General features: G+C 36.6%; 1 protein-coding gene and 1 non-coding gene across 5 annotated transcripts; one reads left to right on the top strand and one right to left on the bottom strand.

The window, feature by feature from the left end:
- Positions 1 to 25841: 25841 nt before the first annotated feature.
- On the top strand, positions 25842 to 116896 carry TMEM161B (transmembrane protein 161B). 4 transcript variants are annotated; one of them, XM_066273768.1, is made up of 13 exons: positions 25846 to 25966; positions 60229 to 60332; positions 69425 to 69572; positions 75010 to 75093; positions 77608 to 77705; positions 81122 to 81278; positions 104520 to 104671; positions 105182 to 105242; positions 106151 to 106291; positions 108944 to 109057; positions 113673 to 113847; positions 115095 to 115191; positions 116354 to 116896. In XM_066273768.1, exons 2-13 carry the CDS (start codon positions 60326 to 60328, stop codon positions 116629 to 116631), a joined length of 1512 nt encoding a protein of 503 aa, XP_066129865.1. In that variant the 5' UTR covers positions 25846 to 25966; positions 60229 to 60325; the 3' UTR covers positions 116632 to 116896. The 4 variants fall into 4 exon arrangements, with proteins under 4 accessions (XP_066129867.1, XP_066129865.1, XP_066129868.1 ...); XM_066273770.1 differs by lacking the exon at positions 69425 to 69572 and having other exon boundaries at positions 25842 to 25966; XM_066273771.1 differs by lacking the exon at positions 115095 to 115191 and having other exon boundaries at positions 116354 to 116602.
- On the bottom strand, positions 67529 to 67633 carry LOC136336947 (U6 spliceosomal RNA). The gene has a single exon (XR_010731681.1). It is a non-coding gene; the product is annotated as a U6 spliceosomal RNA (small nuclear RNA).
- Positions 116897 to 144179: the final 27283 nt, after the last annotated feature.

The raw sequence follows: 144179 nt of genomic DNA, 5'->3' as shown, positions 1-144179 counted from the left end.
AATGAACTGTCTGAAAGAGAAATTAAGAAAACAATCCCCTTCACTATTGCAACAAAAAAATAAAGTACCTAGGATTATTTTTAACCAAGGAGATTAAAGACTTGTACTCAAAAAATTATAAAACATTGATAAAAGAAATCAAGGAAGATACAAACCAGTGGAAACATATAATATGTTCATGGATAAGAAGAATAAACATCCTTAAAATGTCTATATTACCCAAAGCAATTTATTTTTATTTTTATTTTTTTTTATTTTTTATTTTTTGCATTTTTCTGAAGCTGGAAACAGGGAGAGACAGTCAGACAGACTCCCGCATACGCCCGACCGGGATCCACCCGGCACGCCCACCATGGGGCGATGCTCTGCCCACCAGGGGACGATGCTCTGCCCATCCTGGGCGTCGCCATGTTGCGACCAGAGCCACTCTAGCGCCTGAGGCAGAGGCCACAGAGCCATCCCCAGCGCCCAGGCCATCTTTGCTCCAATGGAGCCTTGGCTGCGGGAGGGGAAGAGAGAGACAGAGAGGAAAGCGCGGCGGAGGGGTGGAGAAGCAAATGGGCGCTTCTCCTGTGTGCCCTGGCCGGGAATCGAACCCGGGTCCTCCGCACGCTAGGCCGACGCTCTACCGCTGAGCCAACCGGCCAGAGCCTACCCAAAGCAATTTATAAATTCAATGCAATTCTTATTACAATACCAATGGCAAACTTCAATGATATAGAACTAATATTCCAAAAATCTATATGGAGCCAAAAAAGAACACAAATAGCCTCAGCAATCTTAAAAAAGAAGAATAAAGTGGGTGGTATTACACTTCCTGAGATCAAGTTTTACTACAAGATCATTGTATTCAAAACAGCTTGATAGTGGCACAAGAACAGGCATACAGATCAATGGAACAGAACAGAAAGCACAGAAATAAATCCATACCTATATGGACAATTGATATTTGACAAAGGAGGTAAAAACATGCAATGGAATAAAGAAGTGTCTTTAATAAATGGTGTTGGGAAAATTGGACAGGTACTTGCAAAAAAATGAAACTAAACCACGAACTTACACCATACACAAAAATAAACTCAAAATTGATAAAAAGATTTCAATGTAAGTCATGAAACCATAATCATCTTGGAAGAAAACATAGGCAGTAAGCTCTCTGACATCTCTTGCAATATATTTGCTGATTTATGTCCACGAGCAAGTGAAATAAAGGACAGGATGAACAAATGGGACCATATCAAGCAAAAAGCTTTTACACAGCTAAAGATAGTATGAACAAAATAAAAAGACAAACCACACAATGGGAGAACATATTTGACAATAAGTCTGTTAAGGGTTTAAGAACCAAAAGTTATAAAGAACTTGTAAAACTCAACACCAGGAAAGTAAACAACTCAGTCAAAATAACTGAATAGACACTTCTGCAAAGAGGACAAAAAGATGGCCAATAGGCATATTCAACATCACTAATCATTAGAGAAATGCAAATTAAAACCACAGTGAGATACCACCTCACACCGGTCAGAATGGTGCTTGTCAACAAAACAACACAGAATAAGTGCTGGCGAGGATGTGGAGAAAAGGGAACCCTCCTGCACTGCTGATGGGAATGCAGACTGGTGCAGCCACTGTGGAAAACAGTATAGAAATTCCTCAAAAAATTAAAAATGAAAATGCCTTTTGACCCAGCAATCCCACTTTTAGGATTATATCCTAAGAATGCCAAATCACTGATTCAAAAGAAAAAATGCAGCCCCATGTTTATTGCAATGTTTTTTACAATAGCAAAGATCTGGGAACAGCCCAAGTTTTCTTCAGTGGATAAATGGATTAAAAAGCAGTGATACATATATACAATGGAATACTATGGGGCCATGAAAAAGATGAAATCTTACCTTTTTCGACAACATGGATGGGCCTGGAAACTATTAGGCTAAGTGAAATAAGCCAGGCAGAGAAAGAGAAATATAATTTGACCTCACTCATATGAGGAATTTAATGAACAATGTGAACTCAGGAACGGAATAGAGCTAGAGGTGGGATAAAGGGACCCGAGGGAAAGTGTTCAGAGGGAAAGGGGAGGAGAGGATGGGATCAGAGAAGGGAAAGAGATTAGTAAAATTATATATACATAACATAGTGTTAGAGAACAGGACAGCAAATCCTGAAGGGAGGGGGAGAAGGCGGTGGGAGGAGGAGTTAAAGAGGGTATCAAGGGGAACATGGGGGTGTGGGGGGGAGGGAGATATATTCAGAAGGACACTTGAATCTATGTAAGCACAGTAAAATCAATAAAAATTTTTAAAAAATCTTTACCAAATCTATAGTTATTGAAATAATGATTTTCAAGTTGATGTATTTGAGGGACAGCAAAATAAAAAGTCAATTGTGAGCATAAACGTCTGTCACTCTGGCTATAAGCTCTTTTTATGGAAGTGATAATATACAGTTCAAGTAAAAGAATAAAATCATATTTAATTTGTAAAAGCAAAAAAAGACTTGTATTTTCACTTTAAACACATTTTTGGTAAATCCATTCTATTCCCTTGTTTCAGGTGCTTTTTTGAGGGGTAGGTTTTCCCCCTTTCCTGGGCAAATGAATACTACATCAATGGTAGAAAATATCACTGAGTCAAAAAGCAAATTATTCCAGGTTTTAGATTTGCACAGTTTACCCTGAGGGCAGACATTTGCCTAAGTTTGGTTTTTAGCACCTATTCTATTTCCCATATTTCCTCAAAGATGGGATAATAGTTCTCAGGTTTCATTTGTACTCCCCACCTCCAACCCACAAAGCCTTCAATATAAGCTACTCATGTCAGATAATATCATCTAAATTGAAACTGTTACGTTTCCTAGAATTTCTTCTCCTATTTGGAAAAGTATTGCTTTTTTGTCAATATTTTTACTACTCTTTTGAGTAATATTAGTAAGGTGCAATTTATTGAGTCACTACTGTGAGCCTGGCTCAGTGTTTTGGATTGTTACTTCCTTTACTCAGAACAATCCTATTAGAAAGATACGGTTATTTCTATTTTACAGATGAGAAAAAGGAGACCCAGGGTAATATAATTATTAAATGTTGAAAAACAAAGTTAAACTCAGGTCTGCCTGGTCCCATGAATACACATAGTTCTTTCTACTATGTCAACCTGCTAAGTTTGTGGTAGAGAATGAAGCAAAATAATGTTTAGGGGCCCTGGCCGATTGGCTCAGCGGTAGGGCGTTGGCCTGGCACACAGGAGTCCTGGGTTTGATTCCCGGCCAGGGCACACAGGAGAAGCGCCCATCTGCTTCTTAACCCCTCCCCCTCTCTTTCCTCTCTGTCTCTCTCTTCCCCTCCCGCAGCCAAGGCTCCATTGGAGCAAACATTGCCTGGGCGCTGAGGATGGCTCTGTGTCCTCTGCCTCAGGTGCTAGAATGGCTCTGGATGCAACAGAGTGACGCCCCAGAGAAGCAGAGTATCGCCCCCGGGTGGGCATGCCGGGTGGATCCCGGTCAGGCACATGCGGGAGTCTGTCTGACTGCCTCCCATTCCCAGCTTCGGAAAAATGAAAAAAAAAAAAATGTTTAGGGAGTTGCTTTCTCTATCAGCTCTAACCTGACACTAGAAACTGCAAATGGGCTTTTCCCTTCCTTCATCATTTTATGGCTCTGATCAGAATTTTAAAACGCTTGTTCTTTGTCTTGTCTTAGAATTTTTTGCAAGTCTCCCCTCATTTGAGGGCTTCAGATTTCTTGACACTATTCTTTAGGGCCCATGTTACCTTCTTATAATTATCCTTGGTATGTGGTTGTTTTCTCCCAAGGTTTCTGTCAGTTCCAATTAGCTAAGCAATTCCTCCTTGTTGGTCAGAATTAGGTTCCCCAGTTGCTCTGCTGGGGCATCAAATCATGAGAAAGGCATCAAAAACTTGTCAGATGTTTTTCTTTTATTCCAATGAAACTTTTAAAAGGTGTCCAGCTATTTGAATTTTCTTTTTCAATTGTTGCATTGCTACAGGTGTTGACAAATAGTATATTGCAATTCACTGTGGTATCCATAATGAATTTTTTAATGAATAATTGCATGTGCAATGTACATGTTTGGAACCAAATAAAACACTCTAAAGCAGTTCCAAGCTTACCCTCATCTGAACACACACTTCATTATAATACACATTCCTTTTGTTAAAAATTTTATTTATTGATTTTAGAGAGGCAAGGACGGAGAGAAAAAGAATGAGATCATAGTTGCTTCACTTCAGTTGTTCACTGATTGCTTCTCATATGTGCCTTGACCGGGCAAGCCCAGTATTTCAAACTGGCGACCTTAGTGTTCCAGGTTGACACTCTATCCACTGCACTACCACAGGTCAGGCTAACACATTCTTGTTTTTCATCTGCCACTCAGTACACTGCATGGAGAAATATTTATTTCTAATAAACTTATTTGTGTATCTCATTTTGAGTGTAATTCCAAACCAGAAAGTGGAAAGGGGGATAGAAAATACCTCTCCGAAGTAAAATATTTGTAAAAAAGTCTATGAATTAAGGTCATAAAACAAAGGATTGTACATTTCAATGGGAAAAATATTACACTTTAATTTTTCTAACTTCAAAATGAAATTTAGCATTTCTTTCAATTGTGAACTCAGGTAATAGACCATACATAGTGTTATTAAAAGTACTGGTGACTTCACCAATAAAAATCACAGATATTGGAGATGACATCAGAGTAATGGCAGGGTAGGAAGCGATACCAATAAATCTCCCCCAAAACTCAACAAGATCTTCAACCAAAAACAGAAAAACCTATCCCTGGAGCCTCCAGATGTTTCGCAATACACCTGAAGGTATGGTCGAGAGAAAAATTGGCTAAATATATAACCAAACCCCGAAGGAAACAGGGAGTAAAAAATGCTCTGCCTTCCTCATTAATCTAAACAGGGCTGCTTTCACTGGGAACTGAAAATATAGAAACTGAGGCGGGCAAAGGGGGTGAATAGATCCAGACTGCGGCACAAAAAGTCGAACCAGGCTGTGGCACAGAGATCCAAGCCAAGGAAAAACTGTTCCTGTGGCAACCCGGGCAATACAAACTAACACTCATGCCAAACCCAGACAAAGAAAGACAAGTGGGGCAGCTATTTTCCCCGATCCTCTGGTCGGCGCGCGCAGATAGTGGGCAAGAGATTCCATCCAAAGCCCCAGGAGTGGGTGCCTGTGTTACCCCACAGAGAGGCAGAGTCAGAGGCCTTTGTGTGGGCTGAAAGCGGAACCTCCGGGCTGCCCCAGCGCCCTGGGAAAGCCGCACACGGGGAGGGAGCGAGAACTAATTCCAACGCTGGAACTTTTCCGTGCTAGTGGGGGTTTCACTCAGAGGGTTAGGCGGTCGGCCTAATATCCAGGTCTGCGCGCGCAGATAGTGAGCGAGAGATTCCTCTGAGTGCCTCGGCAGTGCATGCCCGTGTTATCCCACAAAGGGGAAGAGTCAGGAGCCTTTGTGTGGGCCAAAAGCAGAATCTTGGGCTGCCCCAGCGCGTTGAAAAAGCCGCGCATGGGGACAGAGCGAGAGCCAATTCCAACGCTGGAACTTTTCCATGTGGGTGGGGGTTTCACTCAGAGTGTGAGACTGCCGGCCTGATATCCTGGTCTGCGTGCACAGATAGTGAGCGAGAGTTTACTCCAAGCACCCTGGGAGTGGGCGCCCACCCGTGTTACCAGACAGAGTGGCAGAGCCAGAGGTCTTTGAGTGGGTGGAAGCCCTGCCTGATTATGCTAGCAGCTCTAACTGACTGAGCCTTACCCAGAGCCCTGTGCTGAGTGGAAATAGAGTGGGGAGTTGCCAGCTCTTTGAGCCTCTTACTATCCAGGCAGAGGTAGCAGCAACCCCATAGCTGGATTATCAGGCTACTAATTGAGGAAGGAAAGACTAGGAGAAACGCTCCAGGAACATGGACTCTCTCACTGGTGGAGCCTATAAATGCTAATGAGCCTCGACTGCCAATGAGACTAAAGCACAATACATGACATCGCCATAGAGACTTATCAACTGCAAACCTCTACCTGAGCGTGCCAAAGGGGCAGAACCCGGGTACAGAGTCATCGACCAGGAAGAGGGAGAGAAAAGAAAAAGCAAGAAGATAACCTCTCAAAATCAAGAATAATCCGCAGACTTTATAACCTATCCCATTTTATTATATTTGTTCGTTTGTTTCTATCTTCATTCTTGATATTGTTTTTTCCTCCTCCAATTTGGCCGATTAACTCTCTGCCGGTCTTACTCTCTCCTCTCCTTGAACTACACTACCCATAAGTGTTACATCTCCCATTATCTTTTCTTTCCTCTTCCTTTCTCTCTATGAGGGTTGCACTCCAAAACCCTTAACTCTCTCTCTCTCCTCTTTTTTCTTTTTTCATCTTTTAGTGGCTCTCTCTTGTTTTTTCTCTTTCTTTTCTCCCTCTATATTAGTTTCTTCCTTTCTCCTTTACATCTCCTCTCATTCAAACCTCAATAACAAACAAATTATCTTATCTGGGACTCAAACTTATCTTTGTGGCATTTTAGGTTTTTTTTACTTCACCTTTTTAACTAACTAGCAGTGCTCCCATCTCTGACTCTCCATTTTATCTAGTTCTTATTCCACTAAATACGATAGTAATTTTTAATTTGTCCCCCCATTTTCCTGTTTCCCTCTTATTCCTCTCATCATAACTGTTAGTCAACCAACACCTAAAAGCAAACCATTTTATTCTTGACACAAATTTTTTCCTTATTTGCTTTTTGTGGGTCCATACCCCCTTCTTTTTTCTTTCTTTCTTTTTTATTGTTTTTGCCCCTTTATTACTTTTCCCCAATTCAGGCCCTCCATTACAGGCATTGTTTGTTATAATTCACAGTTCACCACAAGATTTTCTTAAGAAAGAGGGAAGAGGAGAGGAGAGGAAAAAAGGAGGGGGGGAATAATTTCCTTTTTTTTAAATTTTATTTTATTTTTCTTTATTTCATTGTTATTTTTTTAAAAAAAACTCTTTTCAATTTTTTATTTTTTAACTTTTTATTCTTTATTAAATCTCATTAATACTATCAAAAAAACCACCCTCAGATGCCATTAAGAGAAAATTGAATATCATGAATACAAAAGAAAGAGAGGTAACACAGCTAGATGAGGAAAAATCTATGGAGAAAAAATTGAATATATTGGAAACCTTGGAGCTAAATGACAGAGAATTCAAGATAGAAATCCTAAAAATCCTCCGAGATATACAAGAAAACACAGAAAGGCAATTTAAGGAGCTCAGAAAACAACTCAATGAACACAAAGAATATATTTCCAAGAAAATTAAAACTATAAACACAAATCAAACAGAGATGAAAAACTCAATTCACGAGCTGAAAATCAAAGTAACAAGCTTAGCTAATAGAACAGGTCAGATAGAAGAGAGGATTAGTGAAATAGAAGACAAGCAACTTGAGGCACAACAGAGAGAAGAAGAAAGAGACTCAAAAATTAAAAAAAATGAGATAGCCCTACAAGAATTATCTGACTCCATCAAAAAGAATAACATAAGAATAATAGGTATATCAGAGGGAGAAGAGAGAGAAAATGGAATGGAGAACATACTCAAACAAATAATAGATGAGAACTTCCCAAGCCTGTGGAAAGAACTAAAGCCTCAAATTCAAGAAGCAAACAGAACTCCAAGTCTTTTTAACCCCAACAAACCTACTCCAAGGCACATCAAAATGAAATTGGCACAAACCAACGGCAAAGAAACAATTTCAAGGCAGCCAGGGAAAAGAAGAATACAACAAACATATAGAGGAAGGCCCATTAGATTATCATCAGATTTCTCAGCAGAAACTCTACAAGCTAGAAGAGAGTGGACCCCAATAATTAAAGTCCTGAAAGAGAGGAACTTTCAGCCACGAATACTATACCCATCAAAGCTATCCTTCAAATATGAAGGAGAAATAAAAACATTCACAGATACAGAAAAGATGAGGGAATTTATCATCAGAAAACCTCCACTCCAGGAATTACTAAAGGGGGTTCTCCAATCAGATACAAGAACAACAACAACAAAAAAAACAAAGCCACAAGTAAAAGCTCCAAGAAGAACACAGTAAAACCAAATTTAAACCGTGACAACAACAAAAAGAAAGGGGGGGGGTGAGAGGATGAAGATTAACAGTAGCAAAGGACGATGAATTGCAAAAGTACTCACAAAATAGTGCGCTACAATGAACAGGGTAGGAACCCTTTTCATTACTTCAAGGTAACCACCATTGAAAAAATCACCACAGAAGCACATGAGATAAAAAAGATAGCAACAGAGAAAAGACGTATGGAATACAACCAAATAAAAACAAAAGATAGAAAAACGAAAGAGAAGGATCAAACAAGACACAAAACTAACAGAAAGCAAGATATAAAATGGCAATAGGGAACTCACAAGTATCAATAATTACACTAAATGTAAATGAATTAAACTCGCCAATAAAAACGCACAGAGTAGCAGAATGGATTAAAAAAGATAATCCAACTGTATGCTGTCTACAGGAAACTCATCTAAGTAACAAGGATAAAAATAAATTCAAAGTGAAAGGCTGGAAAACAATACTCCAAGCAAATAACATCCAAAAAAAACAGGCGTAGCAATACTCATATCTGATAATGCTGACTACAAGAAAGCAAAAGTACTCAGAGACAAAAATGGCCATTTCATAATGACTAAGGGGACACTGAATCAAGAAGATATAACAATTCTTAATATATATTCACCAAACCAAGGAGCACCAAAATATATAAGACAGCTACTTATTGACCTTAAAACAAAAACTGACAAAAATACAATCATACTTGGAGACCTCAATACACCGCTGACAGCTCTAGATCAGTCATCCAAAGAGAGAATCAACAAAGATATAGTGGCCTTAAACAAAACACTACAGCACCTGGATATGATAGACATCTATAGGACGTTTCATCCCAAAGTGACTGAGTATACATTTTTCTCCAGTGTACATGGAACATTCTCAAGAATTGACCATATGTTGGGCCACAAAAAGAACATCAGCAAATTCAGAAAAATTGAAGTTGTGCCAAGCATATTTTCTGATCATAAAGCCTTGAAACTAGAATTCAACTGCAAAAAAGAGGAAAAAAATCCCACAAAAATGTGGAAACTAAACAACATACTTTTAAAAAATGAATGGGTCAAAGAAGAAATAAGTGCAGAGATCGAAAGATATATACAGACAAATGAAAATGACAATATGACATATCAGAATCTATGGGATGCAGCAAAAGCAGTGATAAGAGGGAAGTTCATATCACTTCAGGCATATATGAACAAACAAGAGAGAGCCCAAGTGAACCACTTAACTTCGCACCTTAAGGAACTAGAAAAAGAAGAACAAAGACAACCCAAAACCAGCCGAAGAAAGGAGATAATAAAAATCAGAGCACAAATAAATGCAATAGAGAACAGAAAAACTATAGAAAAAATTAATAGAACAAGGAGCTGGTTCTTTGAAAAGATCAACAAAATTGACAAACCCTTGGCAAGACTTACCAAGGAAAAAAGAGAAAGAACTCATATAAACAAAATCCAAAATGAAAGAGGAGAAATCACCACGGACACCGTAGATATACAAAGAATTATTGTAGAATACTATATATGAAAAACTTTATGCCACTAAATTCAACAACCTAGAAGAAATGGATAAATTTCTAGAACAATACAACCTTCCTAGACTGAGTCAAGAAGAAGCAGAAAGCCTAAACAGACCTATTAGTAGAGAAGAAATAGAAAACTATTAAAAACCTCCCCAAAAATAAAAGTCCAGGCCCTGACGGCTATACCAGCGAATTTTATCAAACATTCAAAGACGACTTGGTTCCTATTCTACTCAAAGTCTTCCAAAAAGTTGAAGAAGAAGCAATACTTCCGAACACATTTTATGAGGCCAACATAACCCTCATACCAAAACCAGGCAAGGATGGCACAAAAAAAGAAAACTACAGACCAATATCTCTAATGAATACAGATGCTAAAATACTAAACAAAATACTAGTAAATCGAGTGCAGCAACATATTAAAAAAATAATACATCATGATCAAGTGGGATTCATCCCAGAATCTCAAGGATGGTTCAACATATGTAAAACGGTTAACGTAATACACCATATCAACAAAACAAAGAACAAAAACTACATGATCTTATCAATAGTTCCAGAAAAGGCTTTCGATAAAATACAACACAATTTTATGTTTAAGACTCTCAATAAAATGGGTATAGAAGAAAAATATCTCAACATGATAAAGGCTATAAATGAGAAACCATCAGCTAACATTATATTAAACGGCACTAAACTGAAGGCTTTCCCCCTTAAATCAGGAACAAGACAGGGTTGTCCACTCTCTCCACTCTTATTTAATGTGGTACTAGAGGTTCTAGCCAAAGCAATCAGACAAGACAAAGAAATAAAAGGCATCCATATCGGAAAAGAAGAAGTAAAGGTATCACTTTTTGCAGATGATTTGATCCTATACATCGAAAACCCCAAAGAATCCACAAAAAGACTACTAGAAACAATAAGCCAATACAGTAAGGTCGCAGTATACAAAATTAACATACAGTAGTCCATAGCCTTTCTATATGCCAACAATGAAACAATTGAGAACGAACTCAAAAGAATAATCCCCTTCATGATTGCAACAAAAAAAATAAAATACTTAGGAATAAACATAACAAAGAACGTAAAGGACTTATATAATGAAAACTATAAACCATTGTTAAGGGAAATCGAAAAAGATATAATGAGATGGAAGAATATACCTTGCTCTTGGTTAGGAAGAATAAATATAATCAAGATGGCCATATTACCCAAAGCTATATACAAATTTAATGCAATTCCCATCAAACTTCCAATGACATTTTTTAAGGAAATAGAGCAAAAAATCATCAGATTTATATGGAACTATAAAAATCCCTGAATAGCCAAAGAAATCCTAAAGAAAAAGAATGAAGCTGGGGGCATTACAATACCTGACTTCAAACTATATTATAGGGCCACGACAATCAAAGCAGCATGGTATTGGCAGAAAAATAGACACTCACACCAATGGAACAGAATAGAAAGTCCAGAAATAAAACCACATATATATAGTCAAATAATTTTTGATAAAGGGGCCAACAACACACAATGGAGAAAAGAAAGCCTCTTCAATAAATGGTGCTGGGAAAACTGGAAAGCCACATGCAAAAGAATGAAACTGGACAACAGTCTCTCCCCCTGTACTAAAATTAACTCAAAATGGATCAAAGACCTAAACATATGACCTGAAACAATTAAGTACATAGACGAAGACATAGGTACTCAACTCATGGACCTGGGTTTTAAAGAGCATTTTATGAATTTGAATCCACAGGCAAGAGAAGTGAAGGCAAAAATTAATGAATGGGACTACATCAGACTAAGAAGTTTTTGCTCAGCAAGAGAAACTGATAACAAAATAAACAGAAAGCCAACTAAATGGGAAATGATATTTTCAAACAACAGCTCAGATAAGGGCCTAATATCCAAAATAACAAAGAACTCATAAAACTCAACAATAAACAAACAAACAATCCAATAAAAAAATGGGAAGAGGACATCAACAGACACTTCTCCCAGGAAGAAATACACATGGCCAACAGACATATGAAAAGATGTTCATCTTCTTTAGCTATTAGAGAAATGCAAATCAAAACTGCAATGAGATACCACCTCACACCTGTTAGATTAGCTATTATTAACAAGACAGGTAATAGCAAATGTTGGAGAGGCTGTGGAGAAAAAGGAACCCTCATACACTGTTGGTGGGAAAGTAAAGTAGTACAACCATGATGGAAGAAAGTATGGTGGTTCCTCAAAAAACTGTAAATAGAACTACCTTATGACCCAGCAATCCCTCTACTGGGTATATACCCCCAAAACTCAGAAACATTGATACGTGAAGACACATGTAGCCCCATGTTCATTGCAGCATTGTCCACAGTGGCCAGGACATGGAAACAACCAAAAAGCCCGTCAATAGATGACTGGATAAAGAAGATGTGGCACATATACACTATGGAATACTACTCAGCCATAATGATGACATCGGATCATTTACAGCAAAATGGTGGGATCTTGATAACATGATACGAAGTGAAATAAGTAAATCAGAAAAAAACAGGAACTGCATTATTCCATATGTAGGTGGGACATAAAGTGAAACTAAGAGACATTGATAAGAGTGTGGTGGTTAAGGGGGGAGGGGGAAAGGGAGAGGGAAAGGGGGAGGGGGAGGGGCACAAAGAAAACCAGATAGAAGGTGATAGAGGACAATCTGACTTTGGGTGATGGGTATGCAACATAATTGAATGACAAGATAACCTGGACTTTTTTCTTTGAATATATGTATCCTGATTTATTGATGTCGTCCCATTGAAAAAATAAAATTGAAAAAAAATCACAGATCTTTTCCCACCATATTATTACAAGTTACAGAAATTTCAAGATATAATTGATATTTACTACTTAAAAATGATAGGTATTATTAGCTTCTCTGCTAGATTTTATTTGATGCATAAAAAATAAAGAAGTATATGTATCACATAACTAAAAATAAACCTATGTTTAGCACATTTTTGTAAAAAGTTTGATTATTGTATTTTAGTATAATTGGTTTTATTTATAATCTTATGCATGTCTTATGTATTTAAAACATGATTCTAGCCTGACTTGTGGTGGCACAGTGGATAAAGTGTCGACCTGGAAATGCTGAGGTCGCCGGTTCGAAACCCTGGGCCTGCCTGGTCAAGGCACATATGGGAGTTGATGCTTCCAGCTCCTCCCTCCCTTCTCTCTTTCTCTCTCTTTCTTTCTCTCTCTCTCTCTCTCTCTGTGTGTCTCTACTTCTCCTCTCTAAAATGAATAAATAAAAAATTTAAAAAAAATTCTTAAAAAAACATGATTCTAAAAAAGGGATTATTTAGGCTCTATCAGACAGCCAAATGGACCCATGGCATACACACACAAAAAGATTAAGGATGTCTATTGTGAACTCTGGAATTATGGTGAAAAGCAGCTGCTCTGGTATCACATTGCTTGGATTCAAAGTTTCTCTGTCACAGTATAACTTTGGCTAAATTTGGGCCTCAGATTCTTCATGTGTAAAATGGAGATAATACCTCCCTAAAAATCTTGCTATGAAGATGAAGTAATATCTGTAAAGGGCTTAACATAATGCCAGACACATAGTATTTTATCTATCTCCACATTCACCCAGATGAGAATTTCATTCAAATCCTATTTACAGTTATCCTACATACTGATTTATTTTTTTTACCGTGTTGTCAGTGACTAAAATTTTAAATTAAATTATTATTGACCAGTTTCAAATGAATATTTGTAAAATACGTGATATAAGGAAGAATTGTACAATAAAGATCCATATGTCCTCTATCCAGATTCAAGGTGGAAAAGTTACTTTAAAAAGAATAAACATAATTTATTATCCAAACTAGGACACTTTTGAGACTGACAGAGTGCTATTACAATACCAGGAAAATAGACAAACCAAGATTGTTGCAGCTAAACTAGTCTGTATAATTATCCCACTTTCACATTACTTGTGTGCTCCGTCCTTATTCTATTCCCTTCTTTCTGCAGTTACATAAACGCACCATCATAATCTTGTCATTCTCATTCTTTTGCTTGAATTCATAGATTTACTTACATTTGCACCCTTAAACAAGGTATTTTTTACTTTTATTGGTTCTTTATAGAAATGGAATCCTACTGTAATATTCTTTTTTGAATTGCTTTGTTGCTTATCATTGTTAGATTCATTTATGTCCATGGATTTACAATTTACTTCTTTCCACTTTTGTATTTGTTATAAAGATATAGGAAACTAGTAAGTTTTTGGTACTTAAAAGTAGCAAAACTATGGCATGGTTTATTTTTTTGTGGCACGTTGACGTAACAAAACCTAAAATGTAAGAGTGCTTTTGGAAGTGGCAGAGGGCAGAAGATGGAAGGACTTGGAGTGTGGGAGGGGTGCTGAACAGCCTTAAATACACTGTTTGTAGATGCGTGATAACATTGAAGAGGCTGCAGATAAAGTCTTAACATATTGGAATGGTCTAACTGGAAATTGGAGGAAAGTGGCAAAAAAGTTTAGCAAATTTGTTACCTGTAGTTATGTGCAAAGTAGAAAATATGCCGAATGAACTGGGTGATCTAGCTAAGGAGATTGCAGCCAGAATGTTAAAGATGTCACCTGTTTCCATCTAGTTGCTTATAGTAAAACATCAGGAGAGAAATAAGTTCAAGGACTGTTCTAAAGGAGTCAGACCTTGTGAGATTTGAAGATTGCTAGACTCTCCAGGTGACAGATATAAAATTAAGAAATGGTTCAGAACAAAAAACAAATCCAGGCCACTAACAGGAAAATAAGAATTTGAGGATATAGCTGTCAAACCCTTTAAGACCTCAAAAATATCTAATGCGATAACTCAGTGTATTTTCATTTAGACATAAAGAGTATGCCTCACAACCTCTTAATCAAATACAGGACTTCTTAGAAGTTTAAGGTTGAAGTGCATGAAAAGCCTGAAGGAGAAAGGGTTTATAAGAAAGAGATTTTTAAGTGTTGCTTTGTTTAATGGTGTGAACTCAAATTTCACAGGAGATCCACCAAGTTTATAAGAGAATTATACTGGCAGAATATAATTTTTTAGATACTTTAAAAAAAAAAGAATTATATTAGCAGGCTGTTTTTCAGCCTGGACTAGGAGGGACAGAGAACCAAAGCAGAACAAACTTTGGACATCCAAGTTGCTACAGACAGAAAATCACACATCTGTAAACATGGAAAAGGAAGGATGATGCAGTCAATGGATCCAAGAGACTAGAAGGCAGAGCTAAAAGCCATGGAGAATTACTCGCAGGCTTTGAACTTTAATCAAGGAACTACCCATCAGGTTGCCCCGGTTAACTTTCAAGTTTCTGTAAATGTTGTGTTCCTCATCCCCGTTTTTCCATTATACACGGTTATCTTACCCATTTCACAATAGGTGTGGAAGCAAATGCTGCATGTCTTTAGTTAACATGTTCTCTTATTAAGCTCGATTTAAGGAGCTGTGTGCAAGGAAGTACAACTAAAAAGCCTCATCCTTACTTGGACTTGATTTAGATTTCTAGACTTTTTCAAATGCTATAATGGGGTGATTGTTTGGAGAATTTGAGAGAGGATTGAGTATATTTTGCATATGAGAAGAATGTGAATTTTTGAAGGCCAAATTGTGGTATTTATGTTTTTGTCTAGTTTCCTGTCACGCTGTATCAGGAATCATCTGTGGGACTAATAGAATACAGAAGTAATATCTTGATTTGAGAGATTTTGACTTCTCTTTCTCGGGTCATTTGCTCTGGGGAAAGCCAGGTGACAGGTTGTAAAGACACTCAGGAAGCCCTGTGAGTGAGCCATCCTGGAAATGCATTTTCTATCACCTGACTTCTATGTTCTTCAGAAGAATGCAATCCAGTCAATCACCTGACTGCGAACTCGTGAGACCCTGGACCAGAATACTTAACTAAGCCACTCCTGGATTTGTCTCTCAGAAACTATGGAATAAATATTTTTAGTGTTAAACTAATTTGTCATACAGTAATAGATAATATAAGCTCACACATTGATTCATATGTCTTTTAACTAACCCTCTTTTAATCTACAATTTTCTCTATCTTCTTTCTCCCTCTCCTTTAAGCTGTTGATTAAAATTAATTTGTCCTATGATTTTCCATAGATTTAATTTTACCAATTGAATAGCAACACTGATTAACATGTTTTCTATATATCCTAGTATCAGGTTCACTTTTTTAAAAATTGTATTTATTAATTGATTTTAGAGAGAGAGGAACACACACACACACACACACACACACACAAATATATTGTTGTTCCACTTAATTATGTACTCATTGGCTGATTCTTGTATGTGCCCTGATCTGGGATCAAACCTGCAACTTTGGTGTATCAGATTGACACTCTAACCAACTGACCTACTTGACCAGGGCCAGGTTCAATTTTTTTTGGCAAGATTTTTAAATAGGTGACGGTGTGTTTTTTCATTAAGAAGCATATAGTTTTCTTGTTTGTCATGTTAATGTAAAATGAATAAATCCATTTATTCATTAAGAATTTCAAAATGGAAATTTTCTTCATTTATTAAAATGTGTATATAAAAGAACATTCCTTCACTTACTATTTAGTTACCTTTGGTACAGTTCTGAAAGGAAAGGCAGGACAAATACTTATTTTTTTTAACTGTTTTTCAAAATAATGAATCAATTCCATAGCATCCTCCTTTATTGACTACTACACTGCTCACAAAATTCGGCGCTCAGGGCACATGCAGACACTCCAGTTTCCAGCCTTTTGTACAGTGCATTTTCACCAATGAAGTAAAAGTTGGTTTAGCATCTTATTTCCATAATCAAACTTCTTTTGATTTGTTGTTTGCTTTTCTGATGTTCTTATTTAATAAAAAAAAATGCGCCCTGGCCGGTTGGCTCAGTGGTAGAGCGTCGGCCTGGCGTGCAGAAGTCCCGGGTTCGATTCCCGACCAGGGCACACAGGAGAAGCGCCCATCTGCTTCTCCACCCCTCCCCCTCTCTTTCCTCTCTGTCTCTTCCCCTCCCGCAGCCGAGGCTCCATTGGAGCAAGGATGGCCCAGGCGCTGGGGATGGCTCTTTGGCCTCTGCCCCAGGCGCTGGAGTGGCTCTGGTCGCGGCAGAGCATCGCCCCCTGGTGGGCAGAGCATTGCCCCCTGGTGGGCATGCCAGGTGGATCCCGGTCGGGCGCATGCGGGAGTCTGTCTGTCTGTCCCCGTTTCCAGCTTCAGAAAAATACAAAAAAAAAATGCTTTCTTTTATCGCTTCATATTCATTTTAAAATATCCCCTAATTTTTGTGAACAATATAGATGCATTTTGTTAGCTTTATTATCATTATGAACTCATGGATTTAAAGATATTAAATTATTAAATTTGATATGTTCTAATCTATTGCATTTGACATGTTCCAACGTGCTCAGGTGAACTTCAGAATTTCAGTGAACCTGTGTGTCCTTACTGATACTAAAATCAACCCAACTTTGGCCAGCAGGATACTTTTCAGTAATCTCTGGGGTCCTGCAACCCCTGCACTTGGGGATAATGCTCCAACATACCAAGCTATCAGCCAGGGATACATTTAAATCTTAAATTCACCTGAAACTGACTTTTCTGTATGGTATTAAGGAGGTACAATTTCATTTTCTTCCATATGGATATCCAGAACCACTTATTGAATGTTCTTGCTTTTCCCCAATGGCCTACAATGCCATTTCTGTCTTAAATAAAAATCCCTGTAAGAGTACATCTATTTCACCTGACCAGGTGGTGGCTTAGTGCAGTGGTCCCCAACCCCCAGGCTGCAGACCGGTACCGGTCCGTGGCCCATTTGGCACCGGTCCACAGAGAAAGAATAAATAACTTACATTATTTCCGTTTTATTTATATGTAAGTCTGAACAATGTTTTATTTTTTTAAAAATGACCAGATTCCCTCTTACGTCCATCTAAGACTCACTCTTGATGCTTGTTTCAGTCACGTGATTTATTTATCCGTCCCACCCTAAAGGTCGGTCCATGAAAATATTTTCTGACATTAAACAGGTCCGTGGCCCAAAAAAGGTAGGAGACCACTGGCTTAGTGGACAGAGCATCAACCTGGGACACTGAGGACCCAGTTTCAAAACCATGAGGTTGCTGACTTGAGCACGGGGTGGTCAGCTTGAGCTTGGGGTCACCAGCTTGAGCATGGGATCATAGAAATGACTCCATGGTCACTGGCTTGAGCCAAAAGGTGCTTGCCTTTGGCAAGGGGTCCCTGGCTCTGCTGGAGCTCCCCCACCCAAGTCAAGGCACATATGAGAAACAATCAATGAACAACTAAATGTGACAAGACTATAATTTGATGCTTTTCATCTCTCTTCCTTCCTCAGTCTCGAGATAAAAAAATTAAAAACAAAGAGTATGTCTATTTCTAGGACTATATTCCACTATAGTTTTTAGTATATTCACTTATATCCACAATTTTGTAACATCTTAATCACCTCTAAAACCCTATATCCTTTACCTATCACTACTCTGTGCCCCTATTTTTGTAAACCTCAGTGTCTTTAAGCAACCACTAATCTACTATCTCTATAGATGTTCTTTTTGGGAATTTCACATAAATAGAATCATGTAATACATGTTTCTTTTTTGTGTGTGACTGGCTTCTTTCACTTAGCACATTTTCAAGATTCATCCCCGTCACACAAAGTAATCAGTACTTCATTCCCTTTTATAGCCAACTAACATACCACTATATGGATACACATTTTATTTATTCTTCGATTAGTTAATAAAAATTTGTGTTGTTTCCCTCTTTAGGCTATTATAAACACCCAATTGATACAATTAAAATAATTCTTGCTATCTGACAAGTCAATTCTCTATATCTTAAATCTTTTCCAGATGGAGTATCTTTAAATTCTTGACCCTTTGCTCTTTCATATAGACTGCAGAATCAGCTTGTCAAGTTTCTGAAAAAAATTCATCTGGACTTTTTAATTATATATAATTGCTTTCACTGTGTGGGGGAGAATTGCCATCTTAACTCTAGCATCTCTCGATAAAACTTGACCATGGCATATTTTTCTTTTTATTAGATATTCTTTAATGCCTTTCAATAATATTTTATTTTCCTCTTAAAGGTCTTCCATAATTTTAAATTTACTCATATGTAATTCATATTTTTAAAACAATTTGATAAACAGTATCGTTAAAAAATCATTTTCTGTCCTGGCCATTTGGCTCAGCAGTAGAGCGTCACCCCAGCATGTGGAAGTCCCAGGTTCAATTCCCGTCAGGGCACGCAGGAGAAGCGACCGACCATCTACTTCTCCATTCCTCTCCCTCCCCCTTTTCTCTCTCTCTTCTCCTCCCACAGCCATTGCTTGAATGGTTTGAGCAATTTGGCCCTGGGTGCTGAGGATGGCTCCATAGACTCGCCTCAGACACTCAACTAGCTCAGTTGCCAAGCAACAGAGCAGTGGCCCCAGATGGGCAAAGCATTGCCTGGTAAGGGGCTTACTGGTTAAATCCTGGTTGGGCATATGTGGGAGTCTGCCTGTCTGCCTCTCACGTAATTAAAAAAAATCATTTTTAACAGTTCCTTTTAGTAGACATATGTAGTTCTTCACTTTTTTATAATGATATATCCAGAATCCTTGCAAAGCTCTTATTTTAATCTCTAAATTGTGTTTTTTCACTTCCAATCTTTATATCCTTTATTTGTTTTTATAGCCTTTAATGCTGGCTGGTATCTTCATTGTGGTACTGGTTCTTAATTCTAAAATGTTATTTTTAAATGTTTATTATATGTTTTATGGACTTAAGGAAGTTATGCACAATGCTACTTTGGCAAAAGGTTTAATCCATGTCTATGTTTTTTTCTAAAGCTTATAGTTTTTCTCTTTTAACATACTAAAGTACCTTCCTGGGTTAAATTCAACTTGTTTTATTATCTCTTTTACACATTTTCTGGGTTCTGTTTGCTACTATGTTATTTTAGGCTTTTTGCCTCTATCTTCATGAATATGACTGGACTCTCTGTCTTTATTGTTTTGGTGTCAAGATTACTTTTCTTTTTTCTATAAACTGGAATGCTTGTGTAAGATTGATATTTGTTTTTTTTTATTTATTTTTCTTTGAGAGTGTGAGAGACAGGGAGAGGGTGAGAAGTATCAACTTATATTTGCTTTCAGTTTAGTTATACATTGAGCTTCTCCTACATGCCTTGACCAGGGCTTTGCCAGTGACCCCTTGCTCAAGCCAGCAACCTAGGGCTTTTCATGCCAGTGATCTTTGGGCTCAAGCTGGCAAGTTTTGGGATCATGTGAATGCTCCCTAACTCAAGCCAGTGACCTGCAGTGACAGCCTGTGCTCAGAGCCAGCGACTTCAGGCTGGCTACTTCAGTGTTCCAGGTCAATGCTTTATCCACTGTGCTATCACCAGTCAGGCAGAAATTTGTCCTTTAAATGTTTGGTAAACTCTTTGGGCAACATGTTTTCATTTGGGGAAAATTTCTACTGATTCAATCTCTTACATAGTAATTAGACCATTCATATATCCTATTTCTTCTTACATGACTTTTGAAAACTATCTCACTTTTACTTTTCTACTTATTGTAACAAAATTGTGAATGATATATCCTCAATCTTAACAGAATTTGTACTAATGTCTCATTTTCATTTCTAACATTCTTTGTCTCTGCTTTCTTTCTTGGGTAACCTTGTCAAGATTTGTTAGCTATTATTAAAAAATACATTTTTTTCAATTACAGTTGACATACACTAGTTTCAAGTGTACAACTTTATGATTAAACATTTATATAATGTACAAAGTGATCACCCTGATAAGTCTAGTACCCATTTGATACTATACATAGTTATTACAATATTATCGACTATACTTCTCTTAGCTGTACTTTACATCTCCTGTTTTTATATCTTGCAATTTGTACAAAAAGATACAAATTTTGACTTTGTTGTCTCTTTGTGTTAAGTATTTGCGTTCTGCTTCATTCATTTAATTTCCCTTATTCTTTTTCTAATCCCTTATGTTTAGGAGAGATTATCAGTTCTTTAATTTTCAGTCTTTCTTAATTTAAATGTTTAAAGTTTTCAATTTCCTTATAAGTACTGTTTTAGCTGCATTCTCTAGGTGTTGATATGTAGTATTTTTGTCATTGTTCAGTTTTAAATATGTATTTAAGGGGCAAAAATAGAAGACACTATTTCTCAAAAAACTTACGGAAGCCAGAAACAAGAGAATTCATCTTCAAGATGATCATATAAAACAGCTGCTTGCTCTGGCCGGTTGCCTCAGCGGTAGAGCATCGGCCCTGATCAGGGCACACAGAAGCACCCATCTGCTTCTCCACCCTTCCCCCTCTCCTTCCTCTCTATGTCTCTCTGCCACGCCCACAACCAAGGCTCCATTGGAGCGAAGTTGGCCTGAGTGCTGAGGATGGCTCCATGGCCTCCACCTCAGGCACTAGAATGGTTCTTGCAACCGAGCAACACCCCAGACAGGCAGAGAATCAGAGCATCGCCCCCTGTTGGGCATGCCGGGTAGATCCTGATGGGGCATATGCGGGAGTCTGACTGCCTCAGCTGCTTCTAACTTCAAAAAAATACAAAAAACAAAACAAAATAACAACAACAACGAAAGAACACCCCAAATAGGCAATTGCTAATTCAGTAAAAATGTTCTTTCAAATTAAAGGTGAAATAAATAGCTTCAGGATAGAAAAATTGAATTTGTTGCTAGCAGTTACAAAAAGGAAGCACTAAAATAAAGCATGTTCTTTAGAAAGAAATATCCCAAATGGAAGCTCAAATTGAAGGAGTCATGAAGCACAATGAAATAAATGTTTGAATAAATATAGAAACATATTAATACATATTAAATATACACAATATATAACATGTAGTGAGGTGGTAGATTAAGTTGATGTGTTCTCAGTTCCTTACATTGCCCAGAAAGAGATACAATACAAATTATTTTTACTTAGTCCATTTCTCCTTTTGAGTGTAGGAGAAATGAACTAATAAGAATCAATTTAAAAGAAGGCATAAAAGGAGAAAATCAACATAGAGATGAAACAAAGAGCAAATATTATAGTAGACTTAAATCCAAGTACATTTCCTCAGGTTAATATGCTTTTCCCATCACACAGAATAAAATCCAAACCCTTTCCTGGCTTTCAATGCCACAATAATTTAGCTCTTTCCTACCCCCAAATTTCTTTTTAGTCACTATGCTCCAAGCAGGCAGAATTTCTTTTGGTTCCTTAAATAATCAAGCTAGTTCATGCCTTAGGATTTTGTATTACTGTCCCCTCTTCAAGCAATGGTTTACCCAATCTTTGCAAAGCTGGATTCTGGAAAATAACAGCTTAAATGGCACTTTCTTAGAAGCTTTCTTTAGTCATTGAATCTAAAATAGTGATCTATATTAATTTCCTGCCTACTGCTATTACTATCTTGTATTTTTATTTAATTATTTATTTATTTATTTATTTATTTTTATTTTTCTGAAGCTGGAAACGGGGAGAGACAGACAGACTCCCGCATGCGCCTGACCGGGATCCACCCGGCACGCCCACCAGGGGCGACTCTCTCTGCCCACCAGGAGGCGATGCTCTGCCCCTCCGGGGCGTAGCTCTTTTGCGGGGCATCACTCTGCCATGACCAGAGCCACTCTAGCACCTGGGGCAGAGGCCAAGGAGCCATCCCCAGCGCCCGGGCCATCTTTGCTCCAATGGAGCCTTGGCTGCGGGAGGGGAAGAGAGAGACAGAGAGGAAGGAGAGGGGGGTGGAGAAGCAAATGGGCGCTTCTCCTATGTGCCCTGGCCGGGAATTGAACCCAGGTCCCCCGCACACCAGGCTGACACTCTACCGCTGAGCCAACCGGCCAGGGCTATCTTGTATTTTTATATGTAAACTCCCTTATAGTAAGGGCCATGTCTGTTCATTTACTACCATTTCCCCAAGAAAAAAGATAATATTTAGTGAATGAGTAAAGTTTGTTTACCTTTTAAACAGGTACTTTCTTATGATTTTGTATGTTTACTATCTTGCTGGTGGTTGTTTAAAGACTTCTCTGATATAAAATGGTACCAAATGATATCAAGTTCCCATTTATGGATGTCAGTGAACCATAAAAGTGTGCACTGTACAATCTGTATAAAAATTCTAGGAGTGATTCCATCAATTAATCAGGTATGTGGTATAGTCCTTGATATAACTATGGTAAGAGTAAAAAAGGAAAGGTTTGGAGGAAGACTACCTTACTAAATTATTAAAGAATTGCAATTTGCTTCTGAAGAACATGTTTGTCCCAAATTAGGAAGATGAGAATAATATCGGTATATGTTACAAAGCATATATAAATAAAAGCTCCTTTCATCTGTTCTTAAGTAAAAAATTAAATAAATTAAAAAAGATTATCCCACAGAAAGGTTGTTTTAGAGTGGTAATTCTAGGAGTGGTGATTTATATATTTTGGTTACTTCCTTTTTTACTCTTTGTTCCATGTTTAGAATTTTTTCCATACCAAAGCAATCATAGTGGTCAGTTTTGCATCTGATCTTTTAATTTAGAAAATAAACATTTTCCATTAGAGACTAGTCTAATGACTTTTTAAAAATAGCTATAGTATATTTCATTAATATACATAATGGAATTTGACCAATCTCTAATTATTAAAGATTGTTCCTAATTTTTTTACCTAATTATTGCTACAACTATCATTTTTGTTCATAATATTTATTTAAATGGTATTTCTTAAGGGAAGGGGGTAAATAATATAAAAAGTAAGTCCCAGCTTACCAGGTGTTTATGCCTAATTAGGAAAATATACATGGTGGTTTCACAAAGGCACTGCATAACAAAGCACATAACAATCATATTTGTTTGAAAAAGGAGTAGAAATTTCTTAGGAGAAGCTCATCAGAAAAACATTTTGCAAAGAATATGGAGTTGGACTTGGAAAAGCGATAGGTCTTACTGGTTGGACATGTTCCAGGTTGGTGTCCATGTTGAAGGAGGAGGTAACTTTTTGTTGGTGTTCTTCACTTGTACCTGAGAATAGTTCTCACTTGGGAAGTCCCGATTACAAAGCAGTAATATTAAGCAACTAGGACTTCCATCAAAGACTGGACTTCTAGTTCCCCTGACAAAAACTACCAAATTTTTTTTTAAACTCCACCATTCACATCTTTTTTCCCTTTTATAATTCTTCCCTTTGTTATTATATCTTTGTCAAGGACTCTCATCTATTTTAAGTAATGGAAATAAGCAAATCTTTCTCTCTTCAAGGCATGTAACCTATATAAAACATTACAATATTCTGTAGGGTATTAAAAAAGAACTGGGAAATGATGTCTCAAAACATGTATGCATTTTAATCTTTAAATAACAGAAATAAGAACATTAAAAAATATTAACCAAGTGTTATCAACTTGCCATACACCAAATAAGGATCATAAAACTCCTTGATCTACTAAAAATAATAAGCAAATAACAAATAATGGCTGTGATTTTCTTTCATGGTTGAACTCGGGCAGGAATGGATTCCACCCTGACAATAATTCCAGTCTTACTGTCACACAGTATATACTTTGTGAACCTCAGTGAGTTTGCCAGCTTTAGGACAGCTGTTAAGAACCAGTGTCCGAAATGAGAGTAAGACTTCACAAGATGTGTTGTCACTGAGACTGATAGCCATTCTCCTTCTTCACCTTTTTTCTTCCTCAAGGGTAGCAGCTGCTTCCCAGATATACCAGAAGACTCCAATCCCTCTCTACCATTTACCATGTACACATGCCCTGGGGGTTGTCTATTTACAAACTTGTCCGGCTACAGCAGAGGTGGAACTCTCAGGGAAGTTCTGGATTCATCCACAGGAGTATCTGTTTTCACAATTTCCCAGCCCCACCTCACCTCTGTTTTCAATGCTAGTACCTAGGATTCCTGTATTTTTATTGTTACAAAATTTATCCATCCACAAAACATAACCCCAACCCAACACATACACTCAATCTCTAGTCCCTTTTCTAGGATAATGTAACTTCCTTGTGCATGTTTCTTTTGGATGGCTCAGAACTCCAATTCTCAGGATCTTTCAAATATTTATTTATAGCTTGGATAACATGCTTTCTAGGTATCTGAAAAAGAAGGTGAAACATAACATAGCCACCTCTGCCTGACCAACCTTCTTAACGTCTAAAGCTTCCTAATTTCCCTCCTTAATTCTAGCTTTATGACAAAACTAGACTATGACAAAAAGAGATCCCATAGATGAAACTACAGATACAGTCTCCACTTAAGGAAGGATCCTGAAGTTGTAGCTTCATTTCTGAGATAAAGGTGCTCTGCATATCCATTTCAAGCCTGGCTCCAGTACTGTTTTATTAGAGCCAAATAAAAAGGCAGAGGAGTTGATGGGCACGGGTTGTGGGGGGAAAAACTCAAAATTAAGAGATATATGGGAGTTTCACTATCTTCGACCTGACGATATGTTTAAACTAAAAGGAAATCGTCCATATTGCGATGGATTAAATGGGCGGAATATCTCTTCCCAGTTTCTCTGCTGTTGGTCGATGTTCTGGCTTCAGCTGGTATACGTGAATAGTGAAGCAACTTCTCACAATCAAATTCCACTGTCTTGTCGAAGGGGAGAGCTGGAGCCCATTAAAGCAGGTAGCGAAGATGACACAGGTCTCTAAGATCTGTAACGTCTCCCAAAAGGGCCGGTAGAAAACCCCAGAAAATAGAGGGTGTGGCTGGGCTAAGGCGATTACTGTGCTGTCTCAGCCTGAGGTTTTATCCCTCACTACATCCTCTGGGTCTGGAGTCAGCTCCTACCCCATTCACCAACCTGCGCCTCCAACACCACCAAGAGTGAGGATGCGCTCCTGCCCAAACCACCCAACCTACCTCAGGATCTTCTCAGGCGCCACAATGGGGAGGCACCCGCCTACCTGTGCTGCGCCTGCGCCTCCCCCGCGCTCTCAAGGTCAGCACCGCCTCCCGCGACTAACCTAGCACCTACGGAAGAGGCAGTAGAGGACGTCTTGCGTAACCTCACCTCTGCGTGGCGTGGGGTCGCTGCCGTTCAGGAGAGGGGCGGAACTTCCTGTTTCGTACAGGCAGGACTTCCGGAAGAGCCGGAAAGCCCTTTCCCTCGCACTGTCCAGAGGTTCCCGGCTTCAGGTTAGAGACGGGCGGTCCGAGACGGTCGCGGTGCTCCAGGGCGGCTGGTTCAGTACCTGTGCTTGGCGCCATGGTGAGTTCTTCTGAGAGGGCTGGAGTAACAACAGTGGAGAGGAAAGTCTCGGAGGTCGGTCCTGTGAAGGGAGACGGCCGAGTGCCCAACTGAGGATGGGAGCGGGGGGGAGCAATGGAATGAGCCGAACCTCAGGACCCACCGCCTGCTTTAGAGCATCCGAGCGCCTGGTTCCCTGAGGAAGCAACACCTGTAACTGCCCAACTCTGAGTTCTAAGAGTTCGGAGTAGGTAGCCAAAATGTGCGTGGCCCATTCACAGTGTATGGCATGTGGTCCCAGAGTTGACCTTGCCTGTTGGTCGTCTCAGAGTTCCAGAATTGACCTTGCTTGGTTGGTCATCTCCTCCTCTCCCTTCTTAGCTACCGGGCTATAGCCAAAAACTTCAGATCTTAAAAACGCCTTTAGTCTTTCCAGGCGCACACAACGGATCCTCAAATTGTAGAGGACAAACATCTATCACTTAAAGAAACGACAAGGCCAGCTTATCTTTCAAAGTAAGCCCTTTTGGAGTTGGAAAGCATGTCAAATAAAAAATCCGAAATTAGTAAGGAGAGACTTGATTCTAAAGGAATATTGCAATGGCGTGGGGGAAGGGACTATTAGAGTAGGGAGAATGCCCTGACCATAACATCTGTTAAGAGTCTCAAAGATTAGGCAAAGGGGGTTTTTCTTTTATACCGGGGAGTAAACAAGGCTAGAAAGAACCGAGTGTGGGGAAGTGAGATGAAAGGGTATTATGGTCTGATAGATCAGAGATTATGTTTCCCTCAGATCAGCCTATTCTGTAAAGGAGCTGTTAAGGAGCCGTATGCTGTTTCAGACTAAGGGTAGGCCAGCGTTCAGGAACTTGGGGGAAGAGGATCTTAACCAGAATGTGGGTAACAAAATTTTATTTCAATTGATCTACAGGGACAGGCAGTTCAGCTAGTCATTTATAAAGCAAAGACTGTGAGTTTGCAGGTTTGTGTCTGGCCTTGTCATAGGTAAACGAGCTTTATTCCAAGTCCTAGGGGGACCAGTGGTTCTTTGCAGAAAGCCTTTTTCCAAAACAAAAGGGTGGGGTGAAGATGGGGGAATTTCTTAACTTTTGCTCTTTTCCAAGATCACAGGGGTCTAGTAAAATTCAACATTGTCAGTTACTTGACTTTATAAAAGATTTCAAATCCTTATTTGGAGGGGGTTCTTTCTTGGAATTTAGCCTCAGTTTGCCATGCTTTTTCAGGACCAATATTGACATTGTTCAGCTGTGTATGATGATTGACTTTTGAATGACTTGTAGAGATTTAACTGAATGTGAAACAAAAGAACTTTCAAATAATGTGGTTCTTAGTGCACTCTACTATGCTGTTACTAATAACCTCCGACTCTTTTGGGCACTGTGTGTGGGGTGTTTGTGTGTGTGTGTTAACCTCAGTGAATAATATGGTATTATTTTTTTCCTTTCGTGTCAATGAAATTGAACACAATTAGGGAACAGTAAAACAGGAAGGAACTAAAGATAGTAATTATTCTAACTGCCCAACCACCACCACCACCACCACCAGTATTACAGAAGGAAGAATCTGAGGTTTAGAAATAGGGAGTGATTTACCTAAAGTAACAGTAGTGAGCATAGTCTGGATTAAAACTCAGATCTCCATTTTTTAAATTTAAGTTGTTTTTGACTCTTTGGTCTTAAAAGTTTAAGGTAGAGTGTATTTAAAATCCTTGAATTTATTATTATCCCAGAGAGTTGGACATGAACATATTTCCAGTATTCTGCAATACTAGAGGTAGAAACCCTCTAAAAAACAAAAGTAGTTTTGTTCTAAGCTAAGGTGAACAAACTAATGCTGTTTCTCAAAATATCACTTAAGAGGATGTCACCTGGAGGATGTCACCAGGGTCCAGGTGGTTAACTTTCTCCATTCTGGTATTGCTTATATCTCTAAGTTAATTTACTTATTTCCCTTTTAGTTTTTACAGCTATGGAATTGATAAAGTCTGTCTGTTTAAGTGTGGTGAATGCTTGTAATCCTTTGAAAGAAAGGGTTGACTTTTTTCATTTTTCTGAAGCTGGAAACAGGGAGAGACAGTCAGACAGACTCCCGCATGCGCCCGACGGGGATCCACCCGGCACGCCCACCAGGGGCGATGCTCTGCCCACCAGGGGGCGATGCTCTGCCCATCCTGGGCGTCGCCATGTTGCGACCAGAGCCACTCTAGCGCCTGGGGCAGAGGCCACAGAGCCATCCCCAGCGCCCGGGCCATCTTTGCTCCAATGGAGCCTTGGCTGCGGGAGGGGAAGAGAGAGACAGAGAGGGAAAGCGCGGCGGAGGGGTGGAGAAGCAAATGGGCGCTTCTCCTGTGTGCCCTGGCCGGGAATCGAACCCAGGTCCTCCGCACGCTAGGCCGACGCTCTACCGCTGAGCCAACCGGCCAGGGCTGAAAGGGTTGACTTTAATAACCATGAAGTTAACAAGGATTGAATTTATTTAGGGTTCAGCTTAGTTGGATTGAAAACTTTTGCTCTGGTTGGCCTAATGATATAATGAAAACAATGTGGTACTTGAATTCAAAAGACCCAGATTCTGCCCATTTATTAGTTATATGAATTTGGCAAAATCATCCAACTTAAAATAGGAGTTATATTTTCCTCTTAGTTAAGAGAGGTGGGGATTGATAGGAATAAAGCACCTAATTCATATTTATGATTCTATGACTTCACTGTGGACTGTTTTCAGAATAGGTACATATTTTTGACAAATAAGATTTAGTCTGATTTCCACATTTTTCCCCGTGTTGATTTATCAAGTTTGATTTCTTTTATCATTCTTATTTTTGTTTTTTTATACATCATATATTTGGCCAAGTTTTTCACTGATGTCTTAAGTACTACTCCAAAATGGAAAACACATCCTTGGGATACCTTGATTTGATTTTTATTTTAATAAATATAAACTCACTCTGTTCTCTTATTCTCTGATACATTATGTAGACCAAAATGCAATAAATGCCTATCCATATAATAAGATACTCTTTGTGAGCAAATGACAACAGGCTTATGATCTAGACTAAAAATACTGTGTATTCACTCTTTATCTTGTTGCTTTAATGTTGAGAAAATGTATAGTCTGTAGACAGTTTTCTGAAAGAATAAAGCTATTGAAACTTAGAGACAAACTTTAATCATGTAGATCTTTTGATCATTAGCATCCTATGGTAATTTTTAGTATTGGGATTGAACTATATATAGCCTGTTGGGAAAAAGAGGTTGTAAAGTTTATGAGAAAGTTTTCCTTTTGGGAGGTTAGAAGGGGTGTTGGGAAGAGATTGGAGTGTTTTTTGTTGTTGTTGTTTTTGACAGAGACAGAAAGTCAGAGAGAGGGACAGCCAGGGACAGACAGACAGAGAGGGAGAAAGATGAGAAACATCAATTCTTTGTTGCAGCTCCTTAATTGTTCATTGATTGCTTTCTCATATGTGCCTTGACTGGAAGGCTTTAGCAGAGTTAGTGACCCCTTGCTCAAGCCAGCGACCTTGGGCTTCAAGCCAGTGACCTTTGGGTTTAAATCAGAGACCGTGGGGCGTGTCTGTGATCCCACGCTCAAGCTGGTGAGCCTATGCTCAAGCCAGATGAGCCTGAGCTCAAGCCAGTGACCTTGGGGTTTCGAACCTGTGTTCTCCACGTCCCAGTCCGACTCTCCACTGCACCAACACCTGGTCAGGCTGGAGTAAGCGTTATAGGGGAAATGCATGTAATATGCTCAAAGAGTACAGAGGAAAGAAATTAATTCTAACTGGAGAGTGAGACAAGGTAGTAGGTTCCTTAAGCTGAATTTTGAAAAGTGGGTTAGACACTAGTTCTCAAATTTGAGTTTCCTTAGGATTCACTTATGGTGTTTGATTAAAAATGCTTATCGAGGCTCCATTATTGGTGGGTGGAGTTTTAGAATCTTATTTTTAATGAGTTTTATAGTGAAGTCTGAAACTGGTGGCTCTTTTACCACACTTTGAGAGAACTGTAATTTAGACATTTTTTTGATGAAGATATTGGAGGTTTTGTGCTTACTGATAATCAGACATGATTATCAAACTGGTAATCAGTTTGTTGATATGGTGGGTTACTTTAATTGATTTTTGGATGTTGAACTAGCTTTGAATACCTGGAATAAATCTCAGTTAGGATGTATAATTGTTTATAAATGTTGTTTGATTTGATTTCCTAATATTTTGTTTAAGATTTTTTGCATTTTATATTCATGAGAGATGTTGGTTGGTTGTTTGTTTTTGGCGGGGGGTTATGTCTTTGCCTGGTTTTGGTATTAGGGTAATGCTGGACTCATAGAATTGGTTAGGAAGTTATTACTCTGCTTCTATCTCCTGAAAGAGACTAGAGTATAGAGAATTAGTATAATTTCTTCCTTAAATATTTAGTAGAATTCACCAGTGAACCCATTTGGACCTGGTGCATTCTGTTTGTAAGGTTATTAATTATTGATTCAATTTCTTTAATAGGTAAAGACCTATTCAGATTGTCTGTTTCTTGTGTCAGTATTGGCAAATTGTGTCTTCCAAGGAATTGGTCCATTTTACCTAGGTTATTAAAATTGTGAGCATAGAATTGTTCATAGTGTTCCTTTATGAGCCTTATGTCCACAGGATCTGTGATGTACCCTCTTTCATTTCTGATAGTAATAATTTGTGTCTTTCTGTTTTATCTTAGGTTTTCTGGCCAGAGGCTTATTGATTTTATTTGATCGTTTCAAAGAACGAGCTTTTGGTTTCCTTAATTTTTCTATATTGATTTCCTGTTTTCAATTTTATTGAATTTTTCTCTAATTCTTATTTCTTTTTCCTGCTACTTCTGATTTAATTTGCTCTTTTTCTAGTTCCCTAAGGTGGTACCTTAGGTGATTGATTGTAAATAGTTTTTAATATATGCATTCAATATTATAAATTTCCCTCGAAGCAACAACTTTTGCTGAATTGCATAAATTTTGATAAGTTGTGTTTTTTCTTTCACCTTTAATTTTTCTTGAGATTTCCTCTTTGAACCATGTGGTACTTAGAAAGGCTTAATCTCCACATAATTTGGGATTTTCCAGTTACCTTTCTGTTCTTGATTTATATTTTAGTTCTGTTGTATCTGAGAGCAGGCATTGTGTGATTTTTGTTCTTTGAAATTTGGTAAGGTGTTTTATGGCCCAGAATGTGCTCTGTTTTGGTGAATGGACATGTGGAACTTGAAGGATGGATTCTGGTCAGGCCTCATTAGTTCATCACATTGGGGCTGTTATTTGGGTTTCTTCTCAGATCTTTACTTCTCCTCTGACTTTGCTTATTTAATACTTCTTTCCAAAAGAGGCTTAGTCAAGTAAGAGTAGAGAATAATCTCTTGGTTAGTTTTTGGGTTGATTCAGGTTAAATCATAAGACCAGTTGATACTTTGGGTTTTGGTCCACTTTTTAAATAACTTGGTTCTTTTATTTGCTCTGGGATAAAAGCTTAAAAGCAAATTTAGTTGATTTTAGAAAAATCAGAAGATATTATAAAATGTTCATTTCTAAGGAAGAATTTATTGCCTGAATTGTGGTGGTGCAGTGGATAAAGTGTTTACCTGGAATGCTATGGTCACTGGTTTGAAACCTCGAGGGAGGTTGCTAGCTCTGAGTGTGGCTGGTCAGCATGAGGTTGCTAGCTTGAGCAGGGGAATCATCCACATCAGGGGTCCCCAAACTATGGCCCTTGGGCCGCATGCAGCCCCCTGAGGCCATTTATCCGGCCCACCGCACTTCTGGAAGGGGCACCTCTTTCATTGGTGGTCAGTGAGAGGAGCATAGTTTCCATTGAAATACTGGTCATTTTGTTGATTTAAATTTACTTATTCTTTATTTTAAATATTGTATTTGTTTTCGTTTTTTTTTTTACTTTAAAATAAGATATGTGCAGCATGCATAGGGATTTGTTCATAGTTTTTTTTATAGTCCGTCCCTCTAATGGTCTGAGGGACAGTAAACTGGCCCCCTGTGTAAAAAGTTTGGGGACCCCTGATCCACATGATCCCAAAGCTCACCAGCTTGAGCCCAGAGGTCGCTGGAATGAAAAGCCGAAGGTTGCTGCTTGCTTGAGGAAGAGAACAATGCCGCCGCCACCCCGCATACGAGAAGCTCAATGTACAACTACAGGTTGATGCTTTTCACTCTCTCCTCCTCCTTTCAGAAGCAGTCAGTTCACAACTAAAGTGGGAACAAGTTGATGCTTCTCACCCTCTCTCCCTTCTGTGTGTGTCTCTCTCTCACAATAAATAAAAGAGAGCGAGAGAGAGAATTTGTTATATTTTTACTGTTTTGCCCATGTTACAAAATCAAGAATGTACAACTTGCTCCAAAGGAACTTTGAAGAAATAAACTTGTCTGTAAGTTGTCAGTCCTATAATAAATATTGTGCTTGTGTTGATTTGGATTGAAATGATTCTTTTTTTTTTTTTTTTTTTGTATTTTTCTGAAGCTGGAAACGGGGAGAGACAGTCAGACAGACTCCTGCATGCGCCTGACTGGGATCCACCCGGCACGCCCACCAGGGGCGACCGCTCTGCCCACCAGGAGGCGATGCTCTTCCCCTCCGGGGGGTCGTTCTGCCGCGACCAGAGCCACTCTAGCACCTGGGGCAGAGGCCAAGGAGCCATCCCCAGCGCCCAGGCCATCTTTGCTCCAATGGAGCCTTGGCTGCGGGAGGGGAAGAGAGAGACAGAGAGGAAGGAGGGGGGGGGGTGGAGAAGCAAATGGGCGCTTCTCCTGTGTGCCCTGGCCGGGAATCGACCCAGGTCCCCCGCACGCCAGGCCGACGCTCTACTGCTGAGCCAACCGGCCAGGGCTGAAATGATTCTTTTTTAAGTGCAATCTATATGTCAGATATTGTTTTTGACAACAGGGTATAACTGTTTATAAAACAAAGGCAGTCCTTTTTATTGGGTTTATGTTTTATTGGGACAGTCTGATGATAATCACATGAGACATAATATGTGTTAGTCAAGGTAAATGAAACAAAGAGGTAAAGCACAGTAAGGGATAGAAAATTATTGAGATGGTTATTTAAATAAAACATTTGGAGAAAGCCTCAAGGAGGTGACATTGGAACATATATATGTGTTCTGTGTATATGCCTGTTACCTATGAGTACATATTTATGAACTGTACTCTAATAATTTATTGTAGTAAATCTTTTGCTAAAGTTATATATTATCATTTTTCTAAACAGTGAACAGGAAAAGAATAGAAATATGTTGTAAAAAAACCCTAAGATAGTAGGTGATATTATATTTTATTTCATAATTTGCATTTTTGTGCTACATATTTTTTTTAAATTATTACATTTCTTGAAAGACTATACCACTCAAAATACCCTGATGTTACAGTCATATAATTTTCTTACATAAAACACACTTGGTAATTCTATTGTTAAAATAGATTAAATATCTTCCTTATTTTGGACATAAACAAAAGATTTAGAAAAACCCCAAACAGTTTCAACTTTTGATACTTTGATATTGAGACTCAAGATCTTAATATCTGATTATAATGTTTTTTTATTATTTATATCTTTAGATGTGAAAACCAATGTGCTCATGCAGGCGTTTATTAAAAGTGACTTTGGGAAAAGTACAGTTAATATATGGCTTGAACTAGATAGTATAATGAATATGTAGCTTGAATAAACACTCTGCTTGAACTAGAAGTGGGTGACCTCTGTAGTTTGACTCAAGGTTCTGTAATTCTGAAAATGTACATTTGTGAATATAATTAATGTACATTTAGTTGCATGTACATTGAGGGGACAAAGGAGGGGCTATTCAATTTGTATTAAGTTCAGGAAGAGTTTCATAAAGAACTTTTTGGACTAGGCCTTTTAGTAAAAGTATGTCGGATGAATAAGAATTTGAATTTCACTTTTCCTTACTAACAACAGCTACATTAACATTTATGTTTACATCTATTCTACTTATATTACTTATTTAAATCTTTATGAAGTAGTTCAATATTGGGGATTTTAAAATCTTTTTTAAATTTTATTTTAATGTGTTTTTCTATTACAGTTGACATACGATATTAATTAGTTTCAGGTGTACAACATGGTGATTAATCATTTATATAACTCACGAAGTGATCACCCCAGTAAGTCTAGTGCCTATATGACACCATGCATAATTATTACAATATTATTAACTATATTTCCTAGGCTATATTTTATATCTCTGTAACTGTCAATTTGTACATCTTAATTCCTTCGCCTTTTTCATTCATTCATCTGAACCTCCTCTCGTCATCTGGCAATCAACAAAATGTGTCTGTGTATCTGTGAAGTTGTTTCTTTTGTTTGTTCATCTAGTTCCTTTTTTTAGGTTCTACATATAAGTGAAACTATATGGTATTTGTCTTTCTTTGCCTGACTTATTTCACTTAGCATAATACCGTAAGTCCATCCATGTTGTCACAAATGGCAATATTTCATTCTTTTTTATGGCTGAGTAATATTTCAGTGTGTGTGTGTGTGTGTGTGTGTGTACACACGGCATCTTCTTTGTCCAGTCATCCTTTAATGTACATTTAGGTTGATTCCAAATCTTGGCTATTGTAAATAATGCTTCAGTGAACATAGGGATATATATATCTTTTTAAATTAGTGTTTTAGAGTTCTTCAGATAAATAGCTACAGTTGGAATTTCTGGGTCATATTTTACAGATGTAGAAAAGGAGGCACAGCAAAATTAGAATAACCCATCCAAAGTCATATAGCTAGTGGAATTTGACTTTAACCTTGGCTGTTTGGACACTATACTGTTCGCCAGTCTTATTGTTTATCTTTGATAAGTTTCAACTTGCGAAAAGATTGAATTTAAAAAATATTTTCTTGTAGAAATAATATTATAGTTACTGATTATATTTCTAGACAATCCTTCCCAATCCAGTTAATTCCTAACATCTTGGATAGTGTTAGAGAAATTATCACTGTCATATATAGCACTATTTGTTGGCTTTTCTAATTCAGATGCCAGAAACTCTGCCACTGCTACTGCAAGTCACAATAAGAATTTCTTCAAATTCCTTTCACCTTATTTTATTTATTATGAAGCTCCTTTATAGAAAAAATAAATGCTGTAGATGATAATGATGGGTCTTTACAATAGGTTCTTGGAAGTGGAGAAATTTGGATTGTGAAGAAGAGATGAGATGGAAATACTAAGGGACATTGAAAAGAGAAAGGGAAGCTTTTCTCCACCAGTAGAAATGATTTAATGAAGAAAGAACCTTCAACAAACTGTTCTATTCCATTTTCTAAATATTTGATTTTATAGACTGCCATCAGTTAATGTCACAAAAGCTATGGCTGTTTTTCTTTTTTAAATAGTTTAATAACTTTATCTTTGTGATAAGTAGTATATACCTTTTGAAATGTTAATCTGAATTATTTTTTATATCATTATCTATGCCTGCCCTTTGCACAGTGTTTAGGTGATTTTTGTTATCTTTAACCTGTTGATGGTCATTGTTTGCTCGAATGCAATGACCCACATAGAAAAAGCAATGTCATACATAGTTTCCTGCTTTTGTTACCTGAAATAAATCATACTGGGGGGTTTTGCTACACCGAAACCTCATTTACTTCATTGAATGTTTTTTGAGTATTTTTATAATGTAAGAAGGCTTTGGCCATTTTTATGGTGAGTATAAATGATTGGTTAGAAAATGGTGGCCCTGGCTGGTGGCTCAGTGGATAGAATGTCAGCGTATGTTCTTCCTGGGTTCGATTCCTTCTCAGGGCACACAGGAGAAATGACCATCTCCTTCTCTTCCCTACTCTCTCCCCCTTTTCTCCCACTTCCCCTCCCACAGCTAGTGGCTTGATCAGTTTGAGCATTGGCCTGAGCACTAACGATAGCTTGCTTGGTCTGACCATGACAGCCACAGGCACTAAAAATAGCTCGGTACTTAAGCATCAGCCCTAGATAAGGTTGCTGGGTAGATCCTGGTTGGGGCACATGCGGGAGTCTGTCTCGCTGTCTCCCCTCCTCTCACCTTAAAAAACGAAAAAGAAAGAAAGAAAATGGTTTCATTTTTTTTATGGTTTATGAACATATGTATTTAAATATAAGTGTTTCATGATTAGAATTATTATTATTTTTAATACAGTGTTTCTCAAAAGAGAATCATGATGTTTTTTCCTCAGAAGTTTTGTTTTTATTACTGGTTAAATTTATTAGTAGAATCTAACTTATGTTTAAATTTGTGCTTACTACCTCCCTCTTCCTTTGCCCTGTGAGATTAATTAACCTTAAGCCAGTGAAGCCTCACTATATCATTTATCACTAGACAGCTTAGTTATTTCAGGAGATCAGATGTTTTATATTAAATGTATCACTCTTTTCCTAATCCAATCTGTAAAGCAAAGAAGAAAGTAGAAGAGAATCTGGGTAATTGGAGTTAGAATTAATTGTCAACAAAATAAGTTTTCTAATCAAGAGGGACAGATGAGAAATCTTTGGTAATGTTCATTGTAATATAAGTCATACTTTTTACCTGAGAACTCGATCTTTAAGACTAAAACTTCTAATTTGACTTCAGTTAACATTCTTATTCTTGATTTTTAATACAGAGCTTCTCAATCATTCATATCAGAAGTACTATTTATGGTCATTCATTATAATTCTTTTTCTTGATGGCTGCTAAAATTTTTTCAGATCAGAAAGAAAATGAACTATTTAATAAGAGAGAAATAGCTTAGTATCTGAAATAAATTAAAACAAAAAAACTATACAACTATTGCCACTCACTCACAAATCTCCTGAGGAAATTTCCACAAACTACTAATTGAGTTGAGAATACTGGGCAGTGGGCTAGGTGTACTTTACATTAACTTGGAGCTCTGATTTCCATTCAGGTCTCCTGTAATTGTTAGTTCATTTAACCCTTAAGGAAGGGATGATTATTCACCCCAATTAGCAATTAACTACCTATTACAGGATTTGATGGTGAGTTACAAATGGTAAACATGTGAAGGCAAACAATCTATTGTGTATTTGATTAAAATGCAATAATAAACAAGATTTTTTTAAGATTTGGCGATCATTTGCTGACTTGTCATTTTATAAAGAGTGAGGTCCAGAGAGTGCTTGTCTAATTACTGTATAGTGGCAGAAGCACTGTGACCGCAGTATGTTTAATTATTCAATATATTAAATAGTCATAATGAATGCAACTTTCTAATATACTGCTCACAAAAATTAGGGGATATTTCAAAACGAATAGAAGTGATAAAATAGCCCCTGATTTTTGTGAGCAGTAGTGGTTAACCTTAGGGGTGCGCATAAAATTTCTTGGCTTTTGGATAAGGTTTAAAGTTTATAGAGTTAAGCTAAATTTTTTATTTTAAACTTGTCTAATAAAGCTTTATTACCGAGTTTAACAAAGTTGTAAATTTTAGTTTGTTTAAAAGAAAGTATTTTAACACAAATACCAATTACTTTAGATTGAGAGGATTATCTTGTCAAAATAGACCTCTTTTTCTGAGATATGTAGAATGTATAATGTCTTTTCATCCTGAAGGGAATAATTTTCTTTTTCATGCTAAAGTTTATTGCTTGCCACACAGTATGAACTTGAATGTAGTGAACAGTGAGCATATTTATGCTTTATCCTTTAATTTCATCTAAAAGGTAAATATTCAACTTGTATTGAAAACCTACCATGCTAAGCACTTTCCTGGTAATGGGAATGGGGCTGGAGAAATTAGATGAATACAGTTTTAGTGGGATGAGACCCTTAAATTAGTGGTTACAGTGAATATGAGAAAGGCTATTTTGGAGTTATGAATACTTTTTTTAGCAAGGAAGGTTTTATAGAGGAAGTGAAGATTGAGGAATAGGATGGAATTGGTCTGAACAAGATGATTTGTAAATGTCAAGTATAGATTTCTTCATTTTGACTAATAGCTTCTTTGCATATAGATCTATCTGTAGGGAGATTTTCTATGTCCGAAAATACAATTAAGGAAGAATGGCAGAATGTAGGGATGCCTTCTTCCATTGTACCTTTTGTTTGTTACTATTAGTACTATAATGAAACATTTATTCATATCTTGGATAGGATGAAGTTGCTTGTTAAGATCTTTAAAATTTTTTTTTATTCATCAGCATTTTAGTAACTGCATGGTATAACTTAAAGTGAGATATTGCATAATTCATTCAACTGCTGTGCTGGAAAATTATTTTTTAAAATACACAACTAGTAGTTTTAACATTAATATGTTAAAGTGCTTTGTGATTTTATTTAATTAGAATGCCCTTTTTCTACTGAAAAAGTATTCTTGCCCTCTCTTTGTTGTGGTTCTTCCACTTTGTCTTATCAGTTTATATTGAGGGAGTTGTCTTAAGTTTATTCAAACTCTGAAAAAATGGCTTTCTAACATCATCTCCAGATAAAAGCCTAGCACTGCTGTTTTTGAATATAGTTATGTGAAATTCATGCATTCTACTATATTGTAGGTCTAATTATTTACCTTAAAGTACATTAAATTTCTTGTTCATAGTTTGGAAAGTAACAAAACATCTGCTTGGGTTTTTACTTGAAAGAAATTAAAAATATTTTTGTATTATGAAAAATTTATGAAACATTGATGCTGACAAACCAAACTAATTCTGTGATCAATTAAATTTGAAAACCTAAGTATTCAATACTTCAGTTCAAAACCATAGTTGTTGATGATTATGTTTTTATGTTTTCCTTTTGCTCATTTTACCTTATATATAATGCTATATATAGTATGGATGTGAACTGTATAAAATTGCCATTTTGTAGGTAAAACAGTAAATATCTGTGACTTCATATGATAAAACCAATGTCTATATAGGTGACCTTACACATATTCTTTAGCTGCTTTCCCATCAAAATCTTTTATTTAGCAAAGGCCTCCTTTTCTTGTTTTCAGGCCTGTTTACAGTGTTTATAAGAGTTGGAGTTATGTTATAAAACCAGATACAATCAACCATGGGATTCTAGAGGTGGTCTGTGGTCAGGAATTCCTTTGCTTTGTTCATGATTGCTTTATGCTCTTGAGACATTATATGTGAGAATTTCTCTCCTGGATTAAATGTAGACAGCCCTTGATCCTATTAAAGAACCCACTGGAAGTAGTCATTTTTAGAAACCCAGATTGGGTCTGTCAGTCATCCACATGTATAAGTTCATCAGATCTATCTTTTCAAACTTCTGGACCTCCCCTCAGTCACATTGCTGAGATCCTGACCTTGGTGTGGTTAATCTTGAAGATCTCTCAAATTTTGACTACTCAGTTTTAAAACATCAGTCATTTGTATGCCTATTTGTGTTTTAATTCAGTAGGTCAGGTTTTTGTTTGTTTGTTTGTTTTTTACAGAGAGAGAGTCAGAGAGAGGGATAGAGGGATAGATAGGGAGAAACAGGAACAGAGAAAGATGAGAAGCATCAATCATCAATTTTTCATTGTGACACCTTAGTTCAGTGTTTCCCAACCTTTTTTGTGCCATGCCCCACCTTAACCTTTCTAAAATTTTTATGTCTCCCCCCTATGTAACATACATAATTTTTAACATTAAAATTGATTTGTTTACTTAATAAACATAAATGATAGGTTCTAGGAAGAAACCACTATGAAATTGTTAACAAAACACAGTAAGTAAAATTTCAAAACATATAATGAAAAACAAATTTAAATTCCAAATAATTTTAATACAGATTTTTCTATATCAATTTATTATTTTAATTTAGTGTGATCCTTGCGCTTGATGCTTGCTGCACAGAGATTTTATATTAGGTTCCAATTTGGTTAGCTTTAGTCTCAAGTCTCCATGTTGTGTTATATCCAGCCGATTTCTTTTTTTACCAGTAAATCGTTTACAGCACTAAATCCACATTCAGCTAAAAATGAAGATGGAAACGGTAGCAATAGTTTTCTTGCACATTTGGTTGAATTTGGGTATTTGATTTCTGTTTCCTCACAAAGCCATGCCATCGCTCCTTTGATATTAAATAAAGCTTTAACTGACTCATCATTTTGCAATTCTGCGAGTTCTTCTTGATACTGCATATTTGATATATCAGACAAATCTACTAACATTGGGAAATCAATTTGTTTTAAATCAGAAAATTTTTCTTTTAAATCAGCCGATAGAATATTCAAATGATTGACAATAACAAGTAAAGCAGTATCAGTTACTTCACATTTTTGGAGCCAATGAAACTGTTTAAAGTTTTTGTTGTTAATATGTTTCTGACATAACTCAATATTGGTAATGAAACCAAATATCTTTGCTTTTGCATCGACAAGAGTTTTATTTGTTCCTTGAAATTGCTTATTTAATATATTTAGTTTTTCAAAGATATCGGCTAAATAACTCACAAATGCTTTACCATCTATTGTTAACAGATACTTCATTTCAGGTTTGTCGCTTAAAAAATCACTAAGAGTATCAAACAGTTCCATAAATCTTTTCAAACAGTTTCCTTTAGATAGCCATCTTACTTCAGTATGAAGTAAAAGTCTTTCACATGGTCTTCATTTTTTTCTTCACAAAATAGCTTGCTCACATTTGGCACTAGCTTTAATAGCATTAACACACTTTATTACTGTATGTAATACTTCATTCAGAACCGGCGAGATGTTTTTAGCTACCAAGTTTTCTCTATGAATAACACAATGCACAAGAATCATTTCTGGATTCGCATCTTTCATCAATTTTAAGCAGCCATTTTTCTTGCCCATCATATTGGGAGCACCATCTGCAGCACAAGATGTTATATTTTTCATTGGTATATCATTGACATCTAAGTAGTTTTTTAGCTTATTATATATATCTTTGGAGGTAGTGGTGCTTTCTAATCTTTTACAGAACAACATTTCTTCAGCAAAATGTCCTTTATCAATATATCTTAGGTAAGTTATCAATACTGCCTCACTGTCTCTCAAAATTGATTCATCCATTTGCAAGGAGAATTTTCTTGTTTTCATCTTTTCAATAAGTTGTTTTTCAATATCCTCACTCATTTAGTCTATTCTTCTGCTAACAGAATTGTTACTGAGTGGCATAGCTTTTACATCTTTGTCATCTTTTTCAAGAACCGTTTTAAGAAATTCTGATTTGACGGTTTTATTAAATTCTCTCCTATAATGTGATTTTCTCCAGTTTTAGCGATGAATAAAGAAATTTGATAACTAGCCTCAAGAACACGATTATTAGTTGAAGTATAAGCAGTAAATAGAGACTTTAATGTTCTTTTTTCAAAATTTTTCTTTAAAGTTTTAAAGTAACTCAAATCTGAATTAATATGAGCACTATGTTTCGCCTTCAAATGCGCTTCAAGACGACCTTGTTTCATTGATTCGTTGGTCAAGCATTGCTGGCATAAAAGACAAAAAGGAATCCACTCATCGTGAACAGCGGGTATGAACCCAAATTTTAAATATTCCTCCGAATATTGATGAGTTTTTTTCTTGCTTGCACCACTCATTTTACTATTGGCTATAAAAAAATAAGATCAATTAAAAACTAATATTAAAATATGTGTTAAAATATATTCAATGTGACATAGAGTAAACGTATACTAAAAATTCATGTTTATTTAAATGTATATAACACATTTACTACACTACCACTGCAAATCAAAAGGTATCTATATTTTTTCCACTTGACAAAATTTTCTGGAAAGTTATGCTTCTAAAATTAAAATTGTTGTGCATGCACTATTATAGCCCCAATAATATTTATAAAATATTATTGCTTTCTAGCCCCGATGCAAGAAGTACTTAATAAGGAGTTTAATATTGATAAAAATAAAATCAAATACTTACCAATTATATCTATACAATATATATGTATATTAAATCAATGAGCTTTTACAACAGTTTTGACTGACACTTATTTCAAATTAACACCAACTGAATGATGTGAAACACTACAGAAGTTGCGATGGGCCAATTAGGTGAGAATAACTGCGTTGTTTAGCGAGTTTTTAAAACATCCGGGGTTCCTTGCGGCAGACGGCACGCTCCGCGGTGAACCAGGACAAAGTTTACTTGACGACGCCAATCACCCAGTTGATATTTTGGTCTCGTCAAACAAAATTATACTTAATAATTATTTACCGCAATTATTTAAGAATTGCATTTTTTGTTAAATTTGGCACCGATATCTAGCATTGCATTTAAATGGCCCGGGGCGAAAGAGTTAAAGTCGTGTCGAGTCCATTTTCAAATTGCCCCCCTTAACTATCGAATTGCCCCCCTGTGGGGCGTGGGCCCCACGTTGGGAAACACCGCCTTAGTTGTTCATTGATTGCTTTCTCATATGTGCCTTGACCACGGGCCTTCAGCAGACTGGGTAACCCCTTGCTCGAGCCAGAAACCTTGGGTCCAAGCTGGTGAGCTTTGCTCAAACCAGATGATCCCACGTTCAAGCTGGCAACCTCGGGGTCTCGAACCTGGGTCCTCCGCATCCCAGTCCAACGCTCTATCCACTGTGCCACCGCCTGGACTGGCAGTATGACAGGGTTTTATAAAGTTTATTTTCAGCTTAAACTTTTGGTTTTATTTATTTTTGATTAAGTGCTTAAATTCCCACAGTTAACTGTTTTCTAGACTGTTCAGCACCTCTTTAATATTGGTTCCTTCCATTTGCCTTACACATGCATGTTTTCCCCCTTATAAAAAATAGTTTTTTTGTAGTAACCATCAGATTTTCTCCTTATTGCTTGGTTGCTCCGACAAATAATTATACCCATTATTTCTATCATATCTTCACATAATCACCTAAGTTTTATCTTTCTGTCTGAGACTTTCCTTGTGGAGATAATTACTAATCTCGTGTAATTCCTTATTTTCTCTCTAAAAAATCTTAATTCTTTTTACTTTTGTTTTTAAAGCTGGTTTAGTTCACGCTACATATTTTAGTTGATTTATAACTTAATTTTTTTATTTCAATTACTTTTATCCCTCTACTTAAGTTTTTAACCAGGGTGACTGGACTTATTAGAATTCTAAGTACCTGCAGAAAAGTCCATTGCATGGAATCCAACCAAAATAGCCATGTGGAACTGCTCATGGATTATGCCGTTTGCTCTCTTTGTATGTCTAAGTATTATATATGTCTAAACTTATTTTCCTTTTTTGTCTGACAGAGGGATACTTCTTTAACCTTGTAAGCTTAGTTCTGTTGTCATGTCTGTGAACCAGTCATTCCCAGCTCTCCCATGTAGATTTAATTACTCCCTTTCTTGGAGTGCTCCCGTAACAGTGGCACTGACCTCCACCATACTACTTAACACATGTTATTTGTAGGTGGCAGGGGCTGGGTAATACTTTAAGAGATGGAATGTTTGATAACATCAGAACGTGATAGAAGAAATGAGTTGTCCTCTCATCTTGAACTTAGATATGAATTGGTTCTCATGTGTAAGGTAGACATGTTGTAGCCATATCAGTGATAGTTATGTATCAAAAGATAGAATAATTTTTAGATAGGTTTATGTCCAAAGAAAGAGTGTATTAATTTGAAAGTAATTTTCTCAGTTGGAAATCTTAATAATGCAGTTTAGAGGAGTCCAAGATAGCAACAGAGTAGGCAGAAGTTCCAACTGCCACCTCCCAGGACCAAATTGGATTACACCTTAATTTAAGAACAATCATCTTGAAAAACCAACTTTGGACTAAAGGAAGAGGACACTATAACCAAGGATCACAGAAGAAGCCACACCCAGACTGGTAGTAAGGGCAGAGACGTGGAAAGGGCTGCTTGGCTCCCAGAAGTGAGCAGTGGCTGAGGGTCTGAAGGGACTCACTGTGGGAGGATTACCCTAAGAAGGATGGGTGCTCAGCTCCAGGTCTGAAGCCCCAGCCTAGAGCCCTATAGCCTAGATAGAAGATGCACCCATACAGCATTTGGCAGTGAAAAGAGCCAGGTTTCTGTCTGCAAGAAAGAGACTGAGCTTTCTGAGACTCAGGATACATCTTAAAGGACTCACATAGAAAATCTCGCTCACAGCCACTTACCTGGGGCTCCGGTGGAGGGAGAGCCGAGAGGACTGGAGTTGCATGAGGAAAGTGTAAAGTTGAAGGCTCAGGAAGAGGCACTGTGGGGGACGGCCACTGGAACCCCTGTGCCGAATCATTCTCCAATACTGTAGTCGCCATTTTTCATGGGCAGAACATCCCCTTTGTGCGGGATCAGCCTGGGGAAAAGCAACTGCTCTGCCTTCGGGAGTCTCTCCTACCCTAGTCATGGTGATGAGTCGTTCTGAGAGGCTAGAAAGCAGGGGGAGCATGAGTGGCTCAGTTTTCTTGTGTTGAGACCAGAGCGTTGCCCTACATGTTCCCAGCTCTAGGACTGGTGCTTCCATCTCACGGGGAGACTCATTTGAAACTGTCCGGAGGGCGGGCAAATGGACTGGATTCCTGTGGCCACACCCTACTGAGGTCAGTGAAAAAAGTCTGGACAGACTGACACCTGGGACCGAGGGGTGGAGGCCCACCCACCACCCTTCCTAATACCTGAATTGCCACAGGCTCCAGACTCTAGCAGAGGGTTATTTTCAATTGTCGAGCCCAACAAGCAGCCAGCAGACAGAGACTGCAGGAGATGGGACTCTGGGAAACTTGGCCTTTTAAGTGGACCGTCCCCCAAGCCCAGAGTGGATAAAAGCCAGCCAAGGAGTGCAGCTTGGTATTTCCATGTACACCTGGGCCCAGCAGAGGCAGCCACAACTCTGAATTGCTTGTAGCTCCAAGAAGGATGCAGAAGGCCATTCACAGGTAGTGTTTCCCACTGTTCCTTGCCGGGTTCCTTCCAGGAAGACCCAGGACTGACACATCCAGGAGCCAGCTGCAGAAAGCATTGGTTCAGGACCTAACAACCCTTGTGGGAGTGGTATCCTAAGGAAAGGCTCTTCACACCAGGCCCAGCTGAGGCAAGTTCCACTCTATGTGATCAGCACTGGCACAGTGGCTCGTGTGCATTGGGTAGGGTGGAGCTTTACAGTCAGCTAGCCTGGGAGCTAGATATTCTGTCCTGCAGGGCTAGATTCCACAGGGAGAAGGGAGAGAGGCTTGGAGCATGGACATTTACTGTGTGGGTCTCTGTGAATCTGTTCTTGGATCTGGTTGAGAATCTTAGCCACCTTTGGGGTGGTGGTCACAGTCAACCCCAGGAAAGGACTCTCTCAGTCTTGCTCCCTGAGACCAGGGTCTCACCAGCTGAAATAACTTATGTAGAGGGGACTGTCGGCCACACTCGGTCTGAACCTGCTGCTCACCTTGTTGGGGAGAAATAAAATTTGAGTATCCAGCAGTGGCTGAGGGATTAAGCTCTAAAACAGGGGCCACATTCCCCGTTGTAAGCTCCTGACCAAGAGACCCCTGATGTAGGGGGTCCCACTAATGTTGTATTCACAACCTCAGCTGCCCTAACCCACCAAGCATGCAACCAGTAGTGGGGTTGGTTGGGTGAAGCTAGTCTGGGCCCACACTACAGTCCTACTACTGAAGACTGTGGGAGGCCAGGCAGCAGCAAGAGAAGGAGGTACAGCTGAAAAGTGGAGACAAATCTTACAGAGCTTGGGGCTTTATGGAGCCACTGGCATCTCTAAGCAGAAGAAACCTGATCCTCATACACAGGGTGCCCCCTCTCACTGTACCCAGACACAGAAAATGCAGACACAAACAGTGAAAAGTGCAGCAGTTTCAAACTGGTAGCCCACAGTAGGTTACAAATAACAGCTGACACCAACCCAAGAAGATCTAGAACGGAAATAACTAGTAGTGGGTAGCTGACAGCACCAACCCTAGACTCAGCTACCTACTGAAGCAGCACGCCCAAAGATGGAGTGTAACAGGCATCAAACACTTTGGAGAATAAATACGCCCAACAAAACAGACATTCACAGTGTGTAATACACATGATCCAGGTTAATCCTTAGAGCCAGCCAACCTGTAGGTATAACCGTACCCACAAGAGGACCAACTGCATGTAATACATGCAACAAGAGGAAAAATAGTACCTTCAAGAAGCATTCCAGAACGAGGAAAAGAGGTGGCATGGATACCAGCACCACTGAGCCACCTTCCTCATAAAGACACCACAAAATTTTTCAGTTAGACAGCACTACCTAATGAACAAAATGAGAAGACAGAAATGCACCACAAATTAATCAACAAGACAGATTCCCAGAAAAAGAACTGAATGACATGAAAGTAACCAAACTGCCAGATGCAGAATTTAAAATAATGATTTTTAGGATGCTGAAGGATCTTAGAGCGACAATGGATGGTGTAATGAGCACCTAAATAAAGATATAGCAAGCATCAAAAAGGACATTGAAATAATGAGAAAGAACCAGTTAGAAATGACAAATACAATATCAGAAATGAAAACTACACTAGAAGGAATCAACAGCAGGCTGGATGAGGCAGAGGATTGAATCAGCAATTTAGAGGACAAGATAAATGAAAGCTGGAAACAGTAGCAAAAGGAAAAGAGGCTTAAAAAGACAGTGGAAAATCTAAGAGTTCTGTGATAACATGAAGAGAAACAACATCCTCATCATAGGGGTTCAGGAAGGAGAAGAAAATGAACAAGGGATAGAAAACATGTTTGAAGAAATCATAGCTGAAAACTTCCCTGAATTGATGAAGGAAAAAACTATACAATTCAAGAAGCACAGAGTCCTATTTAAGAGGACCCAAGGAGACCTACACTAAGACACATTATAATTAAAGTGTCAAAATTAAGAGACAAAGAATACTAAAAACTGCAAGAGAAAAGTAGTTAATTACCTACAGAAGAGCCCCCATAAGGATGACATCTGACTTCTCAACAGAAACATTGGAGGCCAGAAGGGAATCACAAGAAATACTCAAAAGTGATGCAGAACAAGAGCCTACAACCAAGACTTCTCTATCGAGCCAGGCTATAATTTAAAGTCGAAGGAGAAATAAGCATACCCAGACCAAAAAACAAAAAAGACAAAATAACAACTCAAAGAATTCATTTCAATTAAACCTGTACAGCAAGCAATATTATGGGGCCTGCTGTAAAAAGAGCATAGGGGAAAAAAAATCTAGAAAAAGAAGATCGTAGATATGAAGAATAAAATGGCAATAAATAAGAACATATCAGTAATCACCTTAAATGTAAATGTGTTAAATGCTCCAATTGAAAGACATAGGGTCATAGGTTAGCTGCATGGATAAGAACCCAGGACCCACACATATGCTGTCTACAAGAGACCCATCTTAAAATAAAAGATACAAATAGACTGAAAGTGAAGGGATGGAAAAAAGTATTTCATGCAAATGGAAATGAAAAAAAAGCTGGACTAGCAGTACTTATATCTGACAAAATATACTTTAAAACAAAGGCTATACGGCCCTGGCTGGTTGGCTCAGCGGTAGAGCGTCGGCCTGGCGTGCAGGGGACCCGGGTTCGATTCCCGGCCAGGGCACATAGGAGAAGTGCCCATTTGCTTCTCCACCCCTCCCTTCCTCTCTGTCTCTCTCTTCCCCTCCTGCAGCCGAGGTTCCATTGGAGCAAAGATGACCCGGGCGCTGGGGATGGCTCCTTGGCCTCTGCCCCAGGCACTAGAGTGGCTCTGGTTGCGGCAGAGCGACACCCCGGAGGGGCAGAGTATCGTCCCCTGGTGGGCAGAATGTCGCCCTGGTGGGCGTGCTGGGTGGATCCCGGTCAGGCGCATGCGGGAGTCTGACTGTCTCTCCCTGTTTCCAGCTTCAGAAAAATACAAAAAAAAACAAAACAAAAAAACAAAGGTTATGGTAATGAGTAAAGAAGGTTACTACATAATGATAAAGGGAGCTGTCCAACAGGAGAAAATAACCATTGTAAATATTTATGCACCTGATATAGGAGCCCCTAAATATATAAAGCAGATTTTGATGGCCATAAAGGGGGAGATCAACAGCAATACTGTAATAATAGGGGATTTCAATACCCCACTAACATCAATGGATATATCCTCCAGACAGAAAATGAACAAAGAAACAGCAGCCTTAAATGACCCAATAGATCAACTGGATTTAGTAGATAACTTCAGAACCTTTCACCCAAAAGCAGCAGAATACACATTCTTTTCAAGTGCTCATTGTACATTCTCTAGGATAGACCACATGTTAGAACACAAAACAAGTCTCAGTAAGTTTAAGAAGATTGAAATCATATCAAGCATCTTCTCTGATTACAATGGCATGAAACTAGAAATGAACTACAATAGAAAAACTGAAAAACATTCAAACACTTGGAGGCTAAATAGTATGTTATTAAATAACAGGTGGATTAACAATGAGGTCAAAGAAGAAATTAAAATTTTTTTGAAACAAATGAAAACGAACGTACAACAACTCAAAGTGTATGGAACACAGCAAAAGCAGTCCCGAGAGGGAAGTTTATAGCATTATGGGCATACCTTCAGTAGCAAGAAAAATCTCAAAAAAACTTAATCTGTCATCTAAAAGAACTAGAAACAGAACAACTAAATAAAGCCCAGAGGAAGTAGAAGGTAGGAAGTAATAAAGATCATAGTGGAAATAAATGATATAGATACTAAAAAACAATACAAAAGAGCAATGAAACTTAGAGCTGGTTCTTGGAAAAGGTAAACAAGATCGACAAACCTTTAACTAGACTCATAAGAAAAAAAACAGAGGACTCAAGTATATAAATTTAGAAGTGAAAAAGGAGAAGTAACAATTGACAATGCAGAAATACAAAGGATTGTAAGAAAATACAATGAAGATCTATATGCCAAAAAATTGGACAACATAGGTGAAATAGATAAATTTCTAGGAACATACAATCTTCTAAGACTCAATCTGGAAGAATCAGAAAAACTGAAGAGACCGATTACAACGAATGAAATTGAAACGGTTACCAAAAAACTCCCAACAAACAAAAGTCCTGGACTGGATGGGTTCACAGGCGAATTTTACCAAATATTCAAAGAAGAATTAACACCTATCCTTCTCAAGCTATTTCAGAAATTCAAGAGGAGGGAAGACTTCCAAGCTCCTTTTATGAGGCAAGCATGATTCTCATTCCAAAACCACTTAAAGACACTACAAAGAAAGAAAACTATAGACCAATATCCCTGATGAACATAGATGGCAAAATTTTTAACATAGTATTAGCCAACTGGATCCAGCAATACCTTAAAAAAGTCATACATCATGATCAAGTGGGATTTTTTCTGGGGATGCAAGGCTGGTACAATATTGGCAAATCAATCAATGTGATTCACCACATAATCAAAAGGAAGAATAAAAATCACATGATTATATCAATAGATTCCAAAAAAGCATTTGATAAAATCCAGCACCCATTTATGATCTAAACTCTCAGCAAAGTGGGAATACAGAGATCATACCTCAACATGATAAAGGCCATCTATTACACACCGACAGCCAACATCATACTCAATGGACAAAAATCAAAAGCAATCCCCTTGAGATCAGGAACAAGGCAGGGGTGCCCCCTTTCACCACTCTTACTCAACATAGTTCTAGAAGTCCTATCCACAGCAGTCTGACAAGCAGAAGAAATAAAAGGCATCTAAATTGGAAAAGAATACGAAAAACTATCACTGTTAGCTGATGACAGGATATTGTACATAGAAAACCCTAAAGTATAAGTCAAAAATCTACTACACCTGAAAAATGAATTCGGCAAGGTGGCAGGATATAAAATTAATATTCAGAAATTGGTGGCACTTTTATACACCAACAAAGTGTCTGAAAGAGAAATTAAGGAAACAATGCCCTTGACTACTGCAACAAAAAAAATTAAGTACCTAGGAATAAGTTTAACCAAGGAGATAAAAGGTTTGTACTTGGAAAAATTATAAGACATTGAAAAAAAGAAATCAAGGAAGATAGAAACAAATGGAAGCATATACCATATTCATGGATAGGAAGAATAAATATCATTAAAATGTCTATATTAACCAAAGCAATCTATAGGTTCAGTGTAATTCCTATTAAAATACCAATAGCATACTTCAAAGATATAAAACAAATATTCTAAAAGTTTATATGGAACCAAAAAAGAACATGAATAGCCTGAGCAATCTTGAAAATGAAGAATAAAGTGGGAAGTATCACACTTCCTGATGTCAAGTTATATTACCGGTCTGTAGTAAGCAAAACAGCTTTGTACTGGCATAAGAACATGCATACCAATCAATGGAACAGAAAAGAGAACCCAGAATTAAACCCACATTTTTATGGACAATTGATATTTGACTGAGGAGGTAAGAGCACACAGTGGAGTAAGACTGTCTCTTGAATAAATGGTGTTTGGGAAATTGGATATGTACATGCAAAAAATATATCTAGACCACCAATTTAACATCATTCACAAAAATAAACTCAAAATGGATAAAAGACTTAAATGTAAGTCACGAAACTATATACATTTTGGCAGAAAACATAGTAAGTTCTCTGATATCTCTCATAGCAGTAATTTTATCTTCACAGACATGTGAAATAAAGGACAAAATTAACAAATGGGACTATATCAAACTAAAAAGTTTTTGCACAGCAGAAGACACCATGATCAAAATGAAAAGACAACCCACACAATTGGAAAAATATTTGCCAATACATCTGAAAAGGAGTTAATAACTGAAATTTATAAAAAACTTCTAAAACTAAACACCAGGAAGGTAAAAATCTGATTAAAAATGGGCAAAAGAATTGAATAGACACTTCTCCAAGAGGACATACAAATGGCCACTAGACATATGAAAAAATGTTCAATGTCATTAATCATCAGGGAAATGCAAATTAAAACCACAATGAGATACCACTTCACACCTGTCAGAATGGTGATCATTTACAAAACAACACACAGTAAGTGCTGGCAAGGGTGTGGAGAAAAGGGAACCCTCCTGCACTGCTGGTGGGAATGCAGACTTGTGCAGCCACTGTGGAAAACAGTATGGGATTCCTCAAAAAATTAAAAATGGAACTGCCTCTTGACCCAGCTATCCCACTTTTAGGAATATATCCTAAGAATACCAAATCACTGATTCAAAAGGAGAAATGCACCCCTATGTTTATTGCAGCATTGTTTACAATAGCTAAGATCTGGAAGCAGCCCAAGTATCCGTCAGTGGACAAATGGAATAAAAAGCAGTGGTACCTATGCTCAATGTAATATTACAGGGCCTTGAAAAAGAACGAAATCTCACCTTTTGTGCGATGGCATGGATGGATAAGGAGATTATTACGGTAAGTGAGGTAAGCTAGGCAGAGAAAGACAAATATATTTCACTTACGTGGAATCTAACAAACAATGAACTGAGGAATGGAGTAGAGGCAGAGGCAGGGTCATGGGGAGCAGAGGGACAGCAGTCAGAGGGAAGGGAGATGAGGGGATGAGATCAGAGAAGGTGAAGGGATTAGTGAAATTATGTAATTATATATACATAACACATCGATACAGATAACAGGACAGTAAATCTGAAAAGGGAGGGGGGTATTGGGGGTCTACGGGGTGTGTGGTGAGGGAGATATATTGAGTGGGTCACTTGAATTCATGTTAACAAAATAAATTAAAATTAATGAAAAAAATTTTAAATGCATTTTAAATAGTAGGAAGTGTCCATATTTATTCAGAACTGTTTAGGGGTCAGAATATTTTACACTCTCCTTAGCATCAATTTTCAGCCAGTATGCCACCAGAATTTTTAGAACATGCAATTCCTAACTTTAGTCAAGGGCACTGACTTTTTTTCCCTTAGAATGGCAAGTAAAAAAATGTCAGCAGCCTACACAAGAGCCATGTGGTGTGAATGAATCAAACTGATACCTTAGTTTTGTTTTTGTTTTTTTGTCAGATCAGTAAAAGAATAGGTTTGTTTTTTTTGGTGTGCTGCAGAATTTTATTTATTAATTTACATGTACTGTGAAGTGAAAAAATGAAAATGCTTGAAAATTGCTGCTCTAGAGGGCTAGTTTGTATATTTCTAAAGTCTTTAGCACTGTCTGGATGAAATGCCTCTCTCTGCTGCCCATTGCTATATATTTCTACTCACCTGGCAGCCAGTTACTAATTTGACTTCCAGTGTATCATTAAGACAGTAATTGAAATGAACACACAGTGAATTTGAACATTGATTCACTTGGTAGTTTATGTTTATGGTAAATTAATAAAACTCTTACATGATTTTTGCTAGTATGTTCCATTTGACTGATTGTACCAGAGATGCATGTTTTTATGTGTTCTGAAAAGTTGAGGGCGTCACCAAGGTCCTGTTCTTGGGAGAACTGTCTGAGGCTTGCTGGTTCATTTCCCTGAGTTTCTTTCAGTCTACAACTGTTCTGTTAAATAGTTTCTAGGGCTCTATCAATAACCCAAACTAAAACGTCCTGAAATAAACTTTGAGGCACTCTTTCATTTTATTCTACAGTTATTTTCCTTCATATTCAGTCACACTCAGAGTTTGATTGTTGGTTCCTTCCTTCCTAGTTTCAACTGCTTCTCCCTTAGTCTTAGGTTTTCTCTTCAGGAGATCATTGTATTGCTCTGAGTTTTTGTATGTTACTTGCATTATTTTATCCTCTACCTCGACCTGTTTAGAAGTCTTCAAGGTGATCTTTATCAACATATCAGCTAAATGCATCCTCTTGGTTTTAAAAATTTACAATCTAAAATTCTGTTTTCTTATTTCTCGTAATTCTTTGCCATATGCTGAAATCTCCTTTGGTTGAGCCAGGCATTTTTGCTTCCCATGGTTACCGTATGTTCACATTTGTCATTTAGTTTGGAACTCCTTCCTTTTTCGTTACCAACTATGTGATTTCAGTTTTCACCTTACATCTCATCTACTCTACAAAACTTTCATATCTAAAAATTTGAATTTCTGTAACACTTTGTTCATATAAAATTGTGTTGCAATATTGTCTAAATATATATATTTGTTATCTAAGATTATCATATTCTCTTAAGACAGACTCTTTCATGGTAATGCCATTCATCTTTTCATTTTTCAGTAAATATAAAGTGCTTTGACTAGGTGCTTTGACCTATTCTAAATGTCTTTGTGCTAAGTATTTGGTGTACAATATAACTGAAACTCAAAAATTGTTTGCCAAGTTCCTGATAAGAGCAAGCAATTGAATGCATGTTAAGCAGACAACCTGTATTTGTTAATTAAATTTAGATTTGCTTTCATTATCTGTAGATATAAATAGTTTCTATAGTGACATAATTTGGATTTACAGTGATTTTTAATGTTGCTTGAGTGAGGCTTTAACTCATTTGTCACATAATATACAGCAATTTATAGCTCTTATACTAAAGTAAGAGAGGCTGCAACCCTTTCTGCAAAGTACCGTTCCTATCTTCAGTACAGGTCCTCCTCTGACACCTGGGCAATGCCTTAGTGCTGCTGGGCTAGTCCTCTTCTTTTCTTTACACAGTATCCAGAGAGAGAGATTTTTCTTGAATACTAATCTGGTCATACTACTTTTTGTGGGTTTCCTGTTGCCTTCAGGTTAAATTGAAAACTCATTAGTTTTGCCCTTCAGTATATGGTCCAAACCTACTACCATCCCATTTGAAGATGTTTACCAGGCTGAGTCCACTGGGTCTTGACTCATGCTTTACCTGCCAAAATGCCCTTTCACAGCATTTTACCCTTAATGATTTCTCCCTCTCCTTTTGCCTTGTTTTCATAGAATCCTCTGCCTATCCTCTCATCACTTTGTATTGTGATGGTCCATTTTGTCTCCTAGTGGAATGGTTGTTCATTGACGGTAGGGACTGCTGGTTCTTCCTCTTGTGTGCAAGTGGTCTAATGCTCAGCACATATAGTTTGTTGCTCAATAAATGTTCATTGAATGCACTAAATCAACTTAGTGGAAAAAGCATTAGGTTGGAAATTAAGGGGTCTGGGTTCTGGATAAGTCTTTAACTGGGTAGTTCTGTGATCTTGGTTGTTTGGATTCTGATTTCCTTATTTGTAAAATATTTAGAGATGGTTTGTTTAAATGCTTAAATTTGAATTCTATGTTTTATGTGACTCTAGGTTGAAGTAATAAAATTTAGACATTTAAATTATTTGAGAATCTCTAAGAATTCTGTCTCAATATGTCTGGCTATCACTAAAACATGTAAATAGTTTTAGGTCATTAGGTAATACCCTCTTTCCTTTCTCTCCCTTCTGATTTATTCAGGAGATAATATTGAACTGTTTGGGGTTATCTGAGTCTCAAATATATTTTCAAATATGCTTTCTAATGGTAAGCAGTGTATGCCTTGTTTCTGTTTGTCAGCAGGAGAGCTAGTTTAATGACACAAAGAAAAATGTCAAGTCCACTGAAAACACAACATTCCAAATTTGAATTTTAAAATTGCAATCATTTGTATTTTAAGTTTTGGGGATTTGGGTTTTAATATTGACCAGCAAGATAAAATATTGCTATTTTGCATATTTATTTCTTAGAGAATTATTTAATTTTGCTTGGTAATAATTTTTTTAACCTACCTAGAAATGATTACTGACGAAAATGGAAATGATCGTTCTTCTGGAGACTAAAGGCAAATACCTTTGCCTTCCTCTTCACAGCCTCAGGCTAATAGATGTGGGAAAGGTTGAAACCTGAATTCTCCCACCTTTTCCCCTCTTAGGTGCTGATGAGCAATTTCATAAATGATTTTCCTCAGTTCTAGTTATGAAGAGACTCAGGGTCTGGGGCCATTAATCCAAACTGATGATTTCTTTGCTCAAGATTTTTTTTTCTTTTTTTTCTTTTTTTTTAAGTGAGAGTAGGGGAGATACAGAGACAGACTCTTGCATGCACCCTGACTGGGATCCACCCAGCAACCCCTGTCTGGTGTCGATGTTCTGTCCATCTGGGGCTGATGCTCACAACTGAGAATTAACTTGACTGGCCTGGGCCGGTTGGCTCAGTAGTAGAGTAATGACCTACTGTGTGGAAGTCCTGGTTCAATTCCTGGTCAGGGCACACAGGAGAGCCAACCATCTGCTTCTCTCCTCCTCCCCCTTCTGTTTCTCTTTCTCTCTTCATTCCTGCAGCCATGGTTCAACTGATTCAAGCATGTCAGCCCCAAGGCGCTGATGATGGCTCCATGGAGACCCAGACCAGGAATTGAACCAGGACTTTTAAGGCTACTTAAGTCAATGATCCATATGGTTGTGTAGTTGAGAGTTCAGCCAGGACGGACTTCGTAGCGTCACTGCATTTCTGTCCAGTTGAGCATTTCTCTGTTGTGATATTTATCTTTATGGTTTAATTTACTAAGCATTCTCTTTTAATTTAAAGATATGAAAAATACTTAGGAAATTTGACTTTTAACTTAAACATTTCAAAATTCCACTTTTGTGTAAACTTAGATGTAGATGTTCAGTTGAGCAGTGAAGTCATCTTATTAGAATGGTTTGTTTTAAAATTAAAAATATTTGTGTTTCTTGGGTAATGAATTAAATACTTTATATTATACGTTAATCTCTCATACACACTGTAATTGTCAATTATATAATAATGTCTCAAAAGTTTATTTAAATTTAGTATTGTTTTAAGTTGATAATATATAAGATAAATAATTCTTTAAAATGATTTCCATTTTGAAAATATATTCCAAGAATTCTTTCCTAAATCTATATGAAAATGAATAACCTTGGTGAAATATTTTTACATAATTTAAACATTACTTCTCCAAAAGATTAAGAAGATTCCTGTATTGGGCTAAAAGTGACATATTTTCTTCTAGTAGCTCATATGTAGATAGTCTTCTATCAGAAAATACATTCTAGGGAAGCTTTATTGGCTTCTATTAGAAATTTAGGGAAAGACTTCTATTATATACATATTTAACATAGTACATGGATGAGGTTTTAAGAAAGTATTTCAACTTTATTTTAAAAAGTGGACGTGGCATAGTAAGGTAAAGGAGTTGAGTGAGGCAACACTTTTGCGCTGTTTTTTAGTCAGACATCAACTGCAATGCTGATAGTACGCTAGCTAGCTATCTTATGATATTTGCCTTTCTCAGTCTTGGTCTCTTTAGTTCTTTCTTTGCCTCCATATTTGATCAGTCTCTGAATTTTGCAACCATATATTTATAACTCTTCTGAGTATCAGAGATACCACTGTGAAGTCATATCATTTCTGGTCTAAATTATTGCATAAATATAGTTGATATTACTAATTCTAGTGAATCCAATTAGCTTATTTTTGTTTGTTTTCCTTCATATGGTTTACATGTTCAATAGTTGGTCTATCAGCAATATCTCATTATACTTAGTGATTTGGGGTTAGAGTGTGAGAGTTTGCAAGGGTGCCTCTCTTCCTCGGTACATCACGTTCTATTATGTCAATCTTCTAGATTAGTCTTTTGGAACTGCCATTTAATACTTGTCACATTTATTAGCTGTGACTAGGGTATGATTTTTGCTATTAAGGAATATACACATTATTACATTGTGAACTATATTGTACTAGATGACTTAAGTTTCTGTGATACTTTCACTTTTTTCAAGGCTAGATTGAGTTTCATTTTGTCTACACAACTTTCCCTCATTAGAAAATTTTCTTGTTCTTTTAAGTGTGTAATCTCAAATGAACCAACCTTCTGACATACTTGCTAATATATTTTTTTACCTTGTTCTGTCTGAAAGAGTGCTTTATAATGGCATTCACTCTATGGAGATTGTAGAACTTCTATCACAAACTACATAGAAGAACTTCAGTGGGGGAAAGATAGTCTAGTCAGTAAATGGTGTTGGGGAAAATTGAACAGAGATATATGCAAAAAAATGAAACTAGACTACCTTCTTACACCATACGTGAGAATAAACTCAAAATGGATTAAAGACTTAAATGCTAGATTTGAAACCATAAAAATTCTAGAAGAAAACATTGGCAGTAAAATCTCAGACATTTCTCATAGCAATACTTTTTTTCTGATATATCGCCTTAGGCAAGGGATACAAAAGAAAAAAACAATGGGACTACACCAAACTAAAAAGTTTTGCACAGCAAAATGAAACCATCAACAAAATGAAAAAACAACCCATTGTGGAGAACATTTGCCAGTGGCCAGTGATATACCTGATAGGGGGTTAGTGTCCAAAATTTATAAAGAACTTAACAAAACTCAATACCTAAAAAAACAATCCAATTAAAAATGGGCAAAGGACCTGCCTGAATAGACCCTTCTCCAAAGAGGACATACAAATGGCCATTAGACATATGAAAAGATGCTCAACATCTCCAGTCATCAGAGAAATGCAAATTAAAACCACAATGAGATATCACCTCACACCTGTCAGAATGGTTATCATCAATAAATCAACAAACAACAAGTGGTGTGGAGAAAAGGGAACCTTCATGTACTGTTGGTGGGAATGGAGGTTGGTGCAGCCACTGGAAAGCAGAATTGGGTTACTTCAACAAATTAAAAATGAAACTACTTCATGATCCAGCAATTCACTTCTGGAAATATATCCAAAGAAACCCGAAACACTAATTCAAAAGAATATATACACCACTATGTTCACTGCAGTATTTATTTACAACAGCCAAGATTTGAAAGCATACCAAGAGTTCATTAGTGAGTGGATAAGAAAGCTGTAATAAATTTACACAGTGGAATACTACTCAGTCATAAAAATAAAGGCACTCTTACCCTTTGCAACAGCTCAGATAGATATGAAGAGCATTATGCTAAGTGAGAAATAAGCCAGTCAGAAAAAGAAGTACCATATGACTTGACTCATATGTGGAATCTAATGAACAAAATAAATTAACAAAATAGAAACAGACTCATAGAGAATTGTCAAAGGGGCAGAATATTACCAGACTGGGGGAGAAAGGTGAAGGGATTAAGCAAAAAAAAAACAAAAAAACCTCGTAGAGCCCTGGCCAGTTGGCTCAGCGGTAGAGCGTGGACCCAGTGTGTGGAAGTCCCGGGTTTGATTCCAGGACAGGAGAAGCGCCCATCTTCTTCTCTACCCTTTGCCCTCTTCTTTCTCTCTATCTCCCGCCCCCCCCCCCCCCCCCAGCCAAGGCTCCATTGGCCTCAGCCTTAGGCGCTAGAATGGCTCCAGCCACTATGGAGCAACGTCCCAGGTGGGCAGAGCATCGTCCCCTGGTGGGCATGCTGGGTGGATCCCGGTCAGGCACATGTCGGAGTCAGTCTGACTGTATCCCCGCTTCTAACTTCGGAAAAATACAGCAAACAAATAAAAAAAAACAAAACCTCGTAGACACTGACAACAGCATGGTGATTACCAGAGGGGAAAAGGCACTGGAACAGGTACAGGAAGGTAGAGGGAGGGTAGATGCTGATGGAAGGAGACTTGACTTGGGGTGGCGAACACACCATACTATATACAGTTGATAAAGAATTGTATACCTGAAACCTATATAATTTTATTAACATCAACCCAATAAATTAATAAAAAATGAATAGCCCACTATACTATTTTTTTTAAAAAGTCATTTTCTCAGCTTATAAAAAAGTAACTTTGAGTGTTAGAAAATATAAAATAGGCCCTGGCCGGTTGGAACAACTCGTCGAAGAATTTGTTATAATCAATGAAATTTGATTTGTTCAATTTATCTTAGACATTTTTGAAGGACCTTTATTCTTAATATTAAAAACAAATGTTTTCTGTAATAATAGTGATATCTATGACAGTTAACAACAAATAGTACTAACTCATTACTTACTCTATACCAGGCACAATTCCTAACCACAGCTTGATTAGGTAGGTTGAATTATTAGCTTAATTTTCTAGAAGTGCAAATAGAGGTGCAAAATGATTAAATTACTCAAAACTAGGAGATGGCAGATTGTATCCCAGGTAGTTTGAGTTCATAATTCATGCTCTTAAATCAATATGCTACACTGCTTCTTTTTAAGCATTTTCTATATTTTATAAAAATATAATTTTGGTAAATTAGATTTGAGTTCCAAATGCAACCTTATTTTTGGATGTTAGAATGGAGACCCCACCAAAAGGAGTGTACAGAATTGGTCAACAAGGTGGGAATAAAGCAGTGGATGTGGTGGACATTGTGGGAAACCGCTGAGATTTCAGATAAAGAAATATAATTTGGCAAGATATAGTGATTTTGATGTTAGGTGTTTCAGTGGCTGAAAAGCAGAAGTCAGATGGAAGCTAGGGGGGAGTATGAGAAAGAAAAAGCAGTGAAAATAAGTCTTTTGAAAAGTGGCTGTGAATATGGAGAGGAGGCTATAGTAAGGGAAAATTATTGTTATTTTTTAGAACGATAAAAACTTAAGAGTTATTGCAGTGCTGATAGGAAGGATTTAAACAGAGAAGAGGTGAAAGAAGATACAGGAAGGAAGTTACTCAGTGGTTTATGATCCTGATAACCAGAGGATGGGCTCTCAAGCACAAGTGTAGGGATTTGCTTTGTGTAGAAATATTCTATTTCTAGAGGGTGTGGGAAAGACTAGTGTGGATACAAGTGCTTGTGAGCTTTGTGGCAAATGAGAGTTCACATTTGATGATGTGTATTTTCTTTGTGAAATAGATGTCCTCTACTGAGTGGAGAGTTAGAAGTTTGAGGTAGATTGGCTGTGTGAATAGAGGAAGTTTGAAGTTTTGTATCATAGACCTAAGGGGATTTTGGACATTGTTGAAGGCCTACTACCCACTGGAAGTTGGTGGTGATGACATGAATTAAATTTTCTTTTCTAGTGGCTTTCAGGGAAATTCTGCCATATCACACTTAATGTAATTAATACTCTAATCATTCACTACCACCCTAGAATTAAAAGAAAAAAATGCATAGTTTTTAAAGCTTGCCAAGCTAGTATTTTATGTGTGTGTTGAACAGAGTAGATTTGGAGAAAAAAAAAAACCACTAGTTTTTACTTCATTTTGATACCCGTACATAATTGAGAACATTTCTTGAGAATAAATTTTGACTGTGTATGCTAATTTATTTAACTTTTATCCACATAGATGTGACTCTTGGAGAATTTACAGAGGATTATACAATGAGATTGCATATTTTAAGTTTAAACATATGTGGTCTTGAATGCCTAAATTCCAAAATAATACATATTTTAATTGTAACTCCTCTTTTTTTAAGTATCATTTTCAAAATGTATAGAAAGTTTCTGGTGATGTACTCAAACCTAAATTCAGTTATTGTGTTATTGTTAAACTTGTTTTCTTTTTTTACACAGGGTGTAATAGGTATTCAGCTGGTCGTTACCATGGTGATGGCCAGTGTCATGCAGAAGATTATACCTCACTATTCTTTTGCTCGATGGCTTCTCTGTAATGGCAGGTAAGTCAAGTATATGCTGGTTGTCATTGGCACTTTCAAATCTCTAGTTTACCAAGCTGATTGACTTCTGAGGTAGTTAAAACATGACGAAGGAAAGTTATGAGAAAAATCTAACTTCCTTCTTTCTCTTGAGAGATTAATAGTTTATCTGATTAACAGAGAGATAATAAGGTCATGGTCAAGAGTTTAGAACCTACCTGCCCCCTTTTCTGTCCCCTTTGGTCTATGGTCACTGAAAATACTATATAACTTTTCTAGTTACCTTTTTAAAAAGTTGGTCAACAAAAGTATGAGACCAGAAATTGAAGTGCTTAAATATTTTCACAGTTATTTGAAGAAATGACTCACATGACTGTTATTAGTGACTCAGTTGAGAGTTGACTATGAGTTAGGGGTTCTTTTACTACAAAGAATTTAGAATTTACTTTGTAAGAATTTTTATTTTTTAGAGAGAAGGAGAGAGAGAGAGAGAAAGAGAGAGATGGGGGAGAAGCAGGAAGCATCAACTCATAGTAGAACTCATCAAATCAAAGTAAAGAAATTAAATGTAGGAGATACAGTGAGGCAAAAGCCGGACACCTGCACACAGAAATACATGCCAGAATCCGGTGTCATTATGAAAGCTAAGTCATAGATTTGGTACCATGACTATAGTTTTACTGTAGTTACTCATCTCCAATAAATAACTAAATTCTGTTATTGATTTGTATGTCTGTTTCAGGTTGTTTAGACCTTTTGAAGTTAGAAAACAATGGATAGTTCTTATTTTCCTAATAATTTCATGTACTGAATATTAATAATAAGCCTTTTAGTTCAGGACCATTCCATCCACAAAGCTTAAAATTTTCTTCATAGAATTTATTTTCTAGTTTTAATTATTTATATTCTTTCTCTGTGTGCTTATACTTTTTTCATATCAGTGTTTAAATATATACTGCTCACAAAAATTAGGGGATATTTCAAAATGAATATGAAACAATAAAAAAGGAAGTATTTGATTTGTTTTTTATTAAACAAGAACATCAGAAAAGCTCATGACAAGTCAAAGAAAGTGGTTTGATTATGCAAATGAGATACAAAACCAACTTTTATTTCATAGGTGAAAATACACTCTAGAAAAGGCTGAAAGTACTGGAGTGTCTGCACGTTCCCTGATCCCTTATTTTTGTGAGCAGTGTAAAAAAATACTATTCAGACTGCTTAAAAATTCTTTGAACACTGATATATGTGTGTGTAAAGTGTGAGAGAACAGTTATTTGAAATTGTTTATTTTCTTAGCAAAATAAAATATAGCTGAAGATTTAGTAAAGTTGAAAGCATCTACCAGCGCTATTTATAAGTGAAAAATCAATCATCTATAACTAGTATATAACTGTATAGAGTTATGGAGTGTGTAATCTTGTTTACTTATCTTGCTTAGCAAAAGCGTTTGCCATGGATCATGAAAGAGGAAACATCAGCTGAGCAAATTATTATTAATTCTGAATAAATGGATTCTGAATTACTAAAGTAGATAAAATACGTTAAGGTCATTTATTTTTTACTGAGATTGCACATTTCTAGACTCTGTGATAAGTCTTTAGTGAGACTTCTAGATCTCTTGGTTGTAAAGATCTTGGCAGCTTTGTGCAGTGACAATTTTGTAGCCAATGAAGTTTATCCAGAGTGTGATTATTGCTAATTTAAATAAAAATTATCTTGGCAGTCTTGTTTTATTTAACTCTATATAATCAATTTCCATGTTTTTATATAACTTAGTCTTATCATTTGTTTCTATAAAACATTCACAGGTAAAAACTGAAAGATTAAAAACCTTAGTCTCTTGCCTGACTAGGTAGTGGCACAGTGGATAGAGCATAGGACTGGGACGTGGAGGACCCAGGTTTGAAACCCCAAGGTCGCCAGCTTGAGCGTGCACTCATCTGGTTTGAGCAAGGCTTACCAGCTTGAACCCAAGGTCTCTGGCTTGAGCAAGGGGTTACACAGTCTGCTGTAGCCCTCCCAGTCAAGGCACATGAAAAAGCATTCAGTGAACAACTAAGGAGCTGCAACAAAGAATTGATGCTTCTCATCTCTCTTCCTTCCTGTCTGTCTGTCCCTGTCTGTTCCTCTCTCTGTCTCTATCTCTGTCACACAAAAAAGAAGAAAAAAAAGCCGTATTCTCTTTGTTAATATTCGATTGTCATTTTAAAATCTCACTTTTTGACAGTATATGTCAAATATGCATACTAATAATTTGAGAAGGAGCTCAACCTTTAAAAATAAACATGAAGTTGATTTTTTAAATATTCTTGATTTGCTTTTGTAAACAGGTTAAATTTAGTGTTAATGTTCTCTCGAATTTCAAATCATGTTCTAAGGATACTAATCAGAATTTTCCTAGTAATAGTTTCTCTTCTGCTATAGTTACATTTCCTCCCTGGTTTTTTTGTTTCGTTTTATTCTGTGTTTTTAATATTATCTGCCTTTTTTAAATGTTAATCCTTTATTTTTTAGGTCATAAATGAAATTGCTAAATGTTGTTTTCTAACTCTATTATAAGATAATTGATTTTATACTTTGGGGATAATTATTGTTTTACCAACCTTTTGTGATAGGATATGAAACTTAATATTGAGAAAATCTAAAATTACTTACAAATTGCTTAAGTAAACATTTATTGAGTAGAAATGACACTTTGCATTTTAAACCATATGATGCTGCTGAATTGAAGAAGGAAAGATCAGAGGGCAGTCTTTTGTCTATAAAATGCTTAAAGGAATTTAAGAGGAGAGGCTTATGAGGACTTTTTAAATTATTGCTAGTATTGGATGACTTGGGAGTGACTAGATTGAATAAAACTATTCAAGTGAATGGGTGTGTATTAGCCACATAGGTTAATCATGAGTATGACAGAAGAAACTTCTTTTCAGTTTTTGTATATATCATCTTATTTGTTTGTATTTTTCCGCAGCTAGAAACGGGGAGAGACAGTCAGACTCCCGCATGTGCCCAACCAGGATCCACCCGGCACGCCCACCAGGGGGCGATGCTCTGCCCCTCCAGGCGTCGCTCTGCTGCGACCAGAGCCACTCTAGCACCTGGAGCAGAGGCCAAGGAGCCATCCCCAGCACCCGGGCCATCTTTGCTCCAATGGAGCCTGGGCTGCGGGAGGGGAAGAGAGAGACAGAGAGGAAGGAGAGGGGGAGGGGTGGAGAAGCAGATGAGCGCTTCTTCTGTGTGCCCTGGCCGGAAATCCAACCTGGCACTTCTGCACGCCAGGCCGACACTCTACCACTGAGCCAACCGGCCAGGGCCTATATATCATCTTAATATTAATTCCAGTAGTATAAATACTGCTCACAAAAATTAGGGGATATTTCAAAATGAATATGAAGCGATAAAAAAAGAAGTGTTCGATATTTTTTTTATTAAACAAGAACATCAGAAAAGCAAACAACAAATCAAAGAAAGTTGTTTGATTATGCAAATGAGGTACAAAACCAGCTTTTATTTCAAAAGGCTGAAAGTACTAGAGTATCTACACGTTCCCTGATCCCCTAATGTTTGTGAGCAGTGTATCTTCAAATTGTAAATAAATATTCATATTTTTCTTTAATATTATGACTTCTCTTTTTTGTATCCTATACATTAAGTTTTGTTCATGTCTTACCTATCTCATTCTCTTTTGTAATGGAGAGTTTGAAGTGGCACCTGATCCATTTTATTTTTTGAACAGTTATTTTATTTTTTTATTTTTTTAAGACTTTATTCATTTTAGAGAGGAGAGAGGCACTCCCATATGTGCCTTGACCAGGCAAGCCCAGAGTTTCGAACTGGCGACCTAAGCGTTCCAGGTCGATGCTTTATCCACTGAGCCTCCACACATCAGACCACACCTGATTCTATAGTGTTGAGTAAGCCTGCCATTTTCCTGAAGAAGTAAATCCCTTAAAGGAATAAACACTTTTTGCTTGTAAATTAGCAGCCTGGTGATATTTATTTATTAAAATATATTATTTTAAACATTTGATTAGTTGATTGATTTTGTAGTGACAGGAAGGGGGAGAGGGAGAGAGAGACATCAATTTGTTGTTCTACTTATTTATGCTTTTATTGATTGATTCTTACATGTGCCCTGACCAAGAATTGAACCTGCAATCTTGATGTACTGGGATAAGGCTCTAACCAACTGGGCTACCCAGCCAGGGTAGACTGGTGATTTTTAATATGAAAACATTGACTAGCTTTTCTGGCTCTTTTTAAATAACATTTATATATTGCAATTACTGTTGTAGGTCTGTATTTTTTAAAAAACAAACGACTGCATAGTCTTTAGTCTGGTTTAATTCTTTTAACATTGCCTTTACAATGTTGTAAAACTCCATACTGATAAAATTTTTGTTTTCTTGTTTGGATGTGTGCACTCTGAGCTAGCTAAGAGAGGAGATGTATTTGGAGTATGTTATGTCCTCAGAAATATTAGGAATATTAGTATATGAATTCAGTAAAAGTTTCTTATTCAATTTCCTCAGACAGGAGTGAGGGTCAAATGAATCAGAAAGAGATTGGGCAGCTTTCCAGGTAGAGTCTTCACAAAATGATGGTTTAAGGATTCAGCTATCCTTCAGATGGTGACATAGGGATTGTAAACTTGTCTTGCGACGCCACTGCATGATGGTTTAAGGATTCAGCTATCCTTCAGATGGTGACATAGGGATTGTAAACTTGTCTTGTGACGCCACTGCATTCGAGTCCTCTCTTAGATGCTGTGCCAGTTGGCAAGTTAAGAGAGAGGGAGGGGGGCCTATGGATCTTTATGGAGATTCTAGGAACCAAGCTTAGAAATAGGTGTTATCATTTCTGCTCGTATTACATAGGCTAGGGCCCTGTGATTATTAGTTCAAGCCAACGTGCAAGGAAGGCTGGGAAATAGAGTTTTCATTTTACCTAAGAAGTAAAAGCAGGTTTAGAGAGTCTAGTCCTTCTCTGCTGAAGTGATATTCTCTCCATTTTTACAAATGAGAACATAGATTTTAACTTCAGTCACAATCACATACTGAAAAATGAAACACATCAGGCCTCTTACCCTAGAAAGTGTAGTATTTATTTGTTTTTGCCTGGTCATCGACTGGAGACCTTATCCTGGAAATGACATATGTACTTGAAAATCAAGTTTTGAATTTGGTAGAAGTCAACTTTTCTACAACCACTGTGATCTCTTGGCAGATTTCAGAGTAACTTATTTAAACTTGTCTTTTTTCGACCTGTTTTTCTAGCTGTTCTTAGCCTTTTAGAAGTTTATGATTTCTCTTTACTTACTGTATTTTTATGACTTCTCTATGGCTATATAGCCATCTTTAGTCCTAAATGAAATGAAATTAAATGGCACATCAGCACTGATTTTGATTACCAAAAGCATAAGTATGAAGTAGAATTTAAGAAATGTCATTTATTCAAATTATACTTCTCAGTCACCATTTGAGATTAAATTTATTCTACATTACTAAATTTTATATTTTGTATTACATTCTACCAGTTTTTTTAAGTAGGAAGTATTTGTCTTCTAGAAAACATTTTTTTCATGCATTTTAATATGACTATTAGATTTTGTTGAAGGGATTTTTACTTTAACAAGAACTTAAGCACTATATAGTAAGATCTCTTCTACCCATAATATGTGAGCATGAAAAAATCTCAGCCAAAGGGTCTTAGTGCTCTCAGAGTGCCCTATTTCCTCTCATCCCCAGAAAGAAAACTCCTGGGAAGTTGATGTGTCTGTACTTTAGTGTGAACTGCTTTTCCTACCTGAAAGAACACTTGTTTCAACACTTGCTCAGATTGCCTAAAGATGTTCTGTATCGTGTTCAGCATACCACTGATTTGTAGCCAAAGTATTCTACTTGTAATTAAAGTTCCTTTTTTGTTTTGAAGTTTGCTTGGCCCCTCTTTTCACGGAGAGGTAAGTGATAGGTTACATTCTTTGTACATTTGAATAGTGGGTTTTGCATGATAGTAGGGTTTGGCTTTTTCCCCTTAATAGCATCTTTGATAAATCTGCTCTCCATTTTCCTGATTGTTTAGCTCAAATGTTATGCACTTTTCTCTACCCCTTTTTGCCTTCCTAGGCTCTCACTTTTGTCCGATGGCTTTAGGCGACCCCTGTGTTTTGGTCGTTCGACCCTCCCCGGGTCAGGACCCACAGGTTGAGAACGGCTGTGTTATGCACTTTTCTCTACCCCTTTGCCTTCGTAGGCTCTCACTTTTGTCTGCTCCTTCCCTTCATATGTCCCTTATCAAAAATGTTAGTTGGATTTATTCTGAAATCTGTCTAATCCAGTATTGGTTAAAGAGGTTGTAACAGCACCTTCATATTCATATTCAATTGCTCTAAATTATTTGCTTCTCTTTTTGCATGTTGCCTGATTCACGAATCTGCAAGTTCCCTTTGGTGAAAGAAACCTACTATTCAAATGCACAGTAGGTGGGACTTATGACCTAAGGGAAAGGTTTAAACTTTAAGCTGCTACCTTTATGGAATGCCTGAGTCCCTGCTCTCCTTGCATTCGCTGTCTTAACTTCCAGTTCAAGAATGTCATGTTCTATTAAAATTTCCAGTTATTAACAGGAGACTATATATGTATAACAAACAATATTTTAGCTAGTTGTACTGAAAGTTTTTCTAAGTTTTAAGTGGTCTTTGTTTTCTCCCTAAGTTTTTTGTTTACTTATCCAAATTTAGAGATTTAGAATGAAGACTAAAGCCATCTTTAGTGATCTGTGTTGTTTACCCTGAAATAGATTTTTGTATGAATATTTACATATTAAAGCTTTTTGGCTTGCTCAAGTTATTTTATATTTATGTTTAGATTTCCATTTTAAATTTCAGAAATTTTTACTTCTGAAAAGTTTTTAAGTGGTTTTCTTTAAATGACATTATTGTTTAAAATTTTTAGAGTTTGGGTCAATATGTTCTGTTTTCTGATACATATGCTTTTCATTGCTGTTGAACTGTTTTAGTAAGGAAGGTTGTCATAAGGTTTATACAAAAAAACCATTGAAAAGTTACTTTAATAATTTTATGATGGATAATATTATCTGAGACATTGCTGACAACTTGAATGTAAGTAAAAAGAGCCACTGAATAACCAAGGTGATTGTCATAAAAAGCACACTTAGCTAAAATGCTAGAGGTTCAGTTTTCTAGTTAGATCCTATTAATAAAGGAATGCTTCACAAATTTGTGTGTCATCCTTGCGCAGGGGCCATGCTGAGTTTCTCTGTATCATTCCAATTTTAGTATATGTGCTGGTGAAGAGCACTTGTTATTTTTTTTTAAACATTTTTTTTATCACTAAAACAATACATATCTGATGTAGAATACAGGGTAAATTGATAACAAGGAAAATCACTATATAAAGTTTGTTATATTTCCTTGTAATCTTTTCTATTGATATTTTATCTTCATGGTTGTGATTATATTGTATGTGTAATTTTATACTATGTTTCTTTTGCTTAACATTAACAAAGCATTTCTCTCTAATTGTATTTTTGTAACCATTATTAACTGCTACATAGAAAAGTAGTAAACTTTTGTATCGGTCTTCTAAGTCTTTATTAGAAGGGATAATGCAGCAGTTACAAGCATCTTGCAAATCATTTTGCTGAAATACACATACTAACAAACAGGAAAGGAAAAGACTAAAAACTGAGCCCAGAACTTTATAGTATATATAGGAACCATATGGTATGGAATCAAACTGTGTATGAAGTACTGACTGTTGAAAAACATTATGTAGCTGTGGTTCTAGGTTTTCATTTGAATTAATGATCTAAGACCTTTGGTGGCCACTCCATAATCCCTGGCAGTCTTTGTAAGCTCCACTTCATAGACAGCTTTTCCAGCCCAAATCCTTTCTCCTGGAACATTGTCCTTGCCTGCCTCAGCGTCACTCTGAGCTCTTGAAACCAGAGCCAGTTATTCCTCTTCCTACCATCAAACACACAAAGCTAGATACACATGAAACCCTACTTTTTTCTTTTAATGTTAATATATTTTAATTTTTCCTGTGAAGGATGTGTCTTTCTGTCGGCGCAGTTCCTGTACTTGGCTTTGTACCTCATTCGTTCTAACCTCCATCCAAACTTTGCTTCTTTGGCCATTTCTCTCTTCTGTGTCAGTTGCTTCATTTCTTTTGGATTATTCCTGTTGGTATACACACTTAAAAAAAACTCCCATTTAAAGTAACAACAACAAATAAAGAAGAGCCACAACCCCTCCTCCTTTTCTTAAAAAAAAAAACAACCCTCTTATCTATTTCTTAGTTTTTGGCTTATTTCTTTGATTTCCTTTGTAGCCATATTTGCTCCATGCATTGTCTTCATAAACTCTTCCTTCTCACTTCCTTTTTAACGGTTTAGCCTTCTACCATGTTTTATTTTCTCCTTAGGTGATCTTATTAATTCCTGTGGATTTAAAAACCACAATTATGTAATGACAGCAAGTTATCTCTGAGTTGTATACTCTAGTACAGTGATTTTCAACCTTTTTTTTTTTCATGGCACAAACACACACTAATTACTAAGGTCAGTGCCCCTGACTAAATACAACCATTTTCATCTCATGGCACAAATAAATTAGTTACTAAAGAAGAAGAGGTCAGGGCCCCTTTTTCTTTAATAATTAGTTTATGAGTGCTTGAGAAACAAAGGTTGAAAATCACTGCTCTAATACACAGGTACCTCTTGATATTTTTACTTGGTGTCTCATAAGTACTTGAAAATTTAGCATGTTGAAATTCTTGATTTTTTCCTGTTCTACTCCATTTCAGAAAATGCACTGCCATCTTCCTTTGATTGTAAATGTAGACATCATCCCGCATCCTTACTTTTTTTCACTCCCTGCCTTTAGTCCATTGGCAAGGCCTATTGATTCGATATACCAAATCTCTCTGCTATTCTTGCCTCCTTCTAATTCACAGAGCCCCAAAAGGATCTTAAAATGTAAATCAAGTCTTTCTTCCTGCCTTAAGACCATTACTTTAGCATAAAATTTAACTGCATACTATGACCCAGAAGGTTGTGCATGATCTGTTCCCTTCTTATCTCTTCAGCCTCCCTTGTGTTTCTCCTTGCACATGGTGCTACCTCTTCATTGGCCTTTTGGTTACTGCTGTGTTGTTTCACGCCTTTGTGGTTTTGGATATGCTGTTCTCCACCTGGAATGCTCTTCCCTTCCATTCTTCTCATCCTTTCGCTTGGGTAAGTGTGATTTTAGAGAGGTTTTTCTAACCTAATGTAATGACTTAAGGCTTATGTAGCTCATTCACACCACTTGTTTGGTTCTTTTGCGTGGTATCCAATTTATGATTTTTGTTGTTCTTGTTAAGTTCTGCCCCTTCTGGAATATAAGCATCTGGAAAGCAGGGACTTAGGCCTTTTAGGCCTTATTGTGTGTGGTTATATCTCCATTGTCTAGCAGAGTACTTGACCACAGTGGGCTCTGTGATATCTAATGAATGGATTAATGAGTGAGCAACAGACTCAAAGTCGCCCTAAGAACACGTAGCATCCTTAAGTTCTAGCTTTGAACAATAACTGTTTATAATGAATATGACCTGAGTTGTCTAGTAAGAAGTATAATCCATTTTAGAAAATGGGTTCATACAATAAGTGGAAACAAGCTTGATTATAAAGAAAATGGGTCCTAGAAAATATAAGGGTCTTAAAATGTTTTATTATTATAGGACTCTAAATCTAACCTAAGTTTTCCTATGAAGAGTTTTTTTTATACTGATTATTGTTTCTCAAAGTGAAATAACTTATTTTAGTCTATAAAATGAGTTATTGCTTAAGTGTTTTCTAAGTATTATACACTTAATTCTCATCATTTGTGGATTTTGTTTTTGTAATTTGCCTACTTGTGAAAGTTTATTTTTAAAATGTATTCATTAAAGTACCACAAAATCTATAATTATGATAATTTTAAGTAGTTTATAGACATGCAGAGTAGGGGAAAATATGAATGGGCCTGTACCCATTTTCCCAGCAAGTGAAGCCTTAGTGTTTCACCTCTCATATTGTAAACAGGTGTCTTTTCGTGGTCTATTTAGTCCCACGTGTTTCACATTTTTGCTTTTTTTGCTGACTTCACCATTTAAAATGGCCCCAAGCTTAGTATTGAAATACCGTCTAGTATTCCTAAGCAAAAGAAAGCTATGATATGCCTTATGGAGAAAATTTGCTGTAAGTATTTATAGAACTCAGGAAAATGCAATACTTATGATTACAGTTATTAGATAAGCTCTGTTCCGGCATGAGTTACAGTGGTGTTGGCTATGGATATAATGTACATGAATCAACAATATATATTAAATAAGGTATCTATGTAAACAGAATCATGCACAAAACAAGATTACACATTGATTGATGAAAATATTATGACCAGGGGCTCTCAGGAACCTAACCCTGTATTTCCCTTAGGAGCAGTGGCTCAGTATTTGCTGAAACTACATAGAACATAACTACCACAAATAACGAGAATTGACTGTTAAAATTCTGGACTTCAGTAGAAATTTCAGGAAGTGCCTCCTCATTTAACACGTATAGTTTAGGGATTTTTGGTTAGGATATATATTTTATTTTAAAATCTCTAAACTGAGAGGAGAACTGAATTCATTTGATTTAATGAACCTTTTTAAGCACTTACTATCTTCCAATAACTACTAATTTGGAAATATATAAAAAATAATGTTTGTGTGTATATACACTAATATATATGTTTATATATATACATATATATGCATAAAAAACTCCAAGAATTTTCAAAATTCTCTAATTTTCACTTATTGATTTTTAGAAAGATAGGGGTGAGGGAAGAAAAACATTGATTTGTTGTTCCACTTATTGATGCATTAATTGATTGATTCTTGTATGTGCCCTAACCAGGGATTGAACCCACAACCTTGGTGTATCAGGATGATGTCCTCTAACTAACTGAGCTACTTGGCAAGGGCCAAGGAATTTTTCAACTAGTGGGATATTTCATTTTAACCCAACTGCTCTTGTTCCAACTGCAATTAAATTTTGATACTACCTGGAGTTAGCACAGACCCCATGGATTAAAGACAAAGTCCTCCCTAAGAATGCCCAGGCTTTAGATGCCAGATGCAGTTCTTGGTATGGACATTCTATTCGTACTTCTGTGAACCGGCTTGTTGGGCAAATAAGTTTGTAAAATGTGATTTTTATGTTTGCTCACTTTTATTGTTAAAAATAGCTGCTGCTCAGGTGAATGGCGCTGCCAGGTGAAACTGCTAATTACCTTCCTGCTTGGGAAGGGGCTTTGTTATGCTAATGTGTGCTGAGGGGTTGAGTTATGCTAATGTGTTCTGGAGGAGGGGTTTTCACGCCAAGAAAAGTTTGTGATTAAGAAGGAGAAAGGAGAGAAAGGAAGCCAAGATGGCAGTGTGCAGAAGGAGAAGCCAATTTGTGCAGAGAGGAGTAAGAAGCCACATTGGCAGATGGGGAGCTAGAGGTGACTTAGACTGCTGGGGGCCTTTGATTCTAGGAAAAACTGGAAAAGATTCTCCTGGTTGTGGAACTGGAGAATGTGTGAGTGGGTTTTGGTGTCCTGTGTGTGTTGACTCACCAGCCGGTTGCAAGGCTAGAATAAAGAAATGAGCCACCAGTTTTCGGCTCCGCAGTTTCTTTACTGTCTGCCTGAATTCAGTGGGAACCTGCACGTGTCTGGCAGCCACAATGGCTGCGACTACTGGCCATACACGGCTGCTGGCTACAGATTTGTGCATTTTTACAACTCCCTCAGATTCAGTAGTTTGCAAAATGACTAGAGCTTATTAAATTGTAACGATTACAATTTTTTTTATAAGATTGCACATGGGATGAAGTTTGAGGAGGAGCACAGAGTTTTCATGGTCTCCCTCTCTGAAGTGTGTCATGCTCCAGGCACTTCAGTGTGTTGATCCAACAGGAAGCTCCTCTGAGCTCAGGTGTCAGAGGAGGTTTTGTGGTGTTCCATTTCAGAGGTATGACTGGTCACATAGGTCCCATTGACCGCATGGTTGAACTTAATCTCTAGCTCCCTCTCCTTCACATGGTTGATATTTCTGGTGACCAGCCTCCAACCTGAAGCCACCTGCAGGCATACTATGAGTTCCCTCATTAACATAACAAAACCACCCCATATTACTCAGGAAATACCAGGGGCTTTTGAAGCTGTATGCCAAGAACTGGGAACAGTAACCAGGTAGATTCTATACAGTATCAGTAAAAGGTAAGTGCAGAGTTTGCCAGATAAGAGCATTTGTTTACAAGCAGAGAAGAGAATACATGCCAAAACACCAAGGAATGAAACAGTTTGTGAAATAAAATGTCATTTAGTCTAGATAGAATGTCATGTTCCAGAAGGAAATTGTTGATATGCGTCCAGTGACGTAGACAGTAATGAAATTGTGAAAGGCTGTGCAAACTGGGGGTCACAAACCCTATACACATTTGGGCCTTAAAATATATGTTCTAATTTTTTGGGTGTGTGTGTGTGTGTCAGAGGGGGGGAATGGACAGATAGGGACAGACAAGATGAGAGAGAGAAAAGAAGCATCATTTCTTTGTTGTGGCTCCTTAGTTCATTGATTGCTTTCTCCTGTGCCTTGACCGGGGGAGAGTGGGGACCTACAGCAGAGCGAGTTTCCCCCTTGCTCAAGCCAGTGACCTTGGGCTCAAGCCAGAAATCCTTTGGGCTCAAGTCAATGACCTTAGGGTCACGTCTATGATCCACACTCAAGCCAGCGACCCCACACTCAAACTGGTGAGCCCATGCTCAAGCATATGTTCTAATTTTAATGGAAAATTTCAAACATATACAAAGGGTAGACAGAATAGTTTAATGAATACCACAAGCTTCTATGTGTTCCTCACAATTAATAGCAGGTGGTCAGTTTGTTTCATCTATCTTCCCTTCATCTCTCCTTTCCTCCAACATATTATTTGTAGCAAATATTTTATATAGATATTTCAGTACATGTCTCAAAAATATATGAGGTTTTAAAAATTACTATTATCACATTACAGCAGAAAATTTCTTAACATCAAATATCCAGTTATTAACTCAGATTGTCAGTTTTGCAGTGTTTTTAAAAATAGCAGATCAGTTGCTAATATGTGTATATACATACATACTATATATATATATATATATATTTTTTTTTTTTTTTTTTTTTAAGTGAGGGCAAGTGAGCAGAGACAGACTCTTGCATGCTCCCTGAGCAAGATCCACCTGGCAAGCCCCTACCAGGCTATGCTCTACCCAGCTGTGTGGCTTCTCCGTTGCTAGGCAACAGAGCTATTTTAGTACCTGAGGCAGAGGCCATGGTGCGTTGGAGCCATCCTCTGTGCCCAGGGCCATCGAACCTTTGCTGGAACTATCGAACCATTCAAGCCATAGCTGCAGGAGGGGAAGAACAAGAGGGGGGGGGGGGGAGAGGTAGAGAAGCAGATGGTTGCCTCTCCTGTGTGCCCTGGCTGGGAATCGAACTCAGAACTTCCACACGTCGGTCCAATGCTCTATGGCTGAGGCAACCGGCCATGGCAATATTATATTTTTTATTGGCATATTTCACCTTAATCTAGGGTTTTATAATTGAAGAAGTGCAAAGTATAGCAATACCAGCTGTATGTTTTTTCTTTATGAGAACAGAAACTTGGTCAGAATCTTTCCCTAGCTGCCTTACTTCACTGCTTTACTCTGTGAGGAGTTACTAAAAATGTGTAAACAGGCATATATCTTAAGGTTTGCATTATAAAAAGATAATGGAAAGTGGGATCAGAATGTTCTTAGGAGAGAGTGTCCAGAGGGAAAGTAAGTAGACAGAGTTTTGCCATAGAGCTAGAGAGAAAGAGGCTGAACAGAACTCTGAACTGAGGTTCTTGCATGGGAGCAGGCAAGTTAGGATATTAAGAGTTGAGGATTAATGTTAACATGTGGCGAGGACACATTGAAGATAAAACCTGAATCTCAAATTTAGGTGACTAGCTGATAGGAAGTTTTGATGAGACAGGAAATTGAGACTGAACCCGAGAGCTTTGGAGGGAATAAATGATGTTTGGATGTTTTCACTGAGTGCTGTGGCCCTAACTGAAGAGGGTTACATATAGCTAAGAGTTGAGAGTGTTTTAAATATGATGATTTACACTAATAAAATTTGAAAGTTCTCCAACTAAATTAAAGGAAGTAAAGTAAAGTGAAGACTATTTGTAGTTTGGGGTGCATTCAAAGGACTTTTTTATGACACATAGAGGTTCATTTTGTGTAAATGAGGGGATGGGTGGAGAATTTTAATGTGCTGCTGCCAGCTTGCCTGAAGAGTTTACTCTGTTTACTTTTAACAGTAAGCCTGTCTCATCTTTATGTATACTAATACATTGTTAGTTGTAAGAAATACAACCACAAACAGTATTTCAGGATTTGGGATCTATCTAGTAAGTGCTTGTTGTTTGCTGGATTTGAATCGAAATAAATCATTTTAAGGCTTAAGCAGTAGTATCTGTTTCAGATTAGAATTTTTCACCTGATTGTTCCCAGCAGTGTTTACACAGATAAGAAAATAAATACTTGTAGAATAAATGAATATTCTGGTAATTTTAATTTCTTCATTTTAAAGGATTCCTCTTTTCTTAGTTTAAGGTGGTATCAACATCCTACAGAAGAAGAATTAAGAATTCTTGCAGGGAAGCAGCAAAAAGGAAAAAGCAAAAAAGATAGGTAAGTTACATTGTTGAGTTTGTAAAGTGTTAAATATTTGACACAATTTATGTTAAATACATTTTTGGACTTTAGTTAAGGAATGTTTACCAATTATACCATCAACAGTTGATAAATGGAGATCAAAACCCATGATCTAAAATAATTTTGGATCACCCTTTAAGAAAATCCCATGTGTAGTAATCTAATACATAAGCACAAAAGTGATTATTTTACTTAAGAATAGTCAACTGTAATTTTCTTCGTGTTTCAGTAATGAGAACAAATAGCCATCATATTAAATTCAGTGGGAGGGTTGATGGGGGAAGCCCATAGTCCATGTCATTTAAAAGTATCAGTTTGTTTGGATTCTTTTCTATTTTGCTATCACTCATTATGTTATTGGACAAATTCTTCTGATTTGACCTTTTTAAATAAAAGGCATGGACAATAATATATAAATTCTTAGGTCCCATTTAGCTGCTGTATATTATTTTGATATTTAAAGTTTATGAAGAAAACTTAACTGAACCTCACTGAGTGAATCACAGCAGCCTCATCTGTTAAATGGAAGAACCAAACTAATTTTGAAGGATCCTTCAGCTTTAACTTTTTCTCTCTATTTGAACTGAATTTTAAAGGAGACTGCTTGTTAATTAGCCTTTCTGAATGGGTCTTAGTTTTAAATTCCTCATTTGGGCAAGGGGAGGACTTCTTAGGACCTATAACTGTTATTCTAATATATTGTAAAATATCAGTGAGAACAAACTCACCAAATTTTTTTAAATTCTTTAAACAGTGATTATTTAGCATTAATTGAAAATTTGAAAATATTCTCTTTTCTGATTTCACTGCTATTCTCTTTTTCACTTATAATTACAAATAAACATTGAAGCTTATTGAAAGATTAAGTGTAAACCCTCCTCTGAATTTCAGTAGTTATGTTCTTTAATAAAATATTCCTGTTTAATATTAAAATTTCCAAAGCACTTTTAAATAGTTTAAATAAATCTATACTCCCTAATGATTAACTGTTATTTTCATTTATATTTTATTAATGAGTAAGTTGATCAGAAATGACTTGTTCACATAACTATTAAGAGTCAGGATTGTAATCTAGATTAGTTTTTAGACTAGTTTTTTTTAACTATTTCTTTGTAACTATTCTATCTCTGTATTTATAGCTACCATGTTTAACATTTGTGAAAATTTAGTTATATAATGTATTAATATTAACATTTAATTCTTATTTTATGTCTTATAGTTAGTAATTTTGTTATTCTTACAGTATTTTATTTGGTAAAAATGTTTAATAATTACAAAAAGATGCACTAAGTAACACAGTGTTGTTCCTAGTAGTTATAATTATTATTTGATTTTTTGACATGAATTTATATTTTTACTGAAGTTTTCCAAGTTTATAATTATTTGAGAATAAAAGTACCTGACAAGGTGGTGGTGCAGTGGATAGAGCATTGGCTGGGACGTTGAGGATGTTTTAGTGAATATGAAGCAATTTTAAAAAAGAAGCATTTGATATTTTTTAATTAAACAAGAACATCAGAAAAGCAAACACAAGTCAAAGAAAATTGTTTGATTATGCAAATGAGATGCAAAACCAACTTTTATTTCATTGGTGAAAATGTACTGTACAAAAAGGTGTAAGTACTGGGGTATCTGGACATTTTCTGATCTCCTAGTTTTTGTGAGCAGTGTATGTACATACATGTATAATTTCAAAGAGAAATTCAGGTTCAGTTAAGTCTTCATTTGCTTTTACTCTTGTCCCTAAAGAAAGAGATGTTAGACTGTCTTTAAATCTACAGAGGAGACAGTAGGAAAAATGGGGTAATATGCTAAGATACCAATTAAGATTTTTATTCCTGTAACTAATGTTTGTAACTCTTTCCTGGTAATCTCTGTATTGACGTAATAATTTACATCCATATTTTTGTCATCCCCCTTCTACAAACTACTTTTGTGTACCTTACCTTCTTTTTAAGGAAATATTAGAAATTCTGCTTTTTTCTCACTGTGAAATATAAAATTTCATTTGTAATTAGTTTTTTTCCTTTCTTTTGTGACAGAGACAGACAGATAGGGACAGACAGACAGGATAGGAGAGAGCTGAGAAGCTTCAATTCTTCACTGTGGCTCCTTAGTTGTTCATTGACTGCTTTCTTATATGTGCCTTGACGGGGGCTCCAGCAGAGTGTGTGACCCTTGCTCATCAAGCCAGTGACACTAGGCCCAAGCCAGGGACCTTGGGCTTCACGCCAGTGACCTTTGGGCTCAAGTCAGCGACCATGGGGTCATGTCTATGATCCCAAGCCAGGAACCCCGCGCTCAAGCTGGTTGAGACCGTGCTCAGGCCTGCCACTTTGGGGTTTCAAACCTGGATCCTCTGCGTCCCAGTCCGATGTTCTATCTACTGCACCACACCACCACCTAGTCAGGCTAAAATTAGTTTTATATAAGCACTCGGATAACAGTGTAGGTAACTTGTTTTTTGTGTTACTTGTCTGATTTTTATAGGAAATATAATGGTCACATTGAAAGTAAGCCACTAACCATTCCAAAGGACATTGACCTCCATCTAGAAACAAAGTCAATTACAGAAGTGGATACCTTAGGTATGGGAAATCTTGGTAAAGTGTTCTGAAACCTCAGTTTTATACTATGCTATTGAACTTTCATTTTATGTGTTGCAGCTGGACTTTTTTTTTTTTGTAATCATTAAGTTCATTATACAGAGAATATGAAATCTTTCTCAGAGCTTAGAAGCTCAAAAATGACTACATTTGAATTGAATTTCCCTTTTTTTAACTCATCTAACTTACAGTAAGCATTATATTTTGCATTTTTCAGCAGAGGCTGACTTATACAAGTTTGTTAGTTTCTGTCTATGCTGAGATCAGAGTCAATTTTCATTGTTTCAGATTCCAGACTTTTTGCCATCAGTCCCAGTCTGTTTCTATGGCTTGCAGAAATGAACTTGTATTGAATTCCCTGTATTTATAATAATTCAACTTTATGCTCATATTTAATAGAAGAAAAAGTGGTTTTAGAATAATAAACGATTAAGAAAAAGAAAATTTTACTTGTTCAAGTTTTACTTTTACCCATTGGGTATCTCTGATAAGTCATTCAGTATTTTGTATCCTGAATGTCAATGTTTATAATTGCATAATAACTATAATGATTTTAAATTTAAAATGAAATTATTTCAGTCCTAGATAAGAAAGTCATTTTATGTGATATTATTTAAAACACAGGTTTTCAAACCTGGCATTACCTCAGAATCACTTGAGCGGCTCTTTAAAAATAAAGAATCATCATACCTACTGTTGGAGATTCAGTAAATATAAAATGAGTTCTGGGAATTTGTAATTTTAAAACTGTTCCAAGTGTTTCTAATTTGGAGCAGCCTTCAGAACTAATGGTTTACATAAAATGTTCACAGATGTATAAATATAAGAATATATATACATATATTTCCCCTGATTTCTCGTACACTTTATTTTTACTTTTACTAATAACTAATGTTTATTGAAAGATTATCAGCTAATTGGTTTTCATAGCTTAAAATTCCATATTTATCAGTCGTTGTGCTTTGCTTGTATTAACTCATCCTCTAACTCATCCTCATAGTTCTATGAGGTATATAACTATTATCAAGCTTTCCGAAAAGAACTCATTAGATAGTTTAAATAACTCGTCCACGATTACACACCTAATGTGTTAGAGACATTCAGTGAGAACTAGGCTATTATGATCTTAAAAATTGAAATTAGGGTAATGTGACTTCAGTACACAGCTTAATCAATGTTTTGTTTCACTTGTACAATTTTGAGGAGCAAATGATACTAGTTTAACAACTGGCCACAGAATTTCAAGAGCATTTCAGTTGATCAGAGTTACAGGGAGATGTTCTATTTATTTTTATATTGACATTTATTTGCAAATGTCTGCTATGTATGTGGGTTTAGGTAAAAGTAGTTTTCTGCCTGAACATTAAGCACTCTGAGGAGCGTAATGGAAATTACTGGGCTTGATAAACTCTAGTTTTCTTTTGTTTCCAGTATTCTCTGAAAAAGGCAGGGCTATAATTATAATATATTATTGAATACAAAAAGAATATAATACTTGGATTAAATATATAACAAAGAATTTGTATAATTTTACTTTTGCTGAATATATATTATTGGTATCTGAATATTCTCTTAAAAAGTATATCTCAATTTGTATCAGCTATTAAATATAAGTTCCTCTTAAAGAACATAGGAACATTTGAATGTTGCTTGGCAGTTTGCTATTAATTTCCCTGTAGGTGACCTGCAAGAGTGTGGGCTGACAAGGAGAATTAGAACATTTACTTCAATTGTGGTTAATAAAAATCGAAAACCTTTAGATACACAGACACTTCTCTGTTTCATCCATTTCCCAAATTCCTTCCAGAAAGTTATTCAAAAGGTTTAACTGGATAATTTTAGAAGAGAAAGAGGGTAGGAATCTTGCAGCCATTTTAGGGCAAGCTTTTCATACTGATGTTCAGAAGCTGTACATCACAGAAAAAAAAGCTAAAGGAATTAAAATAACTTACTGCAAATAAAAAAATTTACTTAATTATAAAAGGATTTGGAATTTGTAAAATTCTGCAATTTTACAAATTGATGCAAAATTTGTAAGTTTGGTTAGTGCAGTTTTGATATTTTAAATAACTAACTTTGAGTAATATTTTTAAGATACTTTTTTAATAAAAATGTGATTTTAAAATAGCCTCAGTAATTACATTTTACAACTAAAATTTTTTCAAAGTAATGTGCCAATAAGAACATACAAATTAATGGTTATGTCTGTGTTTTCACATATTTTGGAGGCCTTCTACAAAATGATGTTGATTTTTTTGGACTACCCTTTGGCATAAGTTAACCAGAATATCTGAAATGAAAAGGGAGATGGAATCATATTTACATTCAGATTATGCCAATTTTAATGTAAACCCTTAAGAAGAGAATATTTTGTTGAAAGGATGTAGTTTTAAGGAAAAATCGACAGGAGTTTCATCAGTTTTTCTTGCAGGAGCAGATAATGTATTAAAAAGTAGATTTATTTAATTTATTATTTTAATCTGCAGTAACTGAAAATTACTAACCTTACTAACCCTCTATTAGTGCAGTTAATAACTGTGACATAAATGATACATTCTTGCCCTGGCTGGATAGCTTGGTTGGTTCGAGTGTCATCTTTATGCACAAAGATTGCTGGATTGACCCCTAGTCAGGGCACATACAGAAACAGGTCAATGTTTCTGGCTCTTTCTCTCCTTTCCTCTTTTTCTAAAATCAGTAAATAAATTTAAAAAAATACAGTTTATCATTCTTCACAAATGAATATAAGTAAAGCTGTAGTTGTCTACATTAGGTTGTATTTAAAGCAGTGATTTTCAACAAGTGCCACAAGAATTTTTAAAACATGTAATACCTGACTAGTCAGGGCACTGACCTATTTCCCCTTAGATTGTCAAATTAAAAAGTGACAAGAGCCAACACAATAGCTGTCTGGTGTGAATGAATCAAAATTATACCTATTTTTTTGTTAGGGAAAAAATATATTTTTTGGTGTGCCACAGAATTTTAGTAATTAAATTAGTTTATGTATGCTATGAGATTAAAAAAAGATTGAAAACCATTGTTCTAAAGTATAGCTCAGATTCTATAAAAATGTATTGAATTATATTTTCTCTAAAGAATAGGTAATAAGCTAAGATGATACCAACTCATTTTACAATCATATTTTTAACAATTTAAATAATTGTTGGTAATTATTTCAGGTTTTTTTTAATTTTTTAATTTATGTGGTATTGAAATTTAGTTTTGGATGCCAGTATTCTTGATATGTTTCCTGCATTTTTAGATTCTCATATTTGTAATTTTTGCTTTATAAATCATCAGATTAAGTCTAGCATGGTTATAGTTAATAATAGATAAACCCTTCTATGCTGTTTATGAAAGTTTAAGTCTTTTTTTTTTTACCCTTTATTTTTCAGCGTTACATTACTTTCCAGAATACCAGTGGCTGGTGGATTTCACAGTGGCTGCTACAGTTGTGTACCTAGTGACTGAAGTCTACTACAGTTTTATGAAGCCCACACAGGAAATGAATATCAGCTTAGTTTGGTGCCTGCTTGTTTTGTCTTTCGCAGTGTATCCTTCAAAACATCAGTATAATTTAAGAATTTCTTTTCCTTCTTCAGCTAACACCATCAGATCCCATCTCTGAGTTGAAAAAGGATTTTAGATCATTAGAGAATTTTTCTTTGTTGAAATCTTTTTTATTTAATTGAAAAATTTCAAAGTAGAGGTAAATAGTTTAAAAACTAAAATACAAGGAAAGTTGCCAGTTTTCTGCCTTTTCTTTCCTGAGTCTCCTGTTATATTACAGAGGAGCTACTTTTACCTCTTTTTATTTCTTCCATATGTTTAAATGTTATATATTAATGGCATTTCTTTAACTTTAGATATTATTGCACCTTTTGCCTTCTTTCTTTTTCTTCCATTTCAAGAAAGTAAAGAGACTTTTAAAATTAAATCAGTAGTTGGGTTTAGTTATACCTATAAAAATATTTATAGCTGAGCATTATAGTGTCTTATTACCTCTTTTGAACAATTTTTTACTCTTGTTTTGTAAAAGCTAAACTCTTCTACAGATTTCTAAACTTCAGTAGTTCTGATACATCATTTCTATTTTGTTTTCCAGTGGAAATATCCTCTTAGAGAGGATATTTAAATATTTAGAGCCCTCACTTCTCTAAACATCCTACATAGCTATTAATCCTAGAATTTTCTTCACTGTCTTTCTAAGAATTCCCTGTGCCTCTTTTTGGATCAAATTATCTCCTGTTTCTTGCTTTACTCTCCTGAATATTAATTTAACTTTTAAATAAGAATAGTTTGTCAGATTTATTTGGTCTTTGAAGTTCCATTCTTGTTCTTTAAGAATTCCAATTTGCGCCTGACCTGTGGTGGCGCAGTGGATAAAGTGTCAACCTGGAAATGCTGAGGTCGCCGGTTCGAAACCCTGGGCTTGCCTGGTCAAGGCACATATGGGAGTTGATGCTTCCTGCTCCTCCCCCCTTCTCTCTCTCTGTCTCTCTCTCTGTCTCTCTCCTTTCTAAAATGAATAAATAAAATTTTTTTAAAAAGATAAAAAAAAAAAAGAATTCCAATTTGCCAATCCGATATCTGATTTTTTTGTGTCCCATATTTTTCTTCTGTGAATTGTTACTATCTTTTTTTTTAGCCACTCACTGTGTTAAAATTTATTATAATGTTCCTGGTTGCGAATCTGTTTTCATTTGTTGTGCTAGGATTTCACCCAGTTTGGAAACTTGTGGTCTTAACTTCTAGACATTTTTCTGTAATTATTTGTGATTTTCTTTCCTCCATTTTTCTGTTCTTGCATTGCTTTTTTGTTCAGATACTGGATTTCCTAGACTGGTTCTCTAAGACTCTCATCTTTCATGTATATGTTTATACTTATATTTTTTAATTTTCTGGGAGGTTTTCTCAATCTTCCCAGTCCTTTAGTTGAGTATTTCATTTCTGCTATAATTTTTTATTTTTAAGAGCTAATTTTTCTGTTTCTTCTCCCACCTTTGTGTAATCCTACTTGTTTTATGATTATATTGTCTTGTGTCTATTTGAGACACTTTTAGATTATGTAATGGTTTTCTTTATGCCAAGTGTCTTTTTCCTCCAAGTTGTTTTTGTTTGGTTTGGTTGCTGTCTTTCATGTTAAAGACTTTTCTTAGAGAGAGCTGGTGATACTGGCCTGTTCATATTTGAGTGTAGGCACTAAGAGACTTTAAAGAAGCTCTGAGCAAGTGGTGAGGCAAGTGTTGAGGCAAGTGTTGAACCGTCTGGGGAGGCCTGAGATCCCATCTCACTCTCTCCAAAGCTGAATCTCCACACTGCTTTCCAGTGGAGAGAGTTTTAACTTTTATGTAAAGTAATTATTTTTAGTGGTGCTTTTTCTCCTAATATCACCGACAAGAGACAGATTCAGACTTTTGCCTCAATTTGACCAGTTTCTTATGCTTTCTGGCGGTTCTGCAGTAAAAGCAGATGATGTCCTGGCTTTCTGATTGAGCTTCCTCATTCTGTTTAGTCATTGACCACTTATCTGCCTGCCTTCCAGCCTCCACAGTTTTACTGCTTTTCATTTTCTGTCAGTTACTCTATTTATGTACTTAAAAAGAGAAGAAATGCTTTACTGTTGTTTAGGTGTGGATTGGAGAGAAGGGACAAAAGTAAGTAGATGTGCTCAATCTGCTAATTTTATCTGTAGGTTTATATTGTCTTTCGTAAAAATCTGTCTTTTTCAGAAACTCTAGTGAGGTATTTGATTTCTTTGAATGATTCTTTAATATCTTATTTCCTCTTTGCTATTTGCTTTATACTATATTCTTGACTTTTCTCTTAATTTTCTTTTAATCCTTCTATGGACATTTTTGTATCGACTTATTTTTCTACTTTTAAAACTTTTTTTTAATGTTCCATTTTCATAGCGTTCATGTGTCATAGACTTGTAATATCTTTTTATTTCTAAGGATATTAATATCTTTTAAATTTTAACTGGAACCTCGAATTGCTTATTTTGCATCCCCCTTGCCTCCTTTTTGCTTTAATCACATATTAAAGTTGTTCTCAAATGTCTCATGGTCTTTGAGTATCTGTTTATATTCAAAAGGGTAGTAGGAAATTTTGTGCAAGTGGCTGGAGCTTATTGGTTGGTGGGCCTTTTATAATGTATAGAGACCTGGCAGCGTTCTTGGAGGAACCTCTAAACATCAGTGTCTTCCGGTTGTTGAGCCTATCGTTTTCTCCAGAGGGGAACTGTTCATTTTCTTATCTGTGGTGTGTAAGTCTGACAGTCAGTGTTGTAGGAGCTGATTGGGGAAGGAGACTCAGAGACTCAGCAGCAGTCATCGATCAGGCAATAACTTAAATCGAGTCTGTGTATTACCGCTCCCCCTCCCACACACACACACCCTCTCGTTTTCAGCTCTTCATCATCACCTTCTTTTGTTAGGATTCCCAAGACCAGTATTCTCTGGTTTAACATTAATTCTTCTGGATTATGCCAGAGTTGGGGAAGGGCCATCATGTAAACTACATGACTAGGCAGGACAGAAGATCTGGGTAGTCTAATTATTACTCCATACGGACATTCAGCCAATTATTCCATTTTCATCCACTCTGCAAGCCCGCCTTCAGAGGTGCCTGCTGTCTCAAATTCCTGACTTCCAGGGTATAATACTAGTGAATTATCTTTTTACTGGGTTCCTCCTGTTGAAGACCCAGCACAGCAAAGAAAGCTGAAGCCTACATCAGTTATTGCTTGTCCATCCAAATGTTGAAATCTTTTTTCTATTGTCACTTTTTTCCTGTTCTTTGTTTCTGGGGACATTTACTTCTTATATGCTTTTTTCAGTCATATTTTGGGAGTAAGCAGTGTAAATGCATATCTTCTTTTATCTTTTATATTTAACCAGAGACTGCTAACCCAGTTTTAAAGCTGTAAGTAGATTTTATTTAAATCATATGATTTGACGTTCAGCATCACTGTTCTATTTCTCTGTTGACTCTTTTGGATTGGCTTAGGTATGATTGAGACAAAAAGAGTCAGAACAAAGCCTGAAGAGTAAGCATCTTCACAAAGTAAATTGTATTGGATAGAAATACTGATCATGTTTGTCAGTTAGGAAACATCCAGTGTGGTGCTAATTTCAAGAGCAAGTTAAATTCAAGTATTTAAAATACAATCTTTAATTCTATAGTATTAAATATGTGAAAATACTAGTAGGTCAGAATAAAGACCCATCTCTACACATCAAGTCATAAAACACACAAAATATTTTAACTTGATAATTAGCACTAGCTGACTATATATGTCCCATTTTTTTATACTTTGAATTCTCATGGTCTAAAATATTGTTTATTACAGAATATTCTCATTTCTGCTTCATTTTCTTCATGGTTTATAGCTCTACTAAAATGCTATTGATGATATTTACATAGAAATACATGTTCTTAATACTCAGTTTTATTTAATGTATACACAGCCCTTGGTACCTGCTTAAGAGAAATTAGAAAAATGTACTTAATAACTACTCTAATGATTGCTTATGAGAATAACTTTCATCTTTCATTTCACTCAGTAGTGCCTAATAATGTGAGAGCAGGGCCCACACAGTCTTCAGCACAAAACTGGCTCTGCTTGGCTTCAAGAAGTGTCCTTGTGGAGGGCTCCAGATAATAGCATTCCTGCGAGAATCTAGATGTGCCTACTTACTAGTTCAAAACATGCCTCCATTGATTACATAGGTCTAGACACACATATATCAGTTGATTCATAAATTCTCTGCAGTTTGTCCTTTGTTAAAGTGCTCCCTAAATTAAACACATATAACTTAAATAAATTATTTTCTTAAAAATGAGGAAGAAAATGTTTTATTTACATGGTTGTTTCCCCATCAGTTTTATTTGACATAATTATGTATAACAATTAGAATTTTTACAGAATTGAACTTCTAAAATCATGAGTTTTTTTTAATGTGTCACTAAAATCTTGAACTTCACAGAGTACCTTTTGTTGCCTGCCCTTTTTGCTTCAAGTGAGTTGTACATGGATCTCAACTATCAACCTTCTTCCAATCTTACTTCAAACTCAAGCTAATAGCTAATACTCTCCTACCCATTTGTTCTAACCTTCTAGTTCACCAAGTCTTCGTGTGTTCTGATTCCATTTATGCCCAGTTACATGGTGTGGGGAAGGTCAGGAGTAAGGCAAGCCTTACAGTGGGGGCGAAGCAGGTGTAACATGTCTTTTTTGTATGATGACCCATGAAGTCTTAGACACTGGAGACACTGATGTTATAATGTGAAGCTTTTTTTTTTTTTTTTTTTTTTTTTTTTTAATTTAGGAGTTAAGGAAAAGTAAAAAGGTGAAATTAGTTTTTGAAGAAAACATTTTGGTAGGTGTAAAACTTAAAAATTAAAATTCTCTACAGTCAACTTTTTAAAGATCCCTTATGAATAAGCTGTATCACAGAGTAATATTGTATGTTATGTAGATTTGAGTGAGAAGAAAGCTATTCTACAAAGTGATAAAGCTTCTCAATACTCCTATTTGGTTAAAGGACTGGATCATTAGTCACAGTTTCATAGTGCTTGTATTTTACAATGTATGTTTTAAGGTACAAAACCTTGTTATGTATGTTTTAAGGCAATGTATTAAATTTTTAATTTGCCTTGGTTTCCAGACATACAAATTTTATACAAAGCAAAAAATTGTGAATGATTTAAATTGAAGTAAAGTCTAAGGTTTTCTGTGTTAAATATTCAGTTCTATATGTAAATTAAAGATCTGTAATTTAAATGCTGTGGGAAAAAAACAACTACAGCAAACTTGTCACCTTTTCTAAATTTATCCTTAAAAGGTTCTAAATTACTGTATTCTTACTGTACAGAAATATTCTGCTTTAGATTAAGAAAAACAAAACACAGGAAACCCTGAAGTGAACTACATAAGATATCAAGTCTCCTAGTAAGAAACAGTCAAAGCTATTGAATCTGAGCCAAGGTACTTGTTCAGTCTTGAAAATTTGTACCTAGTATGTGATGTGAAAACTTTGCTTCTTTTATAAACTTCTGAAGATCTTCTGTGACATTAATGCTGCAAAATTAATTCACCGTTTAGAAATCTAGCAGTATGTAGGGAACTTACTTGGGAGATAGGATTATATTTCTGTTAATTTATAATTAAGTATGACTTTTTCTTTTAGTTCAAAGTGATCATTTTCCTTCTGAATCTGAAAATTTAAAAATAATTTCTGTCGTTTTGCTTTATTTCAATCCAGAAGATTAGATAATAGTTGTTTTTTTGTTTGTTTGTTTGCTTGCTTTTATTTTTAAATAAAGCATATGTATTATGCTTTCAGAAATCTTTGGCTGTTATTTCAGTCCGAAGTCTGGCTAGGTTGAGGCTGGCTGGCTATATGCTTCTTGTGGAAAGTAGTTTTACATATATGTATAGTGGTTTTTGGCTTATTGAGATAATTTTAGGTTCTGTTTCTTTTTTTTTTAACAATATATGAATTAAACCTTTATCTCAGAAAATATGAGAAAATTTTTGTTAAAAATTATCCAAGCCCTGGCCGGTTGGCTCAGCGGTAGAGCGTCGGCCTAGCGTGCGGAGGACCCGGGTTCGATTCCCGGCCAGGGCACACAGGAGAAGCGCCCATTTGCTTCTCCACCCCTCCGCCGAGCTTTCCTCTCTGTCTCTCGCTTCCCCTCCTGCAGCCAAGGCTCCATTGGAGCAAAGATGGCCCGGGCGCTGGGGATGGCTCTGTGGCCTCTGCCTCAGGCGCTAGAGTGGCTCTGGTCGCAACATGGCGACGCCCAGGATGGGCAGAGCATCGCCCCCTGGTGGGCAGAGCATCGCCCCTGGTGGGCGTGCCCGGTGGATCCCGGTCGGGCGCATGCGGGAGTCTGTCTGACTGTCTCTCCCTGTTTCCAGCTTCAGAAAAATGAAAAAAAAAAAAAATATCCAAGTTAGTTGTTTTGTTCTTTTTAACATTGGAAAACAGGATCAGATTGTTTTTAAAATGATTTTACCTGCTAGATCATAATGATTGATGTAATTATTGCTACTTTTCAATGTACGTACTATAGCAGATACTTGGTATAGTTTCTTTGTGGTGAGAATGCATGTTAGTATAATGTCATTTTGGTATTTTGGTTGCCTTTTCATATGGAAAAATAGATGTGGGATACCATTTTAACCATTTGAATAAGTTAAACAGGTTCTTTATTGTTAGTAGTAGCAGAAACGCATATAAGTTTTAACAGTGTAGAAAAACTTTCAGTTTACATGAATATCACTTAGATGAGTCAAAACGTGATCTGTTTTAATGACAATTTTGTGCAATTTTGAGAAACTTCTGAAAACCTCTGTGTTTATTCCTTAGGAGACTATAGATTTGTCTATTGGCAACAAAATATTTCTTAGAATATTGTTCTGTTTAACAATATTCTGATTGTTCTGTTTCTTTCTCAAAAAAGCATTGATAAAATATCTTGAATAATTTCAAAATATTGAGGTATAGAAGACAGTTTCTTATTACAAGAATTGGGTCTCTCAAGCAATGTAAATACTAAGTTAAAATATATTAGTGCTTTCATAAGTATTTTTTATTTTTTATTCTAGATTTGAGAGAAATTTGCCATTTTAGAACTAAAAATTAATCCTGTTGATGATTTGAGAGCTTTTATTTCCACCTCAAAGATAAATAATTTAAAGTACTTTTTAATGAATGACTGTCCATGATTTTTTTTTCTATTATAGTTTTTGTATTTGCATCTGTAATTTATGGCTAAATTCAAGTTGCAAAAATACATTGATATATTAGAACTTTAAAAATATTAGCCATGTAGAAGAAAAAATTAATTTTACCCCTAACATTCCATTTACTTTAAAGATTGAGATTTTGTAATATAAAGCAAAATAAGTTAGCACTTAAAGTAGGTGGTCCATTCAACTAGGACTGAAGAGTTAATAAGGGGGAAAATTATTAAAAAGAAAATGACTATTTGCATATGCAATTTTGAATATTTACTAGTATGTTCTTTAGGAATGATCTATGAAAATAATAATAGAAGGATAAAGGTGGGGGGAGAGTTTACTCATAGTGAAGGTGCTTACTTGTCCATTATTTCCACAAAGGCATAAATAAATTCCATAATTTTACTTAGTGTTTTTTTGTTATACATGTCTGTAAATATAGAAGCCTTAGTTTGGTATATTATCAAATGTTAACATTACCATGTTATATTTATGTATAAGAGGGAAAAGATCCTGTCTAATTTATTTGGAAATTGTGGACAAATTTTTAAGAAACACATTCAAAGGAAATAGCTGCCAGAGAAATTTTATTTAGAAGTCAATTCCTATAGTATTTCAGGTATAGTTTATTTTTCTATGTGAATAACTTATTACTGTTAGTAAGCATATTTATGATATTAGAACATAAAAGAATTTTGATTCTTTATTTCAAAACAATTTCTTGGCCCTGGCCGGTTGGCTCAGTGGTAGAGCGTCGGCCTGGTGTGCAGAAGTCCCGGGTTCGATTCCCGGCCAGGGCACACAGGAGCAGCGCTCATCTGCTTCTCCACCCCTCCCCCTCTCCTTCCTCTCTGTCTCTCTCTTCCCCTCATGCAGCCGAGGCTCCATTGGAGCAAAGATGGCCCAGGCGCTGGGGATGGCTCCTTGGCCTCTGCCCTAGGCGCTGGAGTGGCTCTGGTTGTGACAGAGCGACGCCCCCTGGTGGGTGTGCTGGGTGGATCCCGGTCGGGCGCATGCGGGAGTCTGTCTGACTGTCTCTCCCCGTTTCTAGCTTCAGAAAAAAAAAAAGAAAAGAAAAGAAAAACAAAACAAAACAATTTCTTATGTAGGTATTAGAGAAATTTAATAAATAGCTCAACAAGAAACTTTGTTACTATCTTAGCTAGTACAGGAAGTCTCTACAAGTGATTTCAAAATAAAGTTAACCATAGTTGTCAGTGAGTGACTCCAAATGGGATACCACAGTGTGGTTATTTCTCTTGTTTCTTAAAAAGGAAGCCGGATTAGCCCTGGCTGGATAGCTCAGTTGGTTAGAGCATTATCCTGAAGCACAGAGGTTGTTTGTTCAATCCTGGTCAGGGTACATGCAGGAACAGATGTTCCTGTTTCTCTCCTGTTCTTTCCCTTTCTCTCTTTAAAATCAATAAAAATAAACAAACATTTAAAAAAGAGTAAAAAAGGGAGCCAGATTATAATATGATATATCTAATGCTAATGAAAGTTATTTTGGCCCTGGCTAGTTGGCTCAGCGGTAGAGCAGCAGCCTGCATGTGAAAGTCCCAGGTTCGATTTCCCGTCAGGGCACACAGGAGAAGTGACCATCTTCTCCACTCCTCCTCCTCCTCTCTTTTTCTCTCTCTTTCTCTCTTTCTCTCTCTCTCCCCTCCTGCAGCCATAGCTCAAATTGTTTGAGCAAAGTTGCCCTGGCACTGAGAATGGCTCCATGGGCTCACCTCAGGCGCTGAAATGGCTTGGTTGCTTAGCAACATAGCTGCAGTCCCAGATGGGCAGAGCATCATCTCGGTATGGGGCTTGCTGGGTGGATCCCAGTCTGGGTGCAGTCAGTCTCTCTGCCTCCCTGTCTCTCACTTAATTTTTTAAAAAAGTCAATTTTTTTAGAAGTCCACCGCATGTACTACTATATATTTGGGCTTCAAATAGATGGAATAAAATACATGTTGCTCTAAAAGTTTGGTAGAGCAAGTAGTTGAGTTTTGAGTTGAAATGTGATGACAGTTCTGCAAAATAAAATCCCAAAGTAGACTTCAATTGGTTCAGTAAATCTTTAAGTTCTTGGCTAGGAATAATCTTTTAGGCCCTAGGGTTATTGCTGGAAAATACTCAGATTTTTTCCCTTCTGGTGGGAGAATATAACTCTTGGAAGAACTGCTTGTTTACTTCTCTATAAAATAGATTAAATACTTGTTCTATTCTGTTCTGGGCATATTATAGATCACGTCTTTGCAAGTGGAAAATTAAACTATTGAAATACTACATTTTTATGTTGGTAGTGTTTCACAAGCATAAAACACAGTTCTAGTAGGTGGTTAACATTGTCATTAACATTTCAATCTTTTAATTCTTAGGATGTGGAAATCTCAGTACATATGTTTGAAAAGATTAGTATGAGATACAGACGTACTTTATACTTAGTGAATTTGTACATACTTTAGGTTCTGTTAAACTCCAGGATATATTGTACTTTTATCCAGATTGTAGGGAACATTGTAAAGCAAAACTTTATTAAAATATAAGTTGAATTTTCTAAAATGGTATCTTTTATTAAATAATATGTATATATATATAGCTTATGTAGACAAAAGTACTGAAAGGGCTGTATTAAAATTTAAAAGTTTCCTTCTCTACCCCCTTGCTACTTCTGATCCTGTTTAGCTAGCTTTTAAAAATCTACGTTTTAGCCTGACCTGTCGTGGCACAGTGGATAAAGCATTAACTTGGAATACTGAGGTCACTGGTTCAAAGCCCTGGGCTTGCCTGACTAGGTGGTGGCGCAGTGGATAGAGTGTTGGACTGGGATGCAGAGGATCCAGGTTCGAGACCCCAAGGTTGCCAGTTTGAGCGCAGGCTCATCTGGTTTGAGCAAAGCTCACCAGCTTGGACCCAGGGTCACTGGCTTGAGCAAGGGGTTACTTGGTCTGCTGTAGCCCCACAGTCAAGGCACATATGAAAAAGCAATCAATGAACAACTAAGGTGTCACAACGAAAAACTAATGATTGATGCTTCTCATCTCTCTCCATTCCTGTCTGTCTGTCCCTATCTATCCCTCTCTCTATCTCTGTAAAAAAAGAAAAAAAAAAAATACAAGCAAGCCCTGGGCTTGCCTGGTCAAGGCACATATGGGAGTTGATGCTTCCTGCTCCTCCCCACCTTCTCTCTCGCTCCTCCCCACCTTCTCTCTCTTTCTCTCTCTCTCTCTCTCTCTCTCTCTCTCCCCCCCCTTCTCTAAAATGAATAAATAAAATCTTTTTAAAAATCTACATATTTTGAAATGTAATGTTTGTCTTGGCTGAGTATCTCAGTTGGTCAGAGTGTTGTCCTCGTATGCCAAGGTTGTGGGTTCGATCCCCTGTCAGGGTACATACAAGAATCAACCAATGAAAACATCAGGAAGTGAACAAGAAATCAGTATTTCTCTCTCTCTCTCTCTCTCCCCCATCTCTAAAATCAATAAAAAAATAAGTAAAATACAATACTTATACTACTAATTCATCAATTATGGTAGAGAGGAACACATCGATTTGTTGTTCACTTATTTATACATTCTTTGGTTGGTTCTAACCGAGGATCAGACTTGCCATCTTGGCGTATTGGGATGATGCTCTAGTTTACCCAACTGAGCTACCTGAACAGCACAGGATTTTTCTTTCTTAAACAGTGCCATCCTCTGTGCTTCTTTTCCTTTATGTTTTTAATGTAGTTACTTCACAATTTTTGCTAAAATCAGTATTCAGTAATCTATCCCTACATAAATATATATGTGAGCAGTATAAGGTATTATAGCTTCTTCTGCAATTTTTTCATTAATTAATGGTTTTTATAAATTTACTTATTTTTTTTCTGTTATTAATTCCACTAGCTTTTCAATAAATTTTTCCCAAAGTCACTTATAGCTTGGATTAGTTTTATTTTTTAATTTTTGTTGAGGTACTTTTCTTAGAGACCTCAGTTTCTCTGACTTTTATCTGGACTGGTTGCTCTTTGGACCTGCTCTACAACTGTCTTCCTGGGGCTGACTTTTGTTGTCAGTGTAGGACTTTCTTTCTTTTTCTCCCAAGTTCAGTCTCCAATATCCTTATCCAGGATTCAGTGTTTTTCTGTATCTTGGTTTGTTCAAATGTTTTGGAGCTTTCGGCCAAAGTGTGCAAGTAAGATAACTAACTAGTTTTAGACTTCACAGTTTTGAAAATGCCTAAATGCTCTACGTACTTTCATTTATTGCATCAGTAATTCTAAGTTGTCAATACTTTTCTTCATAATTTTGAAGATACTGCTCCAGTGTTTCTACCTCAAAAGTGTCTCTTAAAAAATACAGTGTCATAGCCTGACCTGTGGTGGCGCAGTGGGATAAAGCGTCGAACTGGACCACTGAGGTTGCTGGTTCGAAATCCTGGGCTTGGCTGGTCAAGGCTCATATGGGAGTTGACACTTCCTGCTCCTCCCCCTTCTTTCTCTCTCTCTCTCTCTCCCTCTCTCTCTCTCCTCTCTGAAAATTGAATACTTAAAAAAATAAATAAAACTGATTTTTTTTTTAATAAATTTTTATTAATGGTAATGGGATGAAATTAATAAATCAGGGTACATATATTCAAAGAAAACATGTCTAGGTTATTTTGTCATCAAATTATGTTGCAAACCCCTCGCCCAAAGTCAGATTGTCCTCCGCCACCCTCTATCTAGTTCTCTGTGCCCCTCCCCCTCCCCCTAACTCTCTCCCTCCCTCCCTCCCATGTCCTCCCTCCCCCCCCCCCACCCTTGGTAACCACCACACTCTTGTCCATGTCTCTTAGTCTCATTTTTATGTTCCACCAATGTATGGAATCATGTAGTTCTTGTTTTTTTCTGATTTACTTATTTCACTCCTTATAATGTTATCAAGATCCCACCATTTTGCTGTAAATGATCTGATGTCATCATTTCTTATGGCTGAGTAGTATTCCATAGTGTATATGTGCCACATCTTCTTTATCCAGTCTTCTATTGAAGGGCTTTTTGGTTGTTTCCATGTCTTGGCCACTGTGAACAGTGCTGCAATGAACATGGGGCTACATGTGTCTTCACGTATCAATGTTTCTGAGGTTTTGGGGTATATACCCAGTAGAGGGATTGCTGGGTCATAAGGTAGTTCTATTTGCAGTTTTTTGAGGAACCACCATACTTTCCTCCATAATGGTTGTACTACTTTACAGTCCCACCAACAGTGAATGAGGGTTCCTTTTTCTCCACAGCCTCTCCAACATTTGCTATTACCCGTCTTGTTGATAATAACTCATCTAACAGGAGTGAGGTGGTATCTCATTGTAGTTTTGATTTGCATTTCTCTAATAACTAATGAAGCTGAGCATCTTTTCATATATCTGTTGGCCATTTGTATCTCTTCCTGGGAGAAGTGTCTGTTCATGTCCTCTTCCCATTTTTTTATTGGATTGTTTTTTTGTTTGTTGTTGAGTTTTATGAGTTCTTTGTAAATTTTGGATATTAGGCCCTTATCTGAGCTGTCGTTTGAAAATATCAGTTCCCATATAGTTGGCTGTCTGTTTATTTTGATATCAGTTTCTCTTGCTGAGCAAAAACTTTTAATTCTGATGTAGTCCCATTCATTTATCTTTGCCTTCACTTCTCTTGCCATTGGAGTCAAGTTCATAAAATGTTCTTTAAAACCCAGGTCCATGATTTTAGTACCTATGTCTTCTTCTATGTACTTTATTGTTTCAGGTCTTATATTTAGGTCTTTGATCCATTTTGAATTAATTTTAGTACACGGGGACAGGCTGTAGTCGAGTTTCATTCTTTTGCATGTGGCTTTCCAGTTTTCCCAACACCATTTGTTGAAGAGGCTTTCTTTTCTCCATTGTGTGTTGTTGGCCCCTTTATCAAAGATTATTTGACCATATATATGTGGTTTTATTTCTGGGCTTTCTATTCTGTTCCATTGGTCTGAGTGTCTATTTTTTTGCCAATACCATGCTGTTTTGATTATCGTGGCCCTATAATATAGTTTAAAGTCAGGTATTGTAATGCCCCCAGCTTCATTCTTTTTCCTTAGGATTGTTTTGGCTATTCGGGGTTTTTTATAGTTCCATATAAATCTGATGATTTTTTGTTCCATTTCTTTAAAAAATGTCATAGGGATTTTGATGGGAATTGCATTAAATTTGTATATTGCTTTGGGTAATATGGCCATTTTGATTATATTTATTCTTCCTATCCAAGAACAAGGAATATTTTTCCATCTCATTGTATCTTTTTCGATTTCCCTTAACAATGCTTTGTAATTTTCATTATATAGGTCCTTTACGTTCTTTGTTATGTTTATTCCTAGGTATTTTATTTTTTTTTTGTTGCAATCGTGAAGGGGATTATTTTATTGAGTTCGTTTTCTAATATTTCATTGTTGGCATATAGAAAGGCTATGGACTTTTGTATGTTAATTTTGTATCCTGCGACCTTACTGTATTGGTTTATTGTTTCTAATAATCTTTTTGTGGAGTCCTTCGGGTTTTCGATGTATAGGATCATATCATCAGCAAAAAGTGATAGCTTTACTTCTTCTTTTCCGATATGAATGCCTTTTATTTCTTTGTCTTGTCTGATTGTTCTGGCCAGAACTTCTAGCACCACGTTGAATAAGAGTGGAGAGAGTGGACAACCCTGTCTTGTTCCTGATTTAAGGTAGAAAGTCCTCAGTTTTATGCCGTTTAATAGGATGTTGGCTGATGGTTTATCATATATGGCCTTTATCATGTTGAGATATTTTCCTTCTATACACATTTTGTTGAGAGTCTTAAACATAAAATTGTGTTGTATTTTATCAAAAGCCTTTTCTGCATCTATTGATAAGATCATGTGGTTTTTGTTCTTTGTTTTGTTGATATGGTGTATTACGTTAACCGTTTTGCGTATGTTGAACCATCCTTGAGATTCTGGGATGAATCCCACTTGATCATGATGTATTATTTTTTTAATATGTTGTTGTATTCGGTTTGCCAGTATTTTGTGTAGTATTTTAGCATCTGTATTCATTAGAGATATTGGTCTGTAGTTTTCTTTCTTTGTGCCATCCTTGCCAGGTTTTGGTATGAGGGTTATGTTGGCCTCATAAAATGTGTTTGGAAGTATTGCTTCTTCTTCAATTTTTTGGAAGACTTTGAGTAGAATAGGAACCAAGTCTTCTTTGAATGTTTGATAGAATTCACTAGTATAACCGTCTGGGCCTGGACTTTTATTTTTGGGGAGATTTTTAATAGTTTTTTCTATTTCCTCCCTGCTGATTGGTCTGTTTAGGCTTTCTGCTTCTTCATGACTCAGTCTAGGAAGGTTGTATTGTTCTAGGAATTTATCCATTTCTTCTAGATTGTTGTATTTGGTGGCATATAATTTTTCATAGTATTCTACAATAATTCTTTGTATTTCTATGATGTCTGTGGTGATCTCTCCTCTTTCATTTTGGATTTTATTTATTTGAGTCCTGTGTCTTTTTTCCTTGATGAGTCTTGCCAAGGGTTTGTCAATTTTGTTGATCTTTTCAAAGAACCAGCTCCTTGTTTTATTGATTTTTTCTATAGTTTTTCTGTTCTCTATTTCATTTATTTCTGCTCTGATTTTTATTATCTCCTTTCTTCGGCTGGTTTTGGGTTGTCTTTGTTCTTCTTTTTCTAGTTCCTTAAGGTGTGAAGTTAAGTGGTTTACTTCGGCTCTCTCTTGTTTGTTCATATAGGCCTGAAGTGATATGAACTTTCCTCTTATTACTGCTTTTGCTGCATCCCAGAGATTCTGATATGTCGTATTTTCATTTTCATTTGTCTGTATATATCTTTTGATCTCTGCACTTATTTCTTCTTTGACCCATTCATTTTTTAGAAGTATGTTGTTTAGTTTCCACATTTTTGTGGGTTTTTCCCCCTCTTTTTTGCAGTTGAATTCTAGTTTCAAGGCTTTATGATCAGAAAATATGCTTGGTACAATTTCAATTTTTCTAAATTTGCTGATATTGTCTTTGTGGCCCAACATATGGTCAATTCTTGAGAATGTTCCATGTACACTAGAGAAAAATGTATACTCTGTCGCTTTGGGATGAAGTGTCCTGTAGATGTCTATCATATCCAGGTGTTCTAGTATTTCGTTTAAGGCCACTATATCTTTATTGATTCTGTGTTTGGATGACCGATCTAGAGCCGTCAGCGGTGTATTGAGGTCTCCAAGTATGATTGTATTTTTGTTAGTTTTTGTTTTAAGGTCAATAAGTAGCTGTCTTATATATTTTGGTGCTCCTTGGTTTGGTGCATATATATTAAGGATTGTTATGTCTTCTTGATTCAACTTCCCCTTAATCATTATGAAATGACCATTTTTATCTCTGAGTACTTTTTCTGTCTTGTAGTCAGCATTATTAGATATGAGTATTGCTACGCCTGCTTTTTTTTGGGTGTTGTTTGCTTGGAGTATTGTTTTCCAGCCTTTCACTTTGAATTTGTTTTTATCCTTGTTGCTTAGATGTGTTTCTTGTAGGCAGCATATAATTGGATTTTCTTTTTTAATCCATTCTGCTACTCTGTGTCTTTTTATTGGTAAGTTTAATCCATTTACATTTAGTGTAATTATTGACACTTGTGGGTTCCCTACTGCCATTTTATAAATTGCTTTCTGTTAGTTTTGTATCTAGTTTGATTCTTCTCTTTTGTTTTTCTATCATTTGTTTTTGTTTGTTTGTGTTCATACTTCTTTCCTCTGTTGCCACCTTTTTTAAGTCAAGTGTTTTTGTGGTGGTTTTTTTAAGGGTGGTTACCATTAAGTAATGAAAAGGGTACCTACCATATTCATTGTAGTACCCTATCTTATAAGTATTTCTGCACTTCATCATCCTTTGCTACTGTTAATCTCTATCCTCTCCCCCCTTTTTTTCCTTTGTTGTCACAGTTTAAGTTTGGTTTTATTGTGTTCTTGGTGGAGCTGTTACTTGTGGTGTTGTTTTCTTTTGTTCTTTGAATCTGGTTGGAAAACCCCCCTTAGTATTTCCTGGAGTGGGGGCTTTCTGTTGATAAATTCTCTCATCTTTTCTGTATTTGTAAATGTTTTTATATCTCCTTCATACTTGAAGGATAGCTTTGATGGGTATAGTATTCGTGGCTGAAAGTTCCTCTCTTTCAGGGCTTTAAATATTGGGTTCCACTCTCTTCTAGCTTGTAGAGTTTCTGCTGAGAAATCTGATGATAATCTAATAGGCCTTCCTTTATATGTTGTACTCTTCTTTTCCCTGGCTGCCTTGAGAATTTTTTCTTTGTCATTGGTTTGTGTCATCTTTATTATGATGTGCCTTGGAGTGGGTTTGTTGGGGTTAAGAAAACTTGGTGTTCTGTTTGCTTCTTGAATTTGAGGCCTTAGTTCCTTCCACAGGCTTGGGAAGTTCTCGTCTATTATTTGAGTATATTCTCCATTCCATTTTCTTTCTCTTCTCCCTCTGATATACCTATTATTCTTATGTTATTCTTTCTGATGGAGTCAGACAATTCCTGTAGGGCTTTCTCATTTTTTATTATTTTTGAGTCTCTTTCTTCTTCTCTCTGTTGTGCCTCAAGTTGTTTGTCTTCTATTTCACTAATCCTATCTTCAATCTGGGCTGTTCTGTTAGCTAAGCTTGTTACCTCGTTTTTTAGCTCGTGAATTGAGTTTTTCATTTTTGTTTGATTTGTTTTTATAGTTTCAATTTCCTTGGTAATATATTCTTTGTGTTCATTGAGTTGTTTTCTGATCTCCCTATATTGCCTTTCTGTGTTTTCTTGTATATCTCTGAGTATTTTTAAGATTTCTATTTTAAATTCTCTGTCATTTAGCTCCAAGGCTTCCAATATGTTAAGTCTTTTCTCCATAGATTTTTCCACATCTATTTGTGTTACTTCTCTTTCTTTTGTATCCATAATATTCGATTTCCTCTTTCTTATCGGCATCTGAGGGTGGTCTTATTGATAGCACGCAGGCGCACTCCCTCGCAGCTTGAATGAGCGTCACTGCGGTAGCTTCCTCCACACCCTCGTCTCTCAGATTCAAGTGATAACAGTCCTTTTGCTTTCAGTTTGTGTGGAACTCCGGAATGCTCCAAGGATAAATTTTTCTGTTTCTAGTTGATAAATTTGTTGTGATTTAGGGGAGAGCTGTCGGACACGCTTCTCACGGTGCCATTTCCGTGACCAAAACTGATTTTAAAAAAATTTTTTTTAAAGAAAAAAAATACAATGTCATGATATTTAATCTTTTGCGTGTGACTTGTTTTGCACTGTTTTCCTTCTCAGGAAGTTTTTAACTATCTAGTTTCTCAAGATTCATGATTATGTACCTTGTTGGAATTTTTTTTTCATTCTTTGTGTTGGGCTTTTGGTAGGCTTTTTTAATTTGGAAACTTTGAGTTTGGAAATTGTTTCTTATCATGTCTGATAATTTCTTTCCTTCTGTAATCTCACCCACTCCACTTCTCTTACTCTTTCTTGATAGTCAGATAGTTTAACTCCCCGGACTGAGGTCCTCTCATTTTAATACCCTTTGTGCTTGATGGAACTTCTCCTCAAGTGTATATTTCAAATCTAGTTTAAAAATTTTTGCCTATTCTATTCTTAATTCTATTCTTAAAATAAATTTATCTTTAGTTAGTTATATGAAATATAGATGTACAGGGGGTCCTCAGGTTACGGCATAGTTCCATTCCTACAACAGTGGCATAACCTGAATTTTGGTGTAAGTCAAAACACACCCTAGCTTAAGTCACTTACCTATCTTAACTAACACAGTTGTAAAATCATTATCTAGAACATAAAAACTCAACTAAGCCACAGAAAAAGGAAAAGGACAAGAATACTGTACTGTAATAACAGAAAAAAATTACAAAAAAAGTATAAAAAAAAAAGCTTTATTCTTGTGGCTGGCTTGCACACTGGAAGGGGCATTGCAAGGTGGGAGAGAGTGACCTATTGGGAGGAGGAAGCTGGAGAGGCAGGAGAACCTGCAGAAGGTGCTGGGGATACTGGGTCAGGGGAATCAGGATTGTCTAAGGAACATGCAGGAGATGCTGGAGATGATTCTACCTGTACTACAGGTGTTTCATCACCCTTGGTAGTAAATCTCTTGGGTTCTTGGATTTCTGTCTCTTCCTATTCAATCAGCTGCTTCACCAGCTGAATGAGGTCCTCAGCAGATAACTCCTCTCCATTTGACGCCAGGAGCTCTGACATCTTCAGCCTCTACCTCCAAATTAAGCTGTTCACCCATGGCAACAGCCTCCTCTGTAACAGCCTCCTCCACTCCTCAAAGCCATGGAAGTCATACAGAAACTGGGGACACAGTTTTTTCCACACACCATTTAAGTTTGTTCGCCTCACTTCATTCCAGGCAAAAACAATGTTTTGTACAGCATTGTAAATGTTTTAAGACTTCTGAAAGTCTTTGAGTGTTAAGTTCTTGTCCTTTTCAATTGCATTAAGGGCCACAGAAAGTGTCCTCCAGAGGTAGCAGGCCTTGAAGAGGCAATGACACCTTGGTCCATGGGCTGTAAAAGGGCAGTGTATTAGGTGGAAGGTAAACCACCTTGACAATAGGGTTAAAATCATTCATGTGACCAGGGGTATTGTCCAGCACTAGCAGTACCTTAAAAGGTTGGCTCTTGCTAACAGTGCTGACACAAAATGGCTGGAAAACCACTACTCAAAAATCTGAAGTGTCACCCATGCCTTCTTGTTAGACCTCCAGACGACAGGCAGTGGACCCTTCCAAATGCCCTGTAGTACCCTTGGATTCTCTGGCTGGTACACCAACAGCAACTTGAGTTCGAAATCCCCTTCAGCATTCCCTCCGAGAAGCAAAGTCAACCTCTCCTTGCCACCATTATGGCCTGGTGCTGTCCTCTCCTTGGTGATGTAGGTCCTGTTAGGCATACGCTTCCGAAAAAGGCCTCTCGTCAACATTCCACATTTGTTCAGCACAGAAGCCCCCCTCTTTGATTAATTCAGCCAACCTATTAGGAAATTCGCTTGCTGCTTTCTCATCCCCACTAGCTTCACCCTGCACCTTAAGATTATGCAATCTGGCATGAGCTTTGAAACACATGAACCAACCCCTACTCACTACAAACTCTTCACTCTCTTCCCCTGTTCACTCTCTTCACCCTTTTAACTTTTTATTGCCTCAAACATCTTTTAGCCTTCTCCTGAATCAACATTAAACTAACATATGCCACTGATGCTGGTCTTCCAGCCAGAAAACTAGCAATCTTGTCATCTCAATCATTATGCCACTTTGCTGTTTACTAATTGCAGTTGATTTCATAGGGACTGATCCCTTTACATGCTCTAGGATATATATGGTCTTTATCCTTGATCATTGTGGCTACGGTAGAGCAGCTAAAGCCTAGCATGTGGCTGATTCTCCTTTTTCTGATCTCTTTAAAATATCTCATTTCACTTCCATCGTGATGGCTTTCCTCTTCAGAGCACTACCATCTGAAGACTCTGACTTTAGTTTAGGAGCCATGATAAGGGCCAAAAAGTTGCCAAACAAAACAACACAAACGGAACACTTGAACTTCTAACAGTCTAAAATGGTGTACTAGGGGACGCCAGCTTCCTCACTCATACGTCGCATTACAGCATATTTATTCTTCTACCACACACAACCAAACTAGTTCACCCACTTAGTCTGTAAGTACAATGCTAACAGCGTAAACTGAAACACGTCTCAATTTTTTTTTAAGTTTTTATGAGAGTGAGCGTTGTAAACTCGAAACATCATTATGTCAAGACTGTTGTAACCCAAGGACCTCCTGTATAACATATGTAGATAGCTTATGTATCAAAAGATGTGTGTGTCTATATATATGGGAGATAAATTCTGCTGTCTTTATCATCCTTCTTTTCTCGAAGTGACTTTCCCCCCTTGCCCTTTGTCTCGTCCTTTATGTAAGAGGCTAGGCTTTCGTACAGGGGTTGGTAAACTGGCTTGCTGCGAGCTGCATTGTGTTTTTGTACAGCTCTTGAGCTGAGAATGGTTTTTAAAATTTTTAAATGTTTAGAGAAATTAAAAAACAGAAGTATATGCCACAGAGCCTGTATATGGCCTGCAAAGCCTAAAATTTTTACTGTAGTAACAAAGTTTGGTTGTGGGTATCATCTTTGAGAAATTTCATTTTGGTCTTTTGATACCAGTTTTGTCTAAAGATGTTATTTTGCTTTTTAGTGTAAGTAAATGAGTTGGGAATTGTACATTTATAGATTCTGTTATCAATATTTAGTAAAAATGGAGCAGTGGTTTCTCAACCTGGGTTTTGGGCCCTCAGGCAAAGAGTGAGATTTAGGTTATATTTTGAAATGCTTGGAAATTAAATGATTTTTTTCTTTTTAGAAAAATAATTCTATAAATGACCCCCTTAGCCCATGAAAGTTTATTTGGTCTATAATGTAGCATACAAGATCATATTTTTTTCAAGGAAAAATGAATTATGAAAACAAACTTGAGAAAGTATTTATCTATCTTAGATCATGGTATCTGAAAAAGTAGAGATATTTGTGTGATAGGGAGCTTAATTAGAGTGGAATTAAACAAGGCGAGGAAATTGAAAGGCAGGTAAATGATGATACTCACTGAAAATTGAGGTGTTGGCCCTGGCCAGTTGGCTCAGTGGTAGAGCATCACCTGGTATGTGGATGTCCTGGGTTCAACTTCCCAATCAGGGCACACAGGAGAAGCAACTACCATCTGCTTCTCTACCCCTCCCCCTTCTCTCTTGCTCTCTCTTTCTCTTTCTCTATCATTCTCTTTCTCTCCTGCAGCTATGGCTCTTTTGGTTTGAGTAAGTTGGCCCTGGGTGCTGAGGATGGTTCCAGTAGCCTTCACTTTAAATGCTAAAAATAGCTCTGTTGCTGAGCAACACAGCTACAGCCCCAGATGGGCAGAGCATCACCCCATTGGGGTCATGCCAGGTGGATCCAGGTTGGGGCACATACGGGAGTCTGTCTCTCAGCCTCCCTTTCTCTCACTTAATTTAAAAAAAATCACGTACTTGACTAACAGAGGTTTGTGAAGATCTTATCACAGTCACACAAGGTTCTGAGGTCCTGGCTGCCCCAGGAATAGGTGGGTCAGGAAGAGCTATTCCTGTACTTTGAATTTTTGTTGTTGACATTTTAAAGGGGGAACTATCCATCCAAGTTTTAGTCTTTATAAAACCCAGAAAATCTTTTAAATGTATAACTATGAGTGGAAAATAATTTGTATTTCTATTACTAACGATAAAAGATCTTAGACAAAAATGTTTTCTATATTGTTTTCTACTTTGAGTATATTGTCCCAGCGAAACAGTTTTTTATATTGTTCTTCAAAAGGTCTATTTACCATTAAAGCATATAATTAGTACTCTTTAAGCTTACCTAAAACTACTGTGTAAAACATTATTTGTGTGGCAAAATTTATTCACCAATTGAATGACGGGCACTCTCCTTGGTGCTCTAACTACAGCAGTGAATAAGAGACAAGAATTCTTGATATAGTGGAGTTTACATTATAGTAGTGATTTATTTCTGTTTTTATGTTCCATTTGAAAGATGCCAAAAAGTCATCTACCTTTAAAACCTTCAAGTTGGCTAACTTAGGGTAGATGCTAGCTTGGAGTAGTTGGGATTCTAGATTTATATCCAGGATCCTACATAGTATCTAATAATGGAGAATGGGAATAACTATATTAGTGGTTTTTAAAATACAGCAACAAAGGACAGCTTCCTTTTAAAGAGTAAGGGTGAGCGTCCTTATTCTTGCCCAACCTTTCCTGAATAAGGATTCTTCTGATTATGAGAATATTTGAACTGTTTGCTTCTGTCGTGGAGCTCTATTTTAAAAGATTTCATGTGTGACTGCTAAATTACCATTATTACTTACATGCTGCATACAGTTTGGTAGAAGCTGTATAATAAGTTGTTAAGTGAACAGACTCTGGATGCAGACTGCCTAGATAAAAAAATCCCAACTGCCTCTAATCTAGCTGTGTGATTTTGGGCAAGTTACTTCACTTATCTGTTCCAGTTTTGGGGGTTTTTATCTGTAAAGTAGTGATAATAGCTAGCTAAAGTGAGGATGGAATGAATTAACTGGTAATGCCTCACTTAGCAAGTACTATGTGACAGTTGTTACTGTTTTCCGTGCTTGACTTATCATTTATGTAATAGATGCTCTTCTATATTTTTTTGCCAAGCACCTATTTTGTTTGTTGGGTTTATGCTTTCAAGGAGATTGATTTGGTATAATGGAAATCGGCAGTCTAGTTTGGATTGTCCTCTGATATAATCTTGATTTGACTAATTAGTGAGGGGGAATTCAGATAAAATCTATTTTTTTCATATAAAATGAAAATATTTTAATATTTTTAATAGGTCTGTTTTTGAGTACTCAACTGGAACTTGTTTTCTAGAATTTTCTTGTGTAATCAAACTGTGATATGTTGAACCTGATACTTAGTTTTGTACCACAGCTTATCAGTGGGCATTAGGAATTCTCAAATTTTGAGTTATTGAGTGACTTACAGCTGATTCCTGTGATTTGTGTTTCTGTGTTTAATTCTGAATATAAACTACTTAATAAACATGTCCAATAAAAGATAGTTCCATAATATAACCTCTATCTTGTCTTTTCATGTCACTGAGAACCTGTCATAAAATTATTATAATAACTTCCTAGTAAAATTTGAGTCAGAAAAAAACTAGAAATACATCTTTTTCTAATTACAACTTAATGTGTGTATATGCATTTTTCATTAGTTATGAACTTCACTTTGCTTTATATTTTTAAATACTATATCCTAGAGGACTATTCAGATTTTCATTATTTTTTTTATCTCTTTCTAGAGGGCACCTTGTATATAATAAGCATGTTGTCAAAAAAAAATCAAAATAAATATAGTCAAATTTTATTGGAATTCAAGTTCTGTAAAGATGGTTGTGTTTAACTCCCACAAAGTTATTTGTGGTTTTTTCCTGAACTTTTCCTTCTGCAGCAAAGTTCTATTTTCATTAACTACACACTATTTTAAAGTAAAAGATGGTGGTGAAAAATCAGTCTGTGTTACCTTTGGATTTTTTTTCTTCGTTAAAGCAATGGCAGTCTTGATTGTAACAGAAAACTATCTGGAATTTGGACTCGAAACAGGTAAAAAATTTTATACAACTTTAAAAATCAGTTTTATCTAGTGTTAATATTTTTACTTTAATATTTAAATATGTTTTACATCAGATAAGTTTTTTAAATTATGTTAGAGGTGCATATTCTGTAATGTCCTAAATAATTAACTTTATTATTCCAAAGTAAGATCTTCTATTAGTATTTTGTTACCTTTCACTAGAAATGCTACTCTTTCCCCATTTTTTCTTATAGTTAAATGAGTTTCTGTAATGCTAAAGTTTACTCATATCCATAAAGATGCAAATCTTAATGCAAATTTTATGCACACTTATGGAATATACAGATATCAAAGGGATGTTTCCAAAGACTGTTCCTGCTAATAACCAAATTTTATTGCATTAGGGCATACTAATTAGCACATGAAACAGCAAAACTAGTCACTTCAAAATCTAAAATGCTCTGTTTTCTAGCATTTTATTTCCAAAGAAATATACTGTATTTTACCCCACTGATAAAAGTAATTTTCTTTCCCTACAGGGTTTACAAATTTTTCAGACAGTGCGATGCAGTTTCTTGAAAAGCAAGGTTTAGAATCTCAGTAAGTTTTTTTTCAATCAAGCATTATTTAAATTTAAATCTTTTCATTTTTAGTAAAATAGACTTACTATAAGAGGTTCTTTGTTGTTGTTTTTGTTTTTTTGTTTTTGTTTTTTGTATTTTTCTGAAGTTGGAAACGGGGAGGCAGTCAGACTCCCGCATGCGCCCAACCCGGATCCACCCGGCATGTCCACCAGGGGGCGATGCTTTGCCCATCTGGGGCGTTGCTCTATTGCAACCAGGGCCATTCTAGCACCTGAGGCAGAGGCCATGGAGCCATCCTCAGCGCCCAGGCCAACTTTGCTCCATGGAGCCTTGGCTGTGGGAGGGGAAGAGAGAGACAGAGAGGAAGGAGAGGGGGAGGGGTGGAGAAGCAGATGAGTGCTTCTCCTGTGTGCCCTGGCTGGGAATCGAACCCGGGACTCCTGCACGCCAGGCTGACGCTCTGCCACTGAGCCAACCAGCCAGGGCCAGTTCTTTGTTTTTTAATCAATGAAAAGAGGTTTTTATTTTTAAGTAGGACCATCACTTTTAGAAATATTCTTATAATTATTACATTTGTATAAAATTACTATCTTACATAGAATTTTTTATTTTTTAATTGGACTTGATTTATTTCTTCAGTCACCAGAAATTAAACCAAGTTTATATCTGAGTCACATATCAAATTCTAAGTTGAATGTAGGTTGGATTGTTACAAATGTGGCTAAAGAGGTCCTGATTTAATTTTTATTTTGCTAAAATCTATTATAGATAATTGAATAACCACAGTCTTTTTTGTAGAAGTTTACTCTTTGTGCATTACTGTTGTTACTGTGGCTATTTAAATGGTTGATTACAGAAAATAAATATTCCTAGAAAATTAACTTTAAAAACTTAAAAGTTTTTAAAACAATTTTTATTTTTTAGGGGTCCTGTTTCAAAACTTACTTTCAAATTTTTCCTGGCTATTATCTGTTCACTCATTGGGGCTTTTTTGACATTTCCGGGATTACGGCTGGCTCAAATGCATCTGGATGCACTGAATTTGGCAACAGAAAAAATTACACAGTAAGCGGAAAATGTACATAAGCACATGCAGATAAATATATGTTTTTCATCTTAATGAAGGTATATTATTGTAATGAAATCATATTATATTGAAAATTAATGAATAACCATTTGATATTACATTACTTCCTCTTTCTACTATAAGCAAATTTTTTTTATTCATTTCTAGTTTTTAAGTCCTGGTTTAAAAAATTTAACATCAGTTGCTAAATTGTTTTACCTACTTAAAATGGAAATGTCATTATTTATGTTAATTCTTTTTAACTCAGGTCAATTTATGATACTGTAATCTCTAAAACTGAACCAAAGAATCTATGGAATATTTTATTTAAATTTTGTATAAATAATTTTATTTAAAATTTAATATTTTTTATTTAAAATTTTTAAAAAAGTTTTGAAAGTAAAATCTGCACACAAGTATTTGTACAACTTGTTAAAATGATGCATTGTTTTATTTTGGGATTGTTAGTACTGTATAGTGTCAAATATCATAGACTGCTTTTAACGATCAAATTCTATTTTAGTTCTCAAATGGAGAAATCATACTTGAAAATATAGATAAAATTCAAAGGCCATTTACTGTATTCTTTGTGGTTGTCGTCAATGGTTTTTTGTTGATGTCAACACCTTGCCAGAATGACAGGGTTATATTTCCAGGACATACCTACATCCAGATTCTTATCTCATTGTTTTTCTGCTTTGCAGGAGAAGCCCATGTTGATGTATGGTCCTTATATGTTTTCATAAGAATAGCCCTTATTGATATATGCATATATAGGCATTAAGTTCTGAGTGATAATTTTCTAACATTTCTGCCTTTAAAAACCCAAACATAATGATGCTGATTCTCTAGTCCTTTTACATTTATATTTCTCTTACCTATGTCATTTTTATTTACTTTTGAGAGACTCTGGTTTCCTCAACTCCATTTTTTGCAAAGTACCGTGTGTGTTTACTTATTCTCACTTCCCAGTCCACTCTCCTTCATTTCTCTTTTCCCTCCTCTTACTCAGCATGCTCTTGGCTACATCCTGCCTTTCTCCCACCATCAGTCTCTCTAATGGCTTATTTTAAAACAAAACCTGGCTCTCTCCCCTTCTCAACACTTACACTTCAGTCCACTAACCCCCGTCTTAATGATTTAGATAAGCTGACAGGGTGGGTGGATGGGAATTCTTCATTAGCTACTGAGACTGCTGTGGGCTGTTCCTGACTACTAGAGTGTTCCCTAGCAACACCGCATGTTAGTGCTGCTGCTTTCTTCCCCCATCCCAGTGGCTTACCCAGCCTGTGGGATGGACGAATCACTTTATAAAAGCATTTAAAACATTTCTTTCTGGTTTGGGGTCTGTGGAGGCACATTTTAGTCTCCTTTTCACTAAAGCATGGCTTCTCTTTAAGATTTTTTAACTTTGGTGATTCGGAGTTTTATTTTCATTTTATTGTAGCACCCGCTCTCCCGCATTGTGTTGTAGCACTCACCACATACAGGGGTGTGGGCAGTCTAGTTCTGTTGTAAGAGTAGCATGACTGGCCCAAAGAGCAGCATTGTCCTCACACCGGTGGCCACCTACTAGTACTTGTTTACATGCCAACGCTCAGAGCCAGAGTTCCACCTCTCCTTGTTAGGTGTTCATGGTTCCCAGCCCCAGCCCTGCTTCCACACATACATTACTGTCCTTTTCACTGCAGTGGTATATTCAAGAGTGTGTGTGTGTGTGTGTGTGTGTGTGTGTGTGTGTGTGTGTGTGTTTTTTTAAAATCCTCCAGTTTAACCTTCAGTCTGGTAAATAATGAAAGCAGTACATGGTAATTAAATAATCTGAAGGCTTTGTCTTTTTTCTAAAATAAGAAAAATCCCTACTAGTCATCTATCTCTGTAGGGAACAAACTTGAGACAGTAGGTGACAATGAAGTAATAACTCATACCTGAAACATTTTGCTGTATTGAAGTATATTTCCTTGTTAGGAGTGATGTAAATTATTTTAGTTAGTAAAGGATAGGAAAATTAACTTCATGTATGTTTATAATACTCCAAGAAGAAATAAAAATATGTGATTCATTTATGATTTTAACAATGTAATCAGAACAATATACATGATCATTACATATTGAAAGTTTCCTCAGTTATTGGTTGTTGCAATATGTTTCATCTGCCATGTGCCTTCTTGTATTATGGACATTGCTAATCACTATCTCTTACTTGGAAATAATGAGGCATTTTGTTTCAGCTACACTGAAAGTATCAGAAGATGACCACTGCATACTGAAAATTCTTTGAATTCATGACTATGTTGTCAGAGAATCATTTAAGTAACTGTATTAAATCAGGAAGGTAGGAGGGATTGTTAACACTAGAAGTGAACAGAATTAGATTTTAGTGCTAGTTCTGCCCCTTGTCAGTAATATTGCCATGAGTAAGTCATTCAACTTGCCTGGATCTAAATTTTCTTATCTGAAAAATTAAGACAATGAAGTAGTTTTGCAAGGGCTCAAATCAGTGATAAGTGATCATGATAAATATAAAATAATCTTAAGTACATAGAATATTGCAAATAAGTTTTGTCTTCATTTTGTAAGTCTTAATTTTCTGTAGTTTTTCGGAGTATTTTGTTTCTGGTTTTTTATATTTGTTTCTTACATCCTTTCAGAACATTACTTCATATCAACTTCTTGGCACCTTTGTTTATGGTTCTGCTCTGGGTAAAACCAATCACCAAAGACTACATTATGAACCCACCATTGGGGAAAGAAAGTGTCCCTTTGTAAGTATGGGTATTTTGGGGGCAAAATTTTTATTTTATTATACAATCAAAAATGCTATCTACTGTATTTAAGTTTTTAAGGAGAATATCAGGACACTTTTTAAAACAATAGAAATGCTAAAAGATGTGTTATTAAATTGAAGCTATAGGTTATCATTTAATCTCTTGTGATCTTTATTAATGAATATGAATGATTATTACCCTGCATTAACATTATTTTATATACAGGTAGGTTTTTCTCCTTTTCCACTTACTGTCCAGTTTTCTGACATTTTTCTATTGCCGTGTCATTGTTTCTGTTAAGATAACTTGTGCAATTCTTTTAAGTATAAGTTGAAATTCATATATGAAGCTTCCATTGTATTTGACATTTTCCATGTTTGCTTCACCTTTTTTTGTTTGTTTTGTTTTGGGGTTTTTTTATGTGGTTTTTCAAGTAAATTAAAGGCATAACATTTTTTCCTATGTGCTATATACACCTAAAAGTAAGGACATTTTTCTATATAACAATATTATCATCATACCTATCAAAATGTAAAATAATTAATTTTTTAACATTTTAACTACTATAAAGTCATTTCCATAGTTAGACAAATATATTTTAACAGAAGAAGATGGCAAGAAGACAGAGAAACAATTTATTAAAAGGCAGTAATAACTGTACTTGATATATTAACTCATTATGAGCCTTGCAAAATGATGTTAACAGTAATAGAAAGATTTATATAGAGTTGGTTTCAACCCCAGTTCTGATCTCCACTAAAACTGTCACTTGAGGGAGATTATTTAACTTCCCTGAGCCTCAATTTCCCCATCTGGAAAATGAAGATAATAGCATCTATCTCATAAAGTTATCATTGGAATTAAATGAAAGAACACATGTAATGCAGCCAGATGAATTAAGTGCTTAATAAATGTTCCTTTCGTTGTTTTGCTTCATCAAAAGTAAAATAGAAAAATTTGACTAGTCATTGACTCCACAGTATGTATTTTATCTATTTCTTTCACATCCTGGTACATATTTGTCTTGGAATTATATAATCTTTGATGACCATAACTTTTTTAAGAGTTAATTAATCTTATTAAGCTAGGGAAGTATCCACAGAAGTTACAATGTTTTTTTCTCCCCTGCAGAAGTAAGCCTCAGTGGTAATTTTTAACATAACAGATTCACTCAGTACTTAAAACTGACTCACTCTCTCTCTGGAGCGTGCTTGAGCCTTTCCAGTTTCCTTCCTTCTTCCCCCAGGCATGCCTCCTAAGCTCTAAAGGAGATGTGCCTCTGTAAATTACTCCCTGAGCGCTTTCAGTCCAGCTGGCTCACTTCTTCCATGGTTCACTTCTACCTCTGTATCTTTCTAAATAAACTTCGCTTGTATTTGGTGGAGGGGGTATATATCTTAAGAATCTAAGAATTCTTAGACAGAATCTCAGAGAAACTTCTAACTCATGTCATTTATGCTGAAAGCATTCCCGGTCTTTCTTTAAAATTTGGTCAAAGAAGTTTGATTTTAAATTTCTGTTACTATGTTCTCTGATTTTATATTAACTTAATTTAATTAGGAAATCAGGAAACTGGCGTTTTTGATGTATCCATCAAATATTAGTTATTATGTTAAGTATTGATACTTTTACATATTTTATCTCTTACTGTTACAATAATTTTGTTGTGATTGCTGTTCTCATCTCATTTTATAGATGAAGTAATAGACTTAGAAGTTAAATAATTTGGCTAAGGTTATTCAGTCAGTTTGGTGTATATAAAGCAGTTAGTGGTTATGCCAACATTCATGTGTCACTTTTAGCTTAACTAAACTTGGTGCAGGTTAGTAGCAAATACCATGCTTAAAAGAAATGGAGTTAGGCCCTGGCTGGTTGGCTCAGCAGTAGAGTGTCGGCCTGGCGTGTGGACATCCCGGGTTCGATTCTCAGTCAGGGCACCAAGAAGAAGCACCCATCTTCTTCTCCACCCTTCCCCCTCCCTTTTCTCTCTCTTTTTCTCTTCCCCTCCCACAGCCAAGGCTCCATTGGAGCAAAGTTGGCCCAAGCACTGAGGATGGCTCCATGGCCTCCACCTCAGGCACTAGAATGGCTCTGGTTGTAATGGAGCAACATCCCAGATGGGTAGAGCATCGCCCCCTAGTGAGCTTGCCAAGTGGATCATGGTCGGGTTGCGAGTCTCTCTGCCTCTGCTTTTCACATCAGAAAAAAAAAAAAAATGGAGATAAATAATTTTTTCTTGTATGTATATTAAATTATAGGAAAAATGTGTTATGCATGATGACCAAAGATCTTCTTCCTATAGCTTTTTTCCCTTTGCTCCACCCCATTTCTACCCATTTTTAAGTAATTCAAACAGAATTGCAGCTTTGTTTCTACTCCATCTTATTTTCTATTTGTCAGACTGTAATATCTCATTTAATGTTATGGTCTGACAAACAAAAATAAAAAAATTTTTAATTTTTGTTTAAAATTCAAAGTGGATGTGATGATAGATTGAGAAAGAATGGCTGCCTATCAATTGAAGAAAACATGACGAAGAAAGCAAGTGACAGGTATTTTATCTGTTATAGGGACTAAATTGTTATGGAAAGGTCTTTATTTGTAATCAGAAGCAAAAATGGTTATAATGCAGTTTCATCCCAGAAATGTATTTAAATTCACCCATGTTTTCTGATTTAACATAAAAAAATAAATAAAAATAAGATGCAGGCAAACAGTTTGTGTGTAGCTGTGACCTTGTGAGAAAACCAGGAGACTATATACAGTGAAATTTAGAATAACTGCAGGAATTTGGAGAAATGTCTTCTGCCTGTTATTTTCCTATATATTATATTTTATCCCATCTCTGGGTTGTTCCTGACCCCATTAGATCAACTTACCAGAGCTTTATGAAGTCAAATAATCTGAAGAAGGAGATACTACTTAATGACTGTTACCCTAAATACTGAACTCATAAACTGAGCAAATATTTTTTTGATTCACTGCTTTATTGTATGCCCTTCATTCCCATTATCTGTCCCCCTGAAAGTCTGTGCAGTAGCTGTCTTCAGGATGCTACAAGTCAAGCCTCCTTGTTGCAGAACTTCAAGGAGCAGAGTGCTGTCTGTTGGCCCCCTGGAAAGGTTCAAGGCTGTGAATGGGCTTGCATCTTGTGTTCTGTCAGTTTCAGATGACTGTCTTCTTATTCTCATTGTTCATAGTAATGGAAATTTGTAGATAAAATGTTATTCCTTTATTCTTCCTAATCTTTTCCACTGGGATTTTTATATCCAAGTGCACTTATGACCTTGTTAAGAGGAAACCAAAAGAGAGCATACATAATAATGCCTTTGTTCCATCCCCACTTATGATCTCCATTTCATCAATAGTTCAAACAAAACTGTACACTTACACATCTGTGCCTTTTCTGTTTCCTGTACTGTAACTTATTTCCCCAGGCATCTTCTCCCATATTGCAGTTTTGGTTCCTATTCTAGGTGTTTAAACTGGATGGAAGGGGTGGTATAGGAACTTGTTTAGGGGGAAAAGTTTTATAAGGTGCTTTGTTTAACAGTCATTTATTCTACCCCTATCATCATAACATTGGAGGGAGACTCTTGTACATTCCAGATTCTACCTTGAAGATCACTCCACACATTTCAACAGTCATGGATTAATGCCCAGTATGTCCTAGAGATTAGAATAGATGCCCAGTATGCTCTAGTCATTGCTTTGAGGTTATTTACAATGTGATCCTTTATCAAAGCAGAAATCATGGTCTTTTATAAATAGTAAACCCCAAAAGTCTATCAGAAATTACCCCTTCTTTTTAAAGTCTTTTAAGGAACCCTCACCAGTAGCCTAATTTCTTGAAAAAAATGTCCTAAGGGTTCATCTGAACTGGAGTTCTAACCTTAGCCTTGAGGAATTGCTTAGAAACTGAGCCAGCTTCAGCATATAGCTGGTAAAATGGCTTGTTGGAGAGGAATCTGAGGCATCTGATTGCTTCATAATGTATCAGAACCTTGATTTTTTTAGTGATTTCAAACACGAACTCAGCAGAGTGAAAGATCTTATTCAAATATATCAGAGGAAACTCAGCCAATACTACAGGGTGGGACAAAAGTAGGTTTACAGTTGTGCGTACATGAAACAATTTATTCTTATACCACTAATTACAGTACTGTGTCATTTCCATATGAATAACTGTAACCCTGCTTTTGCACCCCGTGCACAGTCGTGACTTGCTGGCTCCACAGGCAGTCAGTCTCCAGTGGTCTCCTTGCTCTCTCCTAGCGTCCAGGTTGAGAGGACCCAACTTCTCTTTTTATTTTACAGCCATTTTTTTCCCCGTGGAGGCGGGAAGATAGAGGAAAAGATGCCAACTTTGCTCTGCTTTTTTTTCTTCTAGATAGCTGTTAACTACTTTGCTTTTCATGATGCATTTGTTTATCTGGTCCTACTGTGAAAATCAAAGTATTACATAGGTTTGTCTATGGCAGAGTGGGGTACTTTTGCTATATAACTCCAGCTGTAGCTAAATATAGTTTATATGGTGAACATTAGCGCATATAACTGGCTTGCTAGCATAATATGATCTTTGAGAGGACTGTGTCAACTTTTTGATCTGTAGAATGACAGAAGCTACATTTGATACTCTTCGACTCTGGTTAATAATCCTGCTGTGTGCATTGCGGTTGGCCATGATGCGTAGTCACCTGCAAGCTTACTTAAACTTAGCCCAGAAATGTGTGGATCAGATGAAGAAAGAAGCAGGGCGCATAAGTATGGTTGAATTACAGAAAATGGTAAGTTTCATACTGTAGTTAAAATGAAAAATGGTAAATAATGTGTTGTAAGACAAAAAAGAATTTGGTTTTTCTTTAACAAGATTGTAATTTTATTTTCTATTTCTTATTGTAAGTAAATGGGATGATTTTATACAGACATCAAAGAGCCCTTGATCTGATTTTGGTGCTAAATGAAGAAAGAATCTTAGTTCTTCTTCCTGCCTTCAGTGCTTTAAGTCTCATAAAGTTGTGTGGTGTGAAGCTGTGGTATGCCTCCTGTTGCTAAAATGAAACCCCTGATTGATTTGAAAGACATTACAATACGTTGTCCAGCCCTTATGAATTAAAGAGTAGGAATTATTGATTTTAGTGACTACATTTATTCTATTTAATATTATTTTAAGAATTGAACATGAAAAATGAATATTTAACTTAATGGGGATTACAGAGAAGGAAAGTGCTAGGAATCCATACACCATTGTAGTGGACTGGACCTAGCCTGGCCATGTCTTTTATTTTTTTAATGTTTATTTTATTGATTTTAGAGGAAGCGAGAGAGAGAGAGAGAGAGAGAGAGAGGTGGGAACATCAAAATGTTACTGAGTGGGCCCTAACCCAGCAATCTCTGTGCTTTGGGACAATGCTCTAACCAACCAAGCTATCCAGCCAGGGCACCTGATCATGTCTTTATTTTTTATTTCATATTTTTTTAGAGATTTGGTATTAGGTCCCCTATTTTTTACTCTGATTTATAAATCAGGAGTGTTTATGAAGATTCAACTTTTTTTCTTTTTCCTCTTACATATTTTCATACTCTATAGTATGACCTCAGTTGAATATGTTCATATAGATGGGGAGTTAATACTTCTATTTATTCAGGGTTTATGCACTTATGTGACCCACCTGCTATTGTTAGTTGTTTTTTTTAGATGTCTGTCTTTATTTTATCATTTTGTTTTACACATATTTGGAATGTATGTGAATATATACCATTTGAATTTTAGTGGTTATTTTTCTAATATTTATCACAAGAGTTTTATAAAGGAAATTATTTAATATTTTCACATTTCAAAATACTTATATTTAAATTGAGCCTTTTTGAAGTCAGTTTAGGGGCATTTATAATTTACAAACTTACTATTTAATTTCTTTTCCATGAAAGGATTACTTAGTCTTAAACAGTTCAGTTTGACAATTATTTGAAAGTTTTTTTCATTCATAATATGTCAGCCATATTAGACACTTAAGAATGTTGTTGGTTGCAGGTGGCTCGAGTCTTTTATTACCTTTGTGTCATTGCGCTGCAGTATGTGGCACCTCTGGTCATGCTGCTCCACACAACTCTGCTTTTGAAAACACTAGGTAGGCATGCCCTGGCAACTGGGAGGCGTCGTTTTACCTTCTACCTGTAATTAATGCTTCTAGTACCAACAAAGAAATATTCTTAAAATTGTTTCTCTCTTTAAAAGTTTGAAGAGGAAACATGGGAAACTTAGCTTTAGAACTGGATTTCTCATTTTTATTATGAAAACTGAGGCCCATATGGTTTTATGTTATGCTTTACTTATAAAAACTGTTTACTAAAGGTTAATTCCCAAATTTACTGAATAACTTGAGTGAGCACTGCTGATCTTAGTTATTTTGTGTTATGAAAGGACTCTAAGGTTTTTTTAGTGCCTAACATTGAAATTATTACAAGATACTTGTAAACTTACATGAATTACAGAATCCTTTTGGTGAGTCTATTTTATAGATAACTTATGTTGAAACTTAGCTTATGTTCTGCATGGAAGAACAAAGTTCTATAAGTCTGTTTACTATGGTGCCCAGTACCTGTGCGGTGCTGTTCAAGAACATTATTACCCATTATTGTATCGACCATGTTCCTTGGTGCCAGTGTGAGGATGTAAGAAACTAAAGGAACTGAAAGTATTTGGGTGGCTTAGTAGATACCATAGAGCTGAGAGATGGAAGTGTCCTTTAGGAACCTATGGAACATGCCAGAATAGCTCAGTTGTAGAGGATGTGATTCAGATCGTATTCAGCATTAGAAAGTATATGATGAAAACATTTCTTGAAGCTATTAATATAGCCTCTCACATTGAAATCATAGATAATTTCTGAGAAATTTATTTTGATATTATAGAGGAAGAAAAGATTTCTAAGAAGTTATTAAGTCTGTCCCTCTCACTCCATAGAGATAGTTGATTCATGTATTATATAAAGGAAAAACTGCTTTTATTATTTTAGAAGATTTTAGAGCAATTATTAAAAGTAAATTAGACTTGTAGCTTTTATGTGTACTTTTACTGATGAGGGCAGATTATAATCTAGTCAAGTTAAATAAATTTTTTATTAGGTATGTCAAAAGATTATTTTTTACTGTATTTTTAACAAAATATTTTATTGTGTCACTAAAATTCTTGTTTTTAATTCCAAATGTAAGTTAAAGAATTTATTATTTTTAAGAAGACGCTTTGGACTCAGTTGCTCTTCAAGTTTTATTTGTGTCTTGAATTTCTAGGTAATCATTCCTGGGGTGTTTATCCAGAATCTCTCTCTGCCTTGCCAGTGGATAATAATGTACCCTCCAATTCGGTTTATTCGGAATTGCCATCTGCTGACGGGAAGATGAAGGTAACTGTTACACAAATCACAGTGGCACTGAGCAGCTTAAAGAACATTTTCACTCCCCTGCTTTTCCGAGGACTTCTGTCTTTTCTAACCTGGTGGATTGCTGCTTGCCTCTTTTCTACAAGCCTTTTTGGGCTTTTCTATCACCAGTATCTCACTGTGGCATGAATCTCAGTTAAGAAAAAAAGGATATCCAAGCCACACTTTGGATTCAAATGATTGTGCCCTTGAAGGACTGACAAAAAAATAAAATAATAAAATAAAACAGAAGAAAGCCAATACAAAGGAAAAAGGAAACATATCAGAATATCTTGCTTAAAATGCTTCCTCTGTATTCTCAGGGTGAATTAATGGTATACTATGTAAAATTACACAATAGATTGTTAACTGCTATACTGTGGCATTGGAAATTTTAACTCCTTGTATTAACTGATATGAGAGGGCTATCTACAAGGATAATACTTCTGATTACCTTGGTTTACAGAAACCTCTGAGACAGTCTTTGAAACTTTTCACATGACTTGTTATTGATTGATTGCTCTTAATGGCATTAAGGTACTGTTACTGTTCATGTGGCTGCCTATAGAACATTCTTCAAACTGAGCCATGTTTTAGAGGATGTAAAGGAGCTAAGATTGCTTCTGTTGGTAATAATATTAGTCACTCTTCAAACAACAGTAACAGAAAAATCCAACAGAAAGGAAGAAATTGCTGCTGTATATTACAGTAAAGAAAGCTGCATAGTAATTTTAAATTTAATGGAGATGTACATGCTTGATAGCTACAAGTACTGCTGCTTGAGAGTAGCAAGAGTATTGTTTTCAAATGTATTTTATCCAACTTGAGGTATCTTTTAAAAGGACTGGCTGTAATGAACATTTGCAATCTTGCTGTTAGGTTTGGGCATCCCATATTTTATTTTATGATCCTAAATGGTTCTGTATAATATTCTAAATATATTTATCAATTTTGACCAGACTTTAAAAATTTACTTTGTAATCCTACTGACTACCCTGTATGTATTATATATATATTATATATTAAATATATAATATATTGAGATTATAAAAGATGAAAATATTGGATCCTTATAATATTTTAAGTTGCTGAATGTATATTAAAACCTTATTGAATAAGATATATTTGTATCTAGAAATTTTCTTTCTTTTTGGAATGAGATTAAAATTCATTTTGAAAGTTGATTAGAGCAAGCAATTTATTTATTTTGTCTGTCTGAGGGTAGTTATATTTTATAAATATTTAGGAGATTTCTCCCAAATGAAAATTTCTTTTTCTGTCATTTTCAAAATCTTTCCCACTCTAAACAAGTCTAGAATTAAATCTGTGTTAAATGAGACTTCTTTTACATTTTTAGTGTCCAGAATTAGAAATGTTTAGAAATGTTAAATTTTTATTTTATAGTTTATAGATCAAAAAATGGGGTGATTTGATTGAAAATTTAAACAAAATGAAAATAATATATAATAATGTTATTTTTAATGCTTTTTATATTTAAAACCCAAAATGAAGTGTTATAGTTATAAAGGGAATGAATATGAGATAAATAGGTTTGTTTTTTTCTAACAAATAGTAGAATTTATAAATAAATATTCTTTCACATAATTGTCTTTAGGGGCTATATATTATGTTTCAGTTCTGTTGTTACTATTGAAAGCAATTTTGAAACTTCTTTTGGAATTTTTTTTTTTTTACAGAGACAGAGAGGGATAGTTAGGGACAGACAGACAGGAACAGAGAGAGATGAGAAGCATCAATCATTAGTTTTTTGCTGCGACATCTTAGTTGTCCATTGATTGCTTTCTCATATGTGCCTTGACCATGGGGCTACAGCAAACCGAGTAACCCCTTGCTCAAGCCAGCGACCTTGGGTCCAAGCTGGTGAGCTTTGCTCAAACCAGATGAGCCCGCGCTCAAGCTGGAGACCTCGGGGTCTCGAACCTGGGTCCTCCGCATCCCAGTTTGACGCTCTATCCACTGTGCCACTGTCTGGTCAGGCTGGAATAACTCTTAAAGTTTAGGGCAGTGACGTCATGGAAATGGTGCCGTGAGCAGCGCGTCCAACAGATCTCCCCAAAATCACAACAAATTTATCAACTAGAAACAGAAAAATTTATCCTCGGAGCATTCCGGAGTTCCACACAAACTGAAAGCGAAAGGACTGTTATCACTTGAATCTGAGAGACGAGGGCGTGGAGGAAGCTAACTACCACAGGGACGTTCATTCAAGCCGCGGAGGGAGTGCACCTGTGGTGAGTCAGCCCACACTCAGGGAGCGGCAGCCTAAGCGCTGCGAGCAGCCGCCGGCGCGCGCCTGGTGCCGCGGTCCAGTCGCAGAGCGAGCACCGCTAACGTTCCCAGCGGCCCGCGCACTGCGAGTGAGAGTCCCCAGACACCGGTGTCCGGGAGCACCCCATTCGCGCACGTGCCCTGGGCATCCCACGCGCCCAGAGCGCCCTACTGGCCTGCACACCCAGGGTGCCCCATTATCCTGCGCCCGGTGCGCCCCAGCAGCCAGCGGCGGGGTGAGCGGGAGAGGCGCCAGGGTGGTCTTTCCTACTTGGGAGATTCTCTCTGTGGGCGGGGCACCTCACCCAGCCATTCAAGCTAACAATCAAGCATTGGGGGAGGGGCGCGCAGACAGCCTGAAATACCTTCGGGAGCACAGCTGCGGACCCAATCACTGAAATTAGCTTAACCCATGAAATCTGCCCACCCACAGGGCTCTAATTGATAAGATCTCTCTCAGTTCAGCGATCCAAGACGAGGCGTGATATTTTTTAGTGCCTCTAGCTAAAGGGGCGGGGGCAACTTCTGATTGATAGAGCCTCCACATTCAGGGATAAACGCTAACAAGAGGGACTTGGCAGATAATAAGATCTATACTACACTAGTCGCAAGCAGAGACTAGTGCCTCTTCTTCCCAGCCAAAACAGGCTACAAAGTGTGGAAAGCCTGGGGTGAGTGGTCCAACTGAATGCTAGGCGCTGAACAGTCACCTTGACAACAATTGACTCCCACCCCCGCCTGATTACACTGGAGGCTCTGACTGCCAGAGCCTTTCCCAAAGCCTTGCGCTGAGTGGGGATAGAGTGGGGATTTCCTAGCTCTTTGAGCCTCTTACTCCCCAGGCAGAAGCAGTAGCAGCCTTATAGCTGGATCACCAGGCTGCTAATTCAGGAAGGGGAGACTAGGAGAGAAACTCCAGGAAAGCAAACTCTCTCATCGTTGGACCCTGCAAACGCCAACAAGCCTTGACTACCAGCAAGACTAAAGCCAATTATATGACATTGCCATAGAATCCCATCAACTGCAAATCCCTACCTAAGTGTGACACACGGGCAGAGCCTGGGGTACAGAGTCACCAACCAGGAAGAGGGAGAGAAAAGAAAAAGGAAGAAGTTAACCTCTCAAAATCAAGAAAAATCCACAGACTTTACAACTTGTTCCACTAATTTTTTTTTTGTTGTTGTTTGTTTCTTCTATCTTATTGCCTTTATTATTATTATTTCTATTTCCTCCACCTCGGTCCTTTTATTCTCTGCCCATCTTATGCTTCCCTTTTCTTGAAATACATTACCCATGAGTGTTACATTTTATTTCTTTTCTTCATCCTCACCCTCCTTTAAGGTTATACTCCAAAACACTTAACTCTCACTCTCTTCTCTTTTGTTTTTTTTTGTTTTGCTTTATTTTGTTTTTTTCTCTTCCTTTTTTTTTCTTCTTTTGTTTTTCTCTTTTTCTTATTTTTTCCTTTCTATTCCTTTTTTTCTTTTCTCGTTTTACTTTTCCTCCCATTTAATCCTCAATCATAAACAAATTATTTAATTTGGGACTCAAGGGTTTTTTTTGGTTTTATTTTTCTTTTTTGCTTTCGCTTTTGTTTTTGTTTTTTTGTTCGTTTATTTTTGTGGCATTTTGGGTACTTTTTACGTTGCTTTTTAACTCACGAGCATTCCTCCCAACCGAAGGTCTACATTGTATTTAGTGTTCGCTCCACTTAATACAACAGATTTTTACTTATTATTTTTATTTTTTTCTTCTTTATTCTTTTTTTTTTCTCCTTTTTTCTGGTTCCCTCTTATCCCTCTCATTATATCTCTTAGTCAACCATCACTTACAAGCAAATCATCTTATGCTTGTCTAAGATTTTCTTCCTTTTTTTTTTGCATTTAGTAGGTCCCTACTCCCTTTTTTTGCCCCTTAAACTCTTCAACCCAAATCAGGCCCTCCATTATAGGCAGTTTTTGTTCCATTTAGCATAATATAAGTCACAGGTCATCACGATATTTCCCTGAAGACGGGAGAGGAGGGAAAGAGAAGAAAGAAAAAACGGGGAAATAATAAATTATTACTGTGGTTTTTTTTGTGGGGTGTTTTACCTTTTTTTTTTTTTCTTTTTACTCTTTATTAATTCTAATTAGTGCTATCAATAAGACCACCCTCAGATGCCAATAAGAAAGAGGAAATCGAATATTATGGATACAAAAGAAAGAGAGGTAACACAAATAGATGTGGAAAAATCTATGGAGAAAAGACATAACATATTGGAAGCCTTGGAGCTAAATGACAGAGAATTTAAAATAGAAATCTTAAAAATACTCAGAGATATACAAGAAAACACAGAAAGGCAATTTAGGGAGATCAGAAAACAACTCAATGAACACAAAGAATATATTACCAAGGAAATTGAAACTATAAAAACAAATCAAACAAATGAAAAACTCAATTCACGAGCTAAAAAACGAGGTAACAAGCTTAGCTAACAGAACAGCCCAGATAGAAGATAGGATTAGTGAAATAGAAGACAAACAACTTGAGGCACAACAGAGAGAAGAAGAAAGAGACTCAAAAATAATAAAAAACGAGAAAGCCCTACAGGAATTGTCTGACTCCATCGGAAAGAATAACATAAGAATAATAGGTATATCAGAGGGAGAAGAGAAAGAAAATGGAATGGAGAATATACTCAAACAAATAATAGACGAGAACTTCCCAAGCCTGTGGAAAGAACTAAAGCCTCAAATTCAAGAAGCAAACAGAACACCGAGTTTTCTTAACCCCAACAAACCCACTCCAAGGCACATCATAATAAAGATGACACAAACCAATGACAAAGAAAAAATTCTCAAGGCAGCCAGGGAAAAGAAGAGTACAACATATAAAGGAAGGCCTATTAGATTATCATCAGATTTCTCAGCAGAAACTCTACAAGCTAGAAGAGAGTGGACCCCAATATTTAAAGCCCTGAAAGAGAGGAACTTTCAGCCACGAATACTATACGATGAAAGCTATCCTTCAAGTACGAAGGAGATATAAAAACATTCACAAATACAGAAAAGATGAGAGAATTTATCAGCAGAAAGTCCCCACTCCAGGAAATACTAAAGGGGGTTTTCCAACCAGATTCAAAGAACAAAAGAAAACAAAACCACTAGTAACAGCTCCACCAAGAACACAATAAAACCAAACTTAAACTGTGACAACAAAGGAAAAAAAAGGGCGGAGAGGATGGAGATTAACAGTAGCAAAGGACGATGAAGTGCAGAAATACTCATAAGATAGGGTACTACAATGAATATGGTAGGTACCCTTTTAATTACTTAATGGTAACCACCCTTGAAAAAACCACCACAAAAACACTTGACTTTAAAAAGGTAGCAACAGAGGAAAGAAGTATGGAACACAAACAAACAAAAACAAATGATAGAAAAACAAAAGAGAAGAATCAAACAAGATACAAAACTAACAGAAAGCAATTTACAAAATGGCAGTAGGGAACGCACAAGTGTCAATAATTACACTAAATGTAAATGGATTAAACTTACCAATAAAAAGACACAGAGTAGCAGAATGGATTAAAAAAGAAAATCCAACTATATGCTGCCTACAAGAAACACATCTAAGCAACAAGGATAAAAACAAATTCAAAGTGAAAGGCTGGAAAACAATACTCCAAGCAAACAACACCCAAAAAAAAGCAGTTGTAGCAATACTCATATCTAATAATGCTGACTACAAGACAGAAAAAGTACTCAGAGACAAAAATAGCCATTTCATAATGATTAAGGGGAAGTTGAATCAAGAAGACATAACAATCCTTAATATATATGCACCAAACCAAGGAGCACCAAAATATGTAAGACAGCTACTATTGACCTTAAAACAAAAACGAACAAAAATACAATCATACTTGGAGACCTCAATACACCGCTGACGGCTCTAGATCGGTCATCCAAACAGAGAATCAACAAAGACATAGTGGCCTTAAACGAAATACTAGAACATCTGGATATGATAGACATCTACAGGACACTTCATCCCAAAGCGACAGAGTATACATTTTTCTCTAGTGTACATGAAACATTCTCAAGAATTGACCATATGTTGGGCCACAAAGACAATATCAGCAAATTTAGAAAAATTGAAATTGTACCAAGCATATTTTCTGATCATAAAGCCTTGAAACTAGAATTCAACTGCAAAAAAGAGGGGGAAAACCCCACAAAAATGTGGAAACTAAACAACATACTTCTAAAAAATGAATCGGTCAAAGAAGAAATAAGCGCAGAGATCAAAAGATATATACAGACAAATGAAAATGAAAATACGACATATCAGAATCTCTGGGATGCAGCAAAAGAAGTGATAAGAGGAAAGTTCATATCACTTCAGGCCTATATGAACAAACAAGAGAGAGCCGAAGTAAACCACTTAACTTCACACCTTAAGGAACTAGAAAAAGAAGAACAAAGACAACCCAAAACCAGCCGAAGAAAGGAGATAATAAAAATCAGAGCAGAAATAAATGAAATAGAGAACAGAAAAAGTATAGAAAAAATCAATAAAACAAGGAACTGGTTCTTTGAAAAGATCAACAAAATTGACAAACCCTTGGTGAGACTCACCAAGGAAAAAAGGCACAGGACTCAAATAAATAAAATCCAAAATGAAAGAGGAGAGATCACCACAGACATCATAGATATACAAAGAATTATTGTAGAATACTATGAAAAATTATATGCCACCAAATACAACAATCTAGAAGAAATGGATAAATTCCTAGAACAAGACAACCTTCCTAGACTGAGTCATGAAGAAGCAGAAAGCCTAGCCCTGGCCGGTTGGCTCAGCGGTAGAGCGTCGGCCTAGCGTGCGGAGGACCCGGGTTCGATTCCCGGCCAGGGCACACAGGAGAAGCGCCCATTTGCTTCTCCACCCCTCCGCCGCGCTTTCCTCTCTATCTCTCTCTTCCCCTCCCGCAGCCAAGGCTCCATTGGAGCAAAGATGGCCCGGGCGCTGGGGATGGCTCTGTGGCCTCTGCCTCAGGCGCTAGAGTGGCTCTGGTCGCAATATGGCGACGCCCAGGATGGACAGAGCATCACCCCCTGGTGGGCAGAGCGTCGCCCCTGGTGGGCGTGCCGGGTGGATCCCGGTCGGGCGCATGCGGGAGTCTGTCTGACTGTCTCTCCCTGTTTCCAGCTTCAGAAAAATGGAAAAAAAAAAAAAAAAGCAGAAAGCCTAAAGAGACCAATCAGCAGGGAGGAAATAGAAAAAACTATTAAAAACCTCCCCAAAAATAAAAGTCCAGGCCCAGACGGTTATACTAGTGAATTCTATCAAACATTCAAAGAAGACTTGGTTCCTATTCTACTCAAAGTCTTCCAAAAAATTGAAGAAGAAGCAATACTTCCAAACACATTTTATGAGGCCAACATAACCCTCATACCAAAACCTGGCAAGGATGGCACAAAGAAAGAAAACTACAGACCAATATCTCTAATGAATACAGATGCTAAAATACTAAACAAAATACTGGCAAACCGAATACAACAACATATTAAAAAAATAATACATCATGATCAAGTGGGATTCATCCCAGAATCTCAAGGATGGTTCAACATACGTAAAACGGTTAATGTAATACACCATATCAACAAAACAAAAACCATATGATCTTATCAATAGACGCAGAAAAGGCTTTCGATAAAATACAACACAATTTTATGTTTAAGACTCTCAACAAAATGTGTATAGAAGGAAAATATCTCAACATGATAAAGGCCATATATGATAAACCATCAGCCAACATCATATTAAACGGCATAAAACTGAGGACTTTCTACCTTAAATCAGGAACAAGACAGGGTTGTCCACTCTCTCCACTCTTATTTAATGTGGTGCTAGAAGTTCTGACCAGAGCAATCAGACAAGACAAAGAAATAAAAGGCATCCATATCGGAAAAGAAGAAGTAAAGGTATCACTTTTTGCTGATGATATGATCCTATACATCGAAAACCCGAAGGACTCCACAAAAAGATTACTAGAAACAATAAACCAATACAGTAAGGTCGCAGGATACAAAATTAACATACAAAAGTCCATAGCCTTTCTATATGCCAACAATGAAATATTAGGAAACAAACTCAAAAAAATCCCCTTCACGATTGCAACAAAAAAAATAAAATACCTAGGAATAAACATAACAAAGAATGTAAAGGACCTATATAACGAAAACTACAAGGCATTGTTAAGAGAAATAGAAAAAGACACAATGAGATGGAAAAATATTCCTTGTTCTTGGATAGGAAGAATAAATATAATCAAAATGGCCATATTACCCAAAGCAATATATAAATTTAATGCAATTCCCATCAAAATTCCTATGAGATTTTTTAAAGAAATGGAACAAAAAATCATCAGATTTATATGGAACTATAAAAAATCCCGAATAGCCAAAACAATCCTAAGGAAAAGGAATGAAGCTGGGGGCATTACAATACCTGACTTTAAACTATATTATAGGCCACGATAATCAAAACAGCATGGTATTGGCAGAAAAATAGACACTCAGACCAATGGAACAGAATAGAAAGCCCAGAAATAAAACCACATATATATGGTTAAATCATCTTTGATAAAGGGGCCAACAACACACAATGGAGAAAAGAAAGCCTCTTCAACAAATGGTGTTGGGAAAACTGGAAAGCCACATGCAAAAGAATGAAACTCGACTATAGCCTGTCCCCGTGTACTAAAATTAATTCAAAATGGATCAAAGACCTAAATATAAGACCTGAAACAATAAAGTACATAGAAGAAGACATAGGTACTAAAATCATGGACCTGGGTTTTAAAGAACATTTTATGAACTTGACTCCAATGGCAAGAGAAGTGAAGGCAAAGATAAATGAATGGGACTACATCAGAATTAAAAGTTTTTGCTCAGCAAGAGAAACTGATATCAAAATAAACAGACAGCCGACTAAATGGGAAATGATATTTTCAAACAACAGCTCAGATAAGGGCCTAATATCCAAAATTTACAAAGAACTCATAAAACTCAACAACAAACAAACAATCCAATAAAAAAATGGGAAGAGGACATGAACAGACACTTCTCTCAGGAAGAGATACAAATGGCCAACAGATATATGAAAAGATGCTCAGCTTCATTAGTTATTAGAGAAATGCAAATCAAAACTACAATGAGATACCACCTCACCCCTGTTAGATTAGCTATTATCAACAAGACGGGTAATAGCAAATGTTGGAGAGGCTGCGGAGAAAAGGGAACTCTCATACAATGTTGGTGGGACTTTAAAGTAGTACAACCATTATGGAGGAAAGTATGATGGTTCCTCAAAAAACTGCAAATAGAACTACCTTATGACCCAGCAATCCCTCTACTGGGTATATACCCCAAAACCTCAGAAACATTGATACGTAAAGACAGATGTAGCCCCATGTTCATTGCAGCACTGTTCACAGTGGCCAAGACATGAAAACAACCAAAAAGCCCTTCAATAGAAGACTGGATAAAGAACATGTGGCACATATACACTATGGAATACTACTCAGCCATAAGAAATGATGACATCAGATCATTTACAGCAAAATGGTGGGATCTTGATAACATTATACGGAGTGAAATAAGTAAATCAGAAAAAAACAAGAACTACATGATTCCATACATTGGTGGAACATAAAAACGAGACTAAGAGACATGGACAAGAGTGTGGTGGTTACCAGGGTTGGAGGGAGGGAGGACATGGGAGGGAGGGAGGAAGAGAGTTAGGGGGAGGGGGAGGGGCACAGAGAACTAGATAGAGGGTGGCGGAGGACAATCTGACTTTGGGCGATGGGTATGCAACATAATTTAATGACAAAATAACCTAGACATGTTTTCTTTGAATATATGTACCCTGATTTATTAATGTCATCCCATTACCATTAATAAAAATTTATTTAAAAAAAAGTTTATAGTTCACTTTCATTTGAATAATCTCAGTACAGAAAAATCCTGTATTTTGGTGTAGATTAAATACTTTGGAAATAGCTGATATTTTAAAAGACTGAATAAGTGCTTAAGTTTGATAAAACTCTTTAGTTGACATAAATTGTGGATATAGCCTAATGACTTAATTTGTATTTCTAAAAGAAGCATTCCACATGTACCTTGAGATATATTAGCATCACTAAAAGAAGTATCTTATAATAATATTACAGCAAAGTATAACATTTATTTTGTAGTGAAAGTTCTCACATGTTGGACTTGAATTTCACCTGGTATAAATAGCCATTTTTATTCAAGAACTAGATCTTAAAAATTGTTACTAAAGTTATTATTTTGAGTTTCAAAGATTGTACAGTGGATTTATGTGGTGAAAAAGACATAGTATTCATTATTGGGTGGAATAACGTGTTTCTAAAATACTATTTTCTTTTTTGTTTCTTTTCTTTCTTTTTGTGTGAGAGAGAAACAGGAAGAGAGAGATGAGAAGCATCAGCTCAGAGTTGCGGCACTTTATTTGTTCATCGATTGATCCATGCTCAAGCTGGCAATCCTGCACTCAAGCAGGATAAGCCTGCACTCAAGCTGGCGACCTCAGGGTTTCGAACCTGGGACCTCAGCATCCCATGTCGACACTTTATACACTATGCCACCATGGGTCAGGCTAAAATACAATTTTTTTTTTAGCAAGAGAGACAGAGAGAGGGACAGATAGGCAGGAAGGGAGAGAGGTGAGAAGTATCAGTTCTTTGTTGTGGTTCCTTAGTTGTTCCTTGATTGTTTTCTCATATGTGCCTTGACGGGGGTAGGGTTCTACAGCAGAACAAATGACCCTTTGCTCAAGCCAGCCAGCGACCTTGGACTTCAGGCCAGAGACCTTTGGGCTCTAGCCAGTGACCCAGTGCTCAAGTTTGGTGAGCCTGCGCTCAAGCTGGCAACCTCACAGCTTCAAACCCGGTTCCTCCAAGTTCCAGTCCAACGCTCTATCCACTGAGCCACCACCTGATCAGGCCAGGCTAAAATACTATTGATATACTCTTTTTAAGTTTGAATTCTCCCTGAGTATACTGATTTTATATAAGCTGGACATTAAGTAATGGGTTTGGTTTAGTTTTCTTTCTTTTTTTATTAGCCTTTCAAAGCAAATTGAAGAGAATGATGGTTATAGCTACTAACTTGTTTGTTTATATGCATTTAGCCTTTGCACCAAGAATGATGTTAAGTATAAAAGGGTTTGTACTTTGTGTAAATAAAATAATATATTTTAATTGAGATATAATTGACATATAACATTGTATTAGTTTTGGGTCTACAACATGATGATTTGATATATGTATGTGTATTGCAAAATTATTCCAAATATTATAATATCCTAAATTAGAATTTATTAGAATTATTTTTTATATCAGGCTCTAGTCAATGTAATATGCTTCAACAGAGAGTTACTTTTAGTATATACTTTTTTCCCAAATTAACTAAGAATCTTTATAATCTTATTTCATATGATTTGTGGAATTTTATTTGATAATTTGTTAGTTTTCTTCCCCCTCCCTGCCCATTTCACTATAAAAATCAGAGCTCTGTTCTCCCTCCAACCCCCTGGTTTGTCTGAAATGAAAAGCATATAATTTTACCCTAATATCTGTATGCATATTGATTATCTTTGGTATTTTCCTCAGAATTCCAATTGCCATATCTAAACGACCAGTGCATTTAGGTAGAATGGGCTCATTGTCTTATTACTGTTTCTGATATAAGTGTCATTGATAAAATACCGACATTTCTTCTTGACTTATGATTCAGAAAGATATTCATCCATTAATGGAATTGATAGTCCAAGAAGCAATAACTAGAATTCATTATGAAATATAAATGGAACTTTAGTGAATAGAGTTTATTCTTTCAAGTGAAAGATTAAATTCTCAGTACTGGAAAGCATATGGTCTCAACATTCTCTGAATTCATACACACTTTCTGAGCCATCTCATAATTGAAAATGGTCTACCATGGTATATGGCTCTATTCAGCAAAAGAAAACTAAGTGATTTTGAATGTGTATCATCTTGTGTCCTCACAGAGCTTCAGCTGACTTAAAGAATCAGACTTAAACACACTTGTGATCCTAGAGCTTGAACCCAGTATCTTGTCATCTTTTAACTCCCTCATCTCTTGTACCTTGGGTTTATAGTTGAGCTGGTTGTATGCCATGAGTAGTCTGACATGGATACTCTAAGGATAGTCAAAAGGCTAATGCAAATCTTTCTCTTCTTTCAAATGGTAAACGTTCTCACTTTTCTTGTTTGTTTGTTTTATAAGAAAAAAGAAAAACCAGACATAGCCTGTATATATGCTTGTCTTCTCTTGCTGAGAGACTCCTTTTAATTATAAACTGTTTATGTTGGATGGGCCTGTCTTTAGTGGGTCAGAGAATTTGTATTTTTTTATTCCATTGGCTGGTTGGTTGGTTGGTTGGTTGGTTGGTTTTTTCTATGTGGTTATTCCCTTCTTTTCTCATTTGGCAAAATACTACATTTTATAAAACTAAGTAGATAATTTTGTAGACAATGTTAAGACTCAGGTACCTCATTTCTGCCTACAATTAGCTACTTTTTGCACTTACTAGGTATTCAACCTATACTAATTAAATATAAGTGAATTATCACTATTGCCTCAGTTTCATCATGTTAAAATACAGTTTTCATTAAATATAAGGCTATATATTTCAATATTAGCTGTTGATTTCTCCTTGTGTTACCATGAGAAAAATGGAATAACTATTTTTGGCTTCAGGAATGGTTATAGATCACGTTAAAGACATTTATTTTTAATAAAATAAAATAACTTCACAAAGAGTTTTTTCAAGGAATATTTTTGTTTGTACTCATTTTATCATTGTTCAGTAAATATTTGAGTACCTATCATGTTCCAAAAACTTCCCTAGATATAACAGTGAATAAAACATGAAAATTCCTGCCCTCCAGGAACTAAAAATCTAGTGAGTGAATGCAGATACTAAACAAAAATATGTGTGAGTGAAATATAGGGTAATTCACTGGTCAACAGAATACCCTGAATTGCTTGGAATCTGCTAGTTTGAAGTCACAAAAGGACTTTTTTAAAAGATAAATGATATACAGGGATTAGCATAAGTAGGTTCATAGTTATTTGTTTGGAAGATACTACAATAATAAATAATAATACAAGAATAAATTCTGTGTTTCATGCACTCACAACTGTAAACCTGCTTTTGCCCACCCATGTATGACCCCCTGTTCGGTTGGGTTATTGGACAGGAAGGATGCTGTTTGGTTGCTGAAACGTTCAACAAGTATAATCTCACAAGCCCACTTTTATGTTTTCTCTGTCGGTGCTTTTTAAATTAATTTGGACATGTTTACATTTTATTTTATTTCAGTAGAAAGTTGAAAGACTCAAACAGTTTTAAAAGAGTTGTAACATCTAGGTTAATATGATATGTCTATTTGGCAGACAGATTTTACCTACTGCTCTTTAATCTGTCAAATAATCTGTTATGCAAAGATAATTACACAAAGGGTAACATGGCTGAGGACAAATTATGATAACGTCAACAGTTTAACTCTGTGACTGTTTTAGTATATTAAGTACCCATTACTGAAACGTTAAAAATGAGACAGACCCATAGAGAGCAGGCCGATTGCTGTCTGTTGGTGGGGGGGGGGGGGGTATGAGGGCATGGAGGGGTGGAGGGATGGAGTAAAAAAGAACAACATACTCGTGGATATGGACAGCGGTGTGGTGAGGAGTGGAGGGCCACGGGGGAGGGATGGGGTAAATGGGGATGGATGGAGACTTGACTTGGGGGAGTGAACACACATTGAATTACTTCAGATAAATAGCAATGAGAAGATATAGATAGGAATTACTGTAATTATGTTTATATATATTTATTTGTTCTTTTTTTCTATTTTTAACAGTTTCTTGGAGCATGAAGTGGATTTTTTTTTCCACATACTTAAATTTTTATTATTATAGTAAGTGGTTAGCATACCTGTTTTGGGTAAGTGGCTGATGTCTAAAATTCATAATCTGTCAACTGAATAGTCTGTTGAAACCAACCAAATAACAACATTCGGGAAAGAACTGAATTATAGATACAAACCAAAAAGCTTTATTTAAAATTTTTAATTATTAAACTTTTTTAAATTTAGTAATAAAATTTTAAAAACAACATTGCAACAGAGTCATTTTAACTATTGGCACAAGACTAGTTGGACATTCACAGTATTTTTTCTTTATTGAACATTTATTGGTGCTCTCAACTATCGTATATTATTAAATTAAGGAGTACTCACAAACTATTTACTTTTAATTTATTTCTCCTTTTTATTGAATTTTTGGGTGACACTGGTTAACATACAGGTTTCAGACATAGAAGTCCACACACCTCATCTGTACACTGTATTGCGTGTTCACCACCTCAAGTCAAGTCTGTCCATCACCACTTAAACCCTTTACCTTCCTCCCCCCCTTCCACCCCCTCCCCACGTCCCCCCGCACCCCTCCTTGCAGCCACTACACTGTTGTCTGTGTCCATGAGTTTTTATCTTTCCTTTTTTTGCCAATCTCACCACCATCCCCAACCCCCCAGCTCTGACCTCCAATAATCCCTAAATCATACTATACACAAAAATTAATTCAAGGGGGAAGACTATATATCTCATTGCAAACGCTAAACCCGTAAAGTTTTTAGAGATCATAAGAGAATATTGGGTAATTTTAGGCATTGATAAAGGTATCTTCAGACACAGCAATAATTCTGAAATTTAATAATAAATGATTTCATAGAAATTAAAAACTTCTCATTAATAAAGCTGTTAAGAAAATAAGATGTCATTTCTTCGGATAAAATACTTGGAAAACATGAGAGAAAAAACTTGTTCTGGATATACAAAGAGCTACCAAAAACAAATTAAAGAATGAGCAAAAAATTTAAATAGATAGTTCACAGTTGACCAAAAAGCCCAATACAAGGTGCTCGGCCTCCAGTAATTTTAATACAGTGATCCTTCTTATTACAGTTTTCTTTTATTCGTGTAGAAGTTCATTGAAGTTCTTAGATTATTTGGTTTTTATCTCAGGTTGCATGAAAGACTAATTTTTCCATTCTGAGGAAAGAAGTAAAAATGCAGTTGCAATGCATTCTTGGATTTTTTGACAGCTCTTTCTACAGAAAAATGTGGTGAAAGAGAAGGGTGCTAGATTTTTAAAAGTTAGGTGGTTACATAAAATGTTAAATGATAGAATTAACTAGATTAAGCATAGAAAGCTTTCTAATTACATAATCAGACATACAATAAATTTGATAACAGGTTTTTTTGCCTTTTTAAATGTTGATTATGCTTGAGAATATCAAAAGTGCTTGGCCGAAGCAGTGGGTTTTAGTTTAGCATTTTAGGTGGCATTTTAGCACTTTCTGGTCTTGTCATTCCATTTGAGAATTTAGAAGCACCATGGTTTTAGTTACACAGCTGTATTTGTTGCTGACTTGTAAAGCAATTTAAAAGATTTTTATCTCACTAAATTTAATTTCTACCACAACTCATTAAGAATCTATTCACTTTTTTTTCTGTTTTTCTCCTCCCTATTTCATTTTGGATAGTTTTTATTGCTATATCTTGAAAGTCCCTCTTTTTTTTAACAGTATCAAATCTGGTGGTCATTTTATCCAGTGTATTTTTTATCTGAGACCTTTATTTTTAATTGCTAGTAGTTCAATTTATGTCTTTTTTATTTACTCATCTCTCTCCTTAACATGTTTATACTTTACTCTCTTGAACATAGAAGATATATATATATAACAGCTGATACATTGTCCTTGTCTACCAATTTTATCTTCTGTCATTTTGGAACTGTGTCTATTGACAGATTTTTCTTCTCATTGTGGGTTTTATTTTCCTGCTTTTTTGTATTCCTGAAAACCTTTATATGCTAGGCACTGAAGTTTGCCTTGTTAGGTACTGGATATTTTTGTATTTTTTTAAAATATTCCTGAGATTTGTTCTGTAATACAGTTAGGTTACATACGAAAGAGTTTTGATTCCCTCGAGGCTTGCTCTGAAGATGAGAGCAGCTTTTAATTGAGTTAAGTATTGCCCACTACTGAAGAAATGCCCTTCTGAGTATTCCACCACTGCCCCATGTATTGACAAGTTTTCTCATTCTGCCTGGTGCCTCTCTCCACCTCATTCCCAGGATTGTTCTACCTGTTCCTTCCTGGAGGTTCTTTTCCCAGCATTGGAATTGCAGTTGCATCTCAGAGCTCTCTCTCTCTGAGTCCCCTTTCTGATCTCTCTTCTCAACTGGGCTCTCAACTCAAGAGGACACTGGGCTCAATTGCAGATCTCTGTGCTATGGCCTGGATACTTCAGTCAGAAACCTGGAGCAATCGAGACTTCACTTCAGTTTCCCTTCTTTCAGGCATCACTGTTCTGTGCTGCCTGTTCATTATCTGAAAACTTGTTCCTTACATTTTGTTCCATTTTTTAGTTCTATTAGATGGTCCCTATTAACTTCACCTTGGCTAGAAGTGGAAGGCCGCAGCTCTGGATATTAATTGACTAGAGACTTTTCGTTCCCCACCAAGAGCCAGTTCAGAGACAGGTTTCCATGCACTGTTTTAGAAGATGCGTCACTGAACATTATTTACCAGGGAAACACGCTAATTACAACCACAAGGTACCACTTTATACCCACTGGAATGCCTAAAATTAAAAATTTACACCAAAATGTTGACGAGGATTTGAGGAAACTAGAACTCTCAAACTTGGAATTTCACTTCATTTTATCATTGGAAATGATAAAAATTATTTTATAAAAAGTTCTGGTAGTTTCTTACGAAACTAAAAATACACTTAAGCCTAGAACACAGTAATTCTATATTTGTTTACAAGTAAAAAAAAAAAAAACATTCACAAAAGGACTTGTTAAGAATATTTATATCAGTTTTATTCATAACAGCCCCAGACTAGAAGCAGCCCAAGCGTCCCGTCAGCAATAGATAAACACACTGGTAGGTGTATATGATGGACTGCAACTCAGGATAATAATACATGCATAGTGACTTTATTACAAAGCGAACAGCATGGAAAGGGAAAGAAATAGTTAATCTGACAAACCTGACCTCAGGTGATCAGATTAGCATTGACAGTAAGTTATGTTAATACTCTGTGAGAACGCCCCTTTACCACAGTGGTTTATCTGCCCCAAACCCTTAACACCAGTCTAATCATGAGGGAAGTGTTAGGAAAATGACAATCGAGAGACATTTTACCAAGTATCTGACGAGTACTTCTCAGAACTTTTTATATTAAAACAAAAAGGAAATTCTGAGAAACAGCCTACCGCAGAGTTAGAAAACATGACTAATGTAATGTGGTACCCTAAATGGGCCTAGATGGGATCCTGAAAGAAGAAGGACATTAGGTCAATTTTAAGGAAATCCAAACAAAATATTGGGTTATTAGTGATAAAAGTACTATACTAGTGTAAGATGTTAGTAGGAGCAATGACAATGGGTACATAGAGCTATTTGGACTATGCGATGTTTCTGTAAATCTAAAGCTATTCTAAACGGAAAAGTTTATTTTAAAAATGCATGAGAAGTTTATCTACAGGTTATTAAAACTGTGTAAATATTAGCCTCCTGAAATGCTCAGTGAGATAGAACAGAGCTCTTAGGTTCTGAATGTAATAGAATATTTGCTCTTCTGTAGCAAGATAAGGAGAATAGGACATGTTTTCATGAAGCTAAATTGATACAATTGGAAGGATTGTTCTTTTACACTAAGGTTGTTTCTGGAGTTTGTGATGTTAAAATGTCTTTTGCTTTGAAATGTTGTTAATAGTAGATTTGTTCGACTACTCTACTACAATAATAAGTTGATTATTGGGTCCTGAAATCAAAAAAGCCTGAAAACCACAGCTTTACCAATTCAGTTTCTGAAAACTTTCAGAAATTTGCTCCTCCTGGTGAGTAGAGCCAAAGCAATATTGTTTTATGGTGTTTCTCTTGAAGCTACCTCCACGTATTTTTTAAAGTCTAGATAGGTTCCTGATACTAACTGGCACCCGCGGGCACAGGCAGTAAAAACAGAACAACCAAGTAAAATGAAGGCAAAAGTTTCCCAGCCTCCTCTGGCATCCAGGGCAAAGGGAAGTGCTAGTAGCTTCCGAAGTTTTAATACAAGAAAAGAACCATCAATGTTTTCTTATCAGTGAGGTAAAAAAAAAAAAGAAGACCCAGGAGAGTAAGGCACCCTCAGGGCAATGGATTCAGAAGTTGGGGAGAAATCTATTCATAATGGAATCCAAAAGAGTTCATCGTGGGTTTTTATTGTAGGGGGAAGTGAGTTGGGGTGTTTTCTAGATTACAAGAGAAGTTCCACTGACTCAACTTTTGAGGTTATAGGAAGTAATTTAAACCTCCATCAACTTCTGCAACTGCTATTGCCTTGTAACAGTTGCATTTAAAAAGCAAGGCAAAGTTCCACGTGTTCTTATTAGTAGTCATACCTATGTAAACTAACTTTGTTTTAGTGATGTGTATTCTTCATTCAAATGGGCATTAGTTTTCCCAGCAAACATTTAGTGGTTACTGTTTGCCACTGTAATGTGTGCTGTGAACAAGAGAGTCTGTGCCCTAAATTGACTCAGTCATACAGTGTGGTAAATGCTTTGTTAAGGATTAATGCAAATTTGATTTATAGAGAGAACTTTATGAAGGACAAAAGCTGCCTTGAAAGTTGGAGTTTCTATACCTGAGTGGCTGAATGTTAAGAAATCACGATGTTAGAAGTTATCAATACTCTTAATGTTAAGAGTAACAAGGGAGAAACTTCAAACTTAGCAGTTTGAATAACATTGAAAGGAAAAGAGATACTCTAGAAATCCTAGATATGCGAATAGCAGTATGAAACACTGTTTACACCACTATTTCAGAAGTCTGATGATCTGGATTATATACTTCCTTTGAGCAGGTTCTTCATAAAATGAAGGGAAAAAATAGATTGTCTGTCTCAGAGTCTTGTTGCTAAAACTCTTTATCTTTGTAGTTGCTAATGAAACACAAAGCAGAAAGCATTAAACGTATAGAGTGTACATTTCTCCAGAGACTAAGCTGGAGGAGCCGGAGATAGGCTTTTACACTGTCACTCTCTGAAGGACAGACTCATCCCTTCCTCCGGAGATAGCCAGAGGGAGGGATGAGTTCTGTCCTTCAGAGAGTGACAGTCTAAAAGCAGGTCCACACTGAGGCTCATGGCAGATGCTATGTGATGGTCTCAGAAGGTAATTAACGTATTTCTCAATGTATAAGATGCACCCTTTTTCAAAAACTTTGGGGTCTAAAAACTGGGTGCATCTTATACAATGGTTGAAGATATTTTTCCTTGCATTTCCCGCTTTCTTGCATGGATGAGGAGTTGTATGAATTTTATGATGAATAACACTTGAGTTCAATAACTTTATGTAATACTTTTTTTTTCAAGTTTCGGGCCCCAATATTAAGGTGCGTCTTATACATGGGAGTGTCTTACACGTGGGGGAAACCGGTATTTGCTACTAGGTAAAATGAAGGAAAGTGTCACCACTGTTTTCCTGGATCTCTTTCAATCTTAACATTCTCTGCAAAATGGGCAGTTGTTAAAGTGGCAGACTCAAACTCAGACTTCCCCTCGCTTGCACTGCTTCTAGGGTCTTTGGGAGTGGCTGGGCTATTCAGCTGCAGGGCAGTTGAATTACAGATAATGTCGTTCAGGTTTTATGGGGCATGTGAAGTATTTTTCTGTTACTCATGTATTGGACTGGCTTCTGGAATATACCTAACTCCCACTGTGTTGACTCATCCAGCATCATGTCATGAGGTGCTGGGCCAGAGATGTGTCACCTAATAAAAAGATGTTATTTTTCTGGGTTTTGTGATATTGTTGTATTTTCAATGTTGCTTTTAAGTTCTACTGTTCATTTTTAACCTAATTTTATATATGTAGTTACATATTTTTCTTAGAAGGAGTCACCAATTATTTGTTTCAGGATCCACAAAATCTTAATGTGCCCATGTTTAATTCATCTAATGGGACTTTAATTCATTCTCCCGTCTGCTTCAATAATCAGTTGAGCAAACAGACAAACAAGAATAAATTGGTCCATCTGGCTGCTGGTACATTGAAGTACAAGGAGGTAAATTTTTTATTTCACATTTAGACATACAGATCTTTAAAAAGTAACTGCCTGGTTTAATGTTTTTACCTGCCTGAGTTTGTTATGTATAACTAGTTGTTCCAAATTCTGTCTGATTACTATATAATATAGTTCATTTTTTATTTGGTGCTGAGAAAGGATGAACAGCACAGGAATAGTTCTAGACATGAGGAGACTGTCACCTGGAAGGTAGATGAACCAGGAGGAGGTTGAGAACTTAGAAAGCCTTGCTCAGCCACATTCCTGATTGTCATCAGCCTGACTTTCACAGAAGCTGTAGAAAAAGGAACCTGTCCTCACCAGTGACCCTAGAAGTTAGGCTGGTTTTTAGGAAGCTGCCTCCAAAACCATATAGCAAGAGGGCAATTAAAAAAATTCTATAGGCCTCCTGAGGGGTTGGCAGCTTTCCTAGACTTGATTTGTCTTAGGTGAGTAGGAAAATGGTAAAAAGTTTTTTGGCATGTGGAGGAAGCTGATTGAGTGGCTTAAGCCCCAGTGGGAGACTAGGTTTGGGCGGGAGAAAGGGACTGGAGGCTATTTTGTAAGTGAGAATATGTAAGTGAAAGAATCTAGGGGTGGTAAGACACATTGACTAGATCCGAGCTTTACTACTTGGTATGGCCCAGTTTCCTTTGCTGGGTGATGGTGATAACAGAACCTTCATGCAGGGTGGTCATGGAAATGAAACTCAGATAATTGGTGACTGACAGAGATCAGGGGTTCATAATCTGGGGTACACAAATGACCTTGAGAAGGGAGATTGCTTAGCAAACTCAAACTTGTAAATGTTTTGTGTGAATATTTTGAGGAAGTAGTTCATAATTCTCAAGATCAAGTGAGGAATCATTGAAGTATGAGCTCACTTACATTTGAGAGTGAATTGCAAAGGGAAGGTCTGAAATTCTCTAGAAGTGGAATAGGCATCAAAAGTAAAAGCGCTGTGAAAGAAGACAGGTTAGAGTGGGGAAAAGGAATCAAGTTGACACTGATTAGACAAAGTAACTCTATATTTGTACTGAGTACTCAGCACTATTTAATCTTTTTAAATATAATTGTTTCTGCTTTGAAAAGAATTAAGTATTTTGTTTTCCATGCCAAGAGAACATGGCTGACAGTCTCAATGCAAGTAGTTTTTAAAAGTATTGGGATAAGAGCTTAAAAATTAAGGACAAGGTACCTGACCAGGAGGTGGCGCAGTGGATAGAGCTTCAGACTGGTACGCAGAGGACCCAGGTTCAAAACCCTGAGGTCACTGACTTATGTGCAGGCTCACCAGCTTGAGCGCAGGGTCACTGGCTTCAGCATGGGATCACAGACATGACCCCATGGTCTCTGGCTTGAGCCCAAAGGTCAGTGGCTTGAAGCCTAAGGTCTCTGGCTTGAATACAAGGTGCTCGCTTGAGCAAGGGATCACTTGCTCTGCTGTAACCCCCAGTCAAGGCACATATAAGAAAGCAATCATTGAAAAACTAAGGTGCCGCAACAAAGAAGTGATGCTTCTCATTTCTCTCCCTTCCTGTCTGTCTGTCCCTAGCTGTCTCTCTCTCTGACTCTCTTTCTGTCAAAAAAAATTAAAGAAAAGGTAAAAATTAGTAGTTAGAAAATAGTCAAGGGGATGTAAAATACAACCTAGGAAATATAGTCAATAATGTAATAATTCTGTATGGTGCCAGGTGAGCACTGGAAATATCGGAATCATTTTGTAAAGTGTGTGATTGTCTACCCACAATGCTGTACATCTGAAACCAATACAAAATAAAATTGAAAGTAAACTAATTGAAAATAAATTAATAATGTGGTCCTATCCCTATCCCTTAAAAATTATATGAATTTGGCAAGTCATTTGCCTGTTTTCCCCATGTTAAAATAATAGTGTTAAAATACTTCTTAATAGCAATGTTTCAAAAATTTACTAAGTGAAACTATGTTGAATTTTAGGGAGGGAACTATTTAAAATCAAGGCATTCTAGCATACTTTTCTTTAGAAATTTAATTCTGTACAAATTTTAACAATAATTATAACAGTAAATTTATTTTAATCATTTATTGAGGAGTTTAAACTATTGGTATCTGTACCTTAAAGTTCTTTGATATTGATGGTGGACATCGTCAATGATCACTTTTTTTGGACAGCTGTTTTTGGACCTGTTTTGGAAGACAGGTCACCCACCTTCTCAGGGGCCTTCATTTATTCTCTACAGTTGAACAGCTTCCTCTGTTGCACTTATAATTACTTGTTCAACTCTTGTTTTCCCCATCAGACTATAAGCACCAAGTGGCAAGAACTGAGTTTTTTTCTACTAAATCCCTAGAACTTAACAAGTAGCCTGCTTTCAGCAAGCCCTTAAAAAAATTAAGAATATTATCATTAGTTATTTTGAAGCTATCTTAAATTCACAGCAAAGTTTCAAGTTCAGTACAAAGAACTTTAAAAATAAAAATTTGTTGATTGCATAGTGAATTGCTCACAAAATACCCCTTAACTCTCTAATACTTTAGTGTGCTTGCTTTTTTCTTTTCTCTTTTCTTTTTTCTTTTCTTTTCTTTCCCCTTTTTTCCTTCCTTCCTTCCCTTCCTTCCTCCCTCCCTCCCTCCCTCGATCCCTCCCTCCCTCCCTTTCTTCCTTCCTTGTTCTTTCTTTTTCTTTATTTTTTTCTATCTGTTTGTAACAGAGACAGAGAGAGGGACAGACAGACAGGAAGGGAGAGAGATGAGAAGCATCAATTCTTTGTTGTGGCATCTTAGTTGATTGCTTTTTCTTATGTGCTTTGACTGGGGTATACAGCAGACCAAGTAAATCTTGACTCAAGCCAGCAACCATGAGGTCATGGCTGTGATCCCATGCTCAAGCCAGCAACCCTGCACTCAAGTTGGATGAGGCCGCGCTCAAGCCGGTGACTTTGGGGTTTCAAACCTGAGTCCTCTGTATCCCAGTCCAGCACTCCATCTACTCTGCCATTGCCTGGTTAGGCCTTTGTGTGTTTGCTTACCGAACAAGGACATTCCATATAATCCCAACACAACCATCAAAATCAGGAATTTGGTACTGATACATGACTTCCTTCTAAATTTAAACCATAGTTGATTTTTGCCAGTTGTCCCAATAGTGACTGTTATTGTAATCCAATGTAGAACCATTTCATTGTCTCTATTCCAGCCTTTCAGTCTGAACTAGTCCTTAATTTGTCCCTGGCTTCCATGGCTTTAACCATTTTTAAAGACTTCAGGCCATTTATTTTACAGGATGACCCTCAGTTTGGATTTGTCTGATTCATTTTCCTTTATGAGTTTGAATTCAGGTTATTTCACTTTGGCAAGATTGTGTTAGAACTGATGCTTTTCTCATTGCACTCTGTCAACTGACACATAATTACTCATGATGTCCACTTTAGTCTCTTGAGTAAGGTAGTGTCTGCCATTGTTTAAAAGTTCTTCATCCTTTTATAATAAATTTTTTCTGTAGAGGTGCCTTGAAATTGTAAATATCTTGGTGCTGAACAAACTTACAATTTATCAATTTAAATTATACAGAGTCATATTTATTAACTAGATTGTTTTCTGTTATTATTATCTATTTTGATGTTCAAATTGTCCCACATTTTGCCATTGCGAGTTCCTTCAATGATCTTTTGATATACCCCCATCATTCTTTGAGCACTTCTCTACTTTTGGGCACAGTAAGGCATTCCACACTCAGAATCCCTGTTTATTTTTTCAGTGGAGAATAGTTTTTAAAACCATGAATTGAGTATTTAGGTGTGTTTATTGCTTTTTGGATTGTCATTGTTCCCAGATCCTCTCAGTGGGCAGTGGGCAGAGCTATGAAATATGTAAGTGCATGTGCACACACAACACATGAAAACATACATACATGCACACATTTAAAATTATGTTGGTTTTTATATCCAGCAATATATACTGACAACCATGGGGGTGTCTCCCTTGAGGATGGATGTTTTTCTCAGCCCACCTAATGCCTTTAAGGACTGCGTTGCTCAGAAAGAGGAAGGTATCAAAGATTAGTTTTCCAGTGTCTGAATAAAAACTAACTTCACATGTTATTGACTTTTGTCTCAAGTTCCTTCAGCTTCTTGATGTGTTTCATCTCTTTTTGCAGACTAATCTGCATTTCTCTGGGCATATGATAGGAAGAGTTCAGAAGATGAATATGAAAGAAAGGAGTCAGTACCTTCTTAGATTTATCATAAGGTTTTGTATTTGTTCAGCTCAGTATTTCTCAACTGCAGCACTATTGACATTTTTGGCAGGAAATTCTTTATTGTGAGGTCGTCCTACATGCTGTAAGATGTTTTATATCTCTGGCTATTGCCATCAGAGCCCCCAACCCCTAAAAAGTACTTGGAATAACTAAAAAAACAAAAGCAAAGCCTTCATATACTTTTCCAGCTGCATCCTAGAAAGGCAATCTTCCTCTTCCTGAGAATCTCTGGAGCTCTGTGCTTTGTATAATTGCTGTTTCCTGATCCTCTTAGGTTCATAATAGTAATTTACACATGGAACAGTGTCACCACCTCAGTCTGTTCCACATCAAGTTAGCCTGGTCAAATCCATGTTCTCTTTTAATCAAGAAAGATGACATTCTTTTTGGCTTGGTAAATGTCCCCTGTTGATCCTCTTTTGTGTTTTGAGGCCTAAAGCCAAATGCTATGTAAAGAGATTTTCTTGGCCCTGGCCGGTCTCTTTGTTGGAGTGTCATCGCAATACTCCAAGGTTGCAGGTTCAGTACTCTGTCAGTACAAATACAAGAATCAACAAAATTGTAAATGAGTGGGACAACAAATCAGTGTTTCACTCTCTCTTTCTCCCCACCTTCCTCTCTAATATATATATAAAATTTATTATTGAAATGTGCTTCAAATAATTGAAGTAGGTAAGCCATAAATACAAAGCTGTCTGAAGCAACTGGGTTATCAATATTTAAATTAAGTCCCCAATGCCATATATAAAATGCATGTTACTGGCTTTTGAGTTATCTGTTTTCATAGGAATGTGTTTAGGTAAGACAGCTTCTAGTTAATTCAGGGCTGACTCAACAGGCTCATACATAGTGAGGAGTTGAGGGCCCTCTGTCCAGGGCTGCCAGAGCCTGTTGCACCTGCTGCTGTGCCACTCTTCCCCTGGTTACACGAGGATGTGCTGCATCTGCTCAGGGCCCGCAGGCTGCTGGAACAAATTGATCCCACTTCATCATTGGTGTTTACAGCACAGTGGAAAGAAGCCAAACCATTTAACTACAGATCTCTTTGTTCTTTACTAGTGTCTTAGTTCATTTGGGCTCCAATAATAGAATATCATAGACTGGATTACTTATATATAAACAGCGGAAATTTATTCCTCATGGCCCTGGAAGCTGGAAGTCCAAGGTAGGTTGCCAGCATGGTCAAATTCTAGTGAGGGCCCTCTTCTGAGTTGCAGACTGCTGTCTTTTGGCATATTCACATGGCAGAGGGAGGGAATAGAGCTCTCTAGGTCTCTGATCAGGGTACTAATCCTGTTCAGGAAGGCTCCACCTTCATCACCTAATTACCTCCCAGAGGCCCTGCCCACTAATACCATCACTTTGGGAGTCAGAATTTTTTTTTTTAATTTATTCATTTTAGAGTAGAGAGGGGGAGAGAGAGAGAGAGAGAGGAGAGACAGAGAGAGAGAAGGGGGGAGGAGCTGGAAGCATCAACTCCCATATGTGCCTTGACCAGGCAAGCCCAGGATTTCGAACCAGCGACCTCAGCATTTCCAGGTCGACGCTTTATCCACTGCGCCACCACAGGTCAGGCCAAGGGAGTCAGAATTTCAACATGAATTGATGGGTGTGTGTGTGGCGGGTGGGGGGCAAACAATCAGTGTGTTGCACACTGGGCTCAAAAGTATAAGAGCATGCATGAATTTTGCCCTTATGATTTGAGTTCCTGTTTAGAGGAGAAAAAAATCATTTCAACTGCACAAATATAGGAAAAGAAAATAAAGTGTATCCCATGCTATGTTTGAAAGAGAATCATCACCTTTGGCTTGAGAGTAGCCTTTGTGTGAACAGTGGGGTGCATCTGCTGTTGGGGTAGAACCCATGGCAGAGAGATTTTACTGCTTACCAAATCTGTTAGTGCTCCCCCGCACTCTCCAGCTCTCCTGGAGTTAGACAGGGCCGGTGACTACGTTCTCAACTAATGCTAGCGAGGGCTGTGAGCACAAGTGCTGTGTGTCACCGCAACCTCGAATTTGTAAGGGCATGTTTATTTTTTATGTATGTTTTCAAGTGAACTAACTTTGAGCATAGAATGTTTCTAAGATCATTTTTAACTGTCCCAGAAAACAGAAGACATTACTGGACAAGTCTGATGTGACCCTTTCGTTTAGAAACTTAAATGCAGTTTTATGTGGTTTGGTTGTGAACAAGTTTGACCGGGGTTGATACGATCCATAGCTAGAAGGACCTAATCTGAATGATACTGATTCAGTAACACTGGGGAACAAAATTTTTGTTGCAGTCAAAAAAACACTTCTTACCTAATTCGAGTGTGCTGATCTCATATCTGACATTAGTTCTTCTCTGTAAGATACAGTTCTTTTGTAATTCAAGATTTTAGGTTTTCATCTTATTTTAAAATTTTCAACATTTAGTTTAACATAATGAAGTAGAATGTCTTCTTGGTCATCTTTGTGAAAATATAATTATATAATGCAGTAAATTCACTAATACACTAAAAGAAGTGATTGCATCAGAATTTGTCTACAATTTTTTTTTTTTTTTTTTTTTTTTTAATTATTTATTTTTATTTATTCATTTTTAGAGAGGACAGAGAGAGGGAGAGAGAGAGAGAGACAGAGAGAGAGAGAAGGGGGGAGGAGCTGGAAGCATCAACTCCCATATGTGCCTTGACCAGGCAAGCCCAGGGTTTCGAACCGGCGACCTCAGCATTTCCAGGTCGACGTTTTATCCACTGCGCCACCACAGGTCAGGCATCTAGAATTGTCTTTTTTTTTTTTTTTTTTTTTTTTTTTTAATTTTTTTTTTTTTTTTTAAATTTATTCATTTTAGAGAGGAGAGGGAGAGACAGAGAGAGGAGAGATAGAGAGAGAGAAGGGGGGAGGAGCAGGAAGCATCAACTCCCATATGTGCCTTGACCAGGCAAGCCCAGGGTTTCGAAC

This window comes from Saccopteryx bilineata, chromosome 4, assembly GCF_036850765.1.
Source record: "Saccopteryx bilineata isolate mSacBil1 chromosome 4, mSacBil1_pri_phased_curated, whole genome shotgun sequence".
NCBI lineage: Eukaryota > Metazoa > Chordata > Mammalia > Chiroptera > Emballonuridae > Saccopteryx > Saccopteryx bilineata.
Note: the sequence above shows the minus strand (reverse complement) of the source record. Positions and strands in the feature narration are given on the sequence as shown.

Coding starts and splice junctions, on each gene's coding strand:
- TMEM161B (XM_066273768.1), top strand. Junction 105,243..106,150: donor AAGCAAGGTTTAGAATCTCA/GTAAGTTTTTTT, acceptor TTTATTTTTTAG/GGGTCCTGTTTCAAAACTTA. Junction 113,848..115,094: donor TGGTTGAATTACAGAAAATG/GTAAGTTTCATA, acceptor TGTTGGTTGCAG/GTGGCTCGAGTCTTTTATTA.